This window comes from Lampetra planeri, chromosome 7 (genome assembly GCF_965212315.1).
Source record: "Lampetra planeri chromosome 7, kcLamPlan1.2.h2, whole genome shotgun sequence".
Lineage (NCBI taxonomy): Eukaryota > Metazoa > Chordata > Hyperoartia > Petromyzontiformes > Petromyzontidae > Lampetra > Lampetra planeri.
The window spans coordinates 9,390,754-9,534,932 of record NC_136113.1 but is presented as its reverse complement, the minus strand read 5'-3'; the positions used below and the strand labels follow the sequence as shown (position 1 = coordinate 9,534,932).

At 43.8% G+C, this 144,179-nt stretch overlaps 5 protein-coding genes across 9 annotated transcripts; 4 read left to right on the top strand and 1 right to left on the bottom strand.

Moving 5' to 3' along the window:
• Nucleotides 1–38,917: 38,917 nt before the first annotated feature.
• Nucleotides 38,918–42,609, top strand: LOC144719917 (protein c-Fos-like). Its single transcript, XM_078596248.1, has 3 exons — nucleotides 38,918–39,155; nucleotides 40,593–40,868; nucleotides 41,440–42,609. The coding sequence occupies exons 1-3, from the start codon at nucleotides 39,009–39,011 to the stop codon at nucleotides 42,028–42,030; spliced, it is 1,014 nt and encodes a 337-aa protein (XP_078452374.1). The 5' UTR covers nucleotides 38,918–39,008; the 3' UTR covers nucleotides 42,031–42,609.
• A 6,460-nt stretch (nucleotides 42,610–49,069) lies between these two features.
• Nucleotides 49,070–54,387, bottom strand: LOC144719919 (uncharacterized). Its single transcript, XM_078596250.1, has 4 exons — nucleotides 54,083–54,387; nucleotides 51,905–52,108; nucleotides 51,384–51,491; nucleotides 49,070–50,983 (listed from the first exon to the last, which is right to left on the bottom strand). The coding sequence occupies exons 1-4, from the start codon at nucleotides 54,203–54,205 to the stop codon at nucleotides 50,339–50,341; spliced, it is 1,080 nt and encodes a 359-aa protein (XP_078452376.1). The 5' UTR covers nucleotides 54,206–54,387; the 3' UTR covers nucleotides 49,070–50,338.
• A 21,152-nt stretch (nucleotides 54,388–75,539) lies between these two features.
• LOC144719916 (uncharacterized) lies at nucleotides 75,540–80,557 on the top strand. Of its 2 annotated transcripts, none has more exons than XM_078596247.1 (4): nucleotides 75,540–75,836; nucleotides 77,553–78,013; nucleotides 78,637–78,744; nucleotides 79,272–80,557. In XM_078596247.1, the coding sequence occupies exons 2-4, from the start codon at nucleotides 77,588–77,590 to the stop codon at nucleotides 79,443–79,445; spliced, it is 708 nt and encodes a 235-aa protein (XP_078452373.1). In that variant the 5' UTR covers nucleotides 75,540–75,836; nucleotides 77,553–77,587; the 3' UTR covers nucleotides 79,446–80,557. The 2 variants fall into 2 exon arrangements, with proteins under 2 accessions (XP_078452373.1, XP_078452372.1); XM_078596246.1 differs by having other exon boundaries at nucleotides 77,549–78,013.
• A 2,109-nt stretch (nucleotides 80,558–82,666) lies between these two features.
• On the top strand, nucleotides 82,667–106,704 carry TATDN3 (TatD DNase domain containing 3). Of its 4 annotated transcripts, none has more exons than XM_078596245.1 (10): nucleotides 82,667–82,884; nucleotides 91,123–91,155; nucleotides 91,611–91,684; nucleotides 93,117–93,198; nucleotides 94,988–95,050; nucleotides 99,079–99,188; nucleotides 101,116–101,171; nucleotides 101,756–101,868; nucleotides 103,530–103,607; nucleotides 104,406–106,704. In XM_078596245.1, exons 1-10 carry the CDS (start codon nucleotides 82,831–82,833, stop codon nucleotides 104,550–104,552), a joined length of 810 nt encoding a protein of 269 aa, XP_078452371.1. In that variant the 5' UTR covers nucleotides 82,667–82,830; the 3' UTR covers nucleotides 104,553–106,704. The 4 variants fall into 4 exon arrangements, with proteins under 4 accessions (XP_078452371.1, XP_078452370.1, XP_078452369.1 ...); XM_078596244.1 differs by having other exon boundaries at nucleotides 103,527–103,607; XM_078596243.1 differs by lacking the exon at nucleotides 82,667–82,884 and adding an exon at nucleotides 82,967–83,062.
• A 1,334-nt stretch (nucleotides 106,705–108,038) lies between these two features.
• LOC144719913 (choline/ethanolamine transporter flvcr2a-like) lies at nucleotides 108,039–135,471 on the top strand. Its single transcript, XM_078596241.1, has 10 exons — nucleotides 108,039–109,446; nucleotides 118,948–119,089; nucleotides 122,462–122,605; nucleotides 125,920–125,987; nucleotides 128,883–128,986; nucleotides 129,567–129,677; nucleotides 131,032–131,137; nucleotides 132,220–132,331; nucleotides 133,360–133,421; nucleotides 134,162–135,471. The coding sequence occupies exons 1-10, from the start codon at nucleotides 108,517–108,519 to the stop codon at nucleotides 134,246–134,248; spliced, it is 1,866 nt and encodes a 621-aa protein (XP_078452367.1). The 5' UTR covers nucleotides 108,039–108,516; the 3' UTR covers nucleotides 134,249–135,471.
• Nucleotides 135,472–144,179: the final 8,708 nt, after the last annotated feature.

The following is a 144,179-nucleotide window of genomic DNA, read 5'->3' as shown; positions in this document are numbered from 1 at the left end:
GGCAACGTACTGCTGTTGCAAGTAAGATGACAATGTGGAACGGGCACGCAAAATTGAAAACGGGCACGCAAAATTAATTTTCGCGTGCCTGTCTCCTAATTTTCAATTTTGCGTGCCCGTTTTCAATTTTGCGTGCCCGTTCCACATTGTCATCTTACTTGCAACAGCAGTACGTTGCCGTACACTCATTGATATGCTAATTCTCTCTGCCCCCTCCCTCTCTCCGTCCCAGCCCCCCCTCTCTATATTTAAGGGACCGTCACAGAAACGACCCCTCTCTTTGTGCCGATTTGTGTCCTCTCTCTGTGTGCCGTTGTGATGTCTGTCTGCTTGCATGTCTGTCTATAGTTTTCTAGTTAGATTTTTGTTGCTATTTCTTTTAAACCTGATGATGATTGCTTGTTTTGCAATCGAAACGTCGTAATATGTTATTTTAATTTATTATTTTATTTTTAGACGTGACTTAACCGAAAAAAACCAAAGAATTGTTTACATCTCTCTAATTTCACTACGCATATAACTTATCTGTATCTCTCTTCTTTCGTCTCGCTATTTTTTTGCCAACATTTCTCACCACATCTATATATCTTGTCTATATCTATGTATCTTGTCTATGTGTATCTCTTCACCACTGTGTATCTCTTCCACCACTGCCCGATGTCAGTGGTGGAAATTCCGCGTTGCTCGGGCCAATTTGTTCATAGAACAAACATGATTGAGTTCCTGCAAAGTCGTGCCTATTTTATCAACCCTGGAGATGTATATTGACTCCTAATCAGGATTTTGAATTCACAATATGTGGTTTATGAGTGGACCACTCTTCCCATTGCGCAACCTCAATAGATGATCATTCACAGCCCCTTCCTTGGGCAGCTGCTGGGGTTCTATATTATGATGCACTAAGAGGGTTCCCCTTTAGACATACTTCCTCCACCACATATTTAGCATGCAAACAATAACTAACACACACACACAGATAACGTGTATGGTATGTTGTCACGTTACAGGAAAAGCCTGTTCACTTCAGATAACTGTTCACTATATACATTCTCCAAAAAATGCTTCAATGTAAATTAATGCTGCATTTTGGTATTTGCTGCCGACTGTAATAATGTTTACCTTCCACTCAACATTTTTTGGACTCCGTGTCTCAGAGCCCACTGTAGGGTGCTCTATTTGATTTATAACTGTACAAATACAAGTTGTTTGCCAAGTTCCTAAAGCCACTTCGCATAGTCTCTTCCCAGTTGCACTGCAGTGTTGCCTTCAGCTCGGATTGTTGCGCGCCAACGCGATACGTGGCTGTTGAGCGAAGCGGGTGGGCCTGGCCAAGGTCGCGTCGCTGCCGAAAGGATGAGGATGGCCGAAGGTCGAGACTGACGACGGTGCTTGGCAGCCGAAGGAGAGAATGCACCCAAGAAGACATCGTCCTGACGAGACGGAGCAAGCGCATGAGCCGTGCGTGCACGCGCCGCATGGATTGTTGCATCGGAATCTTTGTTTAGACTGGAGTTGGGGTTTGCTGAGCTACGAAGCACTTCTTCACAGACATGCTGTATTTGAAGTTTTCGTGACTGCAGCGATCCATACTATTTGGTTCTTTCGGTAAAGTCACGTAGGTATAAAATAAAATTAATCAAATCACGACGTTTCGATTGCAACACAAACAATCATCTTCAGGTGGGAAAACCACAGAAAGAAAAATGTTTTTTGCATCTCTCTCCCACTTCAGCAAAAAACATTTTTATTGCTGTGGTTTTCCCACCTGATGATGATTGCTTGTGTTGCAATCGAAACGTCCTGATTTATTTTATTTTATACCTACGTGACTTTACCGAAAGAACCAAAGAGTATAGATATGCAGTAGACGCAGTGGGTCAGCGAGTTACATCAACAAGTAAACCCGTAAAAACAAAGTTTTTCACTATAAATCCTTTATATGCGTGGCGGCTAGAGTCCTCTCGTCCTCTGGCTTGAGATGGCTGCCACCTATGCGTCAGATGATTGTCTGCCACCATTAAGCAATTGGTAATTAAATATTTAATTTGTTTTCCCTAAACAGTGTACAATTTTGGATTTTTTTCACGAATATTAATTGTCACACACAACGAGTCTGTGTGGAAAATGTCAGCTCGATTGGATCACGGGAAGTGGGTTAAAAAACGAGCGAAAGATTTGCACGGTCCTAAGCAAGCAAGCGAACTTAATATAACGAATTTAAAAATATATTCTCCTGTGGAGGACGCGGGGATCGATACCGCGACCTTTGGCATGGGAAGCGAGGCCACTACCAACTGCGCTACTCCGCCACGGCCTGTGGAGGGGTTACGCTCTGGGCTCTTACACTCTGACGTTCAGCCAAAGCCATGAATGCGTTCTATTTGAATATATGTAAAATATTTTTTTTTTGCCTAAAAAGTGTAAAATTTTGGGAATTTTTTTCACGAACAATAATTGTCTGGCACAACGAGTCTGTGTGGAAAATGTCAGCTCGATTGGATCACGGGAAGTGGGTTAAAAAACGACCGAAAGATTTGCACAGTCCTAAGCAAGCAAGCAAGCACGCGAACTTAATATAAAGGATTTAAAAAGCAAAACAAACGAGTGTGTGGAGGGCCGCGGGAGGCCAAAGAGCCGAATCATAAACAAGTATAACCCGTAAAAACTAAGTTTTTCACTATAAATCCTTTATATGCGTGGCGGCTAGAGTCCTCTCATCCTCTGGCTTGAGATGGCTGCCACCTATGGGTCAGATGATTGCATGGCACCATTAAGCAATTGGTAATTAAATATAATATTTTTGTCCTAAAAAGTGTAACATTTTGGAAAAAAAATTTCACGAACATTAATTGTCACGCACAACGAGTCTGTGTGGAAAATGTCAGCTCGATTGGATCACGGGAAGTGGGTTAAAAAACGACCGAAAGATTTGCACGGTCCTAAGCAAGCAAGCAAGTGAACTTAATATAAAGGATTTAAAAAACGATATAAGAGCAAGATAGATCAAAGGTTAGCAGGTCACTAAATATATAAATAAAGTATAGAAGTACAATTGTAATTTGCTGACCCGCCCCTACTGGACATCTATGAAAAAGAGCTTCATAGCTCATCAGATTCTTCCAGAATAAATAAAGATTCTGATTCTGACTGCAAGGGATGACCACGGCCTTCCTCCAGGAGTGGATGGATAATAGCTCAATCTAGATTTGAAGTTTTCGTGACTGAGTAGAGATAAAAACTGCTGATGATGATGATACTGTCTAGCTTTCAGAGCTAACTAGGCATACAAATATGAGGAGCATGAACTGTGAAGGGAAGTTGAAAGGACCGCCACGATGGCGAGATGTTATCTACCTTGCCAGGTTAACAGGATGTCGTGCGTTCAATCCTGACGTGTGTATATTTGGAGTCTGCATGTTCTCTCCCTCTCTCCCCGTGGTCACATGGATTATATTCAGCCAACATCCGATGTGATGCCGCGACGATCCGGGAGTACAACAAGATCATGGAAAACTTTGTCCTAATCTTAAATCCATAAAGCCTTTCTGGATACGCGCCTCCGTCCTGGCAGCTGAAAATAAAGACACCGGCACTCGATGATCTCAATGGTGGGCGGCTAGGAACGTGACAAACAAAAACATTATTGAGGACCCGACCATGGAAGAACCACGATTCTCTCTCTCTCTCACACAATGGCTGTGGACCACACTGAACCGCACTCGGAAGCAGCACGGGAAATGCGCGTCGTTCACATTGTTCCAGAAATGAAAAATCAAAGAATTACCAAATTGCGACTGTGGTAAACCCCAAACCATCAAACACATCACCATTTGAGTACGCCATCCACACACCCTGGCGGTATCGCTGCAATTCATACAGCATCTACTGCTGCCTTGGATTGGTTCAAGGACCTTAACATTCAACTATGACATCATCTATACTAACTGTTGCTTTCCCCCCTCACCCCCATGCCATACCAAAGAAGAACCATAAACGTCATATTGAATCAAGTTTAATATTTTTATGTATTTAGTTTTAATATAAATAGATGCTTTCATGTGCAAACATACCGTATTGACAGGAGTGAATAAAGTCGATGTGGTCTGTATCTTCGAGGCTTAAAACTCAAGAAGGCTCTGCACCATCTCAAATACGCTGCTCAGAACCTTGTCCTTCTGAGGAGGATGAGGCCCGTTCGCCCCGCTCGTTGGGCTAGACTGGAGACCACGCTTAAATTACTTGTATAGGTTGATACTATAGAGATGCACTTATACTATGAGTTTCATAATCATCCTCTATGACATAAAGTTTTCACTCCTTGCACAAGGAACATTCTGCGACACATACAACCAAGAGGGAAGAAAATTGGTCCATTATTGCAAGTAATTAGAACATGCCATGTGGGCCGTGACACTGTCATACACACTGGTCAATCATTACAAATGATGCCACTGGGTCTGAGCCATAAGGATCATTCCCTATGCACAATCAATGCTCCTGAACAATGCCCTCCAGATATTATTGGCAGCGTTGAGATTCGAACCACTAGATCTAGACAAATTGAAGCTGTTACTAGTGTGGAAATGGCTCTGAAGCAGCCTCGTTTCATAACAACACAACAGTTCGGGTTGCATTAGTCAATTAAGGAAGTCGCCCTCTTAAAGGAAGTGTCTGGGTTTAACGGGTGTTAATATTTGCATACTTCTTACCTCGGTGCGCATGTCGTCATTAAAAAAACACACACAAACGTTTGACTTGTAGAATGTGTGGATGATCCTGAACGGAAAGGCTTTAAAGCAAGAGATATCCGCAGCGCATAAAACATGTCACAACTAAAGATGCTTGCCAGATTCATTTTCTCCACACTGACAGAGCAGACAGAATAAGATTGGACATTCTGTTACAGAGTAAAAGGTTCTTACTGGCTTGCCTTAAGAGCTGCGTGCCCTTTGAAAATGCATTGGATGTCATCGCTGCAGTTTATCTTTAACTCTACTGAATAAACGCTGTCGCAGTAATATAACGAAAGAAAAGTTATCACTAATGCAGTCACAAAAGCAAATGTAAAATGAATTCCGCGACACTATCAATGTGCTCCTTTCTCTTATGCAGGTCAATGTTACATTCAAAGGGAACACAAACATGCCTTTAAAATACCAGGGCATTCAAATACAGAAAATGTACAAGGATGTATTTTGGCAAATAAAATACAACCGAATGGTAGCACACACTGTCTTGATGGTCAGAGAAAAGCGCTCTCTTCGGCTCGTGATAAATGTGACGTAAAACGTAATCTGGACAGTGCGTGACCCACTCGCTTCAGGCGTGACCCTTTTCACGGGCGATTTTCATGCAGGGATGTCATACTGCAAATGGTCCATGCGGTCGATGCGCCAGCTCACCACTTCAAATTGCTCCAAGTGCCGCTAATTATTAGCTACCCACGGAAAATCTGTAATTAAACCATGCTCTACAACAAACTTGCCGAGGGCTTTTGTGTTCTCTTTTTTTGGCAATTTGATGCTATTAAATTTGCATATATATAGAGAGCGTGGATGTATGTCTTGCATAACTGTATGCATCTAACCGCAGGGCATCTAAATGAGTTTCCCCAAACTCACAAATATTGTACTGGTATACAACATTTGTAAGTTGTGTCTAATCGTATGTAAAATCTTAACATATGTTTTACTAAATTACTCACAATGTTGATAAAAGCATGCTCATACAGTACTAAGAGAGGGGGGGGAGTGATTCCCAATGTATTTTAAACATTTATACCTGTGTAGAGACATGACGTCACTACTGTGTCGGGACTGTACGAGCGTAGAGACATGACGTCCCTACTGTGTCGGTATGGGCGCTGTAGGCGGGTGTCACGGGGGTCGTGTCAGGCCGTGACACTGCGTGAACCCAACAGGTCACGTGACCGGATAAAGGGGGGCTAGGGGCCCCAGGGGGGAGCTTGGGGGTCACGTGGTTGGGGGCCCAGACCTTCTGGAAGGATCGAGAAGGGGGGCGTGGCCTGGGGCGGAGCCGGCCACGCCGCAGCGGTTATAAACGTGAACAGAGAGCGGGGCTGTTCAACCCCGGGGTGAAGATGCAACCAACAGTCCTCCAGGCTCCGACCTTCGTCCGTGACCAGGCATCCCGCTAACCTGCCCTGGTCACGTTCTGTAGAATCCCCTCCCCGAGTGTGAGTGAGATTAGGAACGGTGGTCACCACCCTGTGTATAACGTTCACGTTGGTTGTTATGCGTCAATAAATAGTGTTGCCTCCATGTTGAGTGTGTGCCTCAATTGAACCCACTACACCTGCATTCTCTCAGGTGCCCCAGCAGGTACTGCTCACAGTGAGTGTGTAAAGTGTTTTTGGGATGTATCGCGTATTATTCGGCGTTTCGCTCCGCGTAAGCAAAACAAATGGTGGGGGGGGGGGGCGGCATGGATACTGTGCAAGAGAAATTTGGAAGATAAATTCGTGCGCGGAGAGCGTGAGAGCGATTTTGAGGCACCAAAACCTGAAATGTAAAACGTGAAACAGATGACATGAACACTGCGATGGCTCGAGGTGTGGACATGTCAATGTCGGTGTATATGATGACCTTAGTGACTTGGGTGTGTGGCCTGGATTCGGGGGGCCACCAGAATAAAAAGGTTGAAACCCCACTGCTGTCCTGCTTACACACTCAACAACAGCAACAGGCCAAGCCCAGGGCAGGGAATGAAAGAGAAAAGTGTTTTTGCATCCTATCTGGCAATGAGGCAGCCGAATGTTCTGTGCTGAACAGCGGTGTATTTGAAGCTGCTGGGCTTGTTGAGTGGAGTAAGAAAGGACCGGACAGAAACGGTTAAGCAGTGATTTGTTGTTCCATGCTGTGATTTCATTGTTGAAAAATTCCATGCTGCGCCCACCTAATAACGCATGTCTCCAGTCACGTACGCCTCAGAGGGCAGGCCACTGCCAGAATACTTCAGTGGTCATAACAAGATAAATTTACCTAATACTGTACCCTGTATGTGCACATTAAATGCTAACGTGGCTATTGTATGAGCTTTCAGTATGATTTTTGGAAGAAGAAAAATCACCCAGTAAAAGGTAAAGGTGCAGCCTTGTAAATATTCTTTGGGTCTTTCGGTAAAGTCACGTAGATAGGTTGAAAGAAAAGAACAAAAAAAACTACGACGTTTCGATTGCAACGCATCTTTTTTCCTCCTGATGACGACCGGTTGCGTTGCGATCAAAACGTCGTAGTTTTTTTTGTCATTTTTAAAATATTTTTTTTGAACCTATCTACGTGACTTTACCGAAAGACCCAAAAAATATGAATTCCTGCAGTCACGAAAGCTTCAAGTCAAGATTCAACCCTGTAAATGTTTGCTCATGCCCCAGCTAGTGGAAGGGGGTTTATTAAAAAGGAGGCTGATCTTGTCAAGGAGCATAAACCATCATGCAAACTCCGATCGTCCTCGCAGCTGCTTTTGGCTCATCATCGAGCAAAAACGGTCACTGCATCGCACGCTTTCAGATGCGTTTTTGGAAAGCTCTTCTTTCCGATATTAGGAAGCCACTGGAGCTCTGCACATTTAAATGTAGAATGGAAACTCATTTCTATAGAACTGCTTTTTGTGTTACGTTTGTTGTCCTTCCCCCGCACCTCCGATGAGCACCGTTGGCTATGTACGGTGCGAAAGAAGTTCGAGCTTTCTTGATGATATTCTGGTCTAATTTTCCATGTTGGCCAGACAGACGCCTTGGAAGAGCAGGTGAGAGTACCCATATTTGACCCCACCACTCACAACATGCCTGTCGACTGTGTTGAACCCATTTATACCGCTGGATGGACAGAGGTGGGCCGGGGAGTTCAAGAAACGCCCGTTTCATTTCCTACGCCCGGAGATCATACCAGCTAGCGACCTCTGAATTACCTGTCCAGTGTACTTACCATTGCACCACGGCAGCATCCCCAATGCTTCTCTGATGCCAGGTATGTGCACATTAAACTCTAACGTGGCTGCTCCAGGAGCTTTCAGTACGATTTTTGTTACAATTTTCAGATATATTTGTACAGTTCGCTCTTCTAAAAATGACCTTCAAATACCCTTCACTTGCGTCTCTTGCTAACGTGTGCCGACTGACTTGAGAGCGGTGAAAATAAGTCGGTCTAATTGTCATAATCCCGGATTTGTGACGGCAGCCGCTCTCAACAAGTGACGCAACAGCAGCTGCAAGCTCCATTCGCACCACGGCGCTTCGTGGCTCTGCTCACGTAACGCCCTTGCCTTGGCACGGACCGCCATGTACTCTGCAAAAACAGGGCGAATACCTGCGCGTGTTATGACGTGCTTCATGGACACGCGCAGCCAAGCCTGAAGAGAATGCAATGTTTCTCGCTTCATTTGTGTACACTATTATATAATGGGACACCGGTGGACACAAAGATTCCTCGTAAACAGTGTCGTTTTTACAGATGTTTGGGGCTATTGTTGTTAGCGAGCACCTATGAAGGCCAAAATGGCACACGAGGGGGTGGGTAGCCAGCACCACACCTAGCACACATTGTCTCTCCGTTGACGATGTTTACAAACTGCACCAGGTACTCATTTGAGGCTGAGTCGACCTAGGGGCGGCCCAAGATCGGTTCAGATGATCGTCACTTGTTGGGCTGCAAGCGAGAATCGAACTCGGGTTGCTGGGTTCGTTGCGAAGCAGGTCACTCACAGCGCCACCACTCCCCACATAAAGACATACACACTCATCACTGTCAAAACAAGGGCAGGTAAGTAGCATCTTGGAAGGTATTCAACAAACCGTGGTCACAACACATCGATGTTTATCCATGTGTATTGGTTTTATTATATTTAAAGAATGTAATGTATTTTTTTATTTAGGCTTTCACGGCCAATAAAACTTGCCAAAAGATTGCTTGCAATTTAGCACTCCTTCAGTGTTGTTGATAAAACCAAATCAATTGGCATATTTGCCCATCAATTAACAACTTGATTTTGTCGTCGCTGTCGGGTGGTGGAGCGTTATAGTTAATACATTGCCATTATTCTTACACGATCTAACCCCAAGAAAACAAATTATGAATCAATGTCATTTAGATTTTTTTTTGTTTATAACTATCTCTGGACACTTATTCGGCATATTTTTGTGGTCTTTCGGTAAAGTCACGTAGATAGGTTTAAAAAATAATACAATAAACAAAAAACTACGACGTTTCGATCGCAACACAAGCGACCATCATCAGATGGAAAAAAGAGGGGTGGGGGGGGAAGCCACTAAAGGCAAACTGTTTTAAAGGTTTAAAATGGGCGTAGCCCAAGCGTCCTGGTATCAGAACCAAGTGGGCGGGGCACAAGTGCCCTGGGGCATTTCACATTAACATAACCATCTCTGCCTGTGCTAGCCCCACCCACTTTGCTCTGATACCAGCACGCTTGGGCTACGCCCATTTAAAACCTTTTAAACTGCTTGCCTTTGTTATTTTCTTTTAACCTATCTACTTGACTTTACCGAAAGACCCAAAGAATATGAATTCCTGCAGTCACGAAAGCTTTAAGTCAAGACTTATTCGGAATTTAATAACTACACATTCGACTAGCTGTACGTGGCATAATTCCTTGTTTTGAAATGCACGTTATATCTTTTAATGCTGATCCTATGTGGAAAATAATGCCCAGCTTTGAAATCCAGTGCTTGCCATATGTTGTTGTTGTTGTTTTTTTAAGTATAACATTTAAATTTATTTTATTTTGTGATATTGCATTGGTGTTGGTGCACAAGCACAATTGACATAAACGCTACACATTAATAAGTAAAACTTATCTGGAAGAGGGGGAAAAAAATCCCATAATAGGCAATATTTTGGACAATGTCCCTTCCTCATAGCCCCAAACATCACCGATTATGGCAAGAAGGGTTATTTCGCAAAACGTTTCACATTCAAAAATGTAGTTCTTCAAGACAGTACTATTGACGAATAGGAATGTATTGAGTTGTTAAGCTTAAAAAGTAATTTCCCACCATGGGATGGTCCGTCTGACAAATCTAAAGTGTGTGTTATATATATTTAAACCTCCATCGGGCTATATGTAACCTTACTTTCGTAACCAGAGGGGACATTCGGAGGTTTTGAAGTCATTTTATTGCTGCAATTTATAAAAATGTACGGCTATTTAATAATGATTTGCGTTGCTTAAGTAACATGGGCCAAATACACCTGGGGCATTCGAAACTGGGGAAGTTCCGATATCGTTTTTTGCGGAAGTTCAAAATATCAAACTTTCAGATCTAAACCGCCGTGGGCTGCCCTACAGCACAGCCTGCCAAGAGGAAGATGATTATCTTGTCACGTGCAATCGATGCAGCCCGTGCAGCCCCCGACGTAAGTAGCATGCTTACCTCACACCAATCCCAGTCGCCACACATCACAGGTACCACCAGATCGCATTTCAAATGTAAGCTTGGGCGACGAATATTGTGACTCATATTTGATGTCTGGGTCAGATTGCATAAGAAAAATGTGTGTCGTACACCCTCCACCACAGCGAATTCATACAAATTGTCACGTGACCAAGTGCGCCGACTTATCGCTGCAGAAATAAATGAGCACGTTTGCGCACGTGACAACTGTATTAATTCTAGATTTGAAGCTTTCGTGACTGCAAGGAATCATACTCTTAGGTTTTTTTCGGTAAAGTCACGTAGGTAAAACATAAAATTAAAATTAATAAAAGTAGGGGGAGTGCGAGAGGACGATTTTATTTCTATTATTACTTTTATTAATTTAAATTTTATTTTTTACCTACGTGACTTTACCGAAAAAAACCTAACTGTATTAATTGGCCGTGTCGGGTGGTGGTGGCTTTTACGACACCCATTTTACTCGTGCGATCTCATACAAGAAATAAAATATGAACCGTCAGAGCAACAGAGAAGGTTCGTTGGTCTCTCGGCAGTGGACACGGCGTGAGGTTGTCACTAAGGGCATGAGAACGTGCGGCGTTACGGTGGAGATGGCGGTGAGTCGAAGACTGCGGGGAGGAGAGGACTCTGAAACCTGAGCCCACCGAGTGGGGAGAACATTCCTCATCCTCTTCGTCCTCCTCCTCAGAAGAATAAGGTTCTGAACAGCATATTTGAGATGTCGCAGAGCCTTCTTGAGTTACAAGCCTCGAAGATACAGACCACATCGACGTTATTAACTTCTGTCAATACGATATGTTTGTAACGGAGACTGTGCTCTTCATTGTGAACGAAATCAATCGATAGACACCTTTATTGAGCCAGCTGAGAGCCTCACCGAGACTAAACGACTCGCTGCTTGCAAGGGAGACCGATATTAGAAACAGTAAAACATTGGGACGATCAACACAATATCAAAATAAAAGCACTGCGCAGCAAAGATACTATGTTTTATAAGATGTCTACGTGTATTATATTTTTTTTAATGATTTTTTTGACAAATGCAATACTCTAAACTCTTGAATCAGTTCTTTTTTTTGAAGAGTCGAAAGGGAGCTGTCTTAAAACCTATCCATCACTGTCAGTCAGTGGCTTCGTGTATCCACCTCCCACACGCACGTGTCTGCGTGCATATTTTACTCGGGCGCGCGCGTGCGCTTGCCGTTTGTTTTGCGCAGCTCACCTGCTGAGCTGAGAGAACAACAAGAAGCCCTTTGTTGACAGCCGCATGCTACGTGACAACTCGTAAAAAAGAAGCCTTGCTCTCTGGCACACCGGCCAGCCCGCACCGACCCCAGACTGATTCTCATAAGCAGCACAACAACATGGGGGGGGGGGGGGTGCGAGGGGAGGATGAGGGGATGCCCCCAGATCGAGGATGCTAAGATGTATTCAAACAATGTAAGAGTGCGAAACCGCTCGCCGCAAACGCTCGGTGGTATGCAACAACAAAATTACGGGGATGTGTGATGTGTGTAATGTAGTCGGGTCGGTGGGGGGGGGGGCTTTGTAGCTCTTATTCAAATCAGCGATGCAGGAAAAGGAAGGGCACACGTTGTGTTCTGGTATTGAGAGGGATGATACTGATGTAAGCTCACGACAGTTTTCTTAAGTTTGTAATTCGGACAACTCGTGCCTGTGATGATCTCTTGAAGTTCAACACATTCTGAACATAAACTACATTTCTGCTATCACTCCTTGGACTTTTTAATGAACCGTTATGCTCGTGATAATGTTATTTTCTGAAACGTAATATCATTGGAACTCTAGATGCTAATATTAATGACGACATAACATAGGGAGGTGGGTTGAGAGACATTAGTCTTCATTTCCTGGAAGATATTAATACAATTTTCAAAAAATCAATCGCATCTATCCAATCAAATTGAGCACTTTAATCAGCTGTGTCAAGTTTGTGCCTTCCGAACATAAATGGTTCCTGCATTTGCAAAGAAACCTCGAACCATTTCTCGATTTCCATAGCTTGTTCCTCTAAACATGAAGTGAATACTCATAATCCGCATGGCACGTGTTTTCTAAAGTCAATATTCAAACGGAATAGCACACCATTAAGTTAGTGAACATCAGCAAGATCACAGATGGAGAGCATCTGGAACCCTCGCTTGCGAATGGGTTTTGTGAAAATGTATCCCCTAGTTATGTTTAATTCTCTTGTTTTGTTGTTCAAAGTATAAGTAATGTGATTTTTTAAAAGTGAATGAATGTTAATCAAACGACTTTTTTTTATTGTGCAAGTACTGCGTGCCTTAGTCTAACGGAGCAGAAAAAATTAGAATAACACAGTGAGTCAATCGGCAGGTGGCATGTGTGGTGGGGTAAAGTGTGGGTACGATCATCTCAGGACAGAGAGAGATTTAAGGCCTGATCGTCGTTATATTTGAGAAAGGACATGGCAGAGAGAGAGAGAGAGTTTAACACATAGGCTTTCGCTACCAATATCCATAAAAATATATTTTTTGGATCAGATTACGTAAATATAAATGTGTAGTTAACCTTTACTCTATTGAAGACCGAAACAGAAAGACTTCTTTACAATTCTGGAAGATCGCCTGATGAAGCTGGATGTAATCACCAGTCGTTTGATTAACATTCATTCACTCAAATTGTAAATGTTCTGGGTTCACTCTCCAACACACCGGTGTGCTGAAGTAGTAACTAATTGGCACGTTTTGTTAACGGGACAAACCTTACTTATTGGCTGTGTCGGGTGGTGGTGGGTTAACAACACATTTATATTTATGCGCTCAAACCCAAAAACCATTGATTATATTATGGATAAGAGAGAGTCTCTAATAATCTCTTCCAAGACATCTCACCAGCGTGGGCGTGAGAGAGTAGGCCAGAACCCCTCTCAACTCTCTGTGGAGCTCCTTCCCGTGGAGGAGACCCTTCTGCCAGTAGTGATAACCGCGGGCCATTGCAGGGGCTGCACCTTCACCCACCTACTCTTGTGATCGGCCACTAAATCTGAGCGGTTTTTGTGCCGTTTAAGCTGGGCTTGAGAAGAGGAAATGTTCGGCCCGAGAGGATGTGGGAGGAAACCTACACGCCGCCTCGTGCAGCAATCCCTTTGATAGAAGCACGTGCTTGAGAGCAATCCCTCCTTCCTAACGTCTTCACACGGAGAAGTAAGAACATAAAGTCCTGTTCAAGAACGAGGCAGGTTTCCTTTGCTCATCTTGGGTTGTCTGTGCATCTTCTAACGGGTTTACAGCAGCAGCACTTTAGCGAAAATCAATGGGGAAAATCACAAAGAGCATTAACGACGTTTCCCCTACCGCTGACTCCAACAACCATCAACAAGTCTCCATATCAAAATAATAATCTCATGAAAACCCTTAACTGGTTTCCTTCCCAAGATATGTCATGTACGCCTATGAGTGGGGTTCCTAGCATGATAGTTCTTGTAAGAGGAGTTTGGATGACTCACTAAAAATGCCATCATATTTGATGTTCATATTAAATAAAATAAAAACTCTACTTTTGTTTTGTAAAATCATGCAAACCATACACATTCTGACATATATACCACTTTGCTACTATGAGTATACTAAATGTTTTAAAAGCTTTTTGTTTATTCAAGTCAAAATTAAGTTGTGGGTATTGATTGTTGTGTCCCTGGCTCTAACAGTGACAGCCATGCCATGAAGATACCCCCGGCGTCTGATTGGAAGCGATTAAGCAAACATGAGCAGACACATTAAAGTGTAATGGACTTCTTCTCTGCCGACACGTGTTACTATAACTCACATCTATCTCGTGGCACAAATCACGTGTTGATGCAATGAATAATGAACCAGCAAGGTAATGATTTATAAGATCTCTGCTGTCATGCACACAACTCAATTCCACCTGGAATCTCTCGCTGTCCTTCTAACCAACAGAATTGTCAATAACACTGCACTACAAGAATGTATACCGCAATAATAATGTGACGTTTTAGGCAGTGGTCCTTCATCGCAGCAAAAAAGATATATGACCTCCCTCAGATGAAGAGGGACCGTTGCCAGAAACGGCACCTGTTATATATATAGTGTATTTATTTTATGACAGTGTTATTGCTAAAGGTGTTGAGTTTCTGTTATTTGTGCTCGTCGTACGCAGTATTAGTGTCACCAATAAAATTGCACCTTCTTCGTTGTCTGGACTGATGCACAAAGACTCACAGTGAAATGTGCTCATTTTGTGTCGCAATATAGACGCTTGTTCAGTACAGTTAAATGGTTTGTAAACTACAGACAACTTTATGCATAAAGTGGTATTGAATGTATGCATTCTGAACTTATTTCGTACCGTACGTTAGCTAACCGTGCAAATCAGAGGTACGATTTTATATATATTGCAAATGTATTGCACAATATATTTTAGTAAAAGTAGTTGAGGTAAGAATGTATATAAAGGAAATGTTTGCAAAGATGAAACAAACACAAACTTTGGCGCAGTGAACCGATGGCATAGTGGTTATTTGAAGCGCACTATGAGCTCAGCAATGTAAGTTTCATTTCCGGCCATGTCTGACATCAGTGGCGAGTGATAACTGTACCAGAACTGATATCCCTCGACTCCAACCCACACTGACCAGCATGTGTGTGTTAGGAATGAAACGTAATAATTAACCAGTGGATTTATCACGGCTGCTGATGATGACACTGGTCAACACACTTTTTCTGGCATAAGGTATTCCAACGGCTTTAAGGTAATTTTGGGGTGCTGATTCCAAATCTGACATCAGTTTTTGTCAATCACATCAGGTTTTTGAGAAATTAAATATTGCATTTTCAATGAAAACTGCAGAAAAAAAATATTAAATAAATGTGGATATCTACATACAATGATATTATAAACACACTATCCTAAAAATACAGCACCATATTTTAACACTAAAGCAGTCACTGACTCGCAACAACTTGCAATCATAAGTGACAGAGTTAATTTAGGGTAAAATCAATGAAAATGGGGTATGCCGATAGCATAAAATGAGATGTGATACAGCAAATCTGAGATCAGATTTGGAACCAGCACCCTGAAATTAGTCTAAAACAGCTGCAAAAGTCCAGGCCAGAAAAACATGTTTTTTTTTGTTGACCAGTGTGATAATGAGAAATATGTGTTGTCTAATGAATTTGAGGCTGTGAGATGAGCATCGAGGCAGTGCCAAATCCCCCACAAGCCCCTTCGTGTTTAACTGGACCAGCCAGACTCATCATAGCCCGTGGCATGCAGCGTACTCTTCACACTCCCGACACTAAGATAATTGCTCGTCGTTTTTTTTTCATTAGCTTTTTTTATTGCTCACTTTTTATTTACAAAATACAATTAAACAGTTAAACGTATGGCTTTTTCATAATTGGGGCAGTGCTGCGTTTTCGGATTAATCGAACAGACTGTGTGTTTTTTTCCGCAGGTACGGCACTGCCTCGCAGGTCACCGGCCTGTGCCAAGTGTGTGGTGGCACTGCACACCACATCCGGGATTCCCCCGTTGGTCACCCCCCCCCCCCCACCCCCTCCAATTGGTGAGGTCTTTGCTGCCAGGATATAACTTTGTTCGCAAGTCAGAGAATACAAATACTGCTTCCTCTAGTCCAGTAAAACCAACAATGGCCTGTAGCCCCAGTTGATATAACAGACCCCCCACCCGACCCACACTAACCAGCTATGCCAAACTGCACCCAGGGATCAGTGGCAAAGTCTGGCAATGATGTGTAATGCTACTGCAAATACTACAGCGGTGTCGGCATTACGCTGGAGTTTGGTTTTTATAAATGTGTAGTGACGCATATTGGGTCACTACGCCGTTTAGCGCCAGCTACTGAAAGAAGAGTGCAACTGCGCGTGTTATTGCCTCTCTCTGGCACTAGAGTATGTATGACATGGAAGGGGGCCCTAGGGGGCATGGTCCTGGTGACAGAGAGAGGGCAGTTGAGGACGTGACAGTCTGGGTGAACCCGAGAGGGCACGTGACCAGGACAAGATAATGAGGGGGGCCAAAAGGTGGCGAGAGAGACACGTGGTGTATAGCCCAGAACCTTCTAGTTGGATCTAGAAGGGGGCGTGGCCGAGGGCAGAGCCAGGCCACGCTCAGGGGCATAAAAGGGAGGTCCCGAGAGCCGATCCAGGCTGTCTGTTGGAATGGAATCCGTCGGTGCTACAGCTCTTCGATCCTCGGTCTTCTGTCTTTACGCTTGGCATCGTGGGTCAGGCAGTGTGTTACTAACTGACCCGGTTAAATAGTTACCCTGTTGGGGTGTGAGAATTATCGTGTTGCCTCCAAGTTCAAGTGTGTGCCTCCGTGAAACCCACTACAAATGCCACGCAAAATACAGTTGGGAGCCAGACGATCAAAATGAGAAACTACGCAGCCTTTTGTCAATCAACTGCTGGGGTGAAGGCCTCCCTACGCTATCTGTCATGGCCCTTGTTTGACCATTATACCGTGAGACGCACTTGGCGACGTTGGTTCGTGTAGATTTGGTGAAAGCAAGGCAGGGGCCCGGCACCAGTTCAGATATCACTCGCCGCTTGATGTTATTCGTGGCTGGGAATTAGAATCAGGCGGCAGCGTTCATATCGCATTTCGCTAACCACTGCGCCACCGATCCATCCTTATAAAGAGGATGACTTTAAATAAAAGTATGCATTTGGTCAGCCAGACATTTCTGCTTGGTCACGCAGTGCTATGTGCAGCAGTTGCCTCAACTTCCGGTGAGCAGTGTATTGGCTAATATTCTTAGGTTTTTTCGGTAAAGTCACGTAGGTAAAACATCAAAATTAATGAAAATAAAATAAAACAAAAAATCACGACGTTTCGGAGGCAACACAGGTATCCGTCATCCTGATGACCTGATGATGGAGACCTGTGTTGCCTCCGAAACGTCGTTATTTTTTGTTTTATTTTATTTTATTTTCATTAATTTTGATGTTTTACTTACGTGACTTTACCGAAAAAAACCTAAGAATATGATTCCTTGCAGTCACGAAAGCTTCAAATCTAGAATGTATTGGCTAAGCCTACCTGCTCAAGATTTAAAAAAAAATCACACCCGCTCCTAATTCCACGACCTTGTAATGGAAAATAAACGGTCGTCAAGTGGATGTGACACGCCCAAAAAGAAAAAAACCACAGCGTGAAAAGTCAAATGTTTGATTTGCGCTTACCAGGGTGAGGGTGGTTGAGCACACGGCACAATTTGTCATCTTTGCTCATGTTTGTTTCCAAATGGGGCAAAGGTTTCTTTCTACCTGACGATGTTGCATAATGCAATACTGATATATAATAACATGTACCTGCTCTTGCATAAACTTTTATGGCATTTTTTTACTCTGCTTTTATTGGCATGATAAGCAGTGCTAGAGGTTGTACAAGTGGGGGTGGTGGCATTCTTCTTCTCAGAACCCGAGAGAAGTTGGTTGATGTTTTTTTCTTTCTCCATTACAGAAATCAGTGGCGGATCTTGAAATTTCCCACGATGGTGGATAATGTACCAAAAATGTAAGCTTGGTAAATTTGGCCCTATTTTAAAAGAGGTTTTTTTTATATTCAACGTATTTTTTTCTGGTAAATATCCACAAGACACCGATTTCCTGGGTCTCAAGAGGGAGGCGATCACCAAATGTTTTCATATCTGCTATTCGCAGTAACGTCAATTATAAAATATCACAGCGATAATGTGTTGTTTATTTATTTATTGTTATTAGCTAAATTTAAGACTGTGGAGCTTCACTCTTCCATCATCACTCCCATGTTCGTGCTTCTTCTACATCACACAATGGAGCCACTCAGCAGTAACACCAACAGCAGTTAGAAACATAATATAATCGAGGAGCGGAAGTGGCTCAATTTAATTTGTGAAGATGGTCCCAGCACGTGGAGTGAAACGTCGGACATAATGCAGATAACCTTGAGAAAAACATTAGGGGAAATGTTGTTATTTATCGTCATTACGCACACACAGACACATTATGTGCTTCTCGCCAATGTCACATTTTCTTTGAAATTGAATTTTTTTTAATGTATTTGATGCAATTTTATCAAAATCTGTTCAAGTGACACGCATGATCTTCAGTGTATATATATATTTTTTATGATTTACGGCACATGCTGTCTTATCAGCGGCTGTTCTAAACTTGAAAAAACGTGAACATTTCCATTCCTCGAGGAATACGATGAGTTTTGGATATTCGGAATTCAGCTCAGGGCAAGTAAAATGCACCAAAGGTAATGTGCTCTCTCTACACATACGTTAATCTTAGTGACCTCTCACAGCGTGAGATGCACTGCTCTTTGTACCTTCACAGTCACGCCACTTCCTACCAATAAAATGACAGCACCCACTTGCCCTTTGCCTGGGCAGACACCCTTTGAACGCTTGCACAAAAGTAAACCACAACCTTACCCGTACAGACAGAGGAGCGCAGAATACAGGCCACCTATCCTGTCCTGCTACCCTCCAACTGCTGCCCAATGTGCCACATTACCCACAAAGCCACCCAGCCTGCAATGCTGCCCTTCACTGCTACTCAATAAACCACTGCACTCACAGATGCGATTTCCAGCACAAATAATAAAAGCGTTTTCTATTGTCAATTAGTTCAAGACCAATGTTATATATATATTACTCATAAACTAAAATATTATATATATACAAGTTAATTGCATGGCTTTGTTGGAAAATGAAGGGAAACTCATGGTTAAAATTATACTCATTATTATGAGTCCTTTATCAGAGTTTGGCTATTCAAATGTATGTACTGTAATCTGTTAAATGCAAATGTTAGCCTGTGATTGCTGGCTCAATTCCTCTTCTCGTCATTGCGCTCACGCTGTATTCAGGACGTGTATTCAGTTGTGTGAAATGCAATATAAATAATACAATGTTTTCGATGAAAATCACCACAAGTCACCCACAAAGTCACCCATGGTGGCCAATTGTATGCAAGAGGACTACCTTTTTTCCATCACATGTTACACTTCCAAAAAAACACCAAGTCATTGTTTGCTATGTGCGTCGGTTGGGAGTGTTGCGCAAGAGCTGCCATGGCTATATGGGGATATAATTGGGTGGAATAAGCGGAGCGAGGGGAATGTAAAAGCTCACGTGAGTGTGTGCACAACTTCAAGTGGGTGAAAAGGTGGCAGGGCGTGTGCGTGTTTGCGAATGCTGAGTTTGTGTACGGGCAAAAGGTCACTTGGATAAAGCTACCTCTCCAACAGATCCATCAGAGTTGTATTGTCTGGCCAGGCCTCAGAACCTTCTCCCATCAACTCCTCTGTACCACAAGGATCAATTTGCGGTTCACTTCTCTTCTCCAACTTCATTGACGAGCTGTTCAATGCATACGTGAACCAGCTGTACCGCTACGCTGACGACTCAACCCTCTATACTCCAATAAGATCACCTGCAGAAAGCAACGCAGTGGCAGCTTGCCTGAACAGGGATCTTCATCAAATTAACATCTGGGCAGACAAATGGAAGATCACCTTCGAACCATCAAAGTACCAGACCATGACACTATCTTGGAAGAGAATTCCATCCAAGCTGGAGCTGCATTTTGGTGACTGTCAGCTAGCAACAAGCTCGAGATCGTCGGTGTTACCATTGACAGCAAGCTCACGTGGTCAAAACATCTCAACAACATCTCCATCATAGCAGGACAAAAACTGGGTGCACTCAAGAAAGGTGGCCAACAAACTACAAAGCTCATACCTGCGGTGTCGTGAAGTACGCCTCTTTTTGCTGTATGAATGCCCCACTAACTCAACCTCAGCCTTCTCTTTTATTTTATTATGTTTTATTTTTATTATTTTATTATTTTCCTTCTACGTGACTTTACCGAAAGAACCAAGAAGATGAATCCCTGCAGTCACGAAAGCTTTAAATCGAAATTTAACCTCCACTACGGGGTGGGTTTCCACAAAACTTTAAGATGCTTCAACAAGCTCCGGGATAAGAAGGCTCCATTCAGACTCTGCCTTCTCGACAGACCTGTTCTCCACCTGAAGACGGCTGCTTGCGTTGTGGCCGAAACGTCGTGAGAATTATTTAATAATGTTTTATTTTTATTATTTTATTATTTTCCTTCTACGTGACTTTACCGAAAGAACCAAGAAGAAGACTCAGCCTTCTCGACAAAATACAGACGGTGCTTCAAATAATTGGTATTGATGAAGCCACCGCCAGCAAACAGCTCACCATCCCCAACCTGCATCACCGTCGACAAGTCACTTCTGTCACAGTCCTGTATAAAATTCACACCAACTACTGCCCCCACAGACCTTCAGGCCATGCTTCCACCTCCATATGAAAGACGCCGTGCAACCTGATTAAGCACAACCCTGCCAAGCCACGTCCTTGCCCCCCTCCAGTTGCCAGAACATGGACAGAAGCTCCCCTCACTCGACTGTCCGGATATGGAACTGCCTTCCTGAACACATTTGTCGGCGAAATCACCGATTTCGGTCTTCAGTCCTTCAAATGTCGAGCACATGGACATCTCCTAACTTCGCCACACGCCTTGTAGGACTGAGCCTTTGAGCTGCAGTAAACCAATGATTATGCCGATTAGATGTTCTAATATCTGATATGGCCGTTGTTCACAATCGCACCTAAATAAAAAAGGTCAAACTTGGGGAAATGTATAATCATGGGTTACCCGGTGCAATTCTTTATTTTTACCGATGTTGTGTGTGTGTATAATTAGGGTGAATATGTGTGGTCGTGTTTGTCAAGAGGTAATGTGTGACGTGCTTAAGGGAGCAAAGCAACCAGCAGCTTGCATTATTTAACTCCACGTGTGCTGTACACATATTATGCGGCGTCCCCAGGCGTCAGTTTTCACATCCACCTCAAGTGTACGCGGGCAGCAATGCGGGCAGCTCAGTTTCCCTTCGCCCAGCAGCAGTGCCTTGCAGCTCGGCGCAATTTTACTCTCGGCTAAGTGGATACAAGAACTAATGTCACCACTCACACCCACAACTGGCCTATTGCTTGCCGCCTATCACTCACGCACGGACTTCGCGCTATAACACAATCCTGTGGGCTTGCTGCTTCTACTCGCAAAAGCCCCCTAGCGTGAGAATTTGGGGGGGGGGGGGGTGCGTGGAGGGGGGCTGAATGATTTCTGAGAACCCACAGCTAAAGGCTCGTCTCATCGGCTCAATTCCTCAGTACAATTAAGCGATGGGCATCTCAGGAATTTTTTTTATAAGCACAGAGCTAAGAGAAGAATGCCTGATAAACGAAGCAGATCGTATCGGTACTCATCGTGTATAGCGACGAATGTTGGTTTAACATTTGTTTAACATTGACTGTCGGTCTCTTGTATGGCTCTTTTTAAAAATAAAACAACGAAAACCAATCGAGACAGTCCTGTCTGTTGTGCTAAATGTGTGCTGCTCTAGCATCGCAGCAACTGCACAACGCAGATCTCATGACAGTGCAATCCCCCGTCTCCGATCAAAGCAATGCACGCAAGATTTTAAACAAAAAAATCCGAATTTCCAGCCTCCATAAAGCAAGACACGGCCCCAGTAAGAGCACTCATTTGACAAGGGATCTTGACAATACACTCACAGACGTTGCAGGATCTAAGAATCTGAGCTCTGTAACGGTACGCAGGAATGTTTAAGGCCAATGCTGGACGAAGGCTTCCCCTTGCTGGGTCGTTCGTGGGGGTTGTTTGACCATACGGTAGGTACTTCACTCCGCTGGTCATTGTGGGCTGGTGATGTTAACCACGACACCCACCACCGCTTCACCCCCTAGAGAGACTTTCATGGCACACAAAGTGTACAGTGTGATTGTGGCGCAAGCCAGAGCCCCAGGGCACTTTCCCTTTGTAAACACCAAAGACTGAAGGCTGTGTCAGAGAATGGATTAATGAGGATTTGTTGTAGAAGCACGGACATAAATAAGGAGGTCAATCAGATACATTTACAATGTCTGCCCACACAAGCCGCAGTGCATCGAACACCCGGAGCCCTGTTTGGGGCACGGGGAGGGGTCCGGGCTGGGCTCTGGGTTCTATCGCTTCACCAGGCGAGGCACGTCGTGGTGTGACATTCACACCACGCTTCCCGGAATCGGTCCGTATAAATGGCAGGGTCGGAGCCGAGAAGAACGCATCCCGGAGGCCAATGGCCCTTTCCAGTAAGTCTGGCAGTTTTACTGCCTCTATCAAGGGCGAGGGGCGTTCGAGGGGTGGCCGTGATCACCCCGGCATTGACAAGCGACGGCTGTGCGCAGAGAGAGAGGAGAGAGGCTCAGTCGCTTCGGCTTTCGCACCCTGGCTGGGATGAGCGCTGGCGACGGTGGATGAACGAGCTTGACAGCGTGTTAGAGGTCACGTGCTGGGGGCGTGCGAACTGCATCACAGAACGGATTTGCTTTTGTCTTCACATCGTTGTTATTATTATTGTTGTTGACTTGTTGGCAGATGTTGGGAGGCTTCAGGAGGGACTTCATCCAGCAGTGGATCGATCATGGTCGATGATGGTAATGATTGTAGTGCTGTATTGTTTTTTATCAATATCGGGTGAGGCAGGAGTGCAGTGGTTATCGCACTGCACTATGCGCCTGGCGACCTGAGTTTGATACCCGGCGGTGGTTAACAATCAAGTGGCTAGTGACATCTGAACGAGTCCTGAGCCAACTTGCCCTGTCATCAACCTGCAAGTGACCAGTGTGGTAAAGTATGGTAAAAAAAAGAACTCATTAAAACTTATCAAAATGTCTTGATCCACCAGTAGATTTACAAATGGCTGTAAAACATTTTTTTTTTTATAATTATCACGGTATCATTTATCATGCTGCCTTTAGTTTACACGTATTTAATCAGAAATGCACACGTGCGTAAAGTGCTAAAATATCATATCAACCAGGAGGCCCTGGGCACTTAATTATTTCGCACACCTTCATCGTCCCGATTCCATCTAGGCTGATGAGGCTGATTCCAACATGGGGAGTTAGCCAAAGGCCAACATCTCACATCACTGCGCATCTGATCAATCCACAGCTGGATGATGAAGGCCTCCTGCCCAAGCCGTCGCCATCTCTGCCGATAATTAATACACCAAGCACCAGCACACAAACTCACATCCCTCCATTGCCTGCCGGGTGTACGTCCTCTCGGAAGCGTTCCATTTATTGGCTTTCACTCCGTCATTATTCTAAGCCAGTGTTCATCATCCCTTGCAGTCATGATGTGTCCTGCCCAAGCCCTGTATTTTTCTTAACAGTCCGCTTTCTGCCTTTAACCTGCACCTCTTATCTAATCCCTGCCTTCGCCTTTCTGACTCTCAATGCAATGCCAATAATATGCATCTGCTAACCCTGCCTTGGTTTGGATGCGAGAGATGGTTGTGTGCTTTTATTTTGCAACATGACGGTTGTGCCATCTTTGATGAATAAAAACGCCTTACAAAAATTGGCAGGGACTTCTTCATTCAGCTCTTAGCACAAATTATTTACAAGAAACAGCATAATTCCCTGCAGTGGAAACCAAAGTAATTGCGTTTTCTTTAACCCTGATCTCACAAGTCGCCACTGCCAACATTGCTTTGCGAACATTCGCCTTGTTTTTTCTGTTCTTTTTTATGTTCTTCCGATTGGAGTTTGTACCTATTCGAATGTATCTGCAATGCAGGCAAAAGGAGAGCCACGTGACGGACGACACTCGTTGGCAGAGGAATTTACCCCAATTCGACTTTTTTAGTCTGATGGATGCTGACAAGAAGGGATACAAGCCTTAGTGTGTTCTCAGTGAGGTTCATTGGTGTGCAAAATAAACATACGACATGATAGTATTACATTTCACCTTTGAAAAGTAAATACGGCCATGTTATTCATTCGAAAATCATTACTAATACCGGATTTCATTCTGAAACTTCATTTGTAAAATGTGTTTATATGGACTGGAGCAGTGGTGAAGTGATGAGTGCGTTGGTGATATGAACCTGCCGACTTGCGTTTGACAGTAAGTGATATCTAAAACTGATCCTCGACCGCCTTCATCAACCCTGCATTGATCTGCATGGTGAAGTATGGTCAAACAACTCATAGGGGCAATACAGTGTGGAGAGGCCTTCAAAGAGCTGTGGATTGACAAAAGGCTGTGAGAATACAAATAACAATTTGACGTGTTATACAGTGTGATTTCACTTACCCAGTGTTTAATATTGACAAAGGGGACAACACAGCTCTCCAATATGTTTGCGGATTGTCATGAATGTTGTTTGGTGGAACCCTAAAACACATCAGAGAGCTGTATACAGCTCAACTGTGAAAACCTACACAGTCGTAAGGTGACAACATTACGGTATAATTAGAATTCTGAATCTAAATCTCTAGCTGTACTCAAAAGCTGGTTTATTTTCATGACAGCTATTGTGCAGTTTATAAATGTATATTCCGTAATGAGTTAAATGTGTCTTCAGTGCATAATGGTTTGATTATAGTCAGATGAATTAGCTGATGCAAATCATGAAATAGGAAACTATAATGTCAACTACTGCCTTCCATTCGCATAAACCGTTTGAGACTATGATAATGTTGGAATCGTTTGCAACATCAGTGACACTGCAATGATCTAACATTCACATATATATGGGAATTGTACAGCCCCTTTGTCATTCCACGCCGTGTCGGTTATTCGGCATGTTTGACCATACTTCACCACCCTGGTCAGTGCAGGCTGGTGAAAAGGACATGCCTAGAATCAGCTCAAACGTCACTCTTCACCAATATTAGCTATGGCCGGGAATCCAACTGCGGTGACCGGGTTCAGTGTCGTGTGAGATCATACTGCACCACTGCTCTCCCATATACGTACATGAAGCCAGCACTGTATTTCGAGAGTACAGTATATGGGTGTCATCCTTTTACGCCACACTATATTTGTCTCTGTTAATGTTGACAGCCCTGGAAAATTGCAGTCGTCTTTGTTCACATTAATTAGTGGAATAATTAATTGCCGTCCAGGTGTTATAACGAATTATGCTAATATTCCATCCGTGGCTGGAAGCTATTGGGCCACATGTATTATTGAGAGGGTGTATGTGTCACACTCTTACAGCATTGTTTATCGAGCACAGGCGGACTTCCGTTGAGTTTGTACATTGTATTAATTTCACCGAAACACATTGAGACACCGTCGGCTTCCCTTACAAGATACAAAAAGACGCCACGCGGTCCTTTGAAACGTAACGCTTCCTATGAAATGCATAAATTATATATTGAAGCTACGGAGTTGCAAGCCTCAAAGAGATACTGTTCTTTCATTTGAATTTTTTTTAATTCTCTCAGTACTGTGCATGCAAGACGATGTCAATCACATATCAGTCCATAGTGTGTGTCGTAAGTTCACAATAAAATACGATTAATACAGTGCTTCCTTAGTTGTGCAGTATTCTATATTTTGGTAAAATCTTACGGCACTGACAACATAATTTGTTTTAGTTACTGCCACATCATGAGAATTGGCCAAATATCATATTTTATATTAAGAAAAAGGTTTACAAGAACACTTACACTTTTGTTTACTAATACAATGTCCCTGGCTACTCTTAGGATACATTCCACTGATAAATATGCGGATATAATAAGCCCATTAAATTGGTACGTGACCTTGGTGTATGTGTATGTATACAGCATATACTTCTAAAAATAACGTTCAAATCAAATTTACAACCAACGTCATGAATTTTACGTGATGGAAATCTTTCATCTCCATTCGCACAGCCTGTGCAAATATATGTCCACGTACAAAAGCGCCTAATTGAATATGGCGTGAAACAAATATGCAGTAACTGATTAACACGACGTATTTATTTTATTTATTCAAAAAAAAAATTAAAGACCCCCGTTACAATTAAAATCATGGAGAAGTATACATAAGCAAGTTGTAACACATCAGTGGCTGCGCTGCGCGACCACGTTTGATGCCCCCTCCCCCCGCCCCCCGCCTTCTCTATCTGGCACGAGGTATAAATAGCCGCTCGCGCTGCGTCACAATGACGCGCGGAGGCACGCGGCGGGCGAGGCGCCGCGTCACGCAGAGGGCGAGCGGGGCGGGGGGGGGCTGGAGGGGGCGTCTCCTGGCAACAGGCGCGGCTGGAATAATGATGATGATCATGATGACGATGATTGCGGTGGTGGTGGTTGGTGGTGATGATGATGATGGAGGATTTCTCGTGGATAATGAAGAGCGTACGAAAGTATGAAGAGCGTAACGACGGGAAGAGATAGATTTTTTTTATCTGAATATTTAAGACTGGAGGATGATTGTGGTGGTGGTGTCATACCTGTCAGTGCCCACCTTATTACGGACCAATTCAGACCTTATTGATCACACCCTGACCTTATACGTCTCAACGTTCATCCTACAAAGTCCCATCACAAGGGAGAAACACAAATACACAAAAATATGTTTTTTTCCCCCGTATTGAAACGGCAGTACACCGTATGGACCTGAAAACTCAATTTTCCTGTACAAGAATACGGGTACACCGTATGGGTTGACATGTAGGTGGTAATGATGATGGAGGATTTATCGTGGCTATTGAAGAGTGTACGAGAGAAAGTATGAAGAGCGTAACGACGGTATAAGATGGATTTTTTTTAAAAAATCTGAATATTTATTTAATACTGCAGGATGATTGTGGTGGTGGTGGTGGTGATGATGGTGATATTTTCTCGTGGCTAATGAAGAGCGTACGAGAGAAAGTACGAAGAATGTAACGATGGTATGACATGGATTTAAAAAAAAAAATCTACATTTAAGACTGGAGGAATCTTATGAGCTATAAAGATATTTTTTCACAGATGTCCTTTCGGTTTTTTTGGGTTAGATCACATATATATAAATGTGCCACCACCCGACACAGCTAATTAGTAAAGTTTGTCTCGTAAACAAAACGTGCCAACTAGTTGCTACTTCAGTACACCGGTGTGTTGGACAGTAAACCCACCAACATTTACCATTCGAGTACGACGACGTTTCGCTGGTGATTACAACCAGCTTCATCAGGCGATATTCAGAATTGTAAAGAATTCTTCCTGTTTCAGTCTTACATAGGGGAGTAAAGGTGATGTCATCAGTGTGGGCCTATCTGTCGCGAAGATCAAAGTGGGGTTAATGTAGTCATGGAAGTTATAATGAATCATGCTAATCCGAGAATATGCAATATACAATAGGTAACGTTTTGGTCAATGGCCCTTCTTCAAAGCACATAAATAGAGAGGCTAGGGAGATATAACAGATAAAAGTTGGAAACTGCTCTTTACACCATGGGGCATTCTTGGTGAGATTAACATAAAACACATGATCTATTTTTCCATATGAATAATTACGCTAATGGCTGCTATTGAGTGACAAATAAGCCATTCAACAGGCTAAATAATTTTAAAAGTGTTTTTGTCGTTAAAAGTGATTCTACACAACTGCCAACAGCAGCATCGCCACGTAATATATGACAGCGTTAAGAGAAGTGCGTTATAAGTGATTTAGCCATTCCATTTATGTCTTGCAACTGGTGAATTGCATAGACACCGCTCTCACATTTGATATGTGTATACTAAATGTGATGCAGCGCTAATTTCTGAAATGGCCCACGGTTTGGTGGCGTTCGTGACAAGCCGCTGTCGTACGCAGGAGAGAAGCGAAATGCGGGAGGAGTGGGCAGGGCAAACTGGCGCTGCAGGCTGCTCCTCTGATGCACGTACACACACACAGACGTATTAAAGCACGCAAGAGACACGCACGGGCAAGGGCACGCCCTGCAACGCCCATGTCCCTGCGGTTTTCATTCAGCTCAGTTGAGGCTGCTGGTTTGCTGCCTGCCTGCCTGCTGCTGCTGTTGCCAAAACGCGGAAACACACTGACATCCCTGTGGCAGTCACACGTGCACGCACAGTTTTGAACAACTGCATTCGCACATTTCTGTGCTTCCTTAGTTGTGCAGTATTCTATATTTTGGTAAAATCTTGCGGCACTAACAATATATATATTTTTAAAGTTACTGCCACATCATAAGAATTGGCCAAATATCATATTTTATATATAAAAAAAGGTTTACAGGAACACTTACACTTGTGTTTACTAATACAATGTCCCTGGCTACTCTTAGGATACATTCCACTGATAAATATGCGGATATAATAAGCCCATTAAATTGGTACGTGACCTTGGTGTCTGTGTATGTATACAGCATATACTTCAAAAAATAACGTTCAAATCAAATTTACAACCAACGTCATGAATTTTGGTCTGCTGCCTGCCTGCTGCTGCTGCCAAAACGCGGAAACACACTGACGTCCCTGTGATAGCCACACGTGCACGCACAGTTTTGAACAACTGCATTTGCGCATTTCTGGTGGTGGGAGGGATTTGAACTTGTGAAAGAAACGTGCCCTGACCCGACACTCCGACTGCCCACGGTGACACTTGCTTGGATGGGTCACTTCCACCGCCCATCTCGTGCGTGATTGCTGGCTCGTCGTGTTTGTGTCTGTTGACCTGGACACTTCCAGTCTGGGTGTTCTTTATGTCCTCGGTTCACTGCCGCCCCTTGCCCCATAAACACCACAATTCATCTGCCACCTCTGAGAACAGTCTAGAAAACATTTACTATTTCACTGCTTGTCTGGACGTTTAAAACAAGTCTTTTTTTCTCAAAACAACAAAAGGATGGAGACGTATTTAAAAAAAATATGGACGTGTTTTTACGTGCTTTAAACACATTGCAGTATTTTTTACTGTAAATGTAGAATCCACGCTATAAAGTTTGAAGTTATTATTGTATTCTATGGGTCTTTCGGTAAAGCCACGTAGATATAAGAAAAATAATAAAAAATATCACGACGTTTCGATCGCAACACAAGCAATTGTCTTCAGGTGAAAAAATACAGCTAGAGAGCTGCTGAAGCAGCAGGGTGTTATATAAGCCTGAGATGGGTGAGCCCAAGGGTAAGTGGGCGGGGTTAGATATGGAATTATTATTGGTTTAATTAAAAAAAATTACTTTACTGAAACGCAGCACGTTTTTTTAACACAGAGACAAGAAACATTTATTAACACAGACGAGATACATTTAATCGCCTTATTTGTGCACGGAAAGCACGGCGCGAGGCCTAGTGCGGCAGGCTTCGCGAGGCCTAGTGCGGCAGGCTTATTAACACAGAGACGAGATACATTTAATCGCCTTATTTGTGCACGAAAAGCGCGGCTTCGCGAGGCCTACTGCAGAGGCTTCGCGAGGCCTAGTGCAGAAGGCTTCGCTAAGTCTACTGCAGAGAAGGCTTCGCGAGGCCTAGTGCGGCAGGCTTCCCGAGGCCTAGTGCGGCAGGCTTCGCGAGGCCTAGTGCGGCAGGCTTCGCGAGGCCTAGTGCAGAAGGTGGTGGTGGGGGGTGGTGGGGGGTGGTGAGGGCTGGTGGGAGGGGTGGTGTTGAGGGTGGTGTTGGGGGGTCTTTAAATCTCACAGCGTTTCTTGTCAAAACAAACACTTTTAATTAACGTTACACTAGAATACAGTTAATTTTTTTCTTTAACTCCTCTATACCCGGTCGATATCCCTGTACCGGTACTACTAAGTATTATTCCTACCAGCCCACCCCGCAGGGTCCTGTTTATTGGTTTAATTAATCTCGAGACCAATGTTATGTAAGCTGCACTTTGATATTTATTCTCCTCCATCCGAATACATATGTACACCCTGCTCTTCTTCGAGTAACCAGGTAATCAATGACCAACAAAATATTGTATAGGAACACAGCGGAAGATTGTTCGAGTGACTACGTTGAGCAGCAGCTGAGTGTTTGATTGCTGCTGTGAACAGTGGACATTCCATGTACTACGTTTTTGTTTATTGGGCATGGAACAATTCACAATTCGGGGTATATATATATTGAACTTCTTTCGCACCCTACATAGCCAACCGTGCTAATCGGAGGTGTAGGAAATCGTGTCAAGAATTGTACTAATCAAATATTGTCTTCTTTCTACCACCTTTGTATTTTTCTTTTTCTCTCATTCGTGCAGTGTTATTTGCCCCATCAGCTAAATTGTAAAATATGCATTTATTTTGCAAATCATTTGTGTAAAAATCATAATCGTATCGTTCCGAAATTCAATGCGTGTGCCATGAGCTTAAGAATCAATTATCATCGTGAACCAATGCATCACTACATGCCTAATGTTTATAAATGCCCAATAACGCTCATGGTTGATGGTTGAGACTAATGACAAAGTGGTAGCCAAATGAGGGAAGACGCCCAAGAGATGTGAACCGCAGAGAAGGAGCGATTCAATCATCTCAAATACCGGCCTTAGATTGATTGTTACAGCGTAGGGTTGTGAGGGCAATGGCTAGGGGAAGCCTTTATCCATACGTGTTGATTGTTCACGGCTCATGATCATAATGACGACTTATCAGGGAACCAAACCCCAAGAGCAACGGCCATTAATTCTGCAACCCATCTTCGCTACTGGATTGTCAGAATGTCGTCTCGTGTAACTTCATTTGCATGCACGCATCAGTCTGCCACCAACAAGTGCACTCGTACATCGCGATGGATGCCGTGTCCACGCATTTTATTTCCTATTTAGATTATGCCTAATGGGATCCATCGCATGGGTGTCATACTGAAAGAAACCGAGTGCCGCTTGTTTATTATCTATGCGTTTATTTCAGCGCACTGCAGGAAGTCGTCGCACGTCAACGAGCTATATATTATTAAAAGTGATAAGACACTGTTCCCTATGTGAACATGCATACCGCATAGCCGTCAAAGGCAGTTTTCCTTTTTAAAAAAAATTAACAATGCTCTTTCCAAAAGTGTTCCTGGTGGAAATTCCAAACAGTATTTAACATGGGCAAAAATAGCACATTTACCAAAAATCTGACGAAAATGTCCTTCCATTGTCTGTACTTTACTGGAAAACTCGTTTGGAAATGCTTTTGTTGGCTGCGGCACTTTCAAACAATCAACTTACATATATAATTCTTCTCCGGACATGCCAATAGAGTTACAAATTGTGCATAGTATAAAGCAATATGCGGTATGTTTAATAACTGCCTGGATAATATGCCATGTGGCATTATGAAAGCACGGTATATTGCGGGTGTTTTTTGGAGAGGTAGTAGCGTGACTTTTCATGGTTTCACTATGAACGCTTTTACAACAACGCTTGTTAATGTTGTACGAAGTAAACACGCAGGAATTTTTACAATGCAGAAGTTGCATATTTCACCTCTTGCCCCCTTAAATCGGGAAGCTAGACAGGTTTACTACTGAAATGAGAACCCAGCTTCATCCCGTGAAAATTTCAGGTTTGAGTCTGGCTGAGAGTTAAAGGCGTAGAAAAGTTATGAAGCAGTGCTGGTATGGTGTGGAAGAATGCACCAAAGTTGTATCATTCATTCTCCCAAGCCACACACGTAATTATTTACATTTATTCTAGCAAAATAACGCTCATATTAGCTAGCCATTAAAGTAAATGTGCACTGTGTATGGGACAGGGCATGTGTTCTCTAGGGATATATGCCTTAGATCATATAGCATACGTAACATATCATACAGAATACACACAACCTAAGTTCTAGTCTACATATCTTCTGGACTATTCTATATGTATTCTGGTGTTTATGAAACATCTCATTGTACATTACATATTAAGGAATGTAAACTATGTAAATGCATCCTGTTCAATGCCAACACATCCGAGGATGAATGACTCCACCCAACCTCAAAGGAACACATCCTTCCTGGCACGAGTGCTCTCAAAGTGAACAATGCAGCTGCTGTGCGATCATGCTGTTAGTAAGGATGGTGTAGGCTGAGCCAGCGCCCTTGTAAAATTTCCATTAAATCAAACCGTTGACATTTTTCGGCACAGGATATGAATTAGTTTATTCTAATTAACAAAAGTATTAAAATTCGAGCATGACATTAGGCAGGCAATGCTTAACTTAATCAACAATTAGATTAACCAAAACCCATGAGAGTGGAGCGAACATTCATCATCAGCCAAGGTCAATCCAATCCTGAACGATGGCCTGCCCAAGCTACCACCATCTCTTGTAATCCTGCATTAATCCACCTAGCATCTACAAATGAGCTGAATTCGTAGCTCCATATCTTCAGTGGACTTCCTCATCGGTAGAGTAAGTTATACTAGATGTGTATCACTATGGCAGTGTCCAGTATGTGTCTCAAATGTGTGTTTGCAATGCAAGTTCAAAACCTGGTCATGAGGTTGACAAAGCTCATTATCCCGAGATGGTCAATACAATCAGTACCACTTTGCGAGAAGTCAAAAAGTAGTTGATCTATGCACAGAGGCCCACGTCATAGTAACATGGAATTCCCACCATTGGCCTAAGGCAGCCAAAGTAGGTACGTTTTACTCATGTGCTGCTTTGAGGATAGGGCACCTTGACTTTCAAAACTATTTTTCACAGGCCCAGCACCTAGGCAGAACAAAACATTCAGCACGTCGCAGCGTTTACAGAGCGGCAGCAGCGGGTCGCAGAACCAGAAGTCACTGTTCACTGAACACGGTGATTTAGCCAATTAACCATTCCACGGTCAACCGAATCCTTGCAAAGTGTGTTCCTGCCATTTCCTCCTCCGCACCCATCACCAAAACATGTCGACCAGGACGCCATTTGTCGAGTAGCGTATTAGTACAATGGCTTGTGTGAGAAGATTGTGAAACATATGACATAGTACCTTAAGGTATCGTGAGAATGTTCTCACCTTTTGTAATTGTGTCGCCTTGAAGGAATATTGCAAATGTATTTCTGAGTGTTGCAACATTTTACTTGAATAGCACGTAATATATTTTCATGAATAAACACACTATTTTTTTTGTCTTTGGGGATACATTTATAACATAATCATATAACACCATAGTAACTAAATTATACTTTAATAATAATAGGTGGCGACCTGCATTTGATTTCCTGCCACGGTTAAATATATATCAGTGCTGAGTGATATGTGAACCAGTCCTGGGCATACTCCCTTCACCAACCCGCACTGATTGGTGGTGAAATATGGCCATTTAGTAGATTAACATATGACTATTATTACTTCTCATAGTCATTAAAACAACATAAGGATATTTATTTTTAAGTATCATCTTGCATCAACTTTTCGAAGTAGTCACCATAACATGACAGAACATATCCGTCTGCGAGCAGGTGTGAATCAGTGGTTAATTATTTATGAATGATTTCCGATTCACTGTTTTCAAAGTTAGTTATTTTTTATTCGCCTAAGTATAACCGCGATGTTGCTCCACTCATTTTCAGCAAGCAAGAATAATCAAAAACTGCAGCAGTTATCAGCCCTTCTACAATCCCCATTCAAATGCTCAAAGTGGGCACTTGAGGCAAGGAAAGAGGCGAACGATCAAGAGCCGTTTTCCTTCTCACCGGAGTCATCTGTCGAAGGTTCCAGCTGCTCTTTTTACGCTTGTGTACCAAGGAAAGCCTCACTTGAGTCTCAAGACTCTTTTTCCGGAGGAAAACGATTGATATGTGTTTCCCAAGTAAGTAATTTTCGAGTATTGTTTTTTTTCTAATTTGTAAAATGTCGAACATGGCTTCGCGGCACACAATGGCCTGATCATCTTCGAATGGTATCACGGGATTTTGAAAGCACGTGTCAGTCTTTGTTTACATCCGATCAATTTACTCGTGTTCACAAATCACGGTTGTGTGCTTGTCCCACGGCAGTCTGCAGCAAAAAATATATGTCCACATCGTGCTGAAAAACACAACCCAAACACACATCCGAGAATATAACCTCGTCAATTCGTCCATTCACTCTAAAGGATGTGCATACACTTACAGAAACATCCGTGTTTTGCGACAAACTGGTGCTTATGTATTTAACATTTTGATAAGTGAAAATGTTGGTTTATACAGTCAAATGTATCAATTAGGGAAATTAAATGGTAACTGAATGACAATAAAATTTTACTCATTCCAAAAGATGCTGACATTTTTTATATATATTTAAAACCTGTGCAAGAACATCGAAAATCTACAAAAGCCCAAAGTTTTTACGTTAAAAGTTTGGGATTGTTACTTCCTGTGTCCCTTGCTGTCATGTTTTTTACCATGTCACTGACCTGTAATTACATTTTGTTCTCTTCATTGGCGAAGTTAAAGAGTAACTTGTATTGCACTCGGCTGTGGTCACTTCCTGTAGAGACACCTCTGATAATCTGGCAGTTTTCCATCAGAGAGAGGCTCCTTCGGGTTTTTTTAAAAGCTATTCTCCATCCTCACTGGATTAAATTATAATTATCATAGGCATTCTCCTGTCTCACTCTAATGTAAAGTTTATCAATCATCCTTTCACCTGCCTTTCCATGAAAGTTGCCCATTGTGAACGTGTGATATTTTATTGCCTTCTTTCAAAAATCTGTTAACTTCTTTATACATTTGGATTTAAAGCTGAATTCTTTATACATTTTCTTCTCTTTCTACATCATCACGGCTTGATTCCATTTTTAATTTGTAATCAACTCATAGCAGTTTGAAGAGGCAGGGGAAATTAAACTGGTTGTAAAAAACTAATTCAAATCCCGACAGAAACAAAACGATCAAATGAGATACATGTAATTGAAATGGTGGGAAATAAATAAATAAATGCGATTACGTAATAAGATAGCCCAGAAATGTGTGTAACGCGCGTTACTCACTCCACATACCCCCCCCTAATTAATAATAAAATAATCATGAGTGGGTGGAATTTTTACACTCCCCCAGGTCGAGCGGAGAAACATTTTTTTTACGCAAATCCGCTTTAAATTTGACGTTTCTTTATTGAAAGTTAAGCAAATAATTAATTCTACGCAGCAACAAAGTGTGTTTGGTGCCTTTATTTATTTCTTCAGCACTTGAAACAAAAGGTAAGTCTAATTTTTGCTTCTGCATTATTATAACATATATACATTTCTCCGTGATTTTCCAGACATTGTATCGAATTCAAATTGATTACAATCCCAGCAAGCGATAGCAGAAGAAAATAAAGTGTCAGAGCAGTGATTTCGAACTAATTGAAGGTGATTTAAAGCTTTCGTGACTGCAGGGATTCATATTCTTGGTTCTTTCGGTAAAGTCACGTAGAAGGGAAATAATAAAATAATAAAAAGATCAAACAAAAGTCTTTTAGTATTTGTATTATTTTATTATTTCCCTTCTACGTGACTTTACCGAAAGAACCAAGAATATAATTGAAGGTGAGTTAAATGCAATGCTACAGTGACATGAAGTGAGGTGTTTTATGACGTAGTTTTGTGCCAGATTCACTGCCATTAATACAATGCTACAGTGAAATACAGTGTAGTGTTTGATGACATTTATTGCAAGATTCACTGCCATTAAATTTATGCAAGATACAATTATACTCTGCTCAATTTTTTCGTAAATATTACAGATTCCGTCCGAGGACGGGCAAAAGGCTAGTTAAATAATAAGACATTTAAAACACACACAAAAATGCATGTTGAAAAAAGGGAGAGATACGAAAAACGGTCGTACAGGCGGAACCCAAAATCGAATCAAACGGAATACACCCAATCTCATAAAATTTCAGAAGTCAAGCAAGACAACATCAGAGTGCAGCGCCACATTAAATACGCACTACAATGACAATACTTGAAAGCGATTTGAAGCATGTTTTATTTGGGGGGGGGGAGAGCTTTGTGACGTCATATTTGAGGGGGGGTCTGACTTTTTGTGACGCCGCGTGACGAGGGGGGTGGTGAAAAATCGTCCAAAATCTATGGACGGCCCCTAATCCTAGAGGCTACATGTTCGAGAGGGTTTTGCACTCTATTAAGTCATTTTCTAAACAATGGAAATTAAAGGTATAGACACTACGGAAAAGGCTGTGTAATGATAACGTAAGTAGCAGTGGAGGTAAGACATTACAATTTGGCCTGAAGACGAGCTCTTGCAGGGGGACGCACAGGCAGACGGAATCTCAGCCCAAGAACGTACGGACTCGTTCAGTGTGGTTAATTTAAAATTCACGAAGGACCGACATTAATATTGGCAAATATGTACGATTCACGTGAAGCTTAAGCACTATGGATTCGTGAAGAATCCACAGATAGCTGGGGTAATGAAGCAGAGTGAATGTGTGGTTTCAACAATAGAATGTGTAACTGAACACAAGAGCTGACAGGTGATATTGCAGATGTGATGACAGGAGAGGCATTGAGATAGTGTCAAGACACTGTAAGGTAACACCAGTCGAGACAGATGTATTATGTTGTCTCATGTATACGTACCGTACCCCTTTGTCCATCGACTTGCGAACGGGTTCCTCCCCACGCCAACGGGGGGGGGGGGGGGCATGGAAAGTTATATAACCATATGTGAAGGGAGGGGGGCATACTATAGAGGTATAGTACAACAACGGATTTTGTTGCGCTGACATTAGCTGCCAATCACGTAGTTCCACAGCCTGTTTCTACATGGTGGTCACCCATCCAAGCACTAACCAGGCTCAACCCTGCTTTCGCTTCCAAGATGAACTCTACAAAAATACAGAAATCACAAATTGAGAGCGCCACTTCATCTTTTCACACCACCCACGTGATGCATTTTGCCGAATAGAAGACGTTTTTTTTTTCTCACGTCATTGAATGTTACGCTTTAATATCTCCAATACAATTTTCGGACAGAAATTGTCTAATGTTTCCATGAATAACGTTGGCGAAAGCGTGTTTCCTCGTATGTATCTGTGCACGCTTGCAATTATACTTAAAGTGAAAGAGGAATACATGGACCAGAGAACATTTTGAGTGCTAAGAAGTTGAAGCGGGGTTTTGACAGGGCACAATGCTAGATTGGATGATGTCCAGTGGTCGAGGCTAATGATGGAGTGGCAGCAAAAGGCGAGATCACGTGGAAGAGGACGTTCACGCTAGAACTGAGCGATGAAAGCAGCCCATGTGGAAGCGCCAGATGGATTTCTGCATCTCAGGATTGTGAGAGATAGTAGCAACTCGGGGAGGCCTTCAACCTGCAGTGGATAATATTGTCAACTAAACCGATTTTTTTGTATACTGTATATGTATATGGCACATTAAATATATATATATTCCATTCAATATGCCATAAACTTTTGTTCACTAGGAAAATGTATTTTGGCTCCAGTGAAATTTAAGATATCTTATATTAATTATTAGTGGAGTAATTTCCACTACTTTAACATAAAAGGGGCCTGGGTACAGAAACAATGCAATAAATAAATAAAAACAGCAAGTGGTGTGCGTAACGCTACGGAGAAGAGCGAACTTCGCGTGTGATCAGATGGGCACCGTCGTTTATGATGCGGGTGTCGATCTCCGTGACGTTAACACGGAATTTATCAGCAATGACGGGAGCCACGCAACGGGCAGCACAAGGGGAAGGTTGATTTTGGCTGCAGGTCCCATCTGGAATTTGAGTTATATCTTTTTTGAATATCTCGAAAGATAATTATTCAGACATTCCATTTGTTGAACAAAGTCTGATGATAGCCAAGTATGCTTGCTCAGTCAAAAGCTTCTCGATCATATTGGCCTGGAACGCCTAATAGATTAAAACATTAATTTGCATTCACGTGTGTAAACAGGATGGATGGCGTTCTGGTTAATGTTTGCTTTTATATCCAAAGCAACAATCCACTTGAACGGCCTGAAAGTGACCATAACAGATACAGTGGCGGCTGGATAAGCATTCACTTTTAACGTTTGAATCTTTAATCCTGTTATCGGCGTTTTTTTTTAAAAGGGTGCTCCAGTGATAAATTCGTGCTCTCTCCCTTCTCAAAAGTCTATCTCCGGGGCCGGAAGTAGCATTTCCTTTTTTAGAATACGAGAGGGAGTGGGGGTGGGTGGAGTGGGGTGGGGTGTAGGGGGTGGGGGGGCGAAGGGATTCCACTGCGACCACGTGGCCGCTGCGCCCCTGCCTCGCTCCATCCTCCCTGAAGCCAAGTCCATATATGGGCAGTGACGGAAACTGACGTCAATAGGGCGGTTCCTGTGGGGGGTAGGGGGGTGGGCAGAACTTAATGGCCGGACTCTACCATTCGACCACCAAGGGCGGGGATCCCAACAAACAAAGCGCCGCAACGTTTCAGTTCGCAGCAAAAGTTTTTTATGGCACAACTCGTCATTAATCACGTCGAGACGGAGAGCCGCCTTCAACCCCGAGGGGATCGTAAGCGAGGATGAGGAGGAGGAGGCGTGATGCCCATGACCTGGTACAGAACCGCCTTCCCCCATACCCCCTGCCCCCCGTGTAAAGTGGTACGCCCCATTGACGCACGTGTGCGGTGGTGGTGGGGGGAGGAGGACGCCCCCCACACCCCCCACCCCCCACACCCCCGCCTATACATTATATAAACCCCGGCTCGCCGCTTTCCGTCAAACTTGTAAGCGAGCGAGTCGCTGCTTCACGTCGTTGGTTGCCGGGTTTGTTTAATATCCCTTCAGTCAAGCAGCCTGCGGTGATGATGACGGAGATGTACTCCGAGCTGCGCACGGACTACGACGACTCGCCGTCTCGTAGCAGCGTCTCCCCCGCCGAGTCGATGTACCTGTCGTCCCTGGACTCGTACTCGCACGTGGGAAGCCCCGCGACACATAGCGCCGGCCAGGTAACCACCACTTGGGCGGCGTGTCGATGCGGTGCAGAGGACTTTGTGTGTGTGTGTGTACAAATATATATATACACTTACGCACTGTGTGTACACGTACACACTGTGTGTACACACATACGTGCAGACACAGACATGTGTACACATACATAGACATACATACAGACATGTCATATTCGGCTCATTTCCACACACACACACGTGTGCCGAATACGGCACACGTGTGTGTGTGTGTTAAGGCTGTCAGTGTGTAGGACACGCGTGTTTGGGTTTGATGGAAGGAACTTAAATAGCGTTGACCCTCCCGCACTAAGAGCTTCTTGGCTCATCAGATTCCCCCTGCAGTCTAGATACTGACTCGGTGGAGTTTCCCAGTAACCCTACGGCTTGTAGACACCGTGCTGTTTAATATACACACACAACTCTGTGTGTCAATGTCATAAGTCCAAGAGATTGAGTACTGCAGTTATAACGTGAATGCGGTCCTGTCAACGCCATGTCACCCGCATCGTCTTACTTGCTGCATCATGCCTGCATGATGATAGTATCTTCTCTTGTTCATAATTTGCTCGTACACACTATATCCGATTGGCCTTTAGCTCAACGTTATGTAACTAGATCACATTTGTCACGAGTACAAACAATATTAGGGATACGGCGTCTCGAACGAGTTAACGGTGGGGTCAGCCTCCGACTTGATAAGCCACAAGCATGCGGGGTGGATGCGTACGTCCATGGTTGAGTGAACTCTTACACAATCATCTGCTCTGTGCTCTGTTTTTTCCTTGCCAATGCGAGTGGTGGTTGGGTGGTGTTCGTTGCGCAATGGGCCACCCTTATTATTACCCTGCCCGTTAGTTTAAGATGCATTTCGCAAGAGTTCGTGCTGTGTTGTTCCGGTCAAACGGTGCAAGTCTCTTATCGCCACCCACGCTTTCGAGCGCGTGTAAATAATTCATGTCCGGTCGTGCCTGTTGCGAAATACTTAGACACACTAGTGGACTCGGTAAAAGAAAATAATACTTTTCCCTCCCCACCCTTGTCGACTTTTGAAACTAATTAATTTTTTTTGTGACTTTTTTTTTTACGTGGAAAAATCGCGTGGCCCATTACAATGCTACAGTTAGACAATACCGGGTATAGGAATTTATATTATAAGTAAATAATACTTGTCACTTATCCAGTATCTTATATTAATATGTGTGTTATAGTAACAGAACTGCAGTATTTAAACTTGAAAACTAAAATATTTTCCAGTTTATATACAACAGTTGTATGTGATTTTCAAATAATTAATTTCTATGAATAACCATGTTATCAGATATTTTTGAAGATAACATGTCTGAGTTATACAGTCTACATTTAACCACAGCCTGTGCAATTAAAGCTGCCTGTATGGAGAATTGACCTGGTATCTCTGTGTGTTCCCCAATCCAGGACTACAGCGTGATGGCCACAGTTAGTGGAGACACCCAGTGGCTGCTGCAGACCGCGGTGGCAGGACGAGTTCATGGGGGCCCAGCCAGGCGTGGGGGGCCTGGCAGGACCCACCCGTACGGCCACGGCAGCAGGGGCCCCGGCAGCTTTAGAGGAGACAAGGAGCCCGCCAACGCCGAAGAGGAGGAGAGGCGCCGCATTCGCAGGGAGCGCAATAAGCAGGCGGCCGCCAAGTGCCGCAACCGGAGGCGGGAGCTCACAGAGACCCTAGAAGCGGTGAGCGTCTCTCTTCCAACCACCCACCCTCCCTCAACATTCGCACATCCATCCACTCGCCAAGACACCCACCTAACACGGCCACCACAAGCCAGTGAACTTCAACTCTGTTATCTAGCTGTTTCTTTAGATTCTGCCTCCTTTGGCTTTGCATGCCCAGACTTGCTCGCACACACGCGCAAGAGCCTTTGATGTCTGCCCTGTGGCAGTTCGTTGGCTGCCAGATACAGGCCCAATATTTTTTCTGTAGTTTCAGCAGTGGTAGCCCAACTCTGTTTTTTATTTATTTAATTCACTGCACTGATCAACCAGATGCTGAGACAGAGTCGGTATAATTGTCAAGGTAAAGTAGATCTGAAAATACATTAATATTTTGGACACAGTGAAACCCAGTTAAGTGGTACAAGTTATAATGACATTGACAAAGTTGGCAACACGCTTTGCACATGGAGTCGTTTTTTTTAAGGGATGAGTAAGTGACGATACTGATGAGTAACTCTATGATAAAAAAAAAACTACGTGAAGTACCATCCCATACTCATCTCCTTTCTTCATTCATTTTCTGCTACAGGAGACTGCCAAGCTGGCGGCAGAACAGTCGGCGATCCGCGCCGACCTCGAGCGGCTTCAGAAGGAGCGCGACGAGCTGGAGCTTGTGCTGGCCGCGCACGAGCCCACGTGCCGCCTGCAGCACGAGCCCGACCAGAACGTGCCGAGCGCCAACTCCCCCCGCCTCTCCCCGGGCCTGCCCGCCCCCAGACCCGCCAGCCTGCCCCCGTTGCAGCTCAAGCAGGAGCCCCCGAGCCCTCCCAGCGAGCATCAGCACCAGCGGCCCGCACCTCGTGAGCACGAGCAGGCGAGCGGCCGGCCCCCGCGGGCCGCCGTTGAGCCGCAGCAGCAGCAGCACGTGGCGCCTCCGGGGCAGTTCCCGCTGGAGGCCGTGGAGCCGCTGCACACGCCCGTGGTGAGCTTCACGCCCGGAATCACGCCGTGCAGCGGAAGTGGCGCCTTCGTCTTCACGTACCCGAGTCTGGCGGGCCTGCAGGACTTCCTGCACTCTGAGCCGCGCTCCTGCGCATCGGCGTTGCGCCGGCGAAGCAGCAGCGGAAGTGGAGACCTGGGAGGAGAGGCGTTGCTCTCCCCAACCATCCTCTCCCTCTGAGCGCGCGCTCTCCAATCGTCCCAGTTTCTGACCCCCGACACGCGCCGTTTAATTCTTCCTCCCCGCCGTCAGGGACTATCTTCCCCTGCACCTATGAAAAAAATGCATTCCACTACAGCGTCTTTCCAACTGCTTAAAAGTCGCAGCAATTCTTCCTTAATTTTAAAGATGCAATTTTCTTTATACTTCTTTGAGAAGTTTTAGGTGCATGCCGAGCAATACCACTGAAATGGTGCATTGTTAATGTTGTGAAACAATGTGTTTAAAGTTGAATGAGGTGGTAGCTTCAATGGAATAATAATACTGTGCTGTCTATTATCCCATGAATGTTATAAGCTGTTATGTTCACGTTGAATTCAGAAACTAAAACCGGCATTGCTTATATATACTCGCTATGAGTATATCACGCATGTAGGATCTGAAAGTTGCATTTCTGGCATCTTGTTAATTGTATATTTACGTTGATAATGTATTTTCTGTAATCGTCACGCGTATTTATTTCGTAAATATATATCGTGTTAATTTATTTTTGCACTATTTTGTTGACCATTGCAATAAAGTCAATAGTTTTTACAATAATGTTGCACCCTTGTGCGTTTGCTTACAGCGTGGTTTATACTTTGCATACCCACAATGTCACACATTAACACTGGCTGATGGTGTCAGGACACGGCAAGTACTGTACCATCCTTGGTTTTACTGAGAGCGCCACTTGGTTTACTGCTGAAGCAAGCGGCAACAGCACGCCTGGCTTGTTTACACAATGTCTAGACTCTTACAGGAACCCTCGCAGCACCTTTGCCACGTACACAAAGGTTCGCCTTTTTATAGTTTATGAATCCATAATACATGCAAACGATGACAACATCGTGATGGGGCATAATGTAAAACGTAATAGCACTGTGTCACAATCAGCCATGATCAATCCTCTGCTGGATGAAGACCTCCCCGAGCGGGTTGAAGTATTTACAGGTGTTCATAACTCGCAAGTGGCTAGTTGAGTGCTAATTTACATAACGGGATTCTGGTTGGGAATTAATGTTATTACAGTATTATAATATCAATGTTTAAGTACTTTTTATTACACGGGTGACCCGGGTAGTGTCACAAGATGAAGAGGACTCCAAAAGCATATTATTCATGGATCTTTTTAAAAGAGCAGGATTTGTGTGTGGAGAAAATGCAGCTAAAGCTGATGGGAGATTTGAACTGATAACAGTAAAATGGATATGTATTTTTTTATAAATAGTTTTACAGCAATGAATCAACATTCGGCATCATGAACATGAGTTTCCATTGGGGAAATAATGTTATAATATTAAACTTAAGCAAATTGTAGTGTTCACACCAGGCACCTTTTGTAAGCAGTTCAGAAGTCTTTAGAGGTACAATGTTTAGTAAGGGAGACTTTGTAAATGTGAGTTATTTTTTAAAAAGTTAAATCACTCCTGCATACAGTCCCGCAATAATTTCAACACGTAGAAATTGTAAAACTTATATGGTTTAATCTAAGCGTTTAACACGACCACAAATGGTATAATTCATGTTAGCCAGACCCCGTGTGTTCAAAATAGCATTCGTTTTATTGTTCAAATACAATTCCAAATATTGCCACAAAAAACTTGAATGAACACCATCCAGTTGAAAAGCAGTCACAATCTTCATTACTCGCGGTGGAAAGCAGGCCCCTTCAACACGGCGCGAGAATTCAGAGGGCACGGTGCATGGACGCTCAATAAAGCCTTTGCAGATTTCCATTTGCGAGACAATTAACATCAAACACCGCAATCATCAGTAACTTGGCAATTCTCACCAGGGGGACGCAGGCGTTAAAAGCACGGCAGCCTTTGCTTTTACTCTATTGACTTTTTCCCAGGAAGATGTTTAGGCACTGAACGGACTAGGAGTCGGTCTACTTGGGAAAAAGGGCCCGTCGCTGCGCAAATTCACTGTGTCCTGACAACCTTGACAAACAAAGGTCAATAATTACCACCGCGTGGGGCTTTCCCACCGGTGCTGTACCTCTTTCTCTCTCTGAGTGAGTTCCTGAAGAAGCTCCCAGCGTGTGGAGCGAAACGTCGGACATAATTCCGAACAACACGCGCTAGAACCCAAAAGCATATCGTCTAAGCTTCAAAGGCCATTGTTTTGTTATCTTTCAAATTGGCGACGAACAAAGTTCAAAGAGAGAGACCGTGTCAGCACTCTGCCCCCTGGTGGCTACAGAATGTTCTTTGAAGTTCAGTTATCCGGGTGTCAAGAGGCCGATGAGCAAATCCTTCGTGAATGCAAAATTAAAGACACAAGCCATAGTAGTGCGTTTATGGCCATGTGACCAAAACCATGGACCTTTTATATTGGTAAACAGCTGGAGTCTGCGCCCCTTCAAAAGAGGATAATTAGTAAACTCCATGAACTCTCTCCCGAACCCAATTCCTGGCTAGCAGACCTCGATATTGGCATTGAGAATAGTTACCCGGGTTTCCATTTTTTCGACAAACGGTAGGAGTAGGGAATTTCTCATGGAATATGTTTTTCTGGGGCATCCCCCGTCAACCGGCAGGGAAGTAGTTTCTGCAGGTCAGCCACGCACAACCCCGGCTTAGATTAAGTCCTGTACAGGACGGATAGAAAATGTATACATCCTTCCAAAAAAAGATACCGTTCTCACGAACAGGATAAAATGTATACAGCCATTATAACTGTGTCGATTTTGTTGTTGTTGGATAGGTGCATTGCTCACGCAGTGAATACGATTTAAGTCGAAATAAGCGACACGTGGTGGATTCCATCTCTTCGCAGACATACATCATAACGGTACTTTAAAGCACAGCAAATGACGCCAGCAGTGGCAGCCAGAGAATGTTACCCTACATTTTTATTAGACTCGGTATATGTTGCAGGGTTATAGCAATGCACCGAATCATCAATCAATATCAATTGGTCAACTCCACCGCTAATGCTACAAATCGCGTGTGTAAGAATTGTGTTTTTCGAATCGCAACGTCGTGTGATGGGTTTGCGTGACTCCTGTAGCCACGACAGGCGCCACCATTCACTGCAATGTTTAAAATAGTTGATCCTGGAAATTAATAGTTGGCGCAAGGGTAAATGGCTGCACCACGAGTCAACTGTACGAGTTCTCGAAAACCCATGGAATATTTCAGTTGAAGTTAGCTTCTCGAGTTACACTGAAACTTTGATTGTTTTTTTTACTGAAATAAATAAAACAGATTTTTTTTTAATTTATGAAACTAAAACTCACTCTTGGAAGGTTCTGCTTAATCGATATAAATATATAGCAGTACCTGCTACATCCATACTGAAGCCTCCTTGCCATGTATAATCCACCACACTTTTTTTTAACAACCGCAGCTCATCACATCCAATTTCATTCCAGTTCAACTGTTAACCGATTCCAACAGAGAATCTCATCACGTGTGTTGTTGTACTTTCAAGTGTACAACACGTGTTAGCGTACACCACCGTCTTAGTGGATTGTGGTTACCAACAGGCTATTATTCAGTAGGAGTCGGCCTTTCCAATCAGTTTTCGGCTGGTATCTTACAGCTCCTGTTACAAGAGGCGCTACAATTCACAACAATGTTTAAAATGTTTTTTTAAACAAAAATCTCACACACACGTGATACAATTTTGTTTTCACTGTAACAGGTTTGTGAGCCAGCTGTTCCAATGTTGTTAAAAAGGGCCATATCCCAATACGTCACCTATTGTGTGTACATGTATGTTTTTAAGGCAGTGTTATTGATGAATGTGAGTTTGAATGTGTGTTTGTATTGTTAAGTTTGCACCTGCACGAAGCTTGTCCAGCTATGGTTTGCTTGCTTCAGCGTGAAAACGTCGGACTGGGTTTGAGTTTTGATATCGAGTCTCATCATCATCATGATCATTTCTGAAAACAATTGCCTCGAATGGGCATTCCGGACCAATGTTTTAACCTAAACGGGAAGACTATTGTGCTAATTATACCGCATAATAATAGTTTACATATATAAGGGGCCGTCCATAAATGACGTCACACGATTTTGGACGATTTTTTACCCCCCCCCCCCCTTCGTCACACTGCGTCACAAAAAGTCAGACCCCCCCTCAAAAATGACGTCACAAAGCTCTGCCCCCCCCAAAAAAAAAACATGCTTCAAATCGCTTTAAACTATTGTCATTGTAGTGCGTATTTAATGTGGCGCTGCACTCTGATGTTGTAGGAGAAAACATTTATAAAAGTCGATTTTATTCAGTAGTACGTGTTGTCTATATTTATTTAAAGTCGCGCATTTTTATGTGACGTCACATTTCTCAAACACTCCTCGTCACAAATGTCTGACCCCCCCGCCCTAGGTGCGTGACGTCATTTATGGACGGCCCCTAAGGCCCATTTCATCCGTATATCCCAATGCGCCATGTATGGAAGGCAGGAAATGACCAGAACCTGGGTAAACGGCCAGAGGTAGCGCAGGTTAAAGGCCAGTTTTAAAGGTGAATTTTCAAGATAGATGCAAATATATTTAACGACTCTGATTGTCTTATCGGCAAAGGCAAAACGTTCCGAAGCTGGGAGCTCCACTAGCAAAAGCCCGATCACCCCATGAGAAGAGCCTTGACCTCGGAGGTACTTAAAATAAGTCGATCCAAAAATCTTAGGGGCCTCTTTGGAGTGAACAGATGGATCAGTTCCTGTAAATATTGCGGGGCTAACCCATAACGTGCCTTGTTGGTCAGCAGCAGCATCGTGTGGTCCGCTCGATACTTAACTGGTAGCCAATGTAAAGACAATGTAAAGACATTGGCTACCACCTCCGTCTTTCGTCACATCTATCACTCAACTATATGTGCAGAAGTGAATTCGTTAGAGCCGAATCGTTTTTAGCGTTACGAAAACAATGCACACCGCCACTCATCACAGTCGCAATCTTTTGTTCGTAAGTTTATCAGGAAATGTGTACACACAAAAAGCATCTTATGAAACGTAATTCGACAAACGGAGAAAAAATTTAATAAATTTGACGTTAATGTAACAAGGTGTGGTTATGTTCCACAAGGTGTGGTTGTGCTTTCAGATGCGCTTCTGCGACCATCTGGAACGCTCTTCCTTACGATATTAGGAAGCCATTGGATCTGTGCACTTTTAAATCTAGATTGAAAACTCGTGTTTTTAGAACTGCTTTTGCGTTTAGTTTGTTGTCCTTCCTCCGCCTCTCTCATTAGTACGATTGGCTATGGAGTGCCAAAAAAAGTTAAAACCCGCCACCACCCGACACAGCCAACTAGTAAGGGTTGTCACGTAAACAGAACATGCCAATTCGTCACTAGTACAGCACACCGGTGTGTTGGAGAGCCAAGCCACAACAGTTACAATCTGAGTACGACGTTTCGCCAGTAATTGCAACTAGCTTAATCAGGCGACAGCCAGATTTGTGAAGAAGTCCACCTGTTTCGCTCCTTATATAGAGGCGTAGATGTGGTGACCACGATTCTGCGCTCTTGCGCCACGTGGAGGGGGGGATTACTGAAGCAACGTACATGATGTATGTGCATTATGCGAGCCCTCTGAACTTGTCCTTCCTGTCTATTGTGTGTATTAAAATAGCCGTACCAACGATAATCCCTATTGAAGTATGCTGCTTTGTAGCCATGCATTTGAATAATGTATTATTTGATGAGTCGCTTTCACGCAGCACTAAGGCGGTAGCTTTCCGATTAAAGTTATTTTTTATTTCTTTCAATTTCGATAGATTATCTCATTAGTATTGGCCAGTAGTAGCTAGTTTTGCACAGAACTTGAACATCAATTGAGTGTCCTTGTTGGGACACGTGTTCTGCTACTGCTGACAGTTGTATTTTGGAGAATTTAATATTCATCTGATGTTATTTTAGTCTCGTGCTGATCATTTGTCCTGTTTGCCCAACATAACATTTACCACACGTGCAGTTAATCCTGTACACACCTTCTGTTGATAGCTTCGGTAATACATGTTTTGTACCAGATTAAAATTTCTGTATTTTATGTACCGTGCCAAATCTGACTTAGATGTTTGTTTTTCCAAACATCCGACTAGTTTATCAGTTACTCCCACAATGAACGGTATTTTTTCGTTTTAATTACTTGGGCAGTTTGGATTGTTTTTGGCATTCAATGCCCTGTTGATTTGTGCATCATTGTCACCATTCGGTTGCAGCGCTTCTTTAACATGTTGAATTTCACTTCTCAGACTGTCACCATCTGACACTTTCTTAGCTCTATGAATGAGCGTCTTGATGAGAGCAGATTTCTGTGCGGGGTGATGTGGGACTGCATTCAGATAGGCGTCAGCATGCGTTTTCTTTCAGTAAACACTGTTATTTTACCATTTAGACCCCGTCCGAGCAGAAATGAAACAGTAAGCCTTCTCCACAAATCCGGCTGTCGCCTGATGAAACCAGTTGTAATTACTGGCGAAATGTCGTACTCAGATTGCAAATGCTGTGGCTTGGCTCTCCAACACACCGGTGTGCTGTACTAGTGACAAATTGGTATATTCTGTTTACGTGACAACCCTTACTCGTTGGCTGTCGGGTGGTGGTGGGTTTAACGACACATTTACGCGATCTTACCTAAAAAAACCTCTATTATGGATATTGGTCGCGAAAGCCTACGTGTTATATGTAGATAATGCATGCGGCTGATCGCGTCCTCTAGTGGCGAGTTTGCTAGAATTGCATGTCTGCCAGCAGCATTGATATTTCGCAAGAGGCAAGTATTTGATCGCGCTTGGCTTTGGGTGGATGGGCAGTAAGCCTAAGAGTAGTGACTCGCAGCTCGGAGCCACGTGGAGCACTGTGGGGGGGAAGGAGTCGTGCTGCATTTGGTGGCTGCGTAAAGGATCCAGTGTGATCACATTACAGGTCCCGTTGACAAACAAAAATGTGCACCATCGTGGCCCATCATAATCTCCTGGAGACTCCGTGTGGGTGTATGTGTGTACGTGCGGTACTGCAACATCAGAAACAGAGGTGAATAAATAACACACCGAAGTAATACTGAACTTGACAAGTTGATTTAATGAGAACCACCACCACTGACAGGTGGGAACGGGTTACATTAAACATGTTTTTGAAATAGATATCAATCATTGGAATAAATTACTCCATATTTTATCGAACGTCTCAAATAGAAGACATTTGTAATCGTTGAATTAATGCTTTAAAAGAGGGCTCGTGATTTTATTTTTCATGTCAAGAATAACGTCTTAAAATTAAGACAAGCAGCCGCTTATTTTACGTGTATAAAGTATTTAATATTTTTTCCAATTGTGCAATTGGAAGACATTTGTAATAGTTTAGCTACATTATAAAGTGTACATCACGAAATGGCAGTGTCACTCGTATGTAAAAACGCACGATTTTATAAAAGTACAATTTAAGTTATCTAAACAATATTTCACTTCGAGTGTAAGGTGTTAGTGTTATTGCATTTAATAGGAATTCTATACTAATACTCATCATCTCGTATTCAAGTTTTAGCTGAAATATCATTTGGGAAGGTTGTGAGTAACAGTTCCCTATAATTAACAGACATTTTTATAAAGTACTTGTGAATTTTGCAAAGTAAAATAACAGTTAAATATATTAATGCCAAATAGACACAAGTGCCTAGTATAAACATGCATTTATTCTCTTCATACACCGTACAGTCTAGTCAATAACACTGAAAATGCCACTCAAGGACTCTGCTCACAGTATCGATATCAAAATATTAGCACAAAAGGTTTTCAATACACCGAAAAGCATGTAGAATGTAAGCAGTACAAAAACGTATATAAACGTCAACAATGCTGTTGCTGTCCACCTATGATCGCCACAGTAGATATACATTGCATAACAATAAGGTATCTTGCTTTAAATAGGTAATATACAGTGTGTATATATATCAGTCGTAAACAGGAAATATTTTTTTCGCTAAACAATAGTAAAATTTTAACATTTTCACCACTTTAATAACCAAACAAATAAATTACATTCCTGTGCCAATCCACCGATTGACAAAGGCCTCCCCCATGCCGTTATCAGGTACATGGGGTGTGTCCGACCATACTTCACCACGATGGTTAGTGTGGTTTAGTGAAGGCGTGGTCCGGGACCAGTTCAAAACATCGCTCACCAAGGACATGAGCCGTGGACGGGAATGATTACCACTGGATTCACAGCGCAATGAACTACCCACTGCAACCACCACGCCAAAATCGCATTACAAAAGGGTAAAGGATTCCAACCCCACTCGTATAAATAAAGCTATTACGACAGAACTACATCAGAGGGAGAGAATGGTGGGGGACAGCAGCGAGTCGCTGCCCACTGCCCCCAGTTCTCCGCTGCCGCCACTGCTGCTTTGCCGACGCAGTGCTGACGCGCAGGAGTGAGACTCGCTGCTCAGGAAGTCCTGCAGCCCCGCCAGGCTCGGGTACGTGAAGACGTAGGAGCCGCTCCCGCTGCACGGAGTCAAGCTCACCACGGGTGTGTGCAGCGGCTTGGCAGACTCCGCCTCGTGGTTTGGTTGTAGCTGCGTGCAGGGCTGCACGAGCTGGCTACTCAGTTGCTCATGCTTGCGAGCCACCGGCTGCTGCTGCTGTTGATGGTGGTGCTGCTGCTGCTGCAGCAGCTGTTGTCCATAAAGGGGGCTGTGAGGCTCCCGTTTGAGCTGCAGACGAGGCAGTGGAAGGTTTGTGGGCCGTAGTGCCCTCAGCCCTTGGGAGCCAGTGGTCGAGTCAGGCGAGGTCTGTTCGAGCGCGGGGTGCTGCAAGCGGCACGCAGGCTGCTGCAATTGGCACGTGGGCTGCTGCAAGAGGCACGCGGGTTCATGCGTCGCCAACATCAGCTCCAGCTCTTCTCGCTCCTTCTGCAGCTGCTGCAGCTCGGCACGGATCGTCGCTTGCTCTGCAGCCAGCTTAGCCGTCTCCTGGAATAGCATAATGAAAGGGGGGGCATGGTTAGAGCGTGTTGGCTAATTGCACCATTTAATTCAAGAGTGATATTTGTGCCAGCTCCATTACTGCAAAGAGGAATTCGAGTTTTACACACACTGGTCTTGACTGAGGGTATAACATTCTATTGATCGATTGTGCAGAAAGCCAGTTGGTACAATACAATTTACATCTGCCGAACAATGAAAACATATACGTATTTAATGCTGCATTTAAACGATACTCATTAAAATAATGTGATTGCACGTGGATTGAGGCAATGGCCTTTCTAAGAAAAAAAAATTGCAAATTCACTGAATATAACCAGCTACTAAATGGAACCTCGGGCACGGGCTGAGCCACGAGTGAACTGTGCTGTGTGTAGGGGTTACCCACCGCCTCCAGCATGTCGGTCAGCTCCTGGCGCCGCGTGCGCACCTTGGCGGCGGCCACCTTGTTCCGCTCCCGGCGGATTCGCATCTTCTCCTGGTCCTCCGCACTGAGCTGCAGCACACAAGGGGTACATACGCATTAGTGTGTTAAATCATCAGTCTTGGCTGCACTGTTGTGTGCGTTTTCCGCACATATGCATGCATCGTCAGTTGAGTTTAACCGACTTGTACACACTGCTCATGCACCTGCATCCCAAATATTCCGTGACTATATTTAAAGTCCACAGATCGATTTAATCCATGTGTTCTAATAAGTATAACGTTGCATAGATGTATGATAAATAGCAGATAAGGTCTGTACCCAACACTCACACTCGGCGTAACTTATCAGCACTCACCATTATGCTACACATTTTTTTTGTGCAAATTCGCCAAACTAGCATTCTCACCCGACTCTTTGCTCTGCACGTACCAATTTAAATCAAGCCCAGCGCGACATTGACAAAGGTGTGCATTATTATTCACCTGTTGCTCCTTTCTGGCGCGGCCCCCCTTAGACCCTTGCCCGACAGCTGGGGTCGGGTGTCCGTAAGGACGAGGCCTTCCAGGGCCCCTCCGTTTTGGCGCGGAAGCACCGCCGCTGCTGCTGCTGCCGCCGCCGCTGCCGCTCTCCGTCAGCTGTGACAACCACTGCGAGTCGGTGTCAAGAGTGGGCAGCGTACTGTATTCCTACAGGACACACATATGGGCGAGGGTTAGATTGTTTTTTTATATATGACAAATGGAATCATTTTAAAAAATGAACAGTCACTTTGACAGCAGCTACGGCTGCCTTGGGTATATTTAGCAGGAGTTGTGCTTTGGATAGACTCACTCCTGCCACGAAAATGTGGGAATTACTAGGTCTATAAACATGCGACACTCTCTATTTCAAGTACATTTGAGCGGGTAAATGACTTTAACCTGGGCCGTATGGGATATGTCTATATGAATTCACATTACATAACCAAAGTGAATTTAGAAAAATGCAGAACAGTGATATTGGGTTGGCAGTGGTGCATACGTGCAAATAATACAAAAGCATTCATCAATTATACTGCACTTAGGAGAAAACCATACTAGGCGACGTGTTATGCAATGATCCTGCTTTACTGCAGAGACATAAAGCCAGAGATTTAGTAACTAATAGTTGGAGACTGTACTATACACCATGGGGCCCTGAAATGTAAAGATTCAAATAATCTCTCGATGAAAAATGACCTAAATTGAACATGTAAAACAATTACCCATTAGATATCCAATTATATATTTATATGGATACCTCCCTAACACCGGCAACGATTTTTTTTTACAGTACTTTTCACGACATCATTTTCACGTTTAAACAGTTATGTGTTGAACTTCTTTCGCACCGTACGTAGCCAACCCTGCAAATCGGTTGAACCACCGACAACACGGCTGGCTACAAAGCCACCCTGGGCAACGCGAATCTGCGCTATCAATCACTGCAGAGAGGCGCGTGTTGCTGGGCTGGCTGATATCGTGTCTGCGTATCACCACACAGCAGCAGCAGCAGCAAAGTGTGAAGTGCATCGCATCGCGTCCTTCTCCTCCTCCACCTCCTCCCACGCTACTCTACGGGGGGCTTCGCGCGTGGGGTGTTCAATTAGACACCTCGATCGCGGCGAGCCGAGAGCGCGAGAGTTTTGCCAGCGATTTGTATTCGGGCACTCGGCGCTTTAAACTCAATCGTCTGACGGTGGTCCCTGCAGGTGGTGGGTGTCGTGCTGTCACGTAGCTTCCCCGAACCCCTCCACCACAACAGACTTAACTCTGCTCCGACTGCAATGTCACAATTATACCGGAGGAATTCGACGAGCTATAAACGCTCTTTATTCCACAGTTGCCCAGTAGTATGCATAATAAAGTCATCCCATTAATCCATACTCTTTGGTTCTTTCGGTAAAACCAAAGAGCATGGATTCCTGCAGTCACGAAAGCTTCAAATCTGCATTAATCACATGAATATTGATCAATATAAATTAGAATGTACAGCAGCCAATAATCAACTGCTGTATGAATCGCCTCCACACGCATTGTCGTAGGTTGTGGGGTTTTTTTGCTTAAGTGGTGTGGGGGGCTGCAGGTTCTGGTGTCGGACCGGCTCATACATCACTCGGCCACTGATGGTAGCCGTGCGATCCTCCCCAACCACTGACCCACCGCTCCTTTCGCTCATCGGCATACTGTGTTGTTGCTATACAATTGCAACTGATAATTTTCGTCCAGGCGAACCTGGGACACTATGTCGTGGAGGGTGCTTTATCAATATCCTACAGGAACTCCGATTAGTACGGTTGGCCCCGTACGGTGCGAAAGAAGTTCGAAATTTAAAAAAAAAACTAGGTTTTATTTAACCAGGTAAAGCACACCGGAGCTAGGCGGCTCTTTTTCATCATGATAGCACAACGAAGTGGCGGCTTATCATCGTGAGGAAATGGAGGGAGTCATATCAGAGAACCCGGAGAAAAATCGACACGACCAGGGGTAGAAAGAGAGACACGCAAACTCCAATTACACAACAGGCGTCCTGGGTGGCAATAGACACCGTATCAACTGCACCACCACCGGCACCACCACCAACACCACCAACACCACCATCACCACCACTCTCTCCTCCGTTGCGTGTGGTCGGGGACCCACCTGGTAACCCGATGGTGATCCGCTCCATGCAGGCAGGGTGATGAGGTCCGCACCAGCCGACTCCACGCTCAGCATGGCGGAGAGCGACAGGCTGTCGTAAGCGGGACACTGCTCGGTGTACATGGCGAAGGAGGTGGATGGATCGCAGCTGGGGATGTCCTTCGTCGTCTCTCGTTCGTTCCAAACGGCAGCGGTCGTCGTCGTAGTAGTTGCGACTGCGCCGAAGCAGCAACTTGACTGAGAAGAAACCCCAGCGAATGACGCCACAACACGCAACTCGCGCCGCTTAAATAGGGAGTTCCGAGACGGACTCTACCAACTACTCTCCAATTGTGGGGGGGGGGGGGTGATGTTATATGTGTTCCAACCCGCCTTCGATTATTCTCAAAACGAAACAATTACACGTGTACGCGTCTTATATACAATAATATAATTGTCGACGTGTGTACTAGCCGAGCGTGGTAAACTTGTGCTGCGCCTTTTAAGCGTTCGAGCGGCGAGTATTTATTGTAAAGGGGTCGTCCGTCCACTGCCTCCGCCATTGGTTTGTTCCGCGGCGGGGGATGCCCTGCGTGGGCGGGGCGCGTGTAGAACATGACCATATTTGGTGTTGTCGCGCCGGATTACCGTTTCCAACACAAACAGTGACGACAGCGGAGGAGTCTCCCATCACGTGCTCGCACGCACACACGCTATTCCGAGCCGCAGCTCGGCGTGCCGCGCGGCGTGGAAGGTTGGAGAACCGGAGTGGTTACGTAAAAAAAAACGACAGACGTGGGTGGGTGTGTTTGCGTTTGTTTTACCGATACCGGTCACACATTTTTTGGGTTTTGTTGGTTACAATAAAATCGGTAACTATGTCCACGAAAGCCATCTGTTTTGGGATTTTTTTTTTAATGTCTTACACGAGAAGTATACACGATGGTATTTACTTTTAGGTGCGTCCCATATTGTAGCTGCTCAGCCCGAGCTATAAATGCCCTGATAGTGGATTGGCCTTGTGCTGTTCGCCTTTTGGCGTTCTCCGGTCTAACACTGTTTGAGACTCGGCTCCAAAAAAAAACTATCTCTGGTGTGGACCAATCAGTTTCAAAGAAAATGCATATATTATCAGAGCATGTTTTTTTTGTTTGCATGTTCACAAGTACGTGCGGTTCCTGCAGACAGGATTCCTTGAAACATTATTATGTTTGGTGTTTTAACATCTTTACACCTGTTTTGTTCATAATAGAGGGGTTTTTTGTTGCCAGAAGGGGTAAAACCCGTAAAACCAATTGTTATATTTCAGATACTGTTTGCTAAACGCATTATCGCAATACTATGGATTCAACAGCAGGCGCGTGTTATAAGAAAGGCCTTACGATTTCGTGGAATACCGTGTGAGTTATAACAGCGGTTGTCATCTCAAACCGGAATCATAACCAAACACAAGACGCGACATTTACCTGGCTCGTATTCAAGAATAAACAACATTGACCAGACCTGACCTATTTCTCAAACCAAAACTCACGAAGCATATTACATGGTGTCTGAGTCTGGTCAATCTTTTCGCGATTACCAATTAGCACATGAGGACGATGCGTGTGATAAGTATTGAGTATTGCACATAATTTACACTCCAACGCGTAAGTGTTGAAGTTTGAGAGCTCCTGTTATAGCGTGTCGAGCTCTGCAAAAATACTTGGCAGACAGAGAAGTAATTAAAATTCGCCTGATCACGACTCTTTCATCCACAAGGGGATACCAACAAATATATAATTGGCAGTTAGTTTGTTTATGGTCATTTGTGTCTGTGAAATGTCGCACACGTAACAAATGGCATTTAAAAAAAGTATTGCTACATCGTTAAGTCGTGAATCTGTCGCACTGCAACTAATTGTAATAACAAAAATTGGTCACACCACGTTGACGGTGGTGCACAAATAACAAAAACTGAACACATTTCGTCAATAACTTCCGAAATAAAAGCATGTATGTACAATCGTTCACGTTTTGAACAATACCCCTTCACAGTAATGAGATGTTTCGGAAAATGGACCTTCTTTTAAGCATATATATATTTTGCTCTGATTTCTATTCAATGCTGTACTGTGCTGTGTTTTCTCTGTCATTTTCAGTGACCCATGTCACTGTTGCAAATGAGACTCCAACCCTGGCCTCTTGCGCTCTCGCCTGATTAAACAAAATAAACTTTCAACGTAAATTTCTATGAAACATATTTCTGTTGCGGAGATGAGTCGTTGCCCATAAAAGGTCTTCGACCACGAAACTGTACTGTCCCTCTTTTTTGGTGAAATATTATTGACGAATGTATTGAGTTGTATTAAACTAAATGATTATTTGCTTATAGTGCCCTATTGATGTTGACGGGATTGCTTGATTTAACTTGAATATATCATTCCAGAGATTTGTTTGAACAATGGCGGGCACACAGGACAGAGGAGACTCATTGTCTGCCTCTTAAAAATGTAACATTTAACGTGCAGGGGGAGTGGATCCCAGCAGTGTTTTGTATATTGGGCCTTCTGTATTCGGTGAAGCGTGGAATTAGACAAATACCACAGCGAAGTGCTCACCTGAAGAGAATGCGATCGACACAACTTGCCGGTTATATCTGAGGTTTGTAAAATAAAGATCCTTCTGTACAGGCGTCGTTTGTGTATATTTGTCGTTCAACAAGTGGGGTTTTTGTTGTTGTTGTTGTCACGTAATGAATTTGTGAACCATATAACACAGCGAACACGTGGACAGGGGACTCTTCATGGTGCGTGAAAATGTAATCTTTAAAACGAGGCGGGTGGGATTTTTTTTGTATTCCACGACAATGCGTTTTCATCTAACGAATCGTTTTTGTCTCTTTAAATGTTATCAATGAGGAAGAATACGAACATGTCAGCTGCCAATTATGGTTTAATATTTCACCAGTTCATACAGACCATCGGGGGCGAAGTATGATCACACAACCCCATCGACCAGCATGGTGTTAAGGTGGTCCTCATCCAACGGTGGATTGGCAAAACAAGCTGGATTTACACACTTGTAGACATTAGAATGCATGGACCGAATTGTATTTGTCGAATGGCTGAATGCTCGCAACTCATTAAACCTACTCGAATACATTAACATAAATAATAAATTACAACCCTCAGTCAATCGACTGCTGGATGAAAGCATCCGTATGCAGTATCGATTTATAGGGGCTGTTTGACCATACTTCACCACGCTGGTCAGTGAAGGATAGTGAAGAGTGGGGTTTGGCGATGGCAGGACCGGTTCAGACGACGTCGCTTGGCCATGATGGACATCTGTGAAAAATAGCTTTATAGCTAATCAGATTCCTCCAGTATAAATACATATTCTGATTCTGATATCATGTTATCTTGTTATCCCGGCCGGGAATTGAACTTAGTTGGTCGGGTTATAGCACAGTGCACGAAGCACTCTGGAATACATTACCACTACCACCAAGCCACCATAAATATGCCTCATTTAGTCGTCACCACCGCACACTTGTCCGCGCGTCAGCCAGCCCAGCCGGGAATGCAGTCAGCCAGCCAAACTTGTTTTATTCTAATATACAGCAGTATAACAACAGGATGATACAATGCACCTGATTCGCTTATGTTCCCTGTTCCGCGTTCTGTCTTTCAGTGTAATAATATTCAGTTTAACACGTAGGCTTTCGTGACCTAAACCCAAAAACGTTGATTATGAATAATATTCACCTGCGTTTTTTTTTTGAACATTTAGCAACAACAATAAAGTAGAAAAAAGTGAGCGGACTTGGGCAACACGCGTCGTCGCTGGAAAGCACGATGACCATGGTCAAGGATAATGATGGGAGTGGCAGTGAACGGGTCCGGGAGGGAGGACGTCCACCGATGACCACGAGAGAAGGCGAGAAAGAGGGCGTCGGCTTGCGGAGGTCTCGTCCGGTAGTGAATTGATGATGACGATGAGTGTTAAATGTGACTTCACATTAAATCCTGCAGTGACCCGTGTTCCACTTTAACATAATTGCTCGTGAGTGCATACAGTACTTGCAAGTGAGCAAAAAGGTTGTTGCAGGTGAGCAAAAAGGTTTTTGCAGGGCATGCCAGGACTTGCTTTTCATTCGTCGCCGACATAAGTGGGCACGACAACAATGGGTTGCACCCCACTCGTGTATTCCGGTCACGATTTTGAATGGGGGAAGGAGGGGGGGAGGCGTGGGACCTGAAGGGTTTCCATGAAACAATGCAAACAGAGTGCATGAAGATGTTGTCTCGTTCTAGATTTGAAGCTTTCGTGACTGCAAGGAATCATATTCTTAGGTTTTTTCGGTAAAGTCACGTAGGTCCCACCTGATGACGGAGACTTGTGTTGCCTCCGAAACGTCGTGATTTTTGTTTTTATTTTATTTTCATTAATTTTGGTGTTTTACCTACGTGACTTTACCGAAAAAACCTAAGAATATGTTGTCTCGTGTTAGTCTGTGTTTACAAATTAAAGTTTAACTCTGTTAACGATGTGTGTGCTTGCTCGTAATTGTACGCTAAGTACTTTTATTGTTAAGGACTTAAAGAATAGTGACACGCGAATAATAATAATGATGATGATGAGATTCTCTGTGGTCACTCTGCGGCAATGCCGCTGTCCAAGCGAGCCAAGCGCCTTAGATGAATACGAACCCCAATAAATCTTGGGGCAGATGTTGTCACTTTCGTTCAAAACGCTTCTAAAAAAAGCTATTGGCCAATCATCCAAACCCACGACCCGCTGAGACGCAGCGAGACTTCCCTTGATAAATGCACACATATGGCGTTATTGGAAGTGGCAATTTGTGGACTACAGCGTCGCTTCAGAGATATGTATATACGAGGCTGCTATAATGTGTTATTTGTGCAGAATTAGAAAATAAAGACTAAAAATTAACAATAAACTGTAATAATCAAGTTGCACGGTCATAAAGCGACACGTTCCATTGACTTGCTGGCATTAGAAGTGACTTATTCATATAGATGTATCAATTACAAGCATTATCAAATTTCTATATTGATCGATCACACTATTTCCCAGAGTGGTATTAGGTAATGTGTTGTGTCAGTTGGAACTGCATTGGCAGAATCTCTGCACGCCAGTAAACACTCGAATGTGAGACTGCGTAAAGAAGAAGCTTCAATTGTGGAGAAGTTGTGGTGTCTCCCGACAACAGACGCCTATTCATAACAAACAACTTTGAACACAACAACGGTCCTATTTGCTTGTCAGAGTCGTACTGGAGTTCAATAGTTGAGTTTATCCCATAACGGTCCATTGTTTTATGATGTTACAGTCATTCCCTGACATACATATGTTGGACACAGGCACAGGCCAAATGAATCAGAAAAACACGGTCATTTTACATCACGTGCACAGACAATTGTGTCTTTCTGTATATTATGAGACATCAGCAGTTTGATTCGGGGTTACTTTGGTTTAAATTTGCCATGAACCGTTCTGTGCACTATTTTAATAGAGTAGAGCTCACCTAGCCAACATATGTCTTACTTGTTAGATATGTACATATCTAAATGTATAAGTCAAAGTCCTTCATGTTAATTACAGCTGGTTCTAACGTTAATGGGATTTTTTAAAATCAAAATAACACTTATGACTACTATACTTGTAACTATTTAGAGGTGTAACGATGCATTAATTAATTGATTCTTATCCTCACGATACATGCATGTGTTTAAGTGTGTGTGTAAGAATGATATTTTTTATTCATATATACTGTATATAATGAGTGCATCTACGAGTAGCCAATTCTTTCAGCATGTTGAAAACATATTCATGAATCTAATCAAGGCAGGAAACGTGAGAAACAGTAGAAACGAGATGGTAACAAAAAATTAGACGAAGCATTTTATTCTTAAAACATATCGTAATCTCATATTGCGAATTCATAACATTACTTGAGGAGGGCGATGACTCGTTACATGTCTCATACCGTGTGTTCGTGGACCATTCTGAAAAGGTTTTGAGACCCCCTGTGAAGGCTTTTCTGGACAAATAAATCATATAGATGTTTTGTTTAGTGTGGTTGAAAAGCCACCGCGATGTAAAATTACAAATAAACTAAAAATGTGTGCAACGCCTCTACAAACACAGTGCTGTGGCATTAAACAACACTCAAGCATGATGCTCGTTTTTCATTCTTTGTTTATTTGCAGGAAAACAAACATCATACATCTCCATAGGATGTTAACAACCACCACATACATTTACGATTATGCTCAAGGTGTGTTCTCTTGATCAGCATCATGATGTTATAGATTACTTTGCATTTGCATGGAGAAACCCAGGAAATAAAAAAAATATTCCCTTCGGTTATAAGTGAGAAAATAAAACTATTTTTTGCATATGCATTGTTTCGTGGCATTACATTTGTTTTAGAGTCTGACATAAGCGTTTGTCTTGATTTTTCATGGCATTGGATTCAGTGGTTTACTATTATGGTATTTAAATGACTTCACATTTTTACAACGTTTATTTTAATAAAGCTATTTCAAAAAGTTTACTGCACAGAGGTAATTTCATTCACCGAGGGACGTAATCGCACACACAACATACTTTAAAGTTATTAATTAGGTTCATTGAATACAAAGAAAGGCCAGTGTTTTTCAAAGCAACTTGTATAGTTATTGTTCTCTACCCTAATAGAAGAAAAAACTTGTTATGTTCACTTTGCCTTAAACAATGCATTCGGTATTTAATATTCATCAGTCACATGACTCTTACAGCGAAGGTCTTTTCCCGTAAATGTTTTCAATGCAAATCCCTTTCGGACAACACAAACACCGTGACCTTAACAGCTGTTCCAAAATAACGCCAAGCCCTGCAGAAACGTGCGTTTGCTTCACGATTGTTTGCATCATAGTCATATTCATAAGTTCTTGTTTGGAACCGACTGTCACAGTGTAATGGGCCACAATAACAGGGCCATGCTGATGCGGTCATTACAATGCCCTCTCTGAGGCTTTAAGTGTGAGGTCAGCTTAGCCAAAAGGGCAGCCCATAATTGTACCACAACCCTGGCCACAGGAATGCGCTGAGTGCTTAACTTGCAGTGGCAGTTTTTTTTATTTCTTCAACAGAGATGAGGACAGTTGAGGACACTTGTATGTAATTATCTATATGATGATCAAGTACAGTAGAACTCTGGTTATTAGTGGTTCGGTTATCCGGGGATTCAGTTATCCGGGATTGACGGAGCACGAATCGCTCTTCTAGTTATCCGACCGCAAACTTAAATCCAGTTTTCCAGGGTGTATACCCCAGATACCTGGAATTATACGAGTGAGAACTCAAATTTATCCAGATTTAACCTGGGCCCAAACCAAGTGAGATAACCAAGTGAGACCCCAGATAGCTACCACAGATAATTGAATCCGGGGTAGGCACCCCCCCCCCCCCCCCACATTACTCCAGATAAAGTCTGCTGCACTCTACTGCAGTTACATTGAACAGATACAATTGTAAAGCTAAAACAATATAACAAATATGCAGCGCTTTGTCAGTCCACTTATGCAGGAAGGCAACTATATATTTGTCTGCATTATATATTTTATGTTTGCAAATTAGATTGTATGATATAAACTTGAAAAAAACGTTAACAGTTAAACACCAACAAGTTTTTTTTTGTCAGTATGGCAATAACTAAATATCAACCTGTGCGTACGGCATTAACATAGCTAGATTGGCACACATTAATAGACATAAGTACTCTATGTTGTAAAAACATTTTTCATGATGTATGAATTTCTGAGAGTGGTTGCACAGGGGTTGATGGTACACTGCACGATATACCCAGAGACCTGGGATTTAATTTCCACTCATGGCTCCTGGGACCACCCCACCTTCACCAACCTGCATTGACAGGCATGGTGAAATATGGTTAAAAACTACCTTTGGCCGACAGAGCATGGACAGGCCTTCATCCAGCCATGATTTGACAAATGATTGAAATATGTAATTATAATTGGTTGATAAAAACATGTGTTTTTAAATAATTGTCTTCATTGGGAAGCATTAATAGTGTGGCGATAAGCCAGCTTAATACAACATTTAATCAGAAAACAAGCATTTAAAACGTTACTGATTTCTAAAGAAGAAACATTAGCTGTTTGGACAGTCTGCAAACTGTACAAACACAATTAGAATTAGCATCACAGTCTGAGACTCCAGGCAGCAAATAATTAATCATCTGTTAGCCAAGAATGGGCAAATATTGAGTAAAGAGGTGTTTTCTTTGCAAAAATTTACACGATGTTTAACAATTTGAACACATTCGCCTCTTTATTATGGCCTCGGCAGTCAGTGTTGGCAACTTAGTGATTTTATCACAAGATTTAGCAACTTTTTTAAGATATCCCGAGCGACGAAATTTTGCCAATGCGACTCAGCGACAAATCTAGCAACTTTCTGAGACGGAGACATGATGCAGTCATGTCTTACGGATCCTGTATCAGGCAACAAAACTGACACCTTTTTTACGAGGAGTCATGTTTGCATAGACCACAATACCTTCAGTCATAATGCAAACAAAAAAAGATAACTCTGATAATGTATGCACTGTCCAGGTCACTTCTGAAAAAATTATCATATGTTTTACTGGCAAATGAGGTCCCAATGGTAATCCTGTATCAGTTTAATGTGTTTAATAATCTGAAAATTGTCTTCTGACATTTGACTTTAGAAGATATATTAGGAGACATCGAACAACTTTTTTTTGAGATTCACCCAATTACTCTCCAGAGTAGGCAACACTCTGTGCAGTGCCGTAACCTCTATATAAGGTTGCCTGGTGCATGGAGACCTTGTGGTAGTTGCACAGCAGGGTGAAAGAGCCCAGTAAAACTAAACTAATTAGACAATTTAAACTATTTTTCTTACTCGTATATGTCCTTTTTTCAGAAGTGACCTGGCCCACAAATCATAGGTCAACGAAGTTGCTTATCATGTGGACATTTATAGCAGCCAAATGCCCCCAATATACAACAGGCGAGGTAGTTAACATCTCGCCACCGCGGCGCCCAAAGGGCTGCAGAGAAGGTGCCATCACAAACATTTCTGGTGGTGCCAAAATGAACACGACTGGCTGAAAAAGCGTGGGGGGGGCGGGCAGTGGCACAACTATTGTGTATGCAAGCGGTGGAAATTCACTGGGGCCCATGTGGGGAAGAGAACCGAGCACCAGGCCACAAAGAAGAAGTGATATTAATCAGATAAGGGGCCCCCATTTCAATTCCTTGCACCAAAGTGTCCGGTCCACGCCAACGTTACTACCCCACTGGTGTTGGGACTGGTGACTTGTTTACCCTCCCAGGCATGTCTCCTAGATATAACTGCAGTGCTTTGAGCAGTCACCAATTAACCAATTATTTTTGTTGTGACGTCGTCCCTCTATGTACTCTAGGTTTTTTTTCAACAGCAGAAAACGTGTGCTAAATGTCGACTGCACCCAGGCAGTGATGTATTAACAGCCCTAGGTGGGCTTATGTACGTGTGCATTTTGATGTGACTTTAAAGTAATTTATGCACAGTTTTAGCTTCACTTGACCGGTTTAAAGCACACTGCAATACTTTACAATGTATTTTTTTTTATTGAGATATGGCTGCAATGCAGTATCTATGTTTGATGCATTGTAATTGCACAGTCCAATTTCCTGTAGATCGTGGGGCATTCTTCAGTCCAACACCGGGGTATGCTGCACTGCCCTCTGCTGAGAGGTATTTGGTATGCGCTGCGGGCGGTATATGATGCTGCAGTGATGTGACCAAAAAAAGTTATTTAAACAAAGGAGATCTGAGTAGAATGAAAACTACATTTTAGATCCATGGTTGGTTTAGACAACTATAGTAGCAGAATGCTGTAAGTCGTTTACAACGAGGCTGCTGCTACAGGAAGGAGACATGACCATATATGGTACCGGAAATTGATGGGTTTTTTATATTGCTGCAATGTGTTTCACCACTAGGTGACGCTAAATGGCAACGTAAAAAAATGTACCATTACAATACAGGTTTCAGCTCCAGTTCTACGTACAGGCCGATTCATTCAGTGATGCCCTACTGATTTATCATGACAATCTTCTCAAAAGATAAGAAGACAATGCGTCCGCCTTCATACATCTGTCGCCCCACGGCCTTTCTTGGATTGCGTAACTTCATCAGCATTGACTCGGTTCAAACAAACTGGACCAAAGTACATTCAATCACTCAATCTCAACAGGTGATGAAATATTGTGACAGCGATGGATCCATATATTAAATATGACAACATTAATAGAATGACAGGCGTACATGTAGAGACGTTTAAATAAAATGTTTTTTTTATTATTATGCAGTGTGTTTCCTGTAAGTAGATCACTATCTATACTGTAATGATTTGGGTAATAGCTGAATATTTACAGGCTCGCCAGTAGACTCGAGGAGATGATTCGTAGTCTCAGCCATATTCGGTGCCGAAATATTTTTCCAGACCTGGATAGACTGATACAATTGAAACCCTGGCAATAGCTCCATAATTGTACCTAAGAATACATTCGCAAATCAAACGCAACTCACCTGATGTAATATGGTACTTAGTGCATGATACAATTAAGTCGGGTAGGACATCTCGCTAGGACTTCAGATGACAGATGGGGAAAATGAATCATGGAATAGTGGTGGCTGATGGAGGGAAAGAAAAAGGTCTGTCGACAAGAGATGAGTTACCAGAATGGGATAAAGCTGATTTTGGAGGAGTGCAATGGATGGAGGTGGCAGGATACGGTGAATTGTGGAAGACATTGCAGGATGAGGTCTTTACTCAGGAGAGCTGGGCCGATTTGGCAGAGGTAATTTTCAACGATGTGGACGTCACCATTATGCCACCTCGACTTACAAATAAGCTGACTCGACCACCTACTCAGCGGACACCAGGACCGCTCTTCATCACACAGCACCCAGTTGAAGGGACACTGATAGGACGCCACGGTGGAGAGATGTCAACTACCTTGCCTGGTATACAGGAGGTAGTGGGTTCGATCTTGACCCTTGACGCCTGCATATTTGGGGTGTGCATGTTCTCCCCGTGGTCGCGTTAATTTTTCTCTGGGTCCTCCGGTTTATCCTTCCACATTCAGAAACATGCGTTTCGAGCATTTGGCTGCTATAATGTCCGCATGATAAGCCACTGCTTTGACCTATCATTTGTGGCCAGGTCACTTATGAAAAACAAGTTTTAACTTATAGTTTGATTGGTGTCAGGGGTCAGCGATTATACATGTATTTTTTTAACACGGCCTATGAAACGACACCAATGTCTTTCATGGTTGTTCAATAATCATCTATATTCCCTACTTGGAAGCCGGTGTCCATGCTGTACGTGGTCACTATTTTTTGCCCAGCAGTGGAATTATGTTAACGTCTAAGTAAGAAATATTGCACCGTAACATCTGGGAAAGATGAATGAATCCAGACATACATACCTAATAAACATTGTCAAGACAAAACTTATACAACGCGGGCACGTTTATATCATAATAGCGGGGGAGTTTTTTGGGTTATATCGCGTATATATATGTCAATGAACAGGCATTTTCACAAGCATTGCTTTTAGTCAGCCTAAAATGCGTAACATACAACAAATATGTAATCTCCGTTATGCAGTTATAAATGTAGTGTTTGCATTGATCTTTTCTTTTCCAATTAACGCTATAAATAAACGAAATTTCTCAATGGTGCTATTAAAAGTCATTCACTCAACCAAATCTGTTTTCATGTGTGAGCCCTTATCATAACAATGGTTGTCAAGACTTGCCCGGGCTAGACCCCACGTCAGACGTGACGAGCCTAAGCACGTCACTGTTAAGTAAACATTCCTGATGCTATCACTAAATCGCAAATGTACATACAGTTCTGTATATACACAGGACAGCATACACTGAAGACGTCGAGTGTGAGAAAATGCCCAACTTGTACATCATTTCTCAACACCTTCAGTTGCTCTTCTACCCTGCCCATAAACCAGACCCTAAGCTGAACTTTAACCCTGAATCTAACCTTGACCCTGACCCTAGCTCAAACATAGCAGACCATATATAGTGATGAAAAAATAAGAACAGTGACGCAGGTATCACGATGTTCAAACAAATACTGGACATACCTATTGCAAGGCATAAATTCTGCATTAACCCATTACACGCTTATGGTAAAACTTGCAAACAAACATGATCTGATAATAATATATGTATTGTCTTTGAAACTGATTGGCCTACACCAGAGGCGGTCTTCTTATGGCCTTGTCTCACCAATGTTAGACCAAAGAACGTCAAAAGGCAAATAGTTCAAATTCAATGCAAATATCAAAGCACTAATAGCGTGTTTTGCGCAGTTATATATATTTAAAATATACCTAACGCTAACATCGGATACCGACTCGAACCCTAATGTAGATTTGAAACTCCAACTCAACTGTAAGCCTAACCTTCACTCTAACACAGATCATAACTTCAAAAACACAACTAAGCAAAACCTGAAATGTAACTCTAACTCCAACGAAGGGTAACTCAAACAAACCCAACTCTGACTTAGAACCCAAAGAAACAAACGCCCTGAAGGGCAACACCGCCTAGACTCTCTCTCTCTGTAATATCATACACCAACCACCCACAGTGAGTGTCTTCCCATCTCATGCTTGTGTGTATGGAGGAATTTCCTGAAAAACAACAACTCTGTCCCGAGTCTCGGTAAATGAACTGCACACGTCCCATTGTTAAAACCTCCAAGTATAACAACAGCGGAATGTGTGTTATACAGATGTAATCGAAATCAACATATGAGACTTGTTAATGTATGTGCAAGGAAGAAGGGTCATTGCTCGAAACGTCGCCTGTTATATATGTTATCCTTTTAAGGCCATAGTGTTATTGCTGAATGTGCTGAGTATGTTTTTTTTAAAAATATAAATAGTACACACACAGTAATGTACAGAATATGACCAATTCACCCAGAATGAGGCAGATCTCTCAAGCTAAGCAGGTTTAAACCTGGATGGGTGAGTGGCCACCATGGGCAAAAGACGAATTTAATAGGCGGTGTGGGCAGTAGTAGAGTACAAAGCTAAAAATATCCGTCGAGTAATAAAGCGCTGAATCTATTATTGTAGCTAATAAAACCTAGAGATGCAACGTCTTGCCGTGTGTGTATGTGTGTTGTGCCTGGGACACCATTCTAGCCAGTAACATTTTCACAATACTGCAGTGATGCAACAACAGCAGTAGCTCAGCTTGGACACACTTGTCACATGCTCCCAGCGGAATGGAATTTGCCAGTCAAGAATCACTGAGAGGTGAAAAAAAACCTCCCCAATCCAACTCAACCCAAACGTCATTCCTAAACTTACACAAAGAACACGAATTCCACAACGGAATATCCCATTAATATCCATTGCTCACACTACATGTCAAATATTCGGCTTTTACAGCAAGTACATTGTGTTATTTTTTAAAATAAATAACAGCACGTGGGCTACGCAGTTTATGCAACGTGGTGTTTTGAAACTCCCAAGCGTGTCGGTTAGCGAGAGTGAAAATCGACTAAATATGAATGAGCCCTCATCATCATCATCTGCCCTGGTCGATCAACTGCTGGATTAAGACCTACCCAGCCCTCATGATCCTATAATTAATTATCCACTTTACACCAGCACACAAACTGATTGAATCAGTCCGTCTCGTCGGTGGACAAGATTTAGGACGCATTCCGTAGCCTGGCTGCCAATCCATTATAATTAGCCGTGTATGTCACCTATACATCAGTAGTCATTGGACGCTGCTTAAATACAGTATTTAACATGATTACTGTTTAATCTACAGGGTGGCTCCATATGTCTTGTGACCCCTCCCAATGCATGTAACCCCCAACATGTGTTTTCTTTGCATATAAATGTCTGCGTTAAATAAACCTCACTTTTTTAAAAACATTGTCCTCCAGAATCAAACGGGGCTCACAAGACATATGGACTGCCCTGTATATAACCGAGATATTAAAGGTCAAACTCATTGAGACGCTGCTAAAATGGCATCACTATTGGGTATTATTTCGGAAGCCGTTACATTATTAATCATGGCTTGAGAGCCCCTTTGGGTCTGCCGTCAATTAGGGATTCCAATGAGTGAGTGGGACATCAGATTTTGGGAGTTTTTTTTCTCCTCCACGACGCGTTTCCTTCCAATTGCATTCCTTCTTTAGCTTGGCCACCGGATACCCTCACTCATTCCCCCCTCCCCTGACAGCCTGCCCTGCTGTTGCATCATGTGCACTTGATGCAATCCGATGAAAGCAAGCTGGCGCATGCACGTCTATGTATCATATAAGGAACGGCTTAACTTTTGGACTCTGGCGGCGGGGGTACAAATTGCGTTTGACAAAAAAAGAGAGACGTGCCAAGCACCGCAAGCAAAAGGAGGAATGATGCAACTTGCGAGTTATCAGCGATCGTAAATCTCGGAGTTTTAACCGGCAAACTATTAAAGCAGGGCGAGCTTGAACTGGCTCAAGCGAGAACCACCCCATCACACGCAATATCACTCGTCGTACACGAGTGACAACGACGATGCAAGAGAGAGCTTTAGTGTGCATGGCAAGGGCACCGTAAATGGCAAAGGCGTTTTTTTTCATTCATCATCAGCTGCTGCTATACTGTGCACTGCGTGTTTACAGAAGCCCTTCATACCAGAAATTCTTGGGTGGCGAACCACTCTGCTGCTAGGTGAGTTGCCAATGGTTATACTGTACACAACATTCGTGGGTTTTTTTGGATCAAATGTGGCTGACGTAACTCAATGTTGCGAAACAAATTTGTCAGTGATACTGCTGCGTTGGTAGCGTTGCTCAAGCACATGAGCAAGGGTCATTACCCGAAACGTCACCTATTTAACGTATGTCTTTTTGCTTATTTAATTTTAACGCAGAGTTATTGACGAATGTGTTGCGCTTTTTGTTTGTTGGTCAACGGATAAGTAGCAAACATTACCTTTCGATGGCAGAATTATCAAACCAAATGCTGTGTAGGTGTGCTGTTGAAATGTTTTCACATTTTCAGTCACCAGCTAAATGTCAATGTAGGTTGCTTTGTGCTCATTGACATGGTTAACGTACACAGGGTGCTTCAAAAAAGTATATGGGACTATCGTTTTTAACGGATAATACACAGTAACATGATAACAAATGTCATGTTAATAGCTTCACAAAGCCAAAGAGTCTTCACTTGTTCGCCATAATTGTCAATGCATCCCTGGAATCTTCTCCAGGTGGTCTCTAGAGCCCGGAGGCACATTTATTGTGGTATTGTTGCAAATTCTCAGAAGTGGTAACATTTTTTTGAAGCACTCTATATTTATGTGATGTATATCGTGTAAACAGTACACGTGGAAAAACTCGCGTTAACGACAACACATAGAATCATCATTCAAATGGCAAATAAAATGCCTGCCAGAAAGCAGTACAACCAGCAGGTAAGCAGATAAACCACAAACATCTGCGGGATTTGTATACCTGTCAACCCCTTACCAGTGCCCTTACCTTTTTACAGACCAATTCAGAACTTATTGGTCACCCCGTGCCCTGATACATCTCAACGTTCATCCTACAAATCCCACATTGAAACGGCTGTACGACGTATGAACCTGAAAAACTAAATCCCCTGTACAAAAATATGGGTAAACGGCATGGGTTGACAGCTATGGATTTCAGGGACTGTGTCTCGCTATGCGTGGGGTTTATCGCGGAGCTCCCGTTTTCTCCAAAATAACGCCAAAAACACCGCACAGTTACGGTACTCGAAATGGAATTGCTCCAACATCCTGAGCCACGACGCCACTTGAAAGTCCACGACGAGATGCTCTCGCACGAACGGCCAAAAGAAAACCCATTACACAATTGATCAATTATTTTGAAAGTCCAACGTGTATCACATTACAGCGAATATCGAGATTAGTGCACACGTAACGCGGCCCCTTGTCAACCCGATGGCGAATGAGGGCCTCCCCACGCCGTGTGTGTGTCGTGGGAGGTTACGTGACCATATTTTTATGAGTACGGGTTTGAAGCAATGAGTATATAGACGTGATCCCCGGGGAACATAGCATTACAGTACAATAACGGAAATGTCTGCACTGACTTATGCTGCCCATCACGTGGCCGGCCCTGTAGCCAAAAGCACCTGTAGCCTATAGCACCTGTTATGCATGTTTGTCGCCCATCCAAGCACGATCCAAGCTCAAACCTGTTTAGCTTATGAGCTCCGACGGAATCTCATGCACATTCGGGTTGTTTTGGCCATAGGCGCGCACACAATGCATAGAAGTGTATGTAAACACATCAATGCTGGCGATTGTACCTTATTTTAGTCCGATAGATGAATGATGCACTTAGATACATGCTGAAGCGCATCCTACTGGCAGTGTATCTGTCACTGCTACTTTGAATGAAGCATCGAACATGCTGTGCTGGTTTCAGTGGGGTACCGACATCAAAGTGAACAGACAAACACAGTGCAGCATTTGAAACACGTCAACACATTTGAGACGACTGTTTACATCTTTGAACACAAGGTATTTGCGGTAGCACATCATGAAAATAGCCTACAGATGTGCCTATTTAAAAATTCATTGTTTAATTTAAAATACCCGTATTGCTATAAATGCCTCTGTACAGGTCGTTGAGCGTTCCTTGCATCTTTTTTTTAAATCCAATACGGTTTACCTATTTTTCGTACACCGAACAGTGACCACTGACCATCATAGAGAATAAGAATGTTATTTATAAAGTGCCTTTCATCAAATATCTTCAAGCCTGTGCAAGACACAGCAGACCTCCAGCATAACAATAACTCGGGAATCAAAAAAACTGAGAAATGGTAAAATACCAAAATAAATACCAAAAGCAATGTCCTTCATTGATTAAAGGTTGAAAAGAATAGTACATTACTGTATTGGTAATATTTAAGACAAGATTTACAAATATTAGGAGACTCAACGATCAGATATCTCGTGGGTGAGAGAGTTCCATATCCTGGGGGCGCTATACAGGAAAAAGCTTGGTCACCCATCGACCGAAGAAGCCTCTATGATCTGGGAATGCAGAGAAGATCTGCATCCCCAAACCTTAGAGGCCTTGAGACATTTGTGTTCAGCATGTCTCTGATGTAGGCAGGCAATGATATTCTGAGCTTTTGTAAGTTAGCAATCGAATTTTAAACTGAATCTTATTCAAAACAGGAAGCAAGTGCTGGGATGCAAACTAACGTAATGTTATCTGAAGGCATTCTGCTTAAAACGATAGTAGCCGTGAAGTTAACCTGATTACTTACACACTATTAAGTGCACAGCGCAAGGCAAACATTATGTAGGGGATTATAAATAAATGAGAAATGCAATCTCCTTTCGATACAATTTATTTCACGGTTATACCATCAGGGAGAGCAACAAAATATCATCACATACAACGCACGTGGAAATATGTATTACGGTTAATAAAATTGTATTGAAGAACACGCACGTACGTTCTGTACATCTCGTGTCTGTACAGCCAGGGTATCATACTAAATTCGTTACTAGCACATTGCAATATTTTATGACTGGACTAAACCCTTGAGTCTTCTAGCTACATATTAACGCAGCGGCCTTTATAACGTATTTTGATACATGACCTACGCAACACGATCCGTGTTGACTTTGTTCTATTTGTGCAATATGTTATGTTTTTACGATTAATAACACGGCAAGCGCTGTATTATAGTAATGTAAAAGTAAAAAAAAACTGAACAGATGGTGGCTCTTCGCTCCGTGTAAGCCTCCCTAAAATATTTTATCCGCGCATACAAACCCATATAAAATCCAACATTGAAGGCACCTATCGGTCAAGTATTGAGTGTAATGCATCTCACCGTCCATCCCGCGTACCATTCGAGCAAATCCACCCCAACCCGTGCGAGTACTCACTGCAGATGGCTGCAAAGTTCTGTCGTACAATCCATTCGTGAGCTCCGCGATTTATCCCAACTGCATCGGCACCTCCACCTTACAAGTCGGTAGAAAATAACCCCCAGTTAGGCGTGTAACTACTAAGTTCATGGGCTTGTTCACGGCCTTGTTCATGTAACTCTACAAAAGGGTCCACCCCACCCCCTACCCCGAATGTGATTCACTTAATACCACATCGCGTGACATTATAAACGCCTAATTAATATAATATTAACTCGCTTCAAAAGTTCTTCTTAGAAAATAAATTAGACCGGGGGGGGGGGGGGGTGAGTGAGAATGCACGTTGGTCAAAAGAAGAAACTGGGGAGAAGAAGCGAATTTGCTGCTAGAGTTTGAGAATGTTTGCTGAAGCAAGAGTGGCGAAAACTGCCCAAGAACGCTGTGGAACGAGGCCGCTCCCTTTGGCCGCCGCTTCCGCCACGTGGGCCACGTGGGGACCGCGGGCGCGCGCCCCTCCGATGTTTACGCGTTGCCAAAGCGACCGCGCCCATAACACGTGTCAACACTGGCCCCCCCATAGCAACGCCGCGCACGTGACCGCCGCGTCACGCGGCTGAGGCGGGCGGAAGTAAACAGGGAGAGGGCGGGGGTGGGCCCCGTCGCTTGGCGACTGCGCCCCACGTGACCGAGCGGGTGTGGGGGGTGGGGGGGTGCTCCTCCCACCGCCTACCCCGCTACCCCCACGCGCCCCAGCCCCGCGCGTGACGTCACGGTGGTCGCCGCGGCAACCGCGGGGACAACAACAACAACAGCGGCGGCGGCGGCAGCAGCAGCAGGCTGATCTCGGCGGCGCTTCGATAAGTTATTTATTTAACTTTTTGGTTTAAATAAAAAAAAGACGCGGCTCGACAAAAAAAACACCACACACACAGGACGCCGTGTGTGTTATTTTTTTTATAAACCCGTTGCTATGGCGAGGCAGCCCGGATTGGTTTGGCCACGGGGGCGCTGAGCTTTCTTTAGTTACACAAGCGAAAGGATTTCCCAGCGCCGGCTATTTTGTTGAGGGCCGTAGTCATGGCGAGAGGGGTTTGTGTGGTGGGTGGGTGGAAGGGATACCCCCTGTACGGCTCCCACGATTCCCCTGCGTGATGTAACACGCCACTCAGGCCGGCTCCTACCTTGGTTTGCTATTCGCTTGGTCTGTACCGTGCCACGGTGGTTGGCGAGAGGGCCCACCCTGATGCATTTCGCTTGCAATTGCCACGTGCTTTTCTTTATTTTCTTCCTGGCGAAAGTCTACGCGTGTGGGAATGCCAGCGAACGATTGTCGATGTCTCTCGCCATTGGGAAAATATCGTCTTGTGTTTGCCTATCATTATTAAATACAATTTAGTGTTTAATTATATTTTTGGTTCTTTCGGTAAAGTCACGTAGAAGGGAAATTATAAAATCATATAAATATAAAACAATACAAATTCTCACGACGTTTCGACTGCAACACAAGCAATCATCATCAGGTGTGAAATCCACAGGTTGTATATTATTTTATTATTTCTATTCTACGTGACTTTACCGAAAGAACCAAGAATATGAATCCCTGAAGTCACGAAAGCTTTAAATCAAAATGTGTAATTATAATTTACAATTGTAAATCGCATTTCATCCGTAGATCGCATTATTCGCCCCCAATGAGTTAAACATTGCCCTTTCAGAGAACTTACACATTCATGAAAACGACTCAGTAGCAAGGAGCAGTGCACAATATAATCAACTAATCGTCGAGACGAGGATTATGACGTGCACTGCTCACTGACCCCATTACTCCATCGTGTTCCAGTCTAATTTCATAATCGATGTTCATTCACTTGTCAGTGTTTTGGGATGTGGGTGCTGCGGTTGGCGGGTCGGGAGGCATGCTGTAATTAATTCTCAAATGCATGCTATGCTGTTAGCTCATACGGGAAGGGCTTAGAAACCTCGATCTGCATTCGTCATACGGATTAAGGAGGAATGCAGTTCTCATCGCTTTCAGAGACTTCCAGAAGCCTTTTTTTCCTTCTCTTGCATATAACCTGGAAATGCCCGAAAGCATAACTATTACAGTATAACCTAATGGGATCCATGTACATTAAGGAAATATACATTAACATAAGTATCATCCTGGTTACATTGAATATCACAATTAACAGATGCCATAAATCATGGTGACATGTTTCTTGAAGACGAGGGTGATACAATCCAAATTAAAACTTTGAATTAATTGGGCGGAAGCAAACTGACACGTCCCTACAATCCTTCAAGCCTCCCTTGCAACTATTATCTGTCCTATACAGTAGTTGAAAACATATTTAAAACTGTTCGTAGGTTATTACGAGTATCTATATTTTTTTTGCAGGAAAGAACCGCGTGCCAATGGATCGTTAACGTCCTTGAATACATCCAGTGAATGTATTTCATATATAGGGTATGACTTTCGTCCTAGGGGACTGCTTTAGCAGCTGCGCATGGGCTGAAAATAACACACTCGCCATTGACAATGCCTAATAACTAAAAATACAAATACAGTACCAGTTTAACATTTGTGGCAATGGACATTCTTCAGAACAGAAACAGTGGGCGTTGGGTTTCCAATACTGGACCTGGTTTAAAACATTTTCAAAACTGCTGCCTTTAAAGACTCGGCGACGATTGGTGTTAACAACCTGTAAACTTATATTTTCTAAAATGGATTGTGTTGGCAGTGGTCCACGACCATAATCTAAAAAAAAGTCACGTTTGACATTAACATAAATATATATACAGACGAACAAAACGTCTGTACTGGCATGAGGACATATAAAAGCAACGATGTATTTGCATACCAGCTTTACAAATCCATTTATTAAAAGTGAAACACCCCAACCGATGCATCTTTACATGCTGCATAAAACCTATAATAAATACAACGTTGCACACACATGCCACAAGGCGAGTGCCACTTGCATCTCCCCTCCCCTTTTTATTGCTTGGTGACGGACTTATTTGTTACTTCCTGCCATAAACATATATTTATAGTCACCACCACAACCACCACCGCTTTAAGAGACAGCAAACCCAAAAAAACCTCCAATAAAACATCGCTTGTCAGCCTAAAGCTTGCGCGCGTGGTTGGTATGCTGGGGGGGGTGGGGCCTGTGGGGGTGAGGGGGTAGGGGGGAGGGGGGAAGGGGGAGGGTGAGAGGGGAGGGGTGAAAGGGGGAGGGGGACACCTGCCCCGAGGCGGGTGCGGCCGAGCGAGGGAGGGGGTTGCCGCGGTTGCCGGGGGACCCCGCGCGCGCGCGCGCCACGCGTGGTGACGTATCGTTGGTGTAGCGAGGGTTTCCCTGGGCGCGCGGGGTAAACACGCGTGACGCGCGCGCGAGGGGGAGGGGCGGGTGGGGTGGGGGGGAGTCACGCGCCGCGTATATAAAAGGGTGACGCAAGGGGCGCGCGCTCCACATCCGAAAGCCGGCAGCAGTTCGCGTTGCGCTGCCGCCGCCGCTGATGATGATGAACCACATCGCGGCTCCTCGCCTCTCGCTCTGAGTCTCTCGTTTGCTATCGCCAGACGACTCTGATCGATTTGCCAGACTCGAGTTTCTAGAGTTTTTATTATACGTCCCTCGATTTATTCGTCGTCGTCCTACCAACCCTCTCTCTCGTCGGCGGCCGCAGGCAACCGGAGGATTTCTTCGCTCCAACGAGAAGTTTTACGGGGATTGTTACATCGGCCGAAGCAGGTGTGTATTTGGATGCGTTCGCGTGTGTTCTTGTACGGTGTGTGTGTGTTCGTATCTTGTGTAAGGACCGTATGGGAATGCCATTGATGGAAACGTGTTTGCGCTGTATGCCAGCGCTGTTCATTTAGCTGAATAGAATGCTATAAGCATCAACCCTACGTTAGTCGGGGTTGTACGCTTCTTTAACTCTGGTGGCTCCACAAAAACACCCACAGGCCTCAGACGGGCTTCGGTTGTTATCGACACGTACAATGCAGGCATTGTAAGGCGTCCGATGTGCTGCTGATGCTGCTATCTCGTAGTGGCATTGAGTGTACGTGCATGTAACTGCAGGCGAATGCGGCAGCGTACGAACTCTTGGCCCGCAGTGTTCCAGCCTTGACACGAGTTACAACAACAGCGTTCCGAACTCTCTCATGCTACGGCGTTTCCCAATCGCACGTCAATTTTATATTGCACAGGCAGTGTGCTTCGCCTTGTGTGTGCGTGTCTGCGTCTTGTGTGTCCGCCTGTGCGCGCTGTAGTAAGAGTCCTCGATGTACGATGTTATGTAGTTTGCATTGCCTGTATGACAATGATGATGAATTCGTGCGCTATAAGTGTGTGTGTGTGTCCTATGTATGTTATGGCTAGCTGGTGCTGTGTGTTTGTGTACGTCTTGTATATAGCATGTGCTATGAGCGTGCGTTTGTCCTATATCGTGTGCTGCGCTGTATGGCTTGTAGCTTAGACTGACAGCTTGTGAGCATTTTACCAGCTTACGTCCAATGTATGCGTTCGAGTGTGTGTTTTACACACCTGCTAACACTTACGTTCCATGCGTGTGCGCTTTATGCACGTTGTGAACTTGTACGGTACGTGCAGTAGCCCGGCAAAGGCTTAGGCTGTAACACAAGCCGCCGGTAGCGTGACCGCACGCACTCGTCATGCGCGCTTGATTCATTCGTACAAACGACAGCGCCCGTGTCGGCATGGGCAGGAGCCGCAGCCAAGCAAGCAGCCTTTGACAACCCCAGTGCTGCTGTACGAGGCTATTGCTAACGTTGAGCGGTGGATTGACAAAGGGCTGAGAAAATAGAGGAATAAATAGATACTGCGCTCCAGCGACGGGAATGCGTGGAAGAGAGGGGCCTTCGGGCTCGCAGCTGCGGTCGAGAGTGTTCATTACACTGGTGGGGTGTGCTTGGCCCACGTGTGGGTGTCAGCTACTGATAATAATGAGAGCTCTTAGTTGAGAGCGTGAGTGATGCATGTCGTGTCATTGCATCATCATCAGTATTATTAGTGCACATTCATCACAATGAGCACGTGATGAGGCAATGCTTCTGAATTAGCGCTCTACTCTAAACACGTTAGAATACCTTTGGAGTTTGAGACACACTCCACTGTTTTAACTTTTAGGCTGGTGTTTCCAAGACGAAGTGTGCAAAACGTTTATAAAGCGTGTGTCACAGGGCTACATTTAGTGTGTTCCATTGCACCCTTTTTGCCAATCGTGTGCAATGTGCTTTCCAAAAACTACTTTTTAACGCCAACCTTAATTCCAACACTAATTGCAATACAGTTGCCCACACAGCAATGAATGATTCTCAATGCTAAATGTATTCCGCATCATCTCTCCAGCTGCGAAAGAGATGCACGTGTTTGTCTGTGCGGGCTCTCGCCTGCTCCACAGAGCAGTAATTGACCGAGTGACCCCATTGACTCGCCAGACAGAGAGGCTGCTGCCGTGCGTCCTGCTCTGCCTGACCATGCTGATGATGCTGCAGCCGTTCGGTTTGCACGTGCCCGTGTGCGGGGACGGCGCGCTGGCCGGCCGGCCCTGCACCTCGCCTGATGCTGCCTTCGGCGTGGACGACATCGCCGGACTATTCACGGGACCAGTGCTTCATTTCTCCACGAGTGGCGAGTCCACGCTATCCCATCTTCCTCATTCTCATCACCAGCAGCACCACCAGCAACAGCACCATCAGCAGTTCAACGGCAGCTACAGCACGAACAGCGGCACCACAGGTGCAGCAGCATCAGACTCCGTGCCGTACACCGCCACGTACGGACAGCTGAGTCCAGTTGGGAGCCTTTCGTATTACGGGCAACTGTCTGTCGGAGATGTACGGGACGTGGAGCCGATGTCCCCACAGAGCCCCGTCGACTTCAAGAAGCCTGGCAAAAGCAAGGTGCGTGACACGCCGGGGATGCGATTTCCCAGCCTAGTTTTACAATGTCGCCTTTTGCCCTCTTTGCTTGTGTGCTTGCCTCCCTGCCTGCGTGCCTGCACACCCTGTGAATGTATGCTTTATTTAGCTTGCACGTAACTGTGCAATGGAGTGTTTGCACGCCTCACAAGAGCTGTGGGAATAATGCTACACGCCGGCAATAGCTAACGTGACATTACCACAAGCCAGCCGATAACTTGCAGTGTGTAATGAGTATTAAAGAGCACTGCAAGACAATGCGTGCTTTGGGGCTGCTAAGGTTGAATGCCAAGTGCTACATGAGGGCACACGTAAGGTAGGCTTTTAATGTGTAATGCTAGTAAGGACACATCTTCTCTCCAGAGTGTGCTGGTGAAATCTCCAGTGACAGGCAGGTGTGGTGACAAAGACATTTTCCAGGGTGGGCAGTTACCTTGTCAGGAGATGCAATGAATCATACTATTTATTTGCGTTCAAAATGGCTTTAATTTGCTTTTAAAGATCGTCCCATGTTGCTTCATAAAACATAGAAAATTCCTCCAGTGATGGTTTATATGCAACAGATCGAGCAATGACCGCCACTTTCTCTCGTTGGGTTTTTTCAGGGTCTCGCGAATGAGGACGATCGGAAGAAGCGGCGGCGGGAGAGGAACAAAATCGCGGCTGCGAAATGCCGCAGTAAAAAGAAGGAAAAGACGGAGACATTGGCTCAGGTCAGCAGAAGGCCATAAAAACCTCGTACATATACACCAAACCTGGGAGGAACTATCATTATACCTAAAACAGTATTGGTAGTTTAAATTACATTTACGCTGTGTGACTGAAATGAATTCCAAATGATACAATTTCAACTGTAATCGACCCTAAGCCTGACACACAGGCACAAACTTGTCTTACATTCAGTTGAGGGATAATTGAGACGATAGCATTTTTCAAGGTGAGATCCTCGGTAATACGTTATAATTAATGGAGTAAGTGTAGGAAACAGATTTTTGTTGTGTGCCAGTACAGGGACTTCACTAGAGGGAGCTCTAGAGAGCCCCTCTAGAAGGTACTTCCCTTTTCCAATTTGCCCAGACATCTTGGAAGAGATGAGAGTACCCAAACTTTACCCTGCCACACACAAACTGTCAATCGACTAACTGCTGAGTGGCCAGAAATGTGTCAGGAATTTAACAAACTTGTCCATTGTTACTTATACATTTAATGGTGTTTTAATTCATGGTCTCCATACTTGCAGGAGTCGCAGCGATTGGAAGGTTACAACTCGAACCTGCGGTCGCAGTTCGAAGCGATGCTCGGGGAGAAGCAGCGCCTGGTGCAGCTCATCAACATGCACCGGCCATCATGCATTGTGCATGCAAGCAGCACGTCCCCTGGCGTTGAGCCAACGCACCACAGCAATGCTCCGTGACAACGCCACGCCATGCGGCCACGATAAGATGCCGTGGGACAAAACAGAGACTCGAGACAATAATGGCTAAATTGCAATTTTGAAATTAGGGGAAATGGAACTTAAGCCAACATTTTTGAACAGGAAAAAGAAAAGGGTCCTCTTCCTCTTTGCCTTTACAAGAATAATTATCAGCAGCCACTCTCCATTGTGCCCTGATGCAAAGTGTGGCACTGAAATGGCATTGGGGAGTGTATCAACCCAATTTAATCCCTGCTTTGGACTGTTAAATTGCCTCTGGCCAATACTACACCCACTGCTAACCCGGCGTCAACATATTAATATTTGACACCACGATTCTGTGAAAAGCTGTGTGGTGTTGACCTATCGCAGAAGTGAAGAAGAAAAAAAGAAGACAACTATGAAATTTAGCTGAAAAGCAAAGTCCAACTTGTCGAAATGTAGAAAGAACTCTGCTTTGTGAAGAAGCAATCCAGCCATGAGAATTTGCACTAATTATGATTTCACACAGTTATCGTGCTCCGTCAAGAATGTAGTGCTGCGTGCATACTGTAGCCGTAGGTTGTTTCCTGTTTGTGGTGTCTTGTTCATCAAGCTGCCATGTGTGCGGATTTCAAAACGTCACAAGTACCAAGAAGCCCTCTACTTTATCTGTCCGTCTTAATAGACTTTGCCCAATTAAACGGGAAAATGCATTTAGAAATCGAGAAACACGCAGCACATCACACACCTGTATTCAGCTAAGAATGTATGCGCTAAAGCCAATTGAAAGGTTTTTATTCTAAACTTTTTTTTAAATACATGACCTTGGCTAATGTTTAAGTATTACATATAGGTGTTTCAGTTTTGTGTACAGTATTAAGTATAGACATTGTCAGATTTGTATAACATGGCATGCATAGCATTCTATTGAAACAAACATAGGATTGTTTATGGCTATACATTTTTTATCGTTAATTTGTCAATTACATTCACTATTACATTTTGTATCAAAAGAAATAGCATTGTATACGCTGCCAACGAGTCAACGTACTTATTCACATTGTTACACAATAGGTACTGCATTTAATGTATATATAAATACGTCAAAAATATATACTTTTTAAAATATAGCTACGTTTGGTGTTTGTGTCGTTGATTTAAATAGTGGCACTTTTAAAGATGGTGTTTTTTTTATTATAAATATGAAAGACATTCACATATATGCGAAATGCTATTAGACATTTCCTGCACAGAGGAAATGTGTCGGACATTATATACAGCATACCATATTCTTCGGATTATCAGATGCACAATTCCCCCTTGTGTTTTTTTTTAAACCAAAGTTATTATCTGGAAGGTGGTTGTGTGACCAATTTTGTATGATTATATTGGCAATGGGCACAAATGTGGGGTGCATCTTACTTTTCAGAGCATCTAATAATCCGGAGAATACACTAATACCTTTTATTAATTCATGCGTTCCGATGAAATGAGAGCAGGGGGAGAAAGTGAATGACAGTGACATTTAAAATTAGAAGTCGTTATTGCCTGTCTGTTCAGTTTGTCATAAAATATCATTACATTTGGTGATGGTTATTGCAGTGGCAACAGTATTGGCAGCACATGATCAGAACAATGGATAAAATAAAACCAACAGCACGTTATATTTTTCAATGGGAACGTCATGCATAATATGGGCAGGAGTATGCTATATGCCAATAGTCCCCTCGGTGTAGTCTACTTGTGGTCTGCAAAGCATTGTGGTCTGTGGAACGGTTGCAGATAGATTTTGTTCTCTCCCAAAAAAATAGTTTTTTACTGAATGGTGGTCCACGAACAGTTTTTGAGGAACAACAGTGGTCTGGCGGGGTCCAGAAAGGTTAGCAACCACTGCCATATGCATGATGTATGAGCATCCATACAAATACATGCTGAGTGTGGGGTGGTACATGCCTGCAATGGAGCACTTTGGAGGCATGGTTTGGTGAATTGCATACGGTATTTGTGAAACTCTAAAACCCACTGGGACTGCGAGGAGACAAGCATATGCAGTATAGCAAGTAGATCCATAAAACAATATCTCCGGATCTTTGAATGTTTGTGGGGTTTCTCAATATATTGCGGTTTCTTCCGAACATGTGAAACGCTACTTAAAAAGGATCAGCTCAAACATCAGTGCAAGAAGACCCTTGTGAAAACCTTAAAGATGGGACATTACAAACTCCAGTCTTACAGTTGTTACAGTTCATTGTTATGTATGTTGAACTTCTTTCACACCGTATTTAGCCAACTGTCATAATTGGAGGTGCGGGGAAGGACAACAAACTAAATACAAAAACTACTCAATAAATTATTTTCAGTCTATATTTAAAAGCGCATAGCTCTAGTGGCTTCCGAATATCGGAAAGAAGAGCATTCCAGACGGTCGCAAAGTGCATCTGAAAGCTCGCGATGCAGTGACCGTCTTTGTTCGATGGTTATCCTAAAGTCGCTGCAAGGATGACCGGAGTTCGCTTGATGGTTTATACTCCTTAACGAGATCAGCAAGGTATTGTGGTTCATTTGTGAAAATGCACTTTATGTGTAATGAGTACGACCTTCTGCCAGGTCTGCTCATTCTGACATCCTTGTCCCTAACTATCTTCACGCACCCTCCGATGCCACCCTCCACATGTGTCCGAATCATTCCCTGTGGGTTGATGATTGTTTTAATTAGGGTGAATGCATAGTCGTCCATTTGATATTAGCACAATCAAAACAGATAGCTGTTCAACTGGCTGAAGGGGTGACGTGCTCCAAAGAGGTTTATTAAAGCTGAGGATGAAGGTCACTTTGTTGTGAAGGCCATCATTGTCTTGAAATTACCAGCTGAGTGACAATCCCATGATGCTTAGGTGGGGCATTGTATCTTAAATTATTTTGTGTGGTGACAAATGACATCTTACTGTGATGAAAACACAGTTTATACAAATAAAGGTTGAATGTGCCCCCAGGTTTGTTATGGATCCACTTCAGCATGCTCATTGCCGGCTGGCACACGCACGTGTACACGCTTCAACATCAGTATGAATGTGACAGCGCCTCTTTAACCACGACCCCTCCCGACATTGAAGATGATAGATCTTCAAGGCTGCGAGTGTGATTTGTGTCAGCAAAGACATGCTTGACGAAGGCCCACTGAGGTCAAGCCGGAACGAAAACTGCTGAGCGGAAACTTTGAGCTGGGGCGCGAAATTCGATGTTTTCACCCGGAGCGGATACAGCCCACGCGGCATGTGGCGACACGTGGAGTTAGTTGAGTCGCTGTTATCAACAACAACAAGGCCGCTGTAGTAACACTTCGCATTCGAATAGTGATCGCATTGTATACAAACACCTGCGTTAAACGCACACCCGTGCTATCATGCCGGCACTTGTCGACTGCCATTGCCACATGACTGCGGAGGATTTTGATGCCGTGAGTGTTGTGTCCCACGATTGCCTGCCACACACGAGATTCAGGTGATGCACAGAGACGTCTCGATGCACTGCTGGTTCGTATTCCGGAGCGCATTATGGAACTGCGTGAGTTTGAATTCATGCTCGGTGGTTCGACTCGGTCATCCATCCTAAAGCGGCAGATAAACTGTTGTAAGGTAACTACTTGCAGGGAAACAAAGGTGTCAGTTTTGTTGCCAGATAAAAGGGTAAAAAAACAATTATCATATTTTGTTACTGGCAAATGAGGTTCCAATGGTACATGCAGGAAGTCTTCAGTGCTTCGGAGAGATCGCTGACTTTAATTTAGAGCCATGCAGGAGCCCATGGAGACTCGCAGATGTCTCATTTTCAAGAGCGATCTGGTTAACAAATGTCTTATCCATAATATAGGTTGTTTTGGTTTAGATCGCGTACGTATAAATGTGTCGTTAAACCCGCTACCACCCGGCAGCCAATTAGTAATGTTTGTCACGTAAACAGAACGTGCCAATTCGTTACTCGTGCAGCACACCGGTGTGTTGGAGAGCAAACTCAGATTGTAAATGTTGTGGATTTGCTTTCCAACACACCACTGTGCTGTACTAGTAACACATTGGGATGTTCTGTTTACGTGACAAACCTTACTAAGTGGCTGTATCGGGTGGTGGCGGGTTAAACGACACATTAATATTTACGCGATCTAACCCCCAAAAAGCATGGATGATATTGGTCGCGAAAGCCTCCGTGTTGAAGGTCATATCGTTAGGTTTTGGTCACTGCCATAGAAATGTGCAATTACCACCATTGACTTAGAGCCGCAAACGGAGATGGTTACCGCTCGTTCGAGTAGGATGTTTACACGAGCTGTCTGAAACGGCAAGAAATTATTTGGTGATGCCAAATAATTTCTTGCGTTGGCGGTGGTGCAAAAACACAACAAAACCCCCTCAACACCGTCAATAACACTGACCTAAAAAAGGGAGAAATATAATTGGCGAAATTTCGAGCAATGGCCCTTCATAGCATACAGAGAGGCCAGCGAGAGAGAGAGAGTGGATCATTCATCTACGCCAATTTAAAAACTGCTCATCAGAAAACATGTTAACAATTGAGATCTCATCAGAAAACATGTTAACAATTGGGCTCTCATCAGGCCCCATGGAGTAAAGTGCAGTCTCCAACCGCTATTGTTCACTTCATCCATCACTGAACTCTCTCTACTGTGAAGGACAATTTCCCTGAAACGTCAACGATTATATATTTTTTCCATTTAAGGCGAAAGTGTTGTTGACGAATGTGTCGAGTTGTTTTCGGAATATCTTTGAGGTTACGTTTAATATCTTTACTTATATTCAGAAGATGTATGTATGTCGAACTTCTTTCGCACCGTACATAACCAAACGTGCTATGATGTTAGTTTTTAACGAATGGAAGCGGTATTGCCAATGTGGGGCTGTCTTTGTTTTGCTACATATTGTGCTCATTTATATGTGGAAGAGCTTATTGTACACACTATGGATCTTAATGGGACACCAAGTTTGTGAATCTTTGACAAACCATAAAGTCAAAACCACATCGGTTTGCCATAATACAATATGACCCAGAGTACAATGGGCTCTGCCACATAAATGTAGTTGTTGCTCTGCATCTACATCAGCCATACAAAGTAGAAGAAGACTAAGTAATAACAGCAACAGAATAGTTAATGCACCTTATTTGAAATTAACATAGTTGTAATAGAAATAACACCACTACACATTTAGTATCTTATTACACACAACACGCACCACGTGCCATGCACACAACATCCTTACTTTTCATAATACATCCCACACCACGTGGCATGCACACAACAATACACTGAAATTAACACAAAAACATAGAATTAAATGTTCCCTGCACAAAACACAAAAACACACCAACATGCACACTCCAGTTCCTGCACACAACATAAACACCGTTCATTGCATGGCTATTCATGCCAGTATATTGATTAATTGTGATTTACGCAACTGGTGACATGTTCTGCATACTTGCATATTGACATTGTAATGGACAAATTAACCCCCTGTCCCCTTTGCACTTGTAGGCGTACAGTGATGGCATTACCTTACTCTATTTAAAACCGAAAACAGGAAGACTTGTACACAATTCTGGTGTTGCCTAATAATGGTGGTTGTAATCAGCAAACTGGCATACTTAAATTGTAAATGTGGGTTTGCTCTCCAACACAGGTGTGCTGAAGTAACTAATTGGCACGTTTTGTTCATGTGACAAACCTGACACATTGGCTCTGTTGGGTAGGGGTCGTTTTACGACACATTTACATTGATGCAATCTAACCCCAATAAACGTTATTATGAATACTATTGGTCACAAAAGCTTACGTGTTAAACTAAAAGCGGTCCCCAAGATTTGAATACATTATATGCCAACAGCAATTGCAGCCATAGAGAGGTTTATCGCTTGGTGCAAACTTCTGGTTTCGGGAATATTACAAAAACTAATCTGAATGTCACGATCAGTTGTGCATTACGACATTGGCTCTCATGGTACCGACACATGAGTTGCTATTAACCTTGTTATGCAGTATACATTGCACCCGAAAAATACACACTCTTACAATTCACATTATAATTTGTGATGCGCAGTGGTTCAATCACTGTTCTATGATTCCTGGCAACCTCAGTTCGATTCCCGGCCATGGCTAACATCAGTGGGAAGTGATATATGAATCAGTCCTGTACAACTTGCACTGACCAGCGTGGTGAATGTAGGGTGGAACAACCCACATTCCTGATGTTTTCACGTGATCTTTGCACACAGCGTTTTAATTCGTTTTTTTTTTGGAAGATTTGCTGGTTTATTCCAGGATGTTTCTGTTGCGCGTCGTCGCTTTGGGATGTTCTGTGTTCATATTTTGTTTGTTGCGGTTGCACCCAACTTCAGAGCCGCATGGCTCACAGGGCTATACCTAATAAATGAAACTTGTCATCCAGCAGTGAAGGGACAAACGACCGTGATAAATTGTCGTTAGTTGTATTATAGAATTGAAATCATGCTAATGACACTTGTTATTGGAACCACACAATGATCATTGAGCGTCAACGTTGTTGAGAACATAACAAAATGAAGAGACAACTCCTCTTTCCTATACAGTACCATTTTCATCTCTCTACACACACACAAACTCCCTTTTGCACGTTCATAACAAAATCGACACAAGATGGTGATGGGGTTTGAATTGCCATAGCCCCCTAAACTTTCTGGTGGCTTACTGGACAGAGCTAAACATTTTCGTTGGGCACCCATCTCTGGGCTGAAATATCATCGTCCGCCGCAGTGTCACTGCCTACGTGCTGCCCTGCGCGTTGCTTAAGGCGTGAACGCACGCGAGTGCCAACGTTCTTGTAATTAAATGCATCATCATGGCAAAAACTAAATCTATCACCCGTAACCATACACGCAATACCAGGCGAGCACAGACGGGCCGCGGGGAACAGCAGCCTCCCAATTACCCCAACCACCCCCAACACGAGTGCGATGTTTAAACAACAACAACAACAACAACAAAGAGATGGCAGCTATCATCATTGATCTGAAATTATTCCCCACCATCACCCAATGGGATTAATTAGGCATCAAGGAGGCGGCGAGGTGGTGGGGAAATGGAAGAGGCAGTCGTGTGTAAGACTCTAGCCACGTGGAATTCCACATGCGTGTCTACGGTTAGCATTCAGATTAGGGTTGTTACAAAAAACGTAACAGTCTTGTATACACCCCGAGTGCTGTTGTAATTGTTGGATATATAAAGGCAACGATAATCATGATCACTGTGTTATACTGTGTCCATTATCCCAACACACAGTTTGACATTTGTCCCAAAGTATGTAAACACCGCGCTTGTAGTCAAATTACTTGTTTTTAAGTGTGGACACAAAAGTCATTGACATTTGGTTAAATAATCCATTGACGTGCTTGAATATTTTCATGAGTATTTAACACTGCATCCCTGCGTAAACACGTACGTATATGTAAATCAATTGTTTCAGTCTGCTGCCTTAACATGGCACAACAAATACCATGCCATTTCCACGCTTTTTTTTACCGATGGTTGACCCTATCTATCTTCCCGGCATTGTTGTGAAAGTGTCTTCTGGAATGGAAAGGTTCTGAAACTGTGTGGGAGGCCACAGCTTGCGTGGGGTGTGGGGCAAGTAAGGAACTTTCCAATTGCCGTTCACATTCGCCACATTCGGCGTTGGTAGCGGTGCTGCCGGCATATGCTGCTGCTCACGGCTTTACCAACGTTGACCGCGGTTTTGGGTTGGAGCTTTTTTCGTAAAGCCAAGGGGAAGAGACGGTGTCTTGCAGTGATCTATTGGATTGACCTTTGTTTCAGACGCAGAAGCTGGGTGGCCTGGGTATTGCAGACTTTATGTTGCAACTGTTGAACTTGCAACAGCTTGACGTGGATTAATGCGGTACCGGGCGTTTGGCTGATGTGTCTTTCGATTCATCGATTAATGTGAAAAATATTTGCGAATTTTGCATCTGGGCTAAAATAATCCATATCTGAGTCTTATAGCTTTGAAAGATCATGACAATGTATTAAATCGATGGGAGGATGGGAGTGGATCAACACATGCTGAAGTTTTATTCTAGTGGGATAGATTATTTAATGTTATCTAACCTCACATGGCCTAAGTTCATAGTCACTTGAGAGCGTTCTCGCTTGCTCGAAAAGTGGGTCCACGAACTGGATTTGTGCTGTTACGTATACATGTGTGTTATGTAACGTGTATTATTTTAACAATTTTTTTTTCTAATGTACAATTGCTATTTATCTAGTGGGGGATATTTATTTTATTAGCACAAGACAGTTACACTATGGGAACCTCATTTGCCAGTAAAAATATGATAATTTTTTTTTACCCTTCTATCTGGCAACAAAACTGACACCTTTTTACAAGGAGTCATGTTTGCATAGACCGCAATACCTGCAGTCATAATACAAACAAAACACATAACTCTGATAATGTGCACTGTCCTTGAAGTTGATTGGTCCACACCCGAGACAGCTTTCCTTAGAGCCTAGTCTCACATGGGTTGGACCAGATGACGCCAAAAGGCGCACTCCTTCTAAAAAGATGTCAGTTTTGATGCCAGATAGAAGGGTAAAAAACCAATTATCAAGACAGTTATAGGCAGAGGAGAAGAGGAAGCTTTTGAGCTTCAACTTAAACAGGGACAGGGAGCCGACAGCACTAATGGCTGGGGCAAGGGAGTTCCAGATAATAGGGGCAGCGGAGCAGAATGAGCGACCTCCCAATCAGCAAAAGAGGCCTGGGGAGTTTCGATTTAAAGCTTTCGTGACTGCAGGGATTCATCTTCTTGGTTCTTTCGGTAAAGTCACGTAGAAGGGAAGTAATAAAATAATAAAAACAAAACATAATAATATAATTCTCACGACGTTTCGGCCACAACGCAAGCAGCCGTCCTCTTCACCTGAGGACGGCTGCTTGCGTTGTGGCCGAAACGTCGTGAGAATTATTTTTATTATGTTTTGTTTTTATTATTTTATTACTTCCCTTCTACGTGACTTTACCGAAAGAACCAAGAAGAGGCCTGGGGAGCTTCGGCAGAAGGCATTGGATTCTGGAGCCAGGAACTGGGTGGCCGGGGGTAGAGTGGCGAGAGAGGGGAGCGGCGGAAAGTGTAACTGTATACACACTTGTTGCAGAGATGCTCTTTTTTAGAAGTGACAGCGGCACAGTAATCGAAATGAGAGCCAATCACGACTGGAATGAGAGCGTATAGATAGCATACTGTCAAAGGAAAGATATAAACGTTAGAGTCAGGGTACAAATAGGCGTGAGAAGCATTCAATTAGACCAGCACTGAGTCAGTGGTAGTGTCCTTAACTGTGACCAGCGTCCCGAAAGTGAACTGGCTGTCAATGTTTCGATTTGTCATATGAATACTTCCATAATTTATTGTCTACAGGCATAGATTGTCTGAAAATTTTACCATTTCATCAATACACTGCATTTGAAGAGGCCTGTGAACGCACACCATTTTCATTCGAAAGTGACACAAAATACAGCCGAGCAAGTAGGTTCGTTCGTGACGGCTGTTCCATGAGAATAAATTATTTCAGTTCCGCACGATTTTTTTTCCTTGTACTCTCCACAACTGTTTGGCGCAAAAGATAAAAAAAAACATATATATATGCTTCCACGTCACTCAATTGCTAAATTGCCCGGTTGCTATTTATGAAGTGAAAAGAGGAGGTGGATGTTTACGAAACTTCAAGGAGGGGGGGGGGGCGCCGGTTATCTGGGGTCACACTCCGAGCCACACGTCTGCATCGTGGACTATCACGCTGCCGTTGCGCCACAAGCGCGTGTGGTGCCCCTCCCGGAGTGGCACGGAGCTCAGTGCTGGGACTCTACCCCCAGAACGCACGACGCAACAACGGGAAGCACCGGGTTTCCCATGAGAAAATGTAGAAATGGCTCTGCCGAGTAATAGAACATTATCCACCCACACATCCGATGCTGGGTTGCACGCCGCCCCACCAAATTTGCTACATAGCGGCCGGCAAAAATACGGCCTATGAGCAGCATGATCCTCTTTGATGACTGCTTCGTGACTCGTATTCATGCGCATTGCTGCTCTTGTAATATTGCGTTTTTTTATGGAATAAAAACAAATTACGAGTGTGAATCACCCCTGCGCTACATCGATGATTGTGTCACGAGAGTGTACAATGCACCATGTTGAAAGATAATGTATGATGCGTTCTGTTTTCTGTCCATTGTCATTTCTTCAAAGTAATATTTTACAGCCCTTTGTTAATCCACTGCTGGGTGAAGGCATGTCAGCACATTGTCAGTCTTTGAGTGTTGTTGGACCATACTTCACTTTTCTGGTTAGTGCAGTTGGTGAAGCTTAGTTGAATAAAAAAATCCTACAGGTTGAGTAATGTATCGGTATCGAGTATAGAATTGTTTCTCTTTAACAGATACCACCGGCGTAATATACGATCATTTGTTTTAGAATAGTTTCATGATTATAATTGACTCTAATTGAATGGAAGCGGTCATGTGTAGCGCCACGGTGGTGAAATGTTAACTCCAGTGCCTGGTATACAGGAGGTTGTGGATTCAATCCCGATCCTGACGCCTGTATATATGGAGTTTGCATGTTCTCCCCGTAGTCGCGTGGATTTTTCTCCGGGTCCTCCGGCTTTTCTCTCCACATTTAGAAACATGCGTTTAGAGTATTTGGCTGCTATAAATTTCCACTTGATGATAAGCCACTTCGTTGAGCTATCATTTGTGGCCAGGTCGCTTCTGAAAAAGAGCTGTATAGCTTAGTGGGCCTTACGTGCAAAAATAAAAATAGCATGAACCGAATTCATTTACCAGGGTTCCAATTCACTTCTTGGAATTAATCGTAAATTTTCGTTTAAAATGTGTAAAATCTATCAGACAGTTAAAATGTACATGGCCGTTATACGATTTTTGAAAAAAATGCATCTGGTAGCAATGAACACATTTACAATACTATACTTTGTAAATACAGTATGTTACAAATTACGTATGATGGATTCCATTTAATTACAGACGGCTATAATCAGAAAAAAATATCCGTAAAAAGTTCCTTACCATACGAGTAAATACACTTTGATTTAAATATGAATTCTTTCTCTCCCCTACTGAGTGTAAACCCAGACAGGGTGTACGCAAACAAGCATCAGCACGGGCAATTTTGGTGTGAAACGAGCACGATATTTGTCTCGTTGCGTTGGGAACGAGATGTGGCAGGTCTGCCTTAGACATTGAATTGTGCATTGAGCTAAAGAAGGCCACACAATTTGTTGAGTGGCCTTCGGGAGCCAGTCACTCAAGGCAACGGGTTTTGGGGGTGGGAAGGGGGTTTGGGATTTTCGTGCCATTTTGGTTGTGGCCGCCACCTTGTGGAATATAAGGAGAACATCTTCCAGCGTGGAGTATGGTAAATAAAAAACACACAACTCGCCATGACTGAAATTTCTTGGTGGGATCGAGAATGGCTGCAGGTGTTCTTGGTTACGAGTCATGCCGTAATTTTTTTGTTATTTTGTTTGTTGTCCGGGAATATCATTGTCTCTATTGTGCGGATGAATTGCGCGTTATTAATGCAATTTATCATCTGTGCTTTTGCCAACTGCGTGTGTTTGTTGAAACAGGACATCGCAGAAGTAATCGATAAAGCAAAGAAGGTAGGTTGAGTGAGCATGCATCGTTAAAGCCACATCCCTTACGAGGCATAACCCCAAGTAATAAAAGCATAGATCAAAAGACCGCTTGTGTCTGCGGGATGAAAAAGCAATCCTGAAATGTCAAGATACAATCCCTAACGATTCCTGGAATGTCGCGTTTTGCAGCGAGGTCTACGTTGCTAGGCATCTGTGTAAACATCGCTTGACTGATAATGCTTGTATGCCGGGAATGTGGAGAAATGGGCTTGCCAAACAATACATTACACGTCCAGTTACAAGGTACAAGCGCAAACAGCCCTTAATTATTAAAAGTCCACCAGCCATTACAGCTGTATTCAGTTTGCCGTGTACATGACTATTAAAGCTGAAGGAAGTTCTCTTCTTGGGATCAGAACTCCCATGTTATGGATGTTCTGCCATGTGACAAAATCTCGTATTGACACCGGGGTGTCCAGGCAGGGCTGGTGGCACTTGTGTCTGTTGCGGAGCACCATGGAGAGTTTGCAAGGATCTTGGAGTTGTCTGAACGGTACGTGGTGCAATCGAGAGAGAGACCAAGAAAAATTACACGAGTGTGTATGTGTGTGTGCGTGTGATGGCTTTTTTTAACATACTATCATGTAATCGGCATCTCAAATATACATGCGTTGTTGGTCTAACGTGTCTGGCTAAATGGTAGTGTGGTATCTATTGGACCTTTTTGGCAGTATCAAATTGATTGAACAATATGAATAGTAGTATGGTGTTATATTTTGTGGTAAGAAGTTGGTGGTGTCTGATTTAAACAAAATTCAGAATATAATCATCAGCCATGATCAGTCTACTGCTCGATGAAGGCCTCCCCAAGCTATAATAAAGTAAACTGCTCACACTTGATTACATCACCCAACTTATATCATGTTGTATTATACAGTTTTCACGGTAAAAAGGAATTTTGTATTGCCAGTAAAAAATCACGTTACAATTTTGAATGCCAAAAGGTCACAGTCACATTGCTCAGAAGCACATCGTCACACCCCATTGCGACAGTCCTGGCTGCAGCCCATGTATGTTAGCACTGAATCATTTCAATCATTTGACGCTGTGCAATGTGGCTAGCAAACAACTTTCTCCGTTGGTAGCAACAGTAACAGTGATACATCATTTACGTGGATGTACCAAAGTCGAGCACTGTTACAATCATGAACGCAACAAGCAGATGCCATATAGAGTGAGTATGAGTGACAAATCTGACCGTCATTGAACGCACGTTATATGACATGCTGTGTTACAAGATATACTCTGGTAGGGAACGCTTTAAAGAGGAATAAGAAATGTTCATGCATCGCCCGATCTCGGAATCCAAGTTGGTTTGAGCCTTGACAATGATTGGATGGCTGACCACCATGCATACAGCAGGTGTAAAAGGCTGTGAGGCTACATTATGGACACCACAAGACATTGGAGCGTAATCAAATGTTGTACTGTACTATGCTCCCACGTATGCGCACGCCTCGCCTTCACCAACCAGCATGGTGATGTATGGTCAATCAACCTGAACAGCATGGAGAGGCCCATCATCCACAGCGCATTCACAAAAAGACTTGCACATGTACATGACAATATCATCAAGTGGAGACCCTTCTGTTTGTCTCCACATATAATTAAAAATATGCTTTAGTCCACTGGCCTTTTGGCTTTCCAGACCAATCTTATCAAGCAGCATTTGTGTAAGCAAGCAAACTCTGGAGCGGTTTCGACCTTCTGGGTCTCATCCAGGATTTTTTTCTGTTGCGTATAGTCACTTTAAGATGTTTCTTGTTCATGTTTTTGTTTTGTTGCGGTTGCACCCGAGTCAAGAGCCGCATGGCTCACAGGGTTATACGTAATAAATGAAGCTGAAACCGAATCAGCAGACTCGGCCTTGTTGGTATTACCAAGAGGGCAATACCATAATGGCCGTGGTGTGTGGTGTGCTGCAGGTTCCCTGGTTTTGTGTTGCCCTGCCTGGGCGTTCACCCGGTGCAGGGATCTCCCTGCCAACCACGCAGCGCCACCCTGGAGGTACCCACAGGGGTCTCGCAGTCCACAGCCACACCCGGCTCACATTAACGGACGTTAACCTTTGTACCGGGTGGGGAGAGCAGTGGTTATAGCGAGCTGCGCTATAAATACTAAACTTAACTTTTTGTTTTAGCAGGTAAGGCCCACTGAGCTTCAGAAGCGACCTGGCCACAAATGATAGCTCGACGAAGTGGCTTATCAAAGTGGAAATTAAAATTTGGTGACCTGATTTCGAATCCAGTCCACCACTAACATCAGCTACTGAGTGATATCTAAACCGGTAGCGAGTCTCCTAGACACTAACTTTGCATTGACCAGCATGGTGAAGTGTGGGCAAGCAGTCCCCACGACTGAAAGACGTGGGGATGCCTTAATCCAGCAGTGGATTGACAAAGGGCGGTAAAAAAATCCCTTTGTACATTTGCGTCACGAAAAAAACGCAGCCGCTGACAAATTGTTACATTGCTCCCTGTTGCACTGGAATTCAGCATAGCCATGCCGTCCTTCTTCCCTTTAAAGTTGTCTTATTTTTAAAACTTTAATTGATGCGCATCACTTTATTTTTATAGCATGTTGAAATCCGGTAACTCTACAAACTTTAAAAGTTAAAACTACATTCGTACTTTTGTGACTTATTGTCATGTGATGCGAGAAATACGTCTCCTTCGTAGGAATGTGGAATTTCTAATCACTAGCTCATGGCTGTAAACAGATGAGTACCGAGGAGGAAATAACTCGTTTGACTATCACGTGATACAGCCGAGCACACAATCTAAATAAACTGTCTGGAAATCATGTTAGTGTACGTCACAAGCGGGTTTGTTCATGGTATTGTGGCAGAGGGCTTCCTTCAGGGAGAAAGTATAAAACTGATAGACAGTGATTTCATATTTATATTTAACTAGCCTATAGTTTATTCGGCAACATTCCCAGATAAAGAATATATTTTACCGGATGTCTATGCACATTTTATGGGCCCTTTCGCACGTGCCTGCTAACTTTACCGCATTCCTTGGGCCAATAGGCTACAGGATATGGGCATTTGTAGACACTGGTTAATCTAGCCATAGTTTAGGCTTGCTGGAGTTTTATTCTGATGCTGCTCACCACTTATCAAGTTCAAGTTCATTTATTAGGTATAGCCCTGTGAGCCATTCGGCTCTTGAATTTGGTGCAACCGCACCAAACAAAAAACAAAAACATGAACACAAATCATCTTAAAGTGAATATGTGACTGAGTGCAAACAGAAAATCCATTGCCAACAATGAAGAAGCCTTAAAAGCGCTGGTGTAGACTCCACAAATATTTCAATAATTGAGTGTAGTTTCCCGGGTTGGGCTGCGTGTTAAGCATTTCTTCTCTTGAGCTTTCACCACGCACATCTGAGGGCATCTCCTGAAAGGCGGTGGGTAGACCTTCATCCAGCATTGGAGGGACAAAGGGCGATGTCCACAGTAGTGCGTGATGAAAACTCGAGAGAATCATTTCTCAAACCGCAGGCCTGACCCGTGGAGAACCACACTCTAGATTAAAAACAAATTTCTTTAGAAATGCTTTTTTGTATTCAGTTTATTGCCCTTCCCCCACACCTTCGATTAGCATGGTTGGCTACATAGGGTGCAAAAGATATTCAACATACGTATGTACACACACTTGGATTACAAGGAGCTATGAAAACATACACCTGCGAAACCTACAATAATGGTTAATGCAGCTGTGATCAGTGAGAGTGCGATGGGCCACGAGGCTTGAGGTTATGATGAGATGACTGTTTTGTTTCTCCGCTAGGACCTGATGTCTGCCCAGCCAGTGATAGAGCAGCAGTGCGAGCGCTTGATGGCTGTGGGAGAGGTGGGTCTGTGCCTTTTTTTCTTTTTTTCTGACAAATTATGCTTTTTAAGAATCGTGCCTCGGTGGCAACACTCTCACATGAATTGGACTCGTGTAGCTGTCGGTGGAAACACGACTCATTGTTCAATGATCACACATTTCGTGTGGTTTTCAGTGTGTGGGGAATAGTTTACGGTAACACCTGTGATGTGAATACGTTTTGAAACGTGCCAAATTGTTTTTTCGACACCATTATAAGGGAGTGCAAGTACAGCAATGTACACTTTTCCCGATGTGAATAAGTTGCGATCGTGAATTAAAAAAGTACAACAATAGGATTGATAATGCCGGAATTACATATGCAGACTTTCCTGGTAATGTACATTTAATTCATCTTAGCAGATCTGTATTGTAACTAAATAGGTTAGAATACAAGGCTGACCACATTACAAATGACCGTTGTCATTGTATCTAATCTAATGGATTCTAAAAATGCAGTCCTAAGAGGTTTGTCCATAAAATTATGCATATAAAATGGAGGAAAAAAAGTTAATGGAGATTTGATTTTGTAAAACATTTCAAAATAACGTGTGGGTAGTGCAGAAAGCCGAGCATAGCCAAAACCAATATGTGAAAACAATGCTAAGAGCTGGTAATGCACAAGCTTTGTCTTTTATTGTGTACTGCACGTTGGAAAGTTAGAGTAGGCCTTTAAGTAGGCGTCAGGGCTTGACACGTCATCAAAGGTAATGGGTAAGGATTATAGAGGAATATACATCATTAGACAAGGCTACACTTATCACGATAAGGTGGCTAAATTTAGAATGCTCTAGTTTGTATTTTATTACACGACAATTTATGAAGCTGTCCGTATGGAAGACCATTAAACAGCAGTGTGCGACATGACTGTTTTGGGACGTATCGGACACATCACGTTGTTGTTTAGATGTATTATTGTTAATGTATTATTATGAGTTGCCTGATTTTCTTTCTGGATAAAAAATAATGGAGATACCTATATCTATTGGTTATTGATACATACTTCCAAGCTCACCACTTCCCACGAAATAAAATGTACAGCCCTTTGTCAATCCACTGCTAGATGAAGGCCTTCCCACACTGTGCCAATCGTGAGAGTTGTTTCGGGAAGATTTCACCACACTCGTCAGTAAAACTTGGTGAAGGGGAGCCTAGGACCAGTTCAGATCCAACTTGCCACCGATGTTATCTGTGGCCAGGAATCGAACTCCACTACTTGCACAATTGCTTCCCTCAATTCTGTGCACTGTGCTATTACTCAGAGAGTTCTGTACTGGAATTGAGTTTTCTGTAAGTATCGATTTAAAGCTTTCGTGACTGCAGGGATTCATCTTCTTGCTTCTTTCGGTAAAGTCACGTAGAAGGGAAATAATAAAATAATAAAATTTAAACATAATAAAATAATATTATAAAATCATATTTTTTATTTTTTTATTATAAAAATAAAACATAATAAAATAATATTATAAAATCATATTATTTTATTATGTTTTATTTTTATTATTTTATTATTTCCCTTCTACGTGACTTTACCGAAAGAACCAAGAAGATTTCTGTAAGTAGTTTACTAAGAAATTATCCCCAACTCATCTACATTATTAATTGGTCATGGACACCTTTGCAATCTAAGAGGCTCCTCAAAATCCCTCGGTTATGTCCCATGTGTTCATATGAAGTTTGGACACTCCTCTTGCTACCGTAATGCCACTTGTACATGGAATAACATTGTATATCTTTTACATTTAAAAAGTATTTTAACTATACCATATACATAATTAAAATATATATTACTGAAATGCTAAGTTATATGTAAAGGTTAATATATTTGTGTTATGCTTAATGTTCCCATGGGCATTTTTTTTTTACTTTTGTACAATTATACCATTGACCTTTCATCACATGTGACATGGACATAGTGGTACTTGGTTTGAGCAAGGTTTCCCTTGATTAAGAGGTGATTGATTGGAACAGACTCTCATCTGGTTTTAAACTTTAAAGGCCATCAATGAAGGAAAAGTTGTGAAATTACAGTTTAATTTCTAAAAGGCTATTACTACAAAGGCCACCAAAACGGGTCTTAGTTTTTCTAACAATAGTAATTGGAAAGTTTTCATCTTATTATAATGAAAACATTATACTTGGAAGCACTGAAAACCTTGCCTGGCAAATACCTACTTTAAAAACAGTGTTGCCAACGTAGCACATCTTCCCATGACACATTTGAGTTGTAAACCAACCACGCTGATATTTAAAAACAATAAAATATATGGCATCGTTTGCACACCCTTTGCTATGACGTATGTAACTGCACATTGCCACCTTTTTATTGCAGCTCTGGCAGTGAAAGCTTATGACAGAGACAATGGAATGTCTCAAAGGTCAAGCTACTGTGACATGTCTAACCTTCGTCATGGGTGTTATCACTGCTATTTATTTGCACCAATAATCGAGTGCGATACCGTGGATAGGGAACTCCTGCGCATAAGATTCACACATCCACAATAGTGTATTCAGCATATTCTAGTCTAACAGTACCATGACAACACACTGCAGTGATTGTCATATCTAGAGCATCGTGGTTAAATGTTTTAATGTATTTACTTATTCTTGTGCGTTTGTGATTACTTGTATGCATTGCGTTTTGGGGGATTTTCTTACAACGATTGTGGGAGTGTGTCACCACAGTACTGGCATTTAAATGTTGGTGTTTCAAACAAATTAGTTGAAGCACAATCAAGTAAGTCTCATCCGCAGAACAATATCATTCATTAATTGATGTTGTTTTTTATGGATCGATCAATGAGAAATGCTCTGACAAGCAGTACTTCCTGAAGATGCCTCCAATGTTGGAGGCGAAACGTCGCAAAGGAAGAATAACTTTTAAAAGAGCATTTCTCAAAATCAGAAATGCCAACGTCAATTATACAAAACTGGCAAAACAGCCAGCGACTATGAGTGGATATTATTAACAGCAAATGTTATCTTCCATGCAAGGCCACCAAAACGTGTTTTGGGACCCCGGGGAAAAATTACAGATGAGGTCCTCCGTGTGAAGTTCTTTGGGCTCTTTCTGAAGCCCCCCTCGGCCATTTTTGTGGATCCCCTCAGATCTGAGGCCCAGGAAAAACTGTCACGTATACAATCAAATAATAATAATAGAATACGACGTTTCGGTTGCAAAACAAACAACCATCATCAGGTAAGAATGAATGAATAAACACAGACACGGGACCAGCATAGGCAGACATGCAGAGAGGGACACACAATGTGTCTCTCTCTGCATGTCTGCCTATGCTGGTCCCGTGTCTGTGTTTTATCATTCATTCTTACCTGATGATGGTTGCTTGCTTTGCAACACACACAATGTGTCTCTCTCTGCATGTGTGTCCTTGTGTGTGTCTCTCTCTGCATGTGTCTGCCTATGCTGTTCCCGTGTCTGTGTTTTAGTCATTCTTACCTGATGATGGTTGCTTGTGTTGCAACCGAAACGTCGTATTCTATTTCGATTTAAAGCTTTCGTGACTGCAGGGATTCATCTTCTTGGTTCTTTTGGTAAAGTCACGTAGAAGGGAAGTAATAAAAGAATAAAAATAAAATTACCGAAAGAACCAAGAAGACGTCGTATTCTATTATTATTTCATTTGATTTTCTCGGTGACTTTACCGAAAGAACCAAAGAGTAATTACTGCAGTCACGAAAGCTTCAAATCTAGTTTCCCCCCACCCCACCCCCCTCCTCCCTTGCTGCTGCCCTCCTTCCATTCACTTCGTTGAGTCTTTTTAAGAAGCCTCAACCTTTATAAATGTCCACGTTGCCCGAGTTGTGCGCGAACCACCAGAGGGGGCTCTTGCGTTGCTTGTAGGCAGAGGTCGCAACCGGATACCCGTACCCTACCCGATACCCGGCTACTCGTACCCGGCCGGGTACGAGTAGCCGGGTACCCGGTTGCGACCCTGGTGCGGCCGGGTACGGGTAAGGAATCAAAACCCGTTTGCGACCTCTGCTTGCAGGTGGGGCTGGACTTCAGCCCCCGTGTGGCCAAGACGGAGCAGGACAAGCAGGGCCAGAGGGAGGTGCTTTCTCGCCAGGTGGCGCTCGCCCTACGGCTCGACCTGCCCCTGTGAGTGTCTTGGCAACGACCAACAAAACCCTCTCCCCCCTCTCTACCCAAGCCCACATGGCCCACATCGAATGCGGCCAAGTGTTGCCAACTTCTTTCAGGGCACGCTCGTTTTCCAAACGGGTTTCGGAGAGTCCACTCGATGTCTCGATATGGGTCACCAAAAAGGGAAGCATTGTCAAACTCATCATTGAGACGAGATATTGTACATTTGCATGTAACACTGTAAAAAAAAAATACTACAGTAAATATAAAGTAACATAGAAAAAATAGCACAGTCCTGCTGCTAGTTTGTAGTCGGAAGTGGGGCAATGATTCACCGCAATTGCGCACACACGGGGCATGCACACAGACAACCAACAACAACGATCCCCCGTGTAGCCTTAACAGACTACGGGGGCAAGTGCTGTGAGTGACACTTATGAAGGCTGGTTCAGCACACGAGGGGGTGGGTGGCCAACACCACGCCCGGCCGCCTTTGTGTCCCCGGTGGTGATGTTTACACACCACACCAAGGCACTGGTCTTGTCCGTGAGCAAGAATCGAACTCGGGTCACCGCTTTTGTAGTGCAGCGCGCTGACCGCTACGCCACTGCTCCCCACATAAAGACAAAGATCCCCTTTGTAGCCTTAACAGGCTGTTGGGGCAAGTGCTGTCAGCAAGCACCTATGAAGGCCGGAACGGTACACGAGAGGATGGATGGGCAGCACCACCTCCCGGCCGCCTTTGTCCACGCGTGCACACAAACACTCCCAGCGCTAGGTCCACTCGTTACATCTCGCGGAGGATCGCTCCTCTTAAAACAGTTCAGTTTGCAATTGGCAGTTCGCGTTTTAAGTATTTCTTCTTTTACACGCTTTTTATTAACTCTGCTGTTGTGTCCTCAAATCTTCTAACTAAATTTGTACCCACTTCCCAATGTGGTATCGACTGCAAACTTGGTATACTTATGTTATACTGATGACAATACTATATTCTATCATTAAAAAAGACATATTTAAAAAAAAAATTACATGTTATGTTTCGGCTTGGCTCTAATTGTCCACACTCAACTAACGTTGGCTGTAAATGGCCACGGTCCCCTTACGTTATGGCAAGCTTCGGGGCCACTTCCTGGAGTCGTGGAGTTCTTCCATTGCTAGTAGGGCACATTTCATTAAAGCGTGTTAAAAAAAATTTCTTTTTTAAACATTACTTATTTTTTGTATTTCATGGAAGCTGGTTCGTAAGCACGGGTGTTTGTAAGTCGGTGCGTTCATAAATATTGGACTGCTTGTGCTGTACAACCATCAGTGTGAAAAATAAGTGTATATTATTGATATATTAAGATATATTACCTTGTATATTATACTAGAGGTATTATTAGCTTATCATATACACATTTTTACACTTATATGTACATAGTCGCCATAAATGTAGTATGTGGGTGAAAACTTAAGAGAGTACGTGTAGACATCAAATTAACTGCGCTTGGGAGCCATCTGCTGGATGATTGTCACTTTGCAGCGTAAACCATTTGGATGTTCATGGTAAAGTTCGTTAATCTCGAGTACATTATGCCGCCGAGGTACCAAAGTACGTAAACACGGATTGGGTATCACTCAGTTGAGTACGTTATAACAAAAGTACGTAACACGGGAGGGCGTAGATCGGGTATTACTGGATATCACACATCGAAAATTTATGCAGGATCCTTTATATACGTGGAATCATGTCACTAGACAATTGGCCGGCTATTAAATATCGTAGATTGATACAGGATCATTAATGCACACCTGGAATCGCTCCAGAGTCTGCGTAGTGCCCTTGTTCCAAAAAAAGTTGCTAGATTTGACTTAAATGCACATAGTTGCGTGATCACCCAATAAGCTTGCTTGGTTTGATTCAACTGATGTAGGATCTTGCATGGTGGTGTTTGTTCTGCAGGAATGTGCACTCGAGGTCCGCTGGTAGACCAACTATTCAACTTCTCAAAGAGCAAGGTTCGGAAATAACAAGTGACATTCAAATTGAGATAGCATTTTTACAAAGAATAAACTTATAGATAGCACACTTTTTAAAGAAATGTTCAAATTACTTAAAAAATAACTGCCCAGTTGAGTATCCTTACATTGAGAGAAAGTTCAAAATGTAACTTGGCCCCTTTATATATTACTTTATTGCAATAGTCATCAGTAACTTATTTTTGCTTTGCCTATGTTATTTTCATATGATTAAATGCCTGTTAAATATTGTACAGGTCACAATAATTTCTTGCTGAAATGCGCATTGAGACAGTGTTCATCTCCTGTTTAAAGTCCTCAGCCAATGGTGGAAATTCCACATTCCTATGATGACATCTAGTCTACCAATATGACATCAGCTGTTTACTTCCCCATGAAGTGGCACTAATTTAATCAACCTTGGAGGTTTGGTGGACTGTGTCAATCCCCAACCCGGATTTGAACTCGTAACCTTTCGATCGCAAGCCGCTCTATTGCGGAGTCACCCGGTCAGAAATCTTGTATAGAGTGGTTAAGTATCGGTTAATCACCGGGACTGTCTGTGCTTTGCTCACATGATCCAGGAGCCCAGAATGTGTTGCTGCATGCCTTTGATGGGAGGCCTTCTGTGGCAATGGAGGGCGTTCAGGCTGGATACTTCTTCTCCATTCCGCCTTCCATCGTCCGCAGTGAACAGGTTTGTTAAAATGTGGATTTTCCAAACAGGCGGTCGGCTGACTCAGAGGTCAGACACGGAGCTGGCACTGCTGAGATACTGGGTTTGAATTCAGGTTTCAGCTGCCGGTAATCCAAATAGTTTCTAAACTGTATCCCTTGCCTGGTACACGGGTCTTGGCTTTGATTCTGACCCTGACGATGCCTGTATATTTGGAGTTTGCATATTCTTTTCCTGTGGTCATGTGGATTTTTTTTTTATGTATATATATAAGTTCATCCAGTTTTGCCCGTCATATTTAGAAACATGCATTTAGATCATTTGGCTACTGCTATACATTCCCGCGTGTGATGTAAGCAACATCGGTGAGCTATTATGTGTGGCCAGGTCATCTTTGAAAACGAGCTAATAGCTCAGTGGGCTTTACCTGGTACACTAAAATAGTTTAATTCCTGTACACACAAAAAAAACAGTTTTTACAATTGTGTTTTCACTTAATTTTGTTAAATTGCCAGTTATGAACATTTTAAATATTTGTTTCACTTCCATGCAATAAAGAATACTCTGTAGCAGAGCAGGTGGGAAGAGTTTTCTCCCTGATGTGAATAAAGGGGTTTCTTGAGCTGTCAGAAACAATTTGATGTCTCCTTTTGCAGACTCTTCTGTAACATAAGGCGATGGATGTGCTCACTATGAGAGCTCCAAATGTACTAAGTTTAACAGAATGTCTAAACTACAAGCAGGATATAATTGTGACAAGAAAAAGTAACCAATTGAGTTCCTCTGATAAAGATATTATTTTTCATTCCAGTTCACCTTTTAATTCAAATTAGTATCGTGAATAATGGTCATTTGGAAATTTAACAGGAGGGATAGAAATGTTTTCATCCAAAAAAAAACAAATCCTACTCACGAACAGGTTAACACTACGTTATCATTTACGTTTTGCTAAATAAATGCGTTCAGGAGGCAGTGAATACATTTTAGGTTTAAATACACCACGTGATGGGGTCGAATCACAGTTATAATCAGGATAAGACTGTAAAAAGCACATACATCGCAGTACGGTAAGTGAAGTCTAATGGCCACAGCATAGAAAAAAATCATTTTTGGTGAATGCAAAGTTACTCAGCCAAGGCATACATTTAATTAAAATAAGCTAAGATATTTATCTAATTTGTTATTGCAAACCCAGGCCAGTATGTGTTGCTCATGCCATAAAGCAACAGAAACTGATTATGTATTATACTCTTTGGTTTTTTCGATAAAGTCACGTAGGTAAAAAATAAAATAAAATAAATGAAAACAACTAAATTAAATCAAGACGTTTCGGAGGCAACACAAGCTTCCGTCTTCAGGTGAAACTGTAACGATTTAATTTAGTTGTTTTTATTTATTTTATTTTATTTTCTACCTACGTGACTTTACCGAAAAAAAACAAAGAGTATGAATCCTTGCAGTCACGAAAGCTTCAAATCTAGAATTGATTATGTTTTGTTGAATACATTTCCCATTTGGAGCTCCGCATTGAGCTAAAGTGTGGTCAAACAACCCTCATGACCGACATGATGTGGACAGACCCTCATCCGGCAGGGGATTGACAAGGCACTGTATAATATTAATCGATATAATGAGCTGCCCATCTATCTGGAGCTAACGTGAGTTTTGTTTCTCTCAAGAAGGAGAAACTCGTGAAGCAGTTGCCTCTGGAGTACCTGGTGCTGGAGACAGACTCCCCGGCCCTTGGGCCTGTCAAACAGGTATATCAGCAAAAACACCTCCGTTCACAATGGAAATGGCAAGCGCTTTAATTTTAATGAGGGTTGTGGAAAAATTTAGTGTGCTATATTAAACGACTCGCTTTACTACCCGGCTTCGCCTGGGACTTGGATTCACCAGGCCTGGTGTCTCCCCAGTGGTGATGTCTCCCCAGTGGTGATGTCTCCCCAGTGGTGATGTCTCCCCAGTGGTGATGTCTCCCCAGTGGTGATGTCTCCCCAGTGGTGATGCCTCCCCAGTGGTGATGCCTCCCCAGTGGTGATGTTCACACACCACACCAGTTACTCGTTCGAGGCTGAGTCGACCTAGGGGAGGCCCAGGACCGGTTCAAATAATCATCACCGGTGGTGGCCGTGAGCGGGAATCGAACTCGGGTCGCCGGGTTCGTAGCGCAGCGCGCTAACCACTACACTACCGCTCCCCCCACACACGCACGCGCGTCCATAGGTACACATACACGCGTAACATCAGCAGGCACACTCTGTTACGCTTTCGCATACGGGTCACATGACAGATTTGACCTCAGCTCACTTGCCGTGCAAAATATATGCATTATTGCGTCCCCCCCACCCCCAAAAAAATACCAAAGTCTATTTTTATAATTTTTGTATGGTGTACAGTCTGGACAGTACCCACATGGCAAATTTCAAGTTTGTTGCATGTCGGGAAGTACGCTAAACATTTTGAACAGACACACATAATCACGAATTTCCATTTTATATATATGTAAATGAATGAATGACGCATTGCGACTGTACTGTCACTTTCATATTTTGCAGACAAGAAATGAACCCAGCAATATTGTGGTGTCCTGCGAGTACGTGGCGAGGGTAAAGGGTGTATCGGTGGAGCATGTGGCACAGGTCACCACTGCCAATGCACTGAGGCTTTTTCCAAAACTTACGCGTTACATTAAGCTCTGTTAGTTACAAAACACACCACTCCCTAGAAAAATACACACTGTAAAACAGCAGCCAACTCTTGATATTTTTTCGAGCGTGCTTTCAAGGTGTATTTTTATCCCCCTTTCTGTGACCACTGACATTTCTTCGGCCACTGGTTAGTTGAGAATATCGATTAAGTTGTTTTGGAAGCCTGAAGTCGGACAATGTGAAAAACATGGTCATCCCAGTTAAACTGCGCTTCAGTAACGATTGCTTCATTACTTGTGCATATCATTAGTGTGTTTGAAACATTAACTTACAAATACATTGAGCGATGTTTTGTACACACAATATATTTACATGTTATTTCGTGACCATCAGGTTGATTACTCCAGAATTATAATTAGCAGAGCAGAATTTCCTTTTAATGAGAGTGGTGCAAACTGTCACGGTTACACAATGAAATTGGCATGTCTGTTCATACTACAGCATGATCATGTGCCAGTTTTTTTGCATGTAATTTTCACGTAATACTGTATGCAGTGCCAATGATGCACTTGCAGAGTCCTTATTTCTCCACCAGTGAGTGGGAACATTTTGCAAATCATGTTACATGCATTTATTTTCATCCCCTATCATTTATCCACTGCATATTCATGGTCCTGCAATATAACAAGCCACCTAGTGCCTGCACATGAGCTGATTTCATCGCTCCATGTCCGTGGCGCATGTATATTTGGTCCTTCCCTTCGTAGTTACTGCTAACCATTGGCCAAAATCCCTTCCAATGATGTGTGATCTCCAAGCCCATGTTTCCTAACAGGCAACATGACTTAACAATCCATTTACTCTTTTAAGTGTCAGGATCCACAGACAAGAAAGAAGGCAGCCACGCGATGCCCAAGCTGTTATCGACCAATTAATGAGTGTTTACATGTGGGAGGAAACCGGAGCACCCAGAGAAAACCCACGAGCGTGAGGGGGAAACGCTCTATCCCGTACAGACAGAAGGTGCAGAGTCCACATGTGAACTGCCTTCTGGCAAGCCAGGTTACGACGCCTTGATCCACAAACCTTCGCCTCCATGGCTCCGATGAGCACGGTTGGCTGCATACGGTGTGAAAGAAGTTTAACATACATACATACATGGCTGGATTATAAGCGTGCACCACTACAGCCCGACAGTTCAGCAACTGTTCTAAGTGTACATCCTCTGGTGTAGTATCCAATTGTGTCGTCTGACAGATTTGTAGACTATGAAAATACATTTGACTCGGTTAAAACTGACAGTCCTTCAGGCTGCGACAAATCAAAGCATAAAATAAATGTCTTTTCAAAGCATTTAACAGATGCACTGAGATATGATACAGAAAGTAACAGAGTACACATCAACGGAGTAGTCACACGAGGAGCTGCTTTCGCCAAAGTAATTTCGCATTGACTTAATATTTTTTGGGGAAAAATTGGGTTGTAGAAAAAGCTAAAAATATTATTTGATATAAATATTAACCATCTTATATTTGCTGATGACATGGAAGTAACAGGAAATTATATAAGCACGCTATAAATACGGCTGCAAAGTGGTACCTAATATGAGCAAAATTTGTCCCGTGTGCACATTACCATGTATTTATATGAACAGGGTATTCATAAAACGATGCTTTAGGTTTCATTACATGTGTTTCTTAAAATAATACACAAGTAGTTTGAAATCATCACTGATAAAACACAATGAGTGGGAGTATATAACTATGCAAAATAACGCAATGTGCGAGCTACCTCCAGTGTCTGCCGTCAGCTTTTTCACTATGAACATAAACTGCTCTGTGCTATACGCCAACTTGTTCACTATTTCCTGTGTCAACGTCTGTGTTCACTACGTTTTGTGTCATCAAGAAAGAGTCGTGAATTAGGCATATAGCACAGAGCAGCGTGTGCTTTTGGTGTTACGATTAACGCAGTTGGCTACGTACTTTACAAAAGAAGTTTAAGATACGAAAAGCTGATATCGTATGCTGGAGGCGCCCACTTTGCATTATTAAAAACTCCCAAACTACAATACTTGTATTTTGTAAACTAGGATTTCCAATTGTATGTGTATTATTGTAGGAATTAGGTGTGATGCAATCTAGACCGTATTTTTCGTCTTAAGACCATGTATGTACATTCTAAATAAACCTTTTGATAACCTCAAGTCGTTCATTTCATGTGGCATGTTTTATTTAATTACCTAACCCACAACGAACCCCTTCGTGTCGACACATGACTTGATCGTGCATGTCAGCCAATGTGTGTGTATGTTGAACTTCTTTCGCACCGTACGTAGCCAAGCGTGGGGAGGGTCGGGCTGGGTGGGGAGGGGCTGGTCACCCCGTGGTGCCCTTATAAAACTCAACGTTTGACCTACTCACGCCGGCTTGTGCCCGCCCTCACAGTCGGCCATATTTGCGGAATACACCACGCCGCTGTTGACCCTGGCCATTGACCGAGCAACCCAACGTTCCTACCAGCTCCCTCCGCAGGAATGTGTTATAACGCATGTGTTATATAGTTACTGTAGTTATTTGCATGCACCTTTTTATATTCACTGTAGTTATTTTCATGTGCATTTTTCGGCGGCCAAAATAAATGTGCAAGCTAAATAAAGGCTCTGCTTTGACATTCGTCCATGCTCTAATCCCTCATAACCAGACTCAAGTGCAAGGTGTTCCTGTATCCGAAACCTAACAAGTCATTATGAGTGTTGCACACCTAACTTTTAACAACCAAAATTTTAATAGGCTGTGCCTGTCCAAAGGACACACACACTATAAATACTGTACCATCGCACTTTACTCATTGCTACCTTTGTAAATTGACACGTTATTCAACCGTTGCTATTACAAACCCCAGCACACTATCGTAAAACAAGTCCACAAACGTATTTCAATACTTCTGTTACAGCAATTATTATTCATAATGCGATATTAAAAATGTATATGTGCTGTGAGCGTACAAAACAAAGTCAATACTTTTTTGCAAGATCGCTGTTGCTTGTCTTTCTCGAGAATTGCCCAAGATTGACCAAAGATCCCAATGAAGGACTGCTAAAAATAGAGTATTAACGGGCGTTCCTAGATACGCGGTTTTATTACGATATGCCAGGTCACAGGCTTTGTTTTCCCAAGATTGGAAGGCAGCGTGTATTAATTTAAATGATGATGAGTCCACTTTGACATGCAAGCCATGAGTGAATAAATTATTCCACTGTACCTTCCTAACAAGCGTCTGGTTTTTATTATTAATTGTAGGTCTAATGAAGGATGGGCTACGTCATGCCCAATTCAGTTCTAATAATACAAACATAAAAACGGGTTGCGGCTTAATTTTTGCGTGAAATTTAGATAGATATTTAAAAAAATCGCTCTTTCTTTTCTGAGCCCCCCCCCCCCCGCAAAAAGCCAAGCAAATCACATTAGCTCATGTCACGTGTGGACTGCGGGGAAAGCTGAAAACCTCCAGCTCGCCCCCTCGTGGCTGCAGCCAAATGGCTTTATTCACTGGAGCACTTGGCATTAAACGCACACACACACGCACCAACACAATAGCCTGAACGCACGCACACACCTAACACACCTAACAACCCACGCGCAGGTGCTCTTTAAAGCAGGAAATCGAGAGCACGGACATTCTGTCGCCCGGCCATCGAGTGGTCACAGAAGCAATGTTGTGCGGCGCTGGCACGCTGACAACGTGAACAAGGCAGAAGGTGAGCGCGAGGTTTTGTCGGAGGAGGAGGAAGGAACGAGTGCGGCAGTGATGGACCGCGTATCGAGAGCAGGCAGGCGTGGTGCTGGTGCGACAGGGGCATCGTCAATGCCCGGCGTAGCAGCAGAGACTTCGCACAGAGCTCCCCTATAGACCGGGAAACGAGCCTCGCTTTGCCTCCCCTCTACCTCCTCGTCCTCCTCGTCCTCTTGTCGCTCTGTTGCTGGGTGGCAGTCCTGGAATCTCACTCGACGGTGATATGACCGAGACCGAGACCATCCCATCCCCGGGCGGGGAGGCAGGTGAGCGAGGCGTGGCTGCCGGCAGCGGCGAGACGGCTGACCGTGGGGGAGTCGTAGCCGGCGGTAGTGAGGAAGAGAACGATATCACATCGGACGTGGTGGGTGAGAAGAATCACATGGCAGCCAACCACGCCACACAGATGTTCGAGCTGCCCGCAGGTGATCACCACGGTGGCGAAGGTCCTGATGCCCATCATGACCAGGAGAAGAAGCAGCAGCAGCAGCGGGCGGACGAGGACCTGCAGCAAGCCGTGGGGTCAACAGCTGTTGACCTTTGCAGGAGCAGGACCTCCAGCGCGTCCTTCCTTGGTCGAGATGAAGTTCACGACGAGGATCCCGTGGAGTTGGTGTGGGGATCCGAACGGGCAGCAGCAGCAGCGGCATCGTCGTCGACCACCGTTCCAGCTGCAGCCAGCAGCTCCACGCCGCTGAACGCCAACAAGACCAGACTCTACTGCCGCCGATGGGTCATCGTGACAATCTTCAGTATCTACTCGCTGTCCAACGCCTTCCAGTGGATCGAGTACAGCATCATCAACAACATCTTCGTGCGCTTCTACGGGGTCGATTCGGGCGCCGTAGACTGGCTGTCCATGGTCTACATGCTCGCCTACATCCCACTCATCTTCCCCATCACCTGGCTTCTCGACCACTACGGACTGCGCACCACGGCTCTGCTGGCCACGGCTTTCGACGCCCTGGGCGCGTGGCTCAAGGTGGCGAGCGTGAGGCCCGATGGCCTGGGATTCGGGGTCACGGTGTTGGCCCAGACCGTGTGCGCCATCTCCAACGCGTTCATCATCGGCATGCCCTCGCGAGTGGCCGCCGTGTGGTTCGGACCTCAGGAGGTGTCCACAGCCTGCGCTCTGGGCGTCTTCGGGAACCAGGTGAGGGTTCGAGTGGCGAGTTGGTGGACGAATCGGAGTTCAGAGTGGGGTGGTGGTGGTGGTGGGGCCAGAATTCGCTGCTATGGTCAAGACGGTAAAAATGTTCGAGTCATGCCTATGTCACGGCTGTTGAACCATACGGGTTTAGCCGTGAGCTTGTGCAGGGAAGTTTGAGTTTTCAGGTCCATTACAGCGTACAGACGTTTCAATACGGGCACAAAAACCCGTTGTGTTTGTCTATTTGTGTGTGTTTCTCCCTCGTGATGGGACTTTGTAGGACGAACGTTGAGATTTATAAGGGAACGGAGTGTAATACGGTAGGCACTGACAAGGCGTTGACAGGTATGGGATTTATTGATACGGCTCTAAATGAGGTTGAATCGTTTGATAGGACAATCATTTCAAATTGTCATCACATAATTCACTGTTGTGGGCCACAAAACAAGATTGGAACCACACTTGATTTGAAGCTTTCGTGACTGCAGGAATTACTCTTTGGTTCTTTCGGTAAAGGCACGTAGAAAGAAAATAAATTAAATAATATAGTACAACGTTTCGATCAGGTAGAACAAAATTTGAGAGAGAGACAAAACACAGGCACGGAGACACACAGACAGACATAAGTCTATGTTGTGTGTCTCTCTGTGTGTCTCTGTGTTGTCTCTCTCTGCTTGTGTCTGTCTGTGTGTCTCCGTATCTGTGTTTTGTGTCTCTCTCAGATTTAGTTCTACCTGATGACGGTTGCTTGTGTTGCAATCGAAACGTCGTACTATATTATTTAATTTATTTTCTTTCTACGTGACATTACCGAAAGAACCAAAGAGAGAAGATTGGAACCATCAAAGACAGGGCCGTATGATCCAATAGGGAGAGTAAGCACTGTGCCTAGGGTCTACGAAAACTAAAGGGCCAACGAAAACACATTTTGCTATTGTTCTTTGTATGATTAAAAAATTTAACCAAGTTATCTTCTTGAATAATGATTTTTTTTGTGGCTGCTCGTTGCAATTTATTTACAGTGGTAACAAGTCGACCCGTGAGGCATCACACACCTTCAATAAGTCTTTAAGCTTAAACGAAAGTAAAGCAACATTGCACAAGCCATGAGGTTGTCCCGTCAGAATACTGAATTTGTTATCGATGAATTATTTTAAAACTGCGTCATCCGATATGATAATCATAGTAAAAAAAAATAGTGGAAGAAATTTTCGCTTGCAATATTTTTAAGGCTTGCTACTTTTTTTTAAACAATAATTTCAAATTAAATCTGCGTATCTGCGGCACACACGCAGCGCGCTCCCATCGAATTATGGCACAGACTAAATAATGATCGTATCGGTGACGACATCTGTCCAACGGCTGGACAAAGTACGCTAAAAACAAGCGGAGTGACAGCGGCGGTCGGGGTAACATGGGCAGCAGCAACAGCAGCACAAACTGCAGAAGGTTATCACTGAAGTCCTTCGAAACAAAAGTGCCGACAATAACATTAATCTGACCCTGATTAAAAGGGATGTCACCTCTGGTGGTATTGATAAGTGACATGCCTGGACTGGGCGCATGGACTAATTGAGGGAGCTACAATAGCAGATATATGTGGACTGGAAAGGGCCCCTCAATAAAGATAATACTAATGTTGTTGTTTGACTTTGTGTGGATTCTATTATCCGCAAAGTTATCTGCTTGGGTCACGCGGATAACGAGACGCATTTTGCCGTGGCGACTCCTCTTTTTAGTGAAGAAGAAAAAAAACAATTGTGGATAATAGGAAGCCGTTTCCACAACGGAGGACGCAAAAACCCCGTGGATAATAATTGGGCGTCGTAAGATAAGCGGCGCAGATAACAGGAGTTTTCACGGACCTTACAGTTCCCGCGGATGATAGCAGTCTCAGGTCATAGGGTCGCGGGGAAGAGGAGCTCTCATGTATTGTTAATAATTTATAGCCCTTTGTGATGTACAAATACCGTGACATAAATAGACCTCCATTGGTCTTGCCAATAAATATATATTAGCGCATCGGATCAATAATATCTCGCAGTATTTTATTTAGGAAAGCAAATACGGCACGTGACCGCTTTTGTCGTCTGTGGTCAGACCAGTTGTACAAACGAGAACTTGTAACTGTTGGGTTGACAAGTTCTTAGTGACAGCGAAATCTTCATCTTCTAGCAGGATCCCACTGGTTGCTGGTAGGGCCCCATCGTGAGGATGCATTTTGTTTAATGAGCCCGAATACTGCTGCTGATATTTATACGATTGAATCCGAACCAGAATTTGATTCAATAAATGCTGCAGGATAGCATTTGTCTGGGAAGCTTATAGGCAGTTGTGTAAAACAAAGAATGTTAATTTGATAGAGACGCACAGACAGAAAGAAATCGTGTTTTATTTTATCACCCGTAATAGCAAAGAGCTGACAATTCCACTTCTGTGTTCACTCACTCTGGCCATATTTTAACGTTTTGTGGCTTGTTGACACCATTTGTGTCCATTTATGTTCCGTGTAAGTATTGTACAGTATATGGAGGTAAACAATGGGTTAGGGCAAAGTTTGGAATTTGGAAGCCTTTGCGATGGTATGTTAGAGATTCAAAGTAACCCTGCGTTAGTTATTTAAAGTGGTACATTATTTGACAGCCCTTCTGCCAGGGATGGTCGTGGACAAAAAACATGCAGGGCTGCATATTTGCCAAACTAAGGTGAAACTGACTTAAAACGAACCAGTCTTATATCTCGAAGGAATGATTGAAACATGTCAACATTGCTGGTGTTGGAGACATCAGCACATTAAGTTCGCCAAACTTTGGATGTGACATAATAGAGCATCCGTTTAACAAAATGATATTTCCCAAGGGATGTAATGCACCTGCCTACTGGCATTTAAGACGTCTAACCGCGTACGCATTCCAAAGCTGCCATGGTGAATGATTAACACGCCGGAATCATTATATGAGACGTCGCCTTTTCAATATCCCTGAGAGGCGGTTGAAACATTTGTTTAATCTGCTCCCATCCACTTAGTGTTAATGGGTACAGTCAATTGTCAGATCCCATGTGGTGGGGTAAAGTGTAGGTGCTCTCACCGCTTCCAAGTTACCTGACCAGGAGGCCAAAATACAATTTTAGTGGAGGGGGCCCTTCCACCAACAATGGCATGAGCAAGTAAGTACAGGGCTGCCCCTTTACCTGTACAAGCATTTGTGTTGATGCACTCGTGAGCTGGAAATGTTTTGATTGATGGTGTGACAACAGGTTTTAAAGTTGTGGTTCAAAAGTCACTTGTCGGACGCTGGAACGCATTCCTTTTCTAAGTCAAAGAACTCCCAAGCCAAGGACTCATTGTCTTTGGGGCCGTCCATAAATGACGTCACGCGATTTTGGACGATTTTTTACCCCCCCCCCCCTTCGTCACACGGCGTCACAAATAGTCAGAACCCCCCCCCCCTCAAATATGACGTCACAAAGCTCTGTTCCTCCCCCCCCCAAAATAAAACATGCCTCATCGCTTTAAACTATTGTCATTGTAGTGCGTATTTAATTTGGCGCTGCACTCTGATGTTGTAGGAGAAAACATTTATTAAAAAGTCTATTTAATTAAGTAGAACGTGTTGTCTATATTTAATTAAAGTTGCGCATTTTGATATGTTACATTTCTCAACCCCCCCCCCCCTCGTCACACATCGTCACAAATGTCTGACCCCCCCCCCCCCCAGGTGCGTGACGTCATTTATGGACGGCCCTTTGCCCAACCTGGATAATAGTTTAACAACGCTTTTATATTTACGGATCAGACCCCAAAAAAATCTCTTACGCATAATTTTGGTCGTGAAAGCCTACGTATTATACTGGATAATAGTGATCAGATAAACTTAACTTTACGTTGCTTTTTTGAACTACCTCCGTAACTATGAGTCGTTGTTCACCTTTGATATTAAAACCTGCAACCAAGAAAACAACACTCTCCCAAAATAAACATGCGACTTTTAAACAGCAGCAATATCTTGTTTTTACGAGCAGGTAACAGAGTTGAAATCCTCTGCCAATTATCCCAACAATTGGTTTCACGGCTTTGTTCAATGTCACGTACAGATTGTCGCATGATTTGTATCTAAATCATGGGTTTAGCAACGATTCATTATTATTGATGTTTGGCCTGGGTCACAATGGATTACGTAGTCTAGCCCAAGGATTTTAAAAATTGCGGTCATTCCAGCATGCAGCAGTGAAACGAAGACCTAACTATAGACCGGTTTCACCCTCATAACTCAAACCCAATAAACATAAGACGTCCTTTTAATTTCTTTGTATCTATCCCAAGGCCAAGATTAGGTGACAAAGCGTTTGCCGTTTCAGCACCCTACGTTTTGGAACAACCTTGTTTTCTCCAGTTTAACACCTAGTAGGTTTTCGCGACCAATATCATCAATAATATAGGTTTGTGGGTTCGATCGTGTGAATATAAATGTGTCTTTAGACCCGCCACCACCCGACAGCCAAATTAGTAAGGTTTGTCACGTAAACAGAACATGCCAATTCGTTACTAGTACAGCACACCGGCGTGTTGGAGAGAAAATCCACAACATTTACAATCTGTTTACGACGCTTTGCCAGTAATTAAAACTAGTTTCATCAGGCGACAGCCAGATTTGTGGAGACGTCCCCCTATTTCGTTCCTTGTTTTCTCCGTTAATATCGCTAATTATCTTCCTTGAAAAAAATATGCTCAAGTAGAAGATTAGTGCTGGATACAACTGCATTTACAAATCGAATTTTAACTTTCATCCTTACCCATGTATTAATAGTTTAATTTTAATCTACAATTTATTTGAGGGACTCTGTGTTGTCTTGGTGTGGTCTGCGACTGTTTTTGCTGTTGTTTTGCTGCCTTGCCCAAGCTTGGCAATTTGTGTATTTATGCAAATTTAACTAATATACTTAATCTATTTGACGTGATTTGCTTACCTCTCCTAGACTTTGAACTCCGATGGTATTTTTGTATTATTTGTTGTTGTAACATTCTAACCAGCCCCTACTGGACATGTGAGAAATAGATCTTCATAGCTCATCGGATTCCTCCAGGATAAATAAAGATTCAGATTTTGACTCTGTACTGTCATCTATGTTCACTGCTACCGTATGCATCTTGGAGCCCCATATATTGACACTAACTGGACGCCATTCACACTTGCCTAAGAGAACAATACATCAAAATCCGTATATGACAAGAAACCGCACATAAATGTTGCGTTTGTAGTTGAAATTACAAACTAGCCACACTCGTTCAGTTCTTCTCAGCTGGTAGTCTGGATAAGGCTGAGAGCTTTTGTACATGCAATATTGCACACATTTGCGTGTCATTAAATCTATAATCGTTTCTGTTGTAATGAGTTTTCTTATCGTTTACGGATTGGGATTGTGCCTCATTTCCCAAGCTACACAGCCACAATTGTTCACTGTAATGAATGAAATACTGTAAAATAAGAAATTCCAGCCATTCTCAATCCATCAGTGGATGATGGCCTTCCCATACCATGTAGGCCATGGGGGTCTTTTTTGTTGTTGTTGTTAGCGTACTTCACCATGCTGGTCAGTGCGGATTGATGTAGGAGGGACGAGGGCAGGATTGGGTCAGATATCACTGGTCACTGAGTTTGGCCCTGGCCGGGATTCGGACCCGCTGGGTTCGTATTGCAGGACGCCAACCATTGTTCCACCAAAGCACATTCATTGTTGCCTTTTGGTACAATCCAGTATATACGTACATAAACTTGTTACGACTGCATTATACAAGCATTTCACTTCACGTTTCTCACAACTCTGTCAATGAATAGCCCTTGAGTGTTGAGAGAGCTCATGGCTACGTGGCATCTGATGGCATTTTTACGTTGCATAATTGTTAAAAAAACTTCTAAATTAATCCACTGTTGTGAATATTTCCAGTGACCATTGCATTCACTCGGCTTTCAGCAAATGACCCTCATATACGCAGATCCGATTTCAAGTTGGACTGACAAAGCCCGACTGCTTTCACAAACGTGATCATGAGTCTTTCTGCTAACATGATTTGTGACCTAAAGCTCACATGGCACAGACTGTGTTGTAGATTTAAGTGCTGGTTGCCAGGACACACTAGATTTGATTAAATAGTGAAGTGGCAGGACTGTTTGTTGTGCAGAAGTGCCATTTGGCACATTAGATAAGATTAAACAGGGCTCCCTCGTTTACGGAACGTGTGTTTGCTTTGCAACAATTCACTGCTTTCCAAGTAAAGGAGATCGTACTTTGTGTGCGTTTTTCATCGTTGTGCTGTGCTGTACCGCTCCGGTTGTTTTCAGGTTGTACCGCGTGTTGTTTCGCAGTCCGTTCCTGAAAAAGCTCTCAGCGTGTGCAGCAAAACGTCAGACACCATGCCTAACAACACATGGTATAACCCGAAAACACGTCGGAGGGTGAAAGAGATTGTTTAAAGTGCAGCATCTAAAGGGAGTTTCTTGCACTGCGGTACTCGCAGACCACTCCGCTCTCAGTTGAATTTCGGTCAAGTGGTTGACTCAGCCCATAATTCCTCCAGGGTGGATATAAGTTATATTTTCTGTTGAAAAACACCTTCTGAGTCAACCCGCCTGCTTGGCTTCTGCCGTCTCATCGTAAGTTCCACCTTGCAACCTTCGATTGGTCTCAAGTGGCCCCCTCCTCCTCCTTGTCAAGCCCTGAGCCTCTCAAACCAGACTAGACAAACGTCGCTTCTTTTTAAATCCTTTATATTAAGTTCACTTGCTTGCTTGCTTGCGTGCTTACGACCGTGCAAATCTTTCGGTCGTTTTTTAACCCACTTCCCGTGATCCAATCTAGCTGACATTTTGCACATAGACTCGTTGTGCGTGACAATTTCTTTTCGTGAAAATAAATTCCAACATTTTACACTTTTTAGGAATTTTTTTTAAATATTTAATTACCAATTGCTTAATGGTGGCAGGCAATCATCTGACCCATAGGTGGCAGCCATCTCAAGCCAGAGGACGAGAGGAATCTAGCCGCCACGCATATAAAGGATTTATAGTGAAAAACTTTGTTTTTACGGGTTAATTTTTTCACAGCTCTGGTTCTTAGCAATTCGGTCCCTCCATAGACTAATGCCCATCGACTCTCATAGAGACCCTGTCACAGCTCAAGTTGTCTAGAACGTACTCCCTCCTCCACTTGCACTGTACCACCCATCGGCATAATCACCTCTATAAGAATCTTAAGAATGTTATTGCATTTATTCTCCCACGCCTCTGAATGTCCTTGTTTCGATCAATCTGTGCATGTGTAACACATTTTATTCATTAATTATTGGGAGGAAAGGGGGAGCAGGAGCAGCACAGTGGTTAGCGCACTGCTATTAACCAGGCGACCTGAGTTTGATTGCTGGCTGTGGCCAACATCAGTGTTAAGCTGTATTTGAAACAGGCCTGGGCCTCCCTTCACCGGCCTGCACTGGCTAGTGTTGTGAAATATGGTCAAATAATCCCCTTGACTGACGTAGCGTGGAGTGGATTTTATCCAATCGTAAATTGACAAAGGGCTGTACGTATGTTTTTGGCGAGAAGTGGTTAGTGTTTATTCCGCGCACAGACCATAGGAATAGGAAATTCCCACTGCTGTCTCCGAGCGGCCGATGCAGATGAACGTGACGTCTTGTTCCATTGAGCAGAGACATTTTGACCTCTTGTTTTTCTGTGTGAACGCACAAACTTTAATGTTTAAGCTACTTGACCCTTTAGGATTTTCAGGTTCAGTGAGTTTAACATGTGAAAGTAAATGTATAGCATCTCAACTAACTGTGTTTGAAGAGTCATCTATAATGTTAATAAATGAATAAGTGACAAGCCCATTTCTTTTCAGAAAAATTTAACAAATTTCGGGTCCATCAGCCGATTGGCTCATGGACCGATGTTTAACGGCAGAATTAGTTTCAGCAGGCAAACTGGATTAGTTTTGACCTCCTGGGTCTCTTAAGTGCAGTCATTTAATAAAGATCATCCTCGCAGCTGCTTTTGGATAACCATCGAACAAAGACGGTCACTACATGGCGCGCTTTCAGGTGCGCTTCTGCGGCCATCTGGAATGCTCTTCCTTCCGATATTAGGAAGCCACTGAAGCTATCCACTTTAAAATCTAGATTGAAAACTAATTTCTTTACAACTGGTGTTTGTGTTTAGTTTGTTATCCTTCCCCCACGCTTGATTAGCACAGTTGGCTATGTACGGTGCAAAATAAGTTCAACATACATACAACGATGTTACTTTTCATTTAATCTGCGTTTGTATAAACGTAGGCAAACCAATGCGATGTTACTATTGTCGGAAACCGCAGTTGATATCCAATAAATCCAGTGGGTTCATTCAAATAACCGCGTTGCCTTACACTGCCTAAAACCGTTTATCGCTGTTTTGCATGGGTTGATTCCAGTTTAGAGTCAACAGTACGTGTTCCACAAGTGTCAGTGGCTGTGTGAAATAGTCAGCAAGCGTGTGGTTTAGTGTCCATATTACTTCTAAATCAACTCCTTAACGTTTTTTTTAAACAACGGTTTTATTAACAACTTCGTTTATCTCACGGTCGAGAAGTACGTCAATGGTGCGGCGACTGCTCCCACATCAACGCTTACTTGAATTAATTGATTACTTCCGTAACTGGTTCACACGGAGCAGGCGATTCGAGAGTTTAGGGACCACAGCGTTTTTTACCTACACAAATACATATATATAAATAATAAGGCGTCCATACAAAATGTTAATTGCTTTAAAGTAGCGAATTCATTGATTAATTGATGCCGATTTTGATAGAGGCATGCATTGTCACAGGATCTGAGTACGTATGCAAAATTTGGAAGTGATTTGACAACGGGAAGTAGACTACATTTTGATTACAAGATTCGACCACGACAAACAGAGGAGTCAAGTTAAGTAAGACCATTGAAAAAAGAGCTTAATAGCTCACTGGACCTTGCTTGGTAAAATAAAAAGTTGAGTTTAGTTTACTGGAGCTGTAATATGAAGTGGCTTTGTGTGGTGGGAATGGTTTTCATTCAAATATATTAAGGTGTGGAATGTGATTTTAAGTGGTTTAATGTGTTCAGGTATTGCTTTGCTCTTAATACACATCGTCATCAACATTGTGTGTGAGGAGTGGCGGAACAGTGCATAGCACATTAAGCTATTATCTGAAGCCCAGCAAAAATTACTCATCTTTATGCGCAATACCAGTTTAAATTAGCATCGGAACATGTTCCATATCTTCTCCCCAGATGACAGTCCGAAGAGCCAGTGCTTCGTCTGCCAACGTGTCAGCATCACCGCTGGGAGGGCATGCGCAGCCGGGCGCTGTTGCCAGGCTGCGTCACTTCACGTGTCGTTGCCAGCCTCGTTAATAACAGAACCTGCGGCAAATGTTCTAACGCTAAGCTGACAAGGGATTGTCGTTGTCTTGGCGTGGTTGCGTGTGCGGTGGTAGGTGGGGATCGCACTGGGATTTCTTCTGCCGCCCCTGATTGTTCCTTACTCGGAGGAGGTCTCCGAGCTCAGCTACAACATCAGCTGCATGTTCTACGGAGCGGCGGCCGTTTCCACCGCGGTGTTCCTGCTCGTCACCCTGTGTGAGGACTGGCGGCGTCCACCCACCAACTCCACCCCCCGCCCCCACTGGCCGCTCACACACACACACTTCGCTGCAGTCATCTGTGTTAACTTACCCTTGGTTGAGCACTGTGTTCGGCAAATTTTAAATAGCAAACAAACAAAAACGTCGCCGTCGCCCCCCCCTCCCCCCCATGGTTGATCTGAATCGGGCACGCATTTTGAACAAATGCATTTGGTGAAAGCCGCTACAAATAATTTAAAGATTGAAAGTCAAAAGAGGCTTTGAACATTCAAGTGCATTACAGACATTCATGTGTTAACATCAGACGGTTATGAACAATTCTTATTAAATGTGAGAAATTCGAAAACGTCCTTTTATAACAATTTTTGCATTCTCAATTGTGAGTTTTCAGATGTGCGTTTCAAACGGAGTTGAACCAAATACCTAAAATGTATAATATTGATAATTTGTGCTGACAATGACACAAGTATCAAGTGACATTTTCAGCAAGGGGCTACTGTGAGTGGTTAAACATTTTATTTTAATGAACATTTTGACATGATGGCGAAAGGGCGCCCCGATGACGAGATGTTAACTTCCTCTCCTGGTATACAGGAGGTTGTAGATTCGATCTCGACCCTGCCGCCTGTATATATGGAGTTTGAATGTTCTCCCCGTGGCCGAATGGATTTTTCTCCGGGTCCTCCGGTTTTATCCCTCCACATTTAGAAACATGCGATTAGAGTATTTGGCTGCTATAAATGTCCACTTGATAAGCCACTTCGTTGAACTATGATTTGTGACCAGGTCACTTCTGAAAAAAAAACTATAGCTCCGTAGGCCTTACATGGTAAAATAAGAAAAGAAATACTTGTGGGCATGGAGAAATATAAATCCCAAACTTGCGAGCAGAGAATACCCACACTTCCTACATCATAGGCCAGTAACCTACTTACTGCAACTTCCTTTTACAAACACCTTGCTCTAAAGCAGGTACATCATAGTTGCCCATTCCTAAATCACACGTTACGTCCCGTCACCTTCTCTTGCTGTGACGACTACGATGAACACTAAATTCCAGCTGCCGTGTTTCATACAATTTAATTATTCACTTCTTCTATAAGTTCATCTTGATATACCCACAGCGTCCTTTGCCTCCAGGCTTGGTAAATGGAACACTATGGATGTTATCCACAGTGTTCTTTATTAAACGTTAAACATTTACATTCATTTGTCGAATCACTGCTGGATGAAGGCCTCTCCGCCTTGTAGGCCACGAGAGCTGTTTGAGCATACTCCACCACATTTCGTCCGTGTGGATTGGTGAAGGGGTCATTGAGAGGGTGGGGCAGGCTCAGAACCATACCAGATATCACTGATCACTCGGGTTATAGGATCAGTGACTGGGAACTGAAATCTGGTTCAGGGCGCACTTGATAATGATTGTGTCACCACTCCACTGTCCTTGAATAATAACCCAAAATACATTTAGCGAGGTTGGTATAATTGTAAAAGAAGGGCGTTGGTTATACACCATGTGCCTAAATTGTATTCTCAGCAAGTGCACTTTGTACACAAATAAATAATATATTTACGTAAATGTACGTTCTTCACATAAGCTCTTGCTTTTAAATATCATATCGAAATATTTTGACAATGTGATTGATGTTAATCAATACCGAATTGTACATTTGGTGCCATATGCCAGATGTTTTATTTCATGTTGAATACCTTTTCCAAGCAACTCTGATATCTGTACCATGCACGTATAAACATATTTATGGGGGGGTGGGGGAGTGGTAACAGTGGTTACCGCACTGCCTGATGAACCTATCGAGCTGAGCTTGATTCCCAGTCATGACTTACATCAGTAGCAAGTGAAATCTCAATCGGTATTGCCGCGTTCTTCGCCTCCGCCTCCCCTTCGCCAACCGGCAGGGACTAGCATGGTGAAGTATGGTCAAACAGCAGCCATGACTGGCACGGCATGGGGAGCTCTTCAGTCAGCAGCAGTTTGAGAAAAAGCTCTAAGCTAGTTTTATTATTAACCGTACGAGCTAAACTGGAACATCTGGAAAATCTAAACTATTTTCTTGGTTCTTTCGGTAAAGTCACGTAGAATGGAAATAATAAAATAATAAAAATAAAACATAATAAAATAATTCTCACGTTTCGGCCACAACGCAAGCAGCCGAAACGTCGTGAGAATTATTTTATTATGTTTTATTATTATTATTTTATTATTTCCATTCTACGTGACTTTACCGAAAGAACCAAGAAAATGAATCCCTGCAGTCACGAAAGCTTTAAATCGAAATTTAAATCTAAACTAGTTGATTTAACTGCAATGAACTTGTTTTTCCCAACCCATCACTGCTTGCATTTCATGTATTTTTTTAAATTCAAGTCTTCATGGCTCATTTAATCGACCTTCCAATACATTTTCCGTCCACGTGTTCATCAGTTGTAAAACGGCCATTACCTTGGTTAACTTTAAACATGACATACAATTATGTTAACAATCTGCATGTGAAAAATGTGTGCATTGTGAGTCATGTGACTGGAGATGAAATGATTAGTATAAACAAAGCCGGCTGCTACACAGGAGGTTGTTTTTTGAGACTATTGAGTGACGTGAGTGACGCTGCCCAAAAAACTCGGTTACCCTGTTAGACCGGTCCTGCTCTATGTAGATTCTACGTCACAAAGCCAAGCAAGCACTACATTCTTGAGACTATTATAGCATGCGTACACGACTAACTCCAAATTCGTGCCCATTGTCGATAACATATGAATCTGGTCGTGTACAAACTTAGTGGATTATAAGATGTACCTCCAACTTTTACTATAAAATCCAGGGGGAAAGAAACGTCGACCGCTTTTGTTGCCATCGAAACGTCGTAGTTTTTTGTTATTTTTGTTATTTTCTTTGAACCTATCTACGTGACTTTACCGAAAGACCCAAAGAATATTAATTCCTGCAGTCACGAAAGCTTTAAGTCAAGATTTTGTATAAATGTCAAAACCAGTTTTACTATTGCCATTGCTGGAATGTATCCATATTCAGGGCAGAGTGATTCTTGCTTTGTGCAGTCATTGTTGTTCGGGACAGAGACCGGTTTATTGATAGGTGGCTGAAACCAGAATTCGAACCCACGGATCCTCCGTGATGGCAGCTCTTTCCACTCTGACCTCTGCGCCACCTGCCCGCCTCTAATCGCATCTCATTTTCATGTCGCATTTGGCTCGGCAGCAAACCCGCGGCGCGTGCATCGGTGAGTGCGTTGCGTGTATGTTGAAATTCTTTCACACCGTACATATCCAACCGTGCTCATCGGAGGTGCGTTGATGTGTGTGTGTGTGTGCGCGCGATGTGCTGTCTGCACAGTGTTCCGGGAAAAACCTTCACTACCTCCGAGTCCAGCACAGGCACTGCTATGGTACAACCCTCCCGAGCATGAGTACTCCTACTTGGGCTCCTTGAAGCGCCTCATGTACAATCGCAGCTTTGTGCTTCTCGCCATCACCTATGGTAAGCATCCCGATCACGGCTTGGTTTCTGTAATTTGGCATGTGGAGCGAAACGTCAGACATCATGCCGAACAATGCGCAGCACAACATGAAAATAAGTCTGACAGCCATGTAGCACAAGCTGCGAATGCAGTCGTTGGGTTTCCATGTCACTGATAGGCTGGAGGTGCTTTGTGGCCCAAGTCATCATCATCTTCAGCCATGGTCAATCCACTGCTGGATGCAGGCCTGCCCAAGTCACCAAATCCTGTAGCGGCAGGGGGGTGGACGAGAGATGATTTGTTACCGTGGCAAATCCATCGCAAACCACCACAGCGATAGCATCGTTCAACACAATACACTGCATACTGTCTGCTTAGAATTACTGCCTGTTTTTTTGTAGTGTTTTTATTTTGTAACAAAAACGCTGGTAGGTACAACAGGACGGAGTGTTCAATAGGAGAGGGACAAAAACATTTGTGGAAATTTCTGATTGGCATGTCGAGAACATTCAAAGGAGAGGTGAAATTATGGCCCGCTGCCCATAATGACTCGCTTTTTAAACGAATTTGGCAACGCTGAGACACCCTGGGTTCGAATCTAGGCAGACGTCCATGATATTAAAACCGGTTCACAAGTGTAGCGTGTTGATGGTCTCAGCCCGGTCACCAATATAGCTGCCTGCACACAAAAAACACACACATTAAGTTTGGTCTTGCACTTGATTTTTCTCAAATCAAGTGTTGAAAATGTTAAAGATATACAGTAGATCATCGATTATCCGGCAGCTTGAGAAGGAAGGGGGCATCGGATTTTCAAAAATGCTGGATAATCACATCATTATTTAAAATAGCTTATATCTGCACATTCTGGCATAATGTTATGTAGGTGTTGTTGTATTTGTTGATTTTAGTGTTTAGAATGTGTTCATTACATTAAATTGGCATAAATAAACATACCAATAGACGAATAAATATTGTACTGTAAAAAGTTGTTGTATTTACTGTTCTGTACTTAACACTCTAATTTCGAAGACTCTGGATTGGGTGATGTACGTCCTTCTATGCTCTTGTTCTAACACAACCATGTGTTTGAGGATCGCTGGACTGGTTACAGCCTTTGGAGCAGTTTTGCCGGTTTTGCCGGATCGGCCCGGGACAGCCAGATAATGTTGGAAGCAGAATAATCGCGCACCAGATAATCGATGATCAACTGTTTATAGATTTTATTGTCATGCAACAATCTCGTAGTGAGTGGGCCATGTGGAAAAGTGCGCCGCCTACGATGCAAAGAGTAAAAGGGCCACTTGAAGGACCGTTCAGAAGACCTGTGAGATCATTGGCCATTCTCTGTCACACGTAGTACACTGCTTGTGTGCGGTTCCGTGATGGCAAGATGCCAAAAGCACAGTTGGAATATAATGTAGGAAATGAAAAGACTACTTTTTTGTCCTACATTGGCGTTGCTTAAAAACCTGTATGGAGTTCTTGAGACGATACATGCATTTGGGAGAGCCAAGTTAATAAGCATGCCAGAACGTTGGGGATTATGAGCATTAAGTTTCTGGGGCCCTAATTCTTTTGTAATGTCCATAGTTATTAAATCCAGCAACTACTGAGCTGAAATAATAAGGCGTAGCGGGCAGGCGGCATTGAAGAACATAAGGGGCACTACAACAGTCACAGGAATATAATACGATGAGGATTTATACAGGGGGGGGATAAATGTGATTGCATCTCAAAGAGTGGCACGTGTATTGAATAGACAGTCATCAGCAAATCAAGCATTTTGCTTCCATGATTTTAATCAAACGATTGTGAGGCTAAAATCTGTAGTAGTAATGATAATAATACACGTTTAAACATTCACATTTTGAGAACTTGCATGGGATGCTGGCATGGTGCAATGATCAAATATGTAAATGTTGAGAGAAATCCACAGTTCCCAGCGGCAGACTTTGCAACAGTGAGGTAGAGGTGATGATACTCTGCTATTGTTGTCAGTCGGTCACATAAAAAAAAATTGATGGTCATCTAAGATGCGAAGGCCACTGCACACCTTCAGGAAACTCTGATGGGTTTTTGTGTAATGCACAGAGGCTGGTTTTTTTTTACACTATTTTTTGTGTGTTGTTGGAAACTTGTGGTGGTGCCCAAACTCGACTTGGAATCTGAAGGTCGCTATGGTTTGATCTCCCTGCATGGCAGTGGCGACAATGGTACAAGCTTCTTAAATCCCTTCAGCAGTATAAATAGGTGCACCAAAGTTATTTTTTAGGAAAATCGTGTGTGGTGGCATAAATTGTGCGTAATCTCTCGAGTTTCTGGAGGCCCTTATGCCAGCAGTGCCGTGACCAAGCAAAATAATGCAGGGCTGCCTTTTCACCATTTCTCCTACTTATGTAATGTGCTCCTTATCATGTAGCGTGTGCAATTGTTGGCACTAACCGTGCGTTCATGTAAGAAGCGCAACAAGTTGTTGTGAAATTGTTTCCATCGAGGCTTATGTTGGCTTAGCGTGCCTGGAAACATAGCGAGAACCTGTTTAATAAAATCATACAAGAGGATTCCAAAGTGCAAGTGTTAAAATGTGCAGGTAGATTGTGTGGAGAGAAAGAGAGATGCATGTGTGTCCTTCTAAGGCTCCATTAATGGAATGGCTTTAATTAAATGCGCACGCATTCACATGAAGCATGGGCCTGGGAAAGCCATTGCTGATCTCATCATGACTCGTCATGTTCCTTCGTGTTCGTTAGACACAAACCTAGATAACTGTACGGTCATGGCAATACATTTCGAATGACATTTTTTGACTTGCATAAGTGTCTCAATGCAAGTGCATTAAGGAGAGGAGGCATATATATATGTATGCATAGAAAATGACAAGACTGTAATTATGTACGGCCCTTTTTCAGTCCACTGCTCAATGAACGCCTTCCTTGCCATGTCGGTCATGAGGGGGCGTTGTTTTATCCATACTTCACCACGCTGGTCACTGTGGGGTTCGTGAAGAGGGGAGCACCCACGTCGACCGTTGAAGAAATCTCACGCCACCGATGTTAAACATATATACAGTATACAACTACAAATACTGTGTTATTTTGAAACGTTTCGCATGACCAACAGTTTTTGTTGTGCCAATTAACAATCTTTTTGGTGTTCTCAGCTTAATTCTAATCGCTGTAACGTGCAGTGCTTTTGAGGCGGCAAAATGCACTTTGCGTCACCTGCCCGATCCCTCCAGCCCTAACCGCTGCCTGTTCATCGTGGACGCGAAACTAGAAACAATCTGAGTCTCACCGCGCCCCCCCCGCCCTGCGCGCCTCTGTCCACGCAGGGATCATCACCGGCGTCTTCTACGCCATCTCCACTCTCCTCAATCAGATGCTGATCGAGCACTACCCGGTGAGGCTCGCCGCCTACCGCTGGGCTCGCCCTACTAACGCTGCCTGTTTGTTGCTGCCCGTCGAAAATGGTCATCGGCCACGATTTGTAATTGCCTTTATTTGGGTCGGATCGCACTGCGTGAAAATGTGCATGTCATAAACCGTCCTCCACCCAACTGTTGGTCGTGAAAGCCTACGTGTTTTTAAACCGTAAGCCGTGTTCAAATCTAGTGCTGTGGATGAAGGCCTCCCTGACCCAACCGCACTGCCACCTCTCACGATCCTGCCGTGTAATAACGAACTCCTGCACGTGAGACGAGTTTCTTCACTCCATCTCCTCGGTGGATGTTCGTTCGACCAGATGTGTTCCATTCCCCATTGACTGTTGTCCTCTTCTGGCATTGATGTGTCCTGCGCAAGCCCCACTAATATTTCTTCACAGTTTTAGTTATTTCATTAACCTACCTTGAATTTCGATTTAAAGCTTTCGTGACTGCAGGGATTCATCTTCTTGGTTCTTTCGGTAATGTCACGTAGAAGGGAAGTAATAAAATAATAAAAATAAAACATAATAAAATTATTCTCACGACGTTTCGGCCACAACGTAAGCAGCCGTCCTCAGGTGAAGACCAGGTCTGTCGGGGAGACAGCGTCTGACGCTGACAGACCTGGTCTTCACCTGAGGACGGCTGCTTTCGTTGTGGCCGAAACGTCGTGAGAATTATTTTATTATGTTTGATTTTTATTATTTTATTACTTCCCTTCTATGTGACTTTACCGAAAGAACCAAGAAGATAACCTACCTTGGTTTTATGACTGCTGCTGTTTGTTCATTCACTAAAATGCTGACTTTTTATTATCAATTTGTTCAGCTGCCATGTATTGCATAAGCAGGCTTATCTGTGAATATTTCCTCCCACCCCAACTAGTTTTATGAGCATAACTCTCTTGGATAATACCCAGGTGTGCTTGCGGATCAGCGAGTGATGAACCGCACTACGATCCCGTCAACCAATCATACTTTGCAACTCTTGCTCAATCCACCGTCTGGATGTTGTCCACCCCCAACCCTGTGTCCGTCATGGGAATGGTTTGACCGTACTTCACCACACTGGTCAGTGCGGGTTGAAGTGGGGGGTGGGGGTGAATGCCTCGGACCGGTTTGAATGTCACTTTCCGCAGGTGTCAGCCGTGACCGAACTCGGGTCGGGTTGCGGGGTTCGTAGCACAGAGCTCGAACCACTGCGTCACCGCTCCCCTCCCAACAGTAATGCATGTGGTGCAGTCGCTTCAGTTGTGCAGAACTACTGTTGGGGGAAGACACAGATGTGCCCGTGCTGGGTATAATCATAACAACTTAGTACTAAGAGCTGATAGCTACAGGCTTAGTGCTGCGTGGAAGCGTATTATCAAGTAATATCAGTGGTGGGCTGTGTATTTTACACCTAGGCCTTCACTGCTATCCTCCCGCAATTAAATCACGAGGCTCAACACCTATGAGAGTTACAATACACTAATTGCAGAGACATGAATACATGGTGACTGAAACCATCAAGGATGTACCACTATCACACAATATGACAGGATGCTGCATCACAAATAGACATTGCATAACCCAAATCAATGTCATTACCAAAGAAACAAGAACAAACTCGCAACAACCAGTCACATTTACTCATACGACCACCAAGCAAGCAAAAATGCCGTAAAAACACAGATAACATAATCAGGATTCAACAGGCTTCCCCACAGAAAAAAAACATCTAAAGTATTACATCTAAAAATCTAAACGTCACGAAAGAAAGTTTAAATAAATCTTAGATGATGCTACGTTACGTGCTAGCTAGTTTTACTTCAGTTAGCTAACTGGCTCTCCGATCACGCCACACGAACAAGCCCTAACGTAGGCTGCTAGGCCAGCTAGAAGGCTCCGGCGTGTCAAAGAATACGCCCAACGTGGCAAACTCGAAATCTGATTGGTTAAAGAATATGACAATCAACAACATCGTCCCCATTTGCTTCAACAGCAGAGGGGATTCACTAGGCATTTTGAAGGCCTCAGGGTAGATTTTTCATCTGGAGAGGCGGAGACGGCACAGATGGAAAATCTGATAGGATAAAAGCTCTAATTTATGAGCTGCACTGGAAGCAGTGGAACTGAGGGAGAGAGTAGCAATGAAATAACGTCAATGGACTGATGGGAACGAACTTTGTAGAATACATATAGCATTAATGAAAATATTATAAAAATATAATTTTCTGATTCTGACAATTTCTAGGCCAACAGAGAAGGCCTTGCTGGCCCTGATGGCCTGCTCTAAGTAATATATTGTTTAATTACATGCCTGCACACATTACTATACGTCGATTAACATAATGTAAATACATAATGTACATACATTATGCATGTACGTAATGTATGCTGATTAGCTGTTGATAATGAAACTAATAATAAGTAACCATTGTAAGTCATATGACTACGTTAACCCCCATTTACCCCCGCTGTTTAATGCTGAACTAGAAGAAGTTCTCCACAATTATGGCTGTCGCCTGATGAGACTGGTTGTAATTAACAGCAAAAGTCGTACTCGAATTGTACTTTTGTGTATTTACTCTCCAACAAACTAGTAACTAATTGCATGTTTTGTTTACGTGACAAATCTTACTAAATTACTGTCGGATGGTGGCGGGTTTAACGACACATATTTATGCGATCTAACCCAAAAAAAACTCTGTTGTGGACAACTTGGTGCATTTAGCATTCAGGCCAAGACTATCACGAAGACGCTATGTATCACAGACAGAGTCTGCAGTAGTTCCACAGTGGGAGGCAATGTTTCTCCGTGTCATCCCACTTGAGTACAGCTGCTTTCTCTTTATCTTGGGCTGCGTTGTGTGCGCACCCGTGTGGCAGGGCGAGGAGATTAACGCCGGGCGTATTGGCCTCACCATCGTCGTGCTCGGCATGGTGGGTTCGGTGGCGTGCGGCGTCTGGCTTGACCGCACCAAGACCTACAAGTACGCGTCTGCACTCCCCGTGCACACGTTCGTCGGCACGCATACGCTCCTACACGATGTCGAGATACGTGCTCTATATATTTCCCGTGCTGCTTGTGCCATCACGAGTCAATTTAGAGCTGGATGAAGGCCATCCCAAGCTGTCGCTGTATCTCGCAGTCCGGCGATGTGACGATATATAACTGGCATCCACACGTGACCTGATTTCTTCGCTCCATCTCCACAGGGCAGATCCTCTCGGCGTGTTTTTACCCCTTTGGCTGCCACTCCATCATTATGCTCGACCACTCGCTGTGTTCGGAAATCAATATGATCTCGCTATCGTGCATCTGTTCTCCAATCCATGTACTTCTCTTCCTGTCTCTCTCAGTGTAATTCCAAATACGCATCTCTTCCGTGCTTCTACGCATGCGTTTCAGCTTGTTGCCATGTGTTCCGAATTTATTTAACACCAATTAATGTTTTACAAAAATGTAAACATTAGCCATGTCGATGTTCTTAACTTCGCTTGCTCGCTAGTGTTACCATTTGCACTGCCTAAGCAGAGTGTTGCTGTTTTGGCTTTTCCTTGTGCGGGCAGGCAGACGACCCTGCTGGTGTACAGCCTTTCGTTTGTCACCATGGTCATTTTCACATTCACGCTGGATCTCGGCTACATCTGGGTGGTTTTCATCACTGGTGGGGCCCTCGGGTAAGAGCCAGTGTGAGTCTTCGTATTGCGAGCGAGTGCGAGCACTTGCGCTTGTTTGCATGTGTGTGTGACTGTGTTCTGTGAGTTTCTTGTGGGTGTGTGTGGGGGGAGCGGTAGTGTAGCGGTTAGCCCGCTGCGCTTCAAACCCGGCCACCTGAGTTTGGTTCTCGCTCAAGGCCACTACGAGTGACGATTGTGTGAACTGGTCCTGGGCCTCCGCTAGGTCGACTCAGCCTCAAATGAGTGCCTGGTGCAGTGTGTAAACATCGCCACTAGGGAGACAAAGGCGGTCAGGTGTGGTGCTGTGGCCACCCACCCCCCTGTGTGCTGTCGGCTTTCATAGGTGCTGCTCGCTAACAGTACTTGCCCCAATAGTGAGTTAATGGCTATACTTTGTCTTTGTGTGTGAGAGTTTAGATTCCAGTCTTAGTGTTTAAAGTCTATATTTGCGTGACAAATTAGTCTAAAAACCAGGCTTGTTTTTTTTCAAAATTCCCTAGATGGTGAAACTCCTCTTTTACCTGCATTAATGTGAGGATGCTGTTGGCAGAACCTTCCTGTCCGTGTTAATTTGTGAAAAAGAGCTTCACACACAGAATGTCCGCTCGCGGTTACCCGCGGATAATATAATCGCTGCCCATTGGGTGAATTTTCCACCACTTTTGCACAACTTCTCTCATTCGTGAAAACTCGTGGATAGTGGGATAAATTTTGCACCTGTGGATGACCGATTCCAGGTGCACCTCTTACCTATCGATAAATGTTGTGGGTTTACCTTTCCAACACACCGGTGTGCTGAACTAGTCACTAATAGGCACGTTTTGTGACAAACCTTACTAATTGCCGGGCGGTGGCGGATTTGACGGTCACATTTATATTTACGCGATGTAACCCAAAATACTCTTATGGATAATTTTGGTCGCAAAAGCCTACGTGTTAAATGAATAAATGGATGTATGTTGAACTTATTTCGCACCATATGTAGCCAACCATATTGAATGAATGTGCGGGGGAAGGTCAACAAAACTAAACACACAAAAAACTTAGCCCGAGCCACACGCAACTTCTCTAACCGATGATAAAAAGCAGATATTAGGAGTCTCCACGAATCGAGCAGGGGTGACGTATCATGATGATAATAGCGGCGGTGGATAACGATGGTTTCTCTGTATTCAAGACTGTGTCTCACTATTACGTCACACGCAAGTAACTGTGCAGGAAAGACACATGGACTTTGCCTGTACATTGCGGTGGCTACGTGTTGAGAGAAAGACCGCAGCCCATGTGACTCATCCCTCACTCCCTCTGTACCAATGACATCCCCCCCACCTCCCCCACCCCCCCTCCACAAAAGTTTCTTCTGCGCGGGGTACCTGCCCGTGGGGTTTGAGTTTGCTGCCGAGCTCACGTACCCGGAGTCAGAGGGCACCTCGTCCGGGCTGCTCAACGTGTCGGCCCAGGTACAGATGGGAAGTCGGGCCGTGTGAAGGGAGACGAGATGAGGGAGAGAGGGAGGGTGTCGTCGTGTGAAATATTTCCACCGTTATGAAAAGGGTGGGTGCCGCAGCGCGGGAATGGGTCCACCGAATGTTCAACTTCAAACAAGTTAATTAAATTAACGCGGTACTTCAATGACGGTCACTCCATCGCGCACTTTTAGGTACGCTTCTGCGGCCGTCTGGAACGCTCTCCCTTCCGATATTAGGAAGCCACTGGAGGCTATGCACTTTTAAATCGAGATTGAAAACTAATTCCTGTAGAATTGCTTCTTCTGTTTAGTTTGTTGTCTTTCCCCCGTCTCTCAAAAGTTCCGAGATGTGGGCAAGCCCTATGTACAAAACCTCTGTGCATAGCATCGTGTGTATAAATAATTAAAAACAATAAGACTGCTTTAAAATATAAGTACAGGACATTCACGTGTGCACACGGCGTTGCCGATGGCACATTCTTGCAGTCGATAGCCTCAAGGCACCTCCGATTTAGCACGGTTGGCTACGTGCGGTGCGAAAGAAGTCCAACAGAAACTTAGGGACCTGTTGACGAGACTGCGTGCTTACGAGTGCAGAGCACACAGTAGCATTGTGCGAGCTCTGTTAAAATTACCTTCTTCGTGTTAAACTATAGGACTAAATCACTCGGAATTTGCTCGATCCCGTCAGATCTCGGAAGCCAAGCAGGATTGAGGCTCGACAATGCTTGGATTGATTACCGCCATTAAGTAAAGAAACAGGTGTAGTAGGTGGTGTGACCAGTAGCGGGCAGTTGCAGCAAACTCGACAAATTCTACTATTGTTCTGCTCCCCAAACTTCACCAACCCACACTGATGATCATGGTAAAGTATAGTTCAACACATAGGCTTCGTAAAAAATAGTCAATCCCTCAAAAAACCCTGCGACGCATGGGAAGGCCCTCATCCAGCATTGGACTGGCAAACACAGGCTGTACATGCGCATGTTACCCAAGTGTCACTCACTGTTGTGCTGCGACGAATATGAACCGGTTCCAACCTCGATGTTATTCTATCACCGTCCACCCTGGCAGGTGTTTGGGATCATCTTCACGATTGTGCAGGGCAGGCTGGTGACCGAATTCTCCCCCAAGGCTGGGAATATCTTCCTGTGCACCTTCCTGCTGATTGGCACCATTATGACCGGTGCGTGCCAGTTTGCGGGATCTGGATGAAATTACAGGGAGGGTCTGTGTAAAGCATGCGTGTTCTCGGGCTGATTGTAAGTTGCGTTGGTGTAGATGTCTTTGTGTGTTCATCTCGGTAGGGAGCGGGGTGTAGTGATTAGTGCACTGCTACAAAGCCGGTGAACCCAGTTCAGTTCCTGCTTGAGACCAATATCAGTAATGAATAGCTGTCCAGGGCCTCCCCTAGATCGACTCGGCCTTGAATGATTACATGGTGTGTAAGCATTAGCACTGGGGAGACAAAGGCAGCCGAGCGTAGTGCCAGCCTAACTACTTTATTTACAGGTGCTCACCAACAAAACTTGCCCCAACAGCCTGTGTGGCTATAAGGGGGATCTTTGTCTTTGTTCTTGGGCTGAGATTATGAGTAAGGTTTGTGCACATGTGTGTGGTCATGGCCTGATATTTCGAGTGCCATTAATGTACATGAATGGCATTCATGTGTAATAATCCTTCTTGAGACGGCTTCGGAATCAGTCCTTTTATTTCCACTCCACAATACACTTTACTCACTCACTCTCCGTTGCTGGCAGACAACGGAGAGAGGACAGACTTCGCACTAAGTCCCCACCGCGCACGTGGCACCCAGAGCCCCCGTCCGCGCGTGACCCTGCTCTTGTCAGTTTCCAGTCTGCTCCCGATCGTTCTCCCTCACTCTCTCTTAATACCTTCGTCACGTGGTCCCCCCAGCCAATCGTTCATGGACAGCTTCGACCATTCTCGATGGTTCCCTGTCAATCCCGGGACCACGCCTCTCATCCGGCTCCCCATTAGCTGGGGCCCCGAATGGCTAGGCCAATCACTCCTGATGACATGTCGTGATCACGCCTGGGCCATGGTCCCTATCTCAACCCTTATTGGCTACAAGCAGGACCGGCAAGCCAATCCCCACGTGAACCCTCTATGGCTGTTATTAGACATGTACATGTGCTTGAGCTCATGGGCCGAGATTCCAGGTGACGTTTGTATACGTGTGTTGCCTTGCAGTGTTCATCAAGTCTGACCTGCGACGGCAGAAAGCCAGTCTTGCTGGGATACAGGGGGTTGAGGTGAGTCCACCACCTCCACAGATAACGCCCTCTGCTCTCAACAGGGACGTGACAAAGGATTGTCACAGGACACAGCAGGAAGCGCTGCTTCAAGTTACATTGAATCTCAAATTAATTTTTGTAACACATTTTGGATGGCTTATAATGTTAAGAGTGGTACATACGGTTCTTTTAATGATTATTTATGCATTCTAACACTTTATTTTTGCCCTTTGTCAATCCACTGCTGGATGAAGGCCTCCTTCATGCGGGTTGTTTGACCACTGTTCACCACGCTCGAGAGCGGTTCAGTTGTCACTCGCCACCGATGGGATAAATGATATAGGACGAGTCGAAAATTACTGCACTCCCACGCCACCCTATCATTGCTTGTGAAATTTTGTTCACTTATTATCAGGCAGGATACTGCCATGATATAATGGTTTTTACACTGGACTTGCAATCCAGAGGCCGCCGATTCGATCTCCTGGCGGGGCAGTTGAAGCAACGTACGAGTTTCTCTAAAAATATTTGTGGGTGCCCTTGCGTCTTCCAAGATGTCTGGCCAGGATGGGATTATAGGCCAAAGGGCCTCTGCCGCTGTCTCCATTGGAGGCCACGCTGGCAGAAGTGGCGTGACCAAGAATCTTCCGGGCGGCACCTTTCCTGTTTTATATTATCGAGGTGCCAAATCGTGTCCAACTCTAAAGTACAATTTCCCATTTACCAAAATGCCCTCCTCCTCCTGCCCCCCCCTTCAGCCGCTGAAGCAGGCCCTGACTGAGATGGAGCCCAATGGCGTGTGTGCCACCTACCAGCCACCCACCGTCCGCGAGAGCCTTGCGTGAGCGGGCAGAGGCCGGGGCAGCCGAAGGAAGAGTGGCCGCCCGCGTGCGTCGCTGGAGCCTTAAGACGCAACGCAAGCCTGCCTCCCCATAACGAGTTCCCTAAACTGCAGACAGAGGGAGCAACAAGAACGCGCTAAGAGAGATCCTGCAAACGTTGGCCTCAATCGCACCACGTGGGGGCGGCATGTGTACCGAGATGAGATTTTGATTCTTGAGATAAAACAGAGGGCTTTTAATTTACTCACAGATTGTTTTCTAGGCCACTGATAGACCGGGAGGTGGCACACGACCAAAGCCACAGCAATAGCGTGAGGAATATTGGACGGTGCTGTGCTGGGTCTGAAAGTGGTTTTCTGGGTCGCTGACCCGGGACACGCGTGGCTGACACTCGGCTCTGGACGAAACGCTTTCACGCGACGAGAGTCCCGACTGCAAAGCCTCGAGCAATGTTGAGCGAGCGACTGTGTTTGGTATAAAAGTACCGAAAGGACAAGACGTGAAAGCAAGGGGCTATTGAGTACAGTGACGAATGCACTATCTTAATTGTGTGCGTCTCTTTCAACGTAGAATCCGACAGCATGAGGAGATTGAATTTTAACCATTTAAATACATTCCTCAAAAAAGGTATATTCTCAAACGTAGACACTGGATGCAATGTTAACGAAACCAAACTGGTTGCAGGGGGTAAAAAAAAAAGAATGTAAAAAATGCAGACCAATGCACTTGATTATTTCGTATACATCGACTGCGTGTGTGGGTAATATTTGCACGATTTTTACATGTAATGTCGCTGAATGTAAAGCCCTTGCCTTAATTGCGTATACGTTCTCCATTGTTTTGACCTTCATATGTATTTCTGTGCTTTTTTGTAACTAATGCCTGTGAGGTGCGGTGAGCGTGAGAAAGGAGTGAGTGTACAAGCTTAATGATTTATTAATTGTCGTTGAAACCTGAGCGCTGTCATTAAGCGGAACAATTTAAAACATATACGCAATGTTTACAATGTATGCAATCAACGATCTACTATGCTATATAAAAATATATGCATCGTCTGCTAGATTATGTAATGTAGACAGTTCGTTAATATGTGCTTAGAATACTTGATGTTTCTTTGTTTATTAATTTTATGTCATTTAATTTACTCCCAAGCTGTACCGCTGTGTGTGGTTATTAAAGAATGATTTTGTGCCAGTAGCAATATAATAATAAAAGCAATTATCTTATTGTGCCGATTGGTGGCATCGTGTTGACGTGTGACTCTAAGGACTTCATTGTTTCTTCTATACAGGCTAGAGTTTCCATCCAAACGCTCAAAGCTCTCTGTTGGCTTGGAATGTTTTAGATTCCAGCAGTAATTTAGAGTAGTTGGCATGGGCCCTGGTTCACGGGATTAAATGGGTGCCCATATTAAATTTCCCCTCCTTTGTAGCCCCAGTGCCTGTGCCCATTGGGCCCAAGTGCAGTTGCACTGCCTGCACACTTGCAATCTACACCACTGAACCCCACTCAGACAATTGCTTCTCCTCCTGCGATCTTTGCATTGCCACTCGCTGGCCTCCTCCAGAATTGGCACTCATCGCTAGAGAGCGTGTTTCACTCCTCATTCCACCAACAAGCATTCTCTCAGGTCCCACACCTCTGACCTGCGATGGGACTTTTCCTAAGTCCTAACGTCAACCAGAATGATGCATAGAGTACGCTGAATGTCCCATTTTTAAGTGCAGAATCGAATCAGAATTAGAATATTTATACTGGAGGAATCTGATGAACTATGAAGCTCTTTTTCACAGATGTCCAGTCAGGGCGGGTAATAACGTTACAACAACAAACAGTACACAAACACGACAGGAGTGCAAAGTACAAGAAAAGTAAACAAATCACTCAAGCACATGCAAATTAAACTAAACCATCCCCGTCCTACCAGGCAAAGCCCCACTGATGCATCAACTTATTATTCAAAAGCGACCTGGCCACAAATGATGGCTCAACAAAGTGGCTTATCATTTGGACATCTATAGCAGCAACATCTAAATGGTCTAAACGCATGTTTCTAAACGAGGATGGAAAAACCAGAGGACCTGTAGAGAAAATCCACGCGATCACGGGGAGAACATGCAAACTCCAAATATGCAGGCGTCAGGGTCGGGATCGAACCTCCGACCTACATATCAGGCGAGGAAGATGACATCTCACCACCGTGGCGTCCCTTAAATAAATAAAGTATATGTATTCAAATTGCATAATCAATTCCAAAACTTTTAAAAAGGCAGTAAAACAACAGCAAAAACAGTCCCAGACCACACACCAAGACAAAACACAGTCCCTTAATAAAAATTGCACGTTAACATTTTACTCTCAATGCATTGCTTCAGAATGTTTATGATAAGTGAGGAAACAAGGTTGTTGCGAAACGTTGGTGCCGCAATGGCAAAGTCTTTGTCACCTGTTCCAATTCTTGTTCTTAGGATAGTTAAGGATAGTTAAGGATAGTTAAAAGGCAATCAGAGGGACTCCTTAGGTTTCTTGGATTTGACAATTGGGTTAATGAATTAGCTAAGTATAGCGCAGATTTGCCAATAAGGATTGTATGGATGAACAGGGCCCAATGTATTGCATCAAGTGATGAGAGATTGGATTTTAAGTAGATGTCACTGGTGGGTCCTGTATGTCACATCCAGAGCAAATCTCGGGACAGAATGATGAAGCGGTTTTAGTCTGTTTAGTGATTCAGCAGCATCACCGTAGTCAAACAGTGGTAGAATGATAGCTTCAACAATTTGCAGGCGTAATCGAATGGGAAAACAGTGTTTCTATATAAAAAAAAATTTGTTAAGATTTTCATCGAGATGTGATCAATATGGGGTTGGAATGTACGTTTTGAATACTCGGGGAGCTGTGATGGAGTTAGTGTGGATTGGTTTTAAGGCTGCATAAGTGATGGCAGGCATCTTGTGTTTCAGGGGATTAAATCGGAAACCTTTCGGTGGCTGTAAGTTAATCTATACACCTGTGGAGCTTTCTTGATGTTTAACGTGGAACACAGCAGCTCACCCGTAATGTGTGTCCCTGTGTTAGTGTCTTGCATGTTTCCAAGGTGAGTGATTGAATGGACACGGCGCTGCTGGAACAAATTTGCTGTGCTTTTTTGTTTGTGCTACTCTGTTATTGGGTCCATTGTGTGAACGCTGTATTTCTTATTAAAACCGCTACGCACATCTACATTCGCATAGAGTCTTCTAGATGTGGTAACTGTAAACACACACAGCTCATGAATAGGTGCATCTGCTGAAAAAAGGAAACGTCCTTGAGATGTTGTGTTTATTTGAATAGAAACATCTATTGTACCAAGTTCTGCCATTTGCGTTCGGGGTCGTTGGCTATACCAGTACAACATTGCGGTTCAGGGCAATGGAAGGACGTGAATTATCGTGGGGGTCACTGTGTTATCTTCCCTCGTGCCGCTGTATTGACTCGCCCGCTGGTCTGCTCGTGCAGATAGATGCTGCCCCTCGGCCATCATATTCACGAGCACGTCCAGGGTGAGGCAGGGGCCAAATGTGGTAAACCAGCCAGGGCCTTTGTGCTCATTCTGTCCCTCACAAAACAAGGTGAAGCCCTTTCTGATGCACACCTGTCCAACCACATAAACACGAAAAAACAAAGACAACGATCCCCCCGTGTAGCCTAAAGAGACCATTGGAGCAAGTGCTGTTAGCGAGCACCACGCCCGGCCGCTTTTGTCTCCCCGATGTCTACACACCGCACCGGGTACTCACTTAAGGCTGAGCTGACCTAGGAGAGGCCCAGGATCAGGTCAGATAATCGTCACCAATGTTGCCTGTGAGCGGGAATCGAACTCGGGTCGCCGGGTTCCTAGCGCAGTGAGCTGGCCACTGCCCCACCGCTCCCCACGTAAATACGAACGCACGCACCCACACGCGCGTGCTCCGGGTCTCGGTGTTGACCCTGATGGAAAACAACTCACTCAGGTATCCCGTCAAATTATTCTGAGACACCTGTGGGCCCCATGGGACTCTGAGAAGTGCAAACAGCCTCATGTAATGAAAGTCCGGCTCGGGAGGGCACAATGGACAATCGCTGCCTCTGCATGCGTGCTGGAGATAAACGTGCCCCCCCCACCACCACCACTATCTGTTTGCTCGGGAGCAGATGGGATGGCCTTTTACGAGGCCCTTCCACTCGTAACTCCCGGCACAGATGAGAGAGAGAGAGACCGCGGGCACTGTGGACGTGAGCCACGCGCACTGCGGTCACCTGCGTCTGTTCCGTTCTAAGCCATGGCGAGGTAGAAGAAGATCAACGACCTTTGCAAGGTAAGGATTCTGAAATTATTTTTGGAAAGCTGATTTTTTTTGTTTGCATGGACTCACAAATTTGGCGCTTGAAATGTCCGTACTAGAATTCACTTCAGTACGAACATTTGATAGTAACCAACGCATTTGCTGTCAGATACTTGTGAATACGTCGTCAAAGTGGTCTGCTCAAATGTGCATTGAGGTATTGGTGCTTATCTATTTATAGACATCTTGAGCCAGTGGTCGACATTCCACATTTCTGTGACGGGGGCGAGTCTATCCATAGGACGGACAGTCACTGATGTGTTAGTATATAAATGTTGCAATCAGAGGTCAGCACATTTTAATGCAGTACTCATCATCAACCCATTTTGGTTAAGCCATGTATATAGTTAAAAGAAAAGCATTCACAGTCCCAAATTATACCATGATATGATTGGCGTTGTGTTGCATCTGATGAGCATTTCAAGTATTTTAACTCCGTTTGAGTGAAATTATAGAAAAGTGGGTGTATTGAGTGGCATGATAATGATCCGCAGTTTAATCCCAACCGCGCCCCACATTTACGAGATGACACGTGATACAACCCTCCTTTAGGAGGAGGAGGAGGCACTTCCAGGGTGCTACGGTGGCGATATGGTAACTCCCTCGCCTACTATACAGGAGGCCGTGGGTTCGATTCCTGACTCTGACGACTGTACGTTTGGAGCTTGTATGTTCCCGTGGTCGCGTGAATTTTTCTCTGGGTCCTCCAGTGTTTACACTCCAATTTAGAAACATGCGTTTAGAGTATTTGACTGCTATACATTTCCACACGATGAGTCACTTCGTTAAGCTATCAATTGTTGCCAGATCGCTTCTGAAAAAGAGCTATATACCTCAGTGGCCCTTGCCTGGTAAAATAAAATAGTAAAACAATTGTTTAGTTTATAGTTTTAGATGAAAGAAAAATTAGATTTCACAGGACACGATGGTCAAGAATAATAATGGCATGGCACCCAGGGAATGAAACGCATTCGATAGTACATCCACCGTGGAGATGGAGTAAATCAAATCAGTTGGTGTGCAGGTGCTAGGCGGATTATTGCATCGCAAGATTGTGGCAGGTGGAGGCAGCTCCTCGAAGCCTTCATCCAGCAGTGGATTGGCCACGGATGACCATCATGTCGATTGTCACTCATTGTGTTGGGCGGTTAACATTTGTTTCAAGTTTGTTTAACACTGAGTCGGTTTGTGTATACCCACGTCCCCCCATAAACCAAGGTCACGCTACAAGGCGAGATGGAACCCCCGTGCGGACCAGAGGGAACCGAATGGGACACGGACTTGGAGGACGGTACAGCCACGGAATCATTTCCCACTCGATGTTTTCCGGAACACTATTCTAGCGGCCGGTTTTGAGTAGGGATAATCAGCGTAAGACACTGCCACTAGAGAGTACAAGATACGCATATCCATAACAATCCTATATAATTGTGTCCTATACAGTATTCCTATCATCCTACATGAATACGTTTGGGACAGAACAGGCCCAGATGGATGTGGCGTGCCAAATATAATTCCTGAAGCGTTCCAGCTGCAATTGGCGACGAGGATTTCAGTACTAACCCAGTCTCGCCTCACCCTGCAGTGCTTGTGATGGATGGATCCCTGATGACCGTGATGGACGCTCGAACTTTAAGCTTTAAAACCATTACGCAGCACCTCGTGTGCATTGACAATGCGGTTACATTGCAACGTGGGCTTTGGCCCTTTGACATCAGCTGTTGCAGCCAAGATAATCCACTTTCCCCAAGGTGGATTTGTGTGGCACACCATTTAGCGGGTAGATGCTACGGTGTAACTGTTAGCGCACTCGCCTTGTAATCCAGAACTTACTCGTTCGATTCGATCTCCTAGCATAACAGTTGAGACAATATTGCAGGTTTCTTAAATCCTCCTCCAACCCTCACGCCCGCCTCTGTTCAGCCAGCAGTATAAACATGAATACACTGCAGTTAGTCGATAGGAAGGTGTGTGGTGGGGAAAAGTGTGTGTAAGCTTCCACCTCCTCCAACACGTCTGGTCAGTGTGGAAGAAAGAGGTTGTTAGATGACTTAAAAATTGACAGAAGAGTTGGAAAATGGAAACGAAAGCACAATATCACACTCTACGGAGAAGGCTCGAGCCAAGAACCTGCCTTTAGTTGGAGGACTGAAGAAGAGGCGTGCTCGTGTGACAATCAGGCGAACGCAGACGGCAGACAGAACTGTACCAATGGGACAGAAACAAACGCGAGATAATATAAACAAAAAAATTGTAATAACTCGACAAAAAGTTTTTTTTGTATCAACCACGAATTATTACAATTCATTCACTCATTGTTTCTATGGGGGGTGGCGGGGTGGGAGGGAATCGTCACATGCCTAATCATTTGCATGGTGATTATTGGTCTTACAAATCACTACCACCGTGTAGTGGTTTTGATCATGATGACGATGATGATGTTGGTGGCCGTTTTGCCAATTCACCAACACGGGATGCCCACGTACGTTCCTTCCAATTGTCTCTCCGCGTCAGATGGCGACGAAGCCCTCCTCCGTCCTGAGGGCCCGCGGTCACAAGACCTGGGCTGGGGCCCCCGCTACCGGGAAGGGTGCCGCACCGCGGGGGTCTGCCCGGCCACGGGGGTCCTGGGCTCAGGGGGCTCCCGACCCCAGCTGCGTCTCGCGCACCGAGCCCTGGGACCCCGCGGTGCCGCGCCCCTCGCGCGCTGTCTCACGGTAACGTCGCGTGCCACGTGGTGCCCAGTGGCAGTTTGGTCCAGATGTAGTTGATTGCGATGCACGGCATGCCGGTGTACAGGCAGCAACCCCAAGCAGAGACTGTTTGACCTGGTGTCTCCCGTCTGGCCTTTGGTCTGGCTCCAATTTTTGGGTACTCTGGTTTCCTGCCACAAGCCAAACACAAATTGGTGTAATTACTCAAGCCTTGCAATGCAAGACCCTCCTGAAAACAAGACTTGAGACTGAGTACAGCTTTCATAGATAATATATACGGTATTTGTTTATGACTTTTGCTTTAATCATTCTCATCTCCAGGATTCAAACGAGATCTGGTTACTTAATGGTACAGCTGGAGCTGTGTTCATGCGTTCGCAGCTGTCAATACTTTGTATCCGATCAATAATGTTTACGCGCCTTGGATGCATAACAACTGCATGCAAAAACATGCGTTAAACATATTGCATGCGTGAGTAAGATCACGAGTTAAGATGTTGGGGTGGACGAGTGAACAGTTTTGTCGGAGTGAATTGACCGTGCCACGCTATCTTCTTGGTTCTTTCGGTAAAGTCACGTAGAAGGGAAATAATAAAATAATAAAAATAAAACATAATAAAATACAATTCTCACGACGTTCTCTGGTCTAACACGTTGAGACTAAAGAAAGCTGTCTCTGGTGTGGACCAATCAGTTTCAAAGACAATGCACATATTATCAGAGCATGTTTTTGCATGTTCGCCACAAGTACGTGTGGTTAATGCAGACGGGATTCCTTGCAAAAGGTTTCTGTTTGGTGTTTTAACATCTTAGCACCTGTTTCATTGCCACAAAGGGTAAAACGATCCTTATATTCCACCTGTTCCGTCTGTATGGGATAGAGTGTTGCCCCCCCCCTCTACACGTGTGGGTTTTCTTCGGGTGTTCCGGTTTCCTCCCACATGCAAACGCTCATTAATTGGTCGATAACATCTTAATATAGAGAGGATCACCAAGCTTGGGCAATTGTTGACGTCGGCTTATTGTGCGGCTGCCTTCCATCTAATCTGTGCTTCCTCGCGCCTCTGAGTCGTTCTCTCTCTAGCAGAGCGAGCAAAACTACTGCAGCGCATCACAAGTTGAGAATTATGATTATTGTTGTTATTATTATTGTAAGTCAATCCATTACGCACACAACTTGGCGGCCATCAACGTGAACAGTTTACTTGACTTAAATTAATATTTCAGGTCAACACCGTGGTCACCAAGTTGGACCTGACGGACAACTGGCTCCAGGAGGAGGGTTGCCGCCACCTCTCGCGAATGCTGAAAGAGAACTGCTACATCGAAGAGCTGGTAAGGAGACCCATGATTATATAAGGCGTGGCAAATACGTCGTGTCTATACACACCGGGAGCATTTCAGTTCCAAAACGTCGGACATCATGCCAAACAAAATGCAATACAACCCAGAAATCGGCCCTAGGATAGCCAATACACCGAGATAATATTCTATCCATAATGCAGTGTATTTACCCAGTAAAGCCTTGGTGAGTCTCAATACTAGTTTTATGCATGGTCCTACATTAGGATGTTGGGCCATGTACATTAATCCGTTTTTTGCGTTTCGGGGGAGGGGGGGGCAGGGGGGAAACGAGTATCTTGGAGAAAACCTACCACCACACTTTCGACAGGGTGACACTCAAAGTTACAACGCAGATCGAATCAAGATCGTATTTCCGCACTGCCATCTGGCCACATCGCCGCCACGTAGAGGTGTGAGCTGTGTCCGTTTGCCGGTCCCACCCTTCACAGAACGTGTCGAGCAACCGCATGGGAGACGGAGGAGCGATGGCCTTGTGCTCTGCGCTGAGGGAGAACTCCACCATCACCAGTCTCAACCTGTCCGGTGCGAGGGCCTCTATGTGTGTGTGTGTGGAACGATGACTGAGAATTGCTGCAACTACTCCAGTACTATTTTTCGATTTAAAGCTTTCGTGACTGCAGGGATTCATCTTCTTGGTTCTTTCGGTAAAGTCACGTCCTCAGGTGAAGAACAGGTCTGTCGGGAAGACAGCGTCTGAATGAAACACCACCAGGCTTGGAGCGTATATTTAAGCTGAGTTGGAGGGGGAAGAGCGCCTTGACAAAAGAATTTGCATATCAAGAGGAATTAGCATATTTATGGTAAATGCAGATATGGGATTAGTCACTACTTGTGAAATGCGTAGGAGGTGGGCGGGGGGTTTTCAAAGTCATATTATGCCCGTGCATTATGCAGGATTAGCAGCATCAAAGGGAGGGGATAGGGGTAGCATTAATAAAGGGAAGGAATGTTAATAGTATGTAGCTCCAGTACTGCGTAGGTTTTCGCGGTTGTGCCGCTATACGGCTCTCCGGCGGTGTTTTCGGACTGTGACGCATTATCTGTCGTTCGGCACGATGTCTGACGTTTCATTCCACGTTCTGGGATTTTCTTCAAGAACTGAATTGAGTGCCTGAAGAAGCTCCCAACATGTGAAGCCAAACGTCGGGGGTCATGTCCCGCGCAGCATGCGGTGCAAGCCACAGACACATCGGAGAGAAAGAGTAATCTCCGCTGCGCAGGTGGCAGCGTTTCAATTTGCGGAGGAATGGTTCAGGTATACTTCTGGATTTAATGGAAAATAAAGACTGCATCAATGTTGTAAAATAAAATTGTGCATTCAAACAAATACTTTTAAAGGCAACATATTGGTCCAGAGCTCACGTTAAGTGACACCGCTGTCCCCTGTGCAGTGCTTTGGATGTCAAGCTAAGAGAAAATTGCATCCATGTGTTTAAAACAACTGGTTGCCACGAAGAAGCCTTGTTGCAAGAATGACTTTCTCATGGTGAT

Excerpts from the sequence above, each read along its gene's own strand:
- LOC144719917 (XM_078596248.1), top strand. The coding sequence starts at position 39,009 with ATGATGACGGAGATGTACTCCGAGCTGCGCACGGACTACGACGACTCG. Across the intron at positions 39,156-40,592 it reads CGACACATAGCGCCGGCCAG|GACTACAGCGTGATGGCCAC; the intron begins GTAACCACCACT and ends TCCCCAATCCAG. Across the intron at positions 40,869-41,439 it reads TCACAGAGACCCTAGAAGCG|GAGACTGCCAAGCTGGCGGC; the intron begins GTGAGCGTCTCT and ends TTTCTGCTACAG.
- LOC144719919 (XM_078596250.1), bottom strand. The coding sequence starts at position 54,205 with ATGTACACCGAGCAGTGTCCCGCTTACGACAGCCTGTCGCTCTCCGCC. Across the intron at positions 52,109-54,082 it reads GATCACCATCGGGTTACCAG|GAATACAGTACGCTGCCCAC; the intron begins GTGGGTCCCCGA and ends TGTGTCCTGTAG. Across the intron at positions 51,492-51,904 it reads GCGCCAGAAAGGAGCAACAG|CTCAGTGCGGAGGACCAGGA; the intron begins GTGAATAATAAT and ends TGTGTGCTGCAG.
- LOC144719916 (XM_078596247.1), top strand. The coding sequence starts at position 77,588 with ATGCTGATGATGCTGCAGCCGTTCGGTTTGCACGTGCCCGTGTGCGGG. Across the intron at positions 78,014-78,636 it reads AGAAGCCTGGCAAAAGCAAG|GGTCTCGCGAATGAGGACGA; the intron begins GTGCGTGACACG and ends GGGTTTTTTCAG. Across the intron at positions 78,745-79,271 it reads AGACGGAGACATTGGCTCAG|GAGTCGCAGCGATTGGAAGG; the intron begins GTCAGCAGAAGG and ends CCATACTTGCAG.
- TATDN3 (XM_078596242.1), top strand. The coding sequence starts at position 82,982 with ATGGAACTGCGTGAGTTTGAATTCATGCTCGGTGGTTCGACTCGGTCA. Across the intron at positions 99,189-101,115 it reads CTACGGCTCGACCTGCCCCT|GAATGTGCACTCGAGGTCCG; the intron begins GTGAGTGTCTTG and ends TTTGTTCTGCAG. Across the intron at positions 101,869-103,526 it reads CCATCGTCCGCAGTGAACAG|AAGGAGAAACTCGTGAAGCA; the intron begins GTTTGTTAAAAT and ends GTTTCTCTCAAG.
- LOC144719913 (XM_078596241.1), top strand. The coding sequence starts at position 108,517 with ATGACCGAGACCGAGACCATCCCATCCCCGGGCGGGGAGGCAGGTGAG. Across the intron at positions 109,447-118,947 it reads TGGGCGTCTTCGGGAACCAG|GTGGGGATCGCACTGGGATT; the intron begins GTGAGGGTTCGA and ends GTGCGGTGGTAG. Across the intron at positions 122,606-125,919 it reads GCTTCTCGCCATCACCTATG|GGATCATCACCGGCGTCTTC; the intron begins GTAAGCATCCCG and ends CTGTCCACGCAG.